Source organism: Pantherophis guttatus, chromosome 3 (assembly GCF_059756535.1).
Source record: "Pantherophis guttatus breed Tessera chromosome 3, ASM5975653v1, whole genome shotgun sequence".
In the NCBI taxonomy this organism is placed as follows: Eukaryota; Metazoa; Chordata; class Lepidosauria; order Squamata; family Colubridae; genus Pantherophis; species Pantherophis guttatus.
Window position 1 is genome coordinate 59,975,440 of NC_142065.1, and position 121,258 is coordinate 60,096,697.

The window sequence follows — 121,258 nt, forward strand, 5'->3', positions numbered from 1 at the left end:
ACAAGAGGGTAACCACGGGCAGGATTATTGTTAATGTTGGTTGCACTGTCAGCCAGATATTTGGACTAGATTTGGCATTTTTATCCACCTATCGGGTCATTCCCAAGAACTTTGGGAAGAAAGATATCAGTGTTTGATGGTGTTAAAAGAATCATCGCAGGATGTAAGCTGTTCCAAGTAAAGCTGCCTTTTTGCCATTGGTAATTTTGTCAGTGCTGATGGTGTTCAAGTGGAGTTCCAGAAGTTTTGGGTTTGCGCCCAAGGAACCTATTACTATTGGTATTATTTTTGCCTTCTTTTGCCAAAGTTTTAGAATATCTTGAATGAGGATAGTATTTCTTACAGTTCAGTCTGCTTAATGTTTAATTCTTCAAGTCCACCTAAATATGAACATCATGTCATTTTAGGAGAAAAAATTATCTAAGCCAAGTGCAAAGTCTTTAATCTAATTGGCATAGAAAACAAAATAATTTTAGAGGAAGAACTAAGCCGCAGCATGGAAGACTAGTAACTCTAATTTAGGTACATGATAGTATGATACAATGTCCTAGTTATTATGGGAAGATGTCTGTGCTTTCTAAATGCTCATCTAATTATGCCTCATATCCCTGAAGTCTTTTGTCTACATATTTACTGAGCTCACTAACTACCAGGAAGAGAAATAATGGCCTGCTAAATCCATTTACGGTTAAAAAAAAAAAAAGAATGGCTCTAAAATAAGACCTGTAGGCAACATTAAAGCTCTATTCTTTCCATTTTCATTAGGTTCAGAGTATATTCTGATGTTGGTTACTAACAAGACATTATATACTTTTTCTTCCTGTAAAAAGGGAAAAAAAGATAACATATCTTAAAGAGCCAGTACGATGCAATGGTTAAGATGTTCAGACAGTCCACCTCTTTACTTTGTTCACAGGTAGTCCTCGACTTATGACCTCAATTGCGCCCAGAATTTCTGTTGTTAAGCGAGACGTTTGTTAAGTGAGTTTTGGCCCATTTTACCACCTTTCTTACCATAGTTGTTAAGTGAATTTCTGCAGTTGATAAGTTAGTAACACAGATGTTAAGTGAATCTGGCTTCCCCATTGACTTTGCTTGTCAGAAGGTCGCAAAAGGTGATCACATGACCCTGGGACACAGTGAGTCATAAACATGAACCTGTTGCCAAGCATCTGAATTTTGATCACATGATCATGGGGATGCTACAAAGGCCGTATCTCGGTCTTTACAGCATCCCATGAAAACCGGTCGTAAATCCCATTTTTCAGTGCCGTTGTAATTTTGAACAGTCACTAAATGAACTGTTGTAAATTGAGGACTACCTTATTTGCTTTGGTGTGACAGTTCCTACTAGAACAAAAAGACCACCAAATTCTTTGCTTCCAAATCCTGTGAAGATCAAAGAGCAGGAGCCACAGTGAGGCTAGAATCCCTGGAGACGGAGAACGGGTTGCATTTCAAAGAAACTTTTAGTTCCACAATAGCTTCAAATGTACTTCACCAGAGACAGAAATAAACCAGCTCAGCTTTTGAATAAAGTTGACACCATGGGATGTGGACGTTCACACAATTGATCACCCAGTATGACACAGATTAGTGTACAAACAAATATGTCAGTTAAGAGCAGGGAGTATCGGATTTATTTTCAGGCTGTGGAGCCTGCTGGTTATAAAAAAAAACAATCAAATTGCTAGAATCCTTGATCAAAAGACAAAGTTCACGGGACAAAATTTAAGCTGCATTCAACCGAACCGCAGTCTCTTATGGACCTCATCAATTTCTCATGGAACCCTAGGGTCCTTGCAAAACAGAGTTTGAAAAACCATGGGTTAGAAGATGGTGTAATAATTGCATGTTAGATAAACAGGTAAGACTTGCACAACTCAGAATGTTGGAAAGTTTTGTTACCTAGCATTAAGGCTTTGGCAGGGGATCCATAATAAGATTTTAAGATAGGATTGTTATATATCTTTATTGAAGTTTTTTCATTTTTATCATTTTTCCTTTTTAGTTTGTTTGCGACCTGAAGGCTTAATAAATAAAGGGGATTGACTGAGATTCATTCCATATTTTTAATAAATGTGATAACGTGAACTTGTGTGTGTGCGCGCCATGGGTGGGTTCTAAATTTTTTTACTACCGGTTCTGTGGGCGTGGCTTATTTTGTGGGCATGGTTTGATGGTCAGATGACAATTCTTTAGGATTTAGCAGAGGTACTGGTCTACCAGGCTTTTAACTGCTTGCAGAGCTGTACCAGTCTACCCATTTGTTCTTGGAGCGTTCCGGTCTACCCATTTGTTTTTGAAGGCACCAGTCTACCCATTTGTTTTTGGAGTGCACAGGTCTACCCATTTGTTTTTCGAGCGCACTGGTCTACTACCACACTGCCTTTTAACACTGATCAGCTGTAGGGCAGCCCTTTGAAGCCCCGTGGCAAGGGTTTAAACAGTTTTTTTCCTTCTAGCCGATCAGCTGGGACTCGGGAGGCAGTGAATAGATTGGGGGCAGGGCCAAATAAAAGGTAAGAATAACGCGGGGGCAGGCGACAGGGCCCAGCTCCCGAACAAAGAGAACCAGTTTGGTGATGTCATATCATCACTGCTACCGGCTCGGCCGAACCGGGAGGAACCCACCACTGGTGTGCGCGCGCTCACATCTTCAAATCAGGGTTGACTCCTGTTGACTGCCTGAACTAGTCCCTGCAAGGTACTTGTCAAGGTTTTCTAACACTGGTTGCCATTGCTTGCTTTGTAGGGTTGAGAGAGTGACTGGCCCAAAGTCACGCAGTTGGCTTTGTGCCTAAGGCAGAATTAGATACTCTCCTGGTTTCTGTCCTGATACCTTAACCACTACACTAATCTGACTCTCCAAAGAATTTTAAAACAACATAAAATTGGCACTGAAGAATAGGAATTAAAATTGTACTTGAATATATTCAATGGACAAAATGGCTGGGTGGAGAAAAGAATATACAGTATATTTGTGCACAAATATAAACTAGAAAAGGGAATGAAAATAACAAACCCATTGGCATTTTATTTATTTGTAGAAATTATTTTCTCTATGGTCTTTCTTTTAACTTCTTTGCTTGAAGACAATATAAACCTGTATGTTTTTCATGCCACAGGTAAGTGTGATTATCCCTCAACTTGTGAAAGTTGTGGGAAAAAATGAGAAGGCAACATAAATTATAAATAACTGATGTAGAAAGTGAAAGAAAGTAGAAGAAAAGTAAAAGAAGAGAATAGAAACCAACCCCCCCCCTCCCTCGAAATAACCCAGTTTAAAACTATGGAAAGATCCTGGCTCAGATTCAATCTCGGGTATTTCAACACTTGAAATCTTGTTTGGGTTACTATCTGCAGTTTGCCAGCATTGAGAGGACTGAGCTACATGGACCATTAATCTCACTTCCCAGCTCAATTGTTAATAGAATCTTAATGACTTATATAAAATAAATTCACTAGAATTCGTTAAGCAAAGGGTGTGTGTTTCATGGCCCATAACTATATTCTGTTAAGAAATTATTTGATAGTTTTATGGCATTCATTATGTTGCTGAGCTTGATATCAACATGATGGTGGTAGTTATATTTCTCCACCTAGTGCTGTTTGACTCACTGATACAAGTAACCTAAAATCAAATGCTATGCTGGTTATTTTAGTAGAATGCATCTATGCTTTTTTCAATATATACTAGATGTCAATATATGCAAGGCAATTGAAATTAGGAGAAATCTAAACCAAACGGCTGCTTAATGCTTCCTTGTTCCAAGAAATACTCTTATTTCCTTATTCACTTGTGCTTTACTGGAAAAAAAATAGTTTTCCAATCAAATAATCTCAGTGCTACTATATTTTTCAAAATATTTTATTATTTATTTATTTATCTATCACATTTCTCTACCATCCATCACACTTGCATCCCGTTGGGCAGTATCTCTGCCTTTCTAAATTAAACTATTTTTAGTTATTTATTAGAAAGATTTATTCACATTTTTGAAGGATCGTCCATGCTTCCTTGAAATACAAGATAGAATTACAGAAAAATCTTTTGTTCTTTAACAGGTAATGCAGGATGGTGACATTCTTCCACTTGGAATATTCTCCTCGTTTTCCAGCCACTGTAGATGGGTTATCTGCAGCTTCCGGAAGATGAATGCAAAATAAAACAATACAGGTGGCAAGAATCACAAGTGAAAGAAAGGAAAATAAAATTACTGAAGTCCATAGAAATTAATTTAAATTGTATTGGAAGCTTACTCAGAGACTGAAAGTTCCTCAGATTCATAGGGATTTGTCCATTGGAGCATCATCAGAACACCTTGTCCATATAAATGTTGATCTTGCAACCTTCTCTAAGTTATCTTTAATGGCAAATCCTTTCCGTCATTTCCTTCTGCAAGAAAATGAAGAGTGAAGAATGAATGAATGAATGAATGAATGAATGAATGAATGAATGAATGAATGCATTCTATTTATTTGAAACAAAACCTGTGTCAACTTTTAGAAATATAGCCTTGTGTAGACAAATACAGTAATACTGTACATCTTAGTTGGGTAATATAAAGGAACAATAATGCAAGCTTTCAGTTGTCAGTTATGGATGAAGTCTTCCTTATGTTAAAATAGTTGCACAGCCATTCCTTAAACAAAGTACATCCAAATTTTAACATCTCTGTTATGGCATTAACATCTACAAATTTATAATTTTTTCAACATTTGCATGTATTATGATTTATTTTTTCTTTTTACCAAATAAGAGATACTCTAGTGTTTTAGAATATTCAGAGCATATCAATATATTTTCATAACCAATGCTACCAGACAAATTAATTTAGAGCCAAGCATAGATTCCCAGGTTCCCTTCTTCTAATAATCATTCTCCAACGAAAGATTATTTTGCTGATAGAAAAATTCTTGTCTCCTACCCGCTCCAAGCCAAAATGTTGAGGTCTAGCTCAATATTTTGATTATCATATGGAAGATGGGAGTCACCCAAACAAGTTCAGCATTGTTATGAGATTTGAGCCAAAAATATCTGACTCCCAAATCATCATCTACCAATTAAGATCAGCTTGACCAAAATTAAGCTAAATATATCAGTGCATATCTGATAAAAAAATTATCCGAGACTATTGATAACCATATTATTACTTTAAAAAATTAGATTCATGGGTAAATTGCTGTCATTTGCATTTAAATCAATTATTATTTCCCTGATAAATATCATTAATTTTTAGATTGATTTCAGCTTTAACTAAAGACCTTTCGGATGAAAGGACTAAAATGCTGAAATGAGACATGGGCTGTAAAAAGAGGAAAAATTGGCAATGACTCTTTGAGTTGCCGTGGTGATAACCAAAAAGCTCAGACAAAGCTGATAAAAGCTTGTGTTGTGCTTAAAAATTCAATTTCTACTTTTTTACTATTTTTCTTTTGCTATCACAAAGAAACGAAGATATAAGAGAGAAATATATGTAAGGAAAAAGGAGGATAAAATCTACATTCTATCTAATTTCACTGTGACAATAAGAAAGGTCATAGCTGTGGGAAACAGCAAATAAAGTTTCCATCACAGATGAATGAGGATGGCAGGAGCCTTTCCATGACGTTCAAATAGCATAAAGAATTTACAATTTGAAGAGGGAAGCTCATATAATGAACTGCATTATCTAATACAGAGGTGTCCAATCTTGGCAACTTTACGACTTCTGACTGGAGAATTCTGGGAGTTGAAGTTCACAAGTCTTAAAGTTGCCAAGGCTGGACTGCTCTGATCTAATAACTGACATGCAAACAAGTCACGTGAAATTATTTCAAATAAGTATAACGTTTTGGAGTTGCCATTGTGATTGCAATTACAATAGCCTATGTTTAAGCAGCTTATTATATCTATCTAAATAAAGGTCAGCCCTGAATTCTTTGTCATATATTGTACAATACCATAATAGCAGCAAGAGGAGCTTGCCAGTAAAGGAAAGAGGATTATCTAAAAATGTACTGTTTCATTGTTCAGTAGTGAGGAAATGCAGAGAGCTAGGTACAGCACTCATCCCCTCAACAGGTCTAAAGTAATCCAATTTAACAATTGAACCTTCAGTGTGTTTGATTGATTGAACTAAATTGGAGAAATGAGTATTCACATATTTAAAGAGTAGATATATAAGTAACTAAAGGTGAGCCTGGGAATTCAGCTACTTCTGAGAAAAATTTTATGGTCATGTTAAAAATTCTATTTCTGCCACAAATAGAATTCTGTTTTCTTTTTTTCTTATCTCCCTCTCCCTCTCCCTCTCCTTCCTTCCTTCCTTCCTTCCTTCCTTCCTTCCTTCCTTCCTTCCTTCCTTCCTTCCTTCCTTCCTCTGAATGTCCCTTTTATATCACACTGGGTTATTTTCTTCAATGTTACTTCTTGACATAAACAGTGACACATCTCTGTGTCAGACAACTTTGATTATGGGGGGAAACAATCCCCATAGCAACCTGTGTATTTCCAGGATTGCTGTATTTGTTGGCATTATTATTGTAACTAAAATCTGTTTTGCCCCAGTAAAACAAATTATTGCTTTCCTGGGAGATGCATCTCTAAAATTAGTCCTAGATGGAGAGAATTAAGTGATTCATTTTATACTACCAAGTGAAAAAGAAATCCTTCCAGAAATTTCTGGAAGGATTCAGCAAATTATCCCAAAGCTGCACATGCAAAGAGTAAGGAAAAACAAACACCTCTGCAAAGATATGAACTTTCGCATAATGCTGGAAAACATATTGGATAAAGTGCCATATCTTGTTTGAGATATGGAAGAAACATACTTAGCGCATCTGCGGATGTTTGAGGAGGTTTCTGTGTCTCAGCCCTTTTCCCATTTATAAAATAGAGTGGTTGCCTACTTCATTACTGAGTTCTATCTGTTTGATTTGCAAAAAAAGGAAGGAAGGAAGGAAGGGTATATGTGTTGTTACAAATAACCAGTCTGCATTCACAATACTGTAACATCCCTGCTAGTCTAAAGACTGGACTTCATTTGCGTTTAACCATCCCTATTTGCTATTATTAGATTTCAATCTTTTAAAGAGAGATTCCCCTTTCTCCAGGGGAAAAAGAAGTTCCTGTGCCTGATACCCTCAGCATCTCTGAAAAATGACTGGCATTACACTAATAAATCAGAAGAGGTCCAGAATAAAAAGAAATAAGACTTTGCCTTGGGATTCAGTTGTCTCTAAGTAATAGGTAAAAACTTTAGAAAAATGTTGAATGAGGCTTTGTTTTAAGCTTCCTTTTCTCTTAGCCCTATTTTTCTGAGCAAGTAGGACATTCTGTATAATTTAAGACTGTTTTTCCGAAGATTTCTCTTCTTTCTATGAGCTTAAAATCTATATCCTTAAATATAGCAGACAACCACTGTTTTATGATCTATATTTTGAGTTCCTTTTAAAAAAATAACATTTGGTTTTATTTATCTCATATGAAATGAATTTATCTTCCAGTGAAGGGAGGAAGAACTGAAACCTTTAACTACACATCTTTATGTTACAAAACCAGGAGGTTGTACTACAATGTCTCTTTGTTTTTTCCAGTTTTACCTGTAAACAAACAAAAAACAAACAAACAAGTATGTATAGACCCCTCACATCCTGGACATAAACTGTTTCAACTTCTCCCCTCAAGATGCCACTACAGGCATTGCATGCCAAAACAGCTAGACTCAAAGATAGTTTCTTCCCCCAATGCCATCATTCTGCTAAACACCCCATTCCCACAGCACTACACTATCTTATGCCTAATGATTTTTACCCATGTAATAGACTATATAACTATTTTCCTTGTCATCTTTCATCTTTCCTACTACCTACTCCTATTGGTATATTATAATTTATCAATTGTTTGTATCTTATGATTTATGATTGTATTTTATGATTTATGATCTGTGATTTATCACTCAGTTGATTGAATGTACACTAAGAGTTTATATACTGGAGACAAGTTCATTGTGTGTCCAATCACACTTGGCCAAGAAAGAATTCTATTCTATTCTATTCTATTCTATTCTATTCTATTCTATTCTATTCTATTCTATTCTATTCTATTCTATTCTATTCTATTCTATTCTAAACTAAACGGCAAAACAAATTGTGGGAGTCTTATCTTCCATGGATTGGATAGATGAAGGACAGTAGTTGAGGTGTTCCATAGAAGGTAGTTGGTGACAGCAGTAATTATCTCCTACCAGGCTAGCTAGGAGGTGAGGCCAGGATATATAGACCCAGAGGGCTTCTGGGAAAGAATGCTCAAAACTTATAGATATTTACTCTAGAATCCCAGCCATACTTCTACATGTGTCACTTTGATTTGGTTAGCAGCCATCAAATTCTATTTTCAACCAGTAACTTATTGCCCCCACCTTACACCTGCAAAATTTACATCAAAATTCCCTTTTAAAGAAGTAAAAAAATACATGTGCACTGTTTACTTCTGTTTCAATTCTCAACTGAGAATTCTCTGGAAGACTACTGATAATATCCCAGAATGAATATGTGTTGATTCTTTCATTCATTGTAGCCCGATGAGTGTGAGACTCAAGTGACTCAAGTGACTACAAGAGAGGTAAGAAATTTGGAATTTTTTTCCCCTTCAAGCACAAGAAAATGAAACCAAGCTATTTCAGAAATTGTTTTCACTGCAGTGGACCCCTCTTCCCCAGTACATAAAAAATAGAAGGGAAAATTAGCATTCCTCACTTTCACAAGCCTCCAGTTACAGCATCATGTGATGTGAAAAGAGAGGTCATCACTGGATCTTCATATCCTCCTGGATGTGCTACAATACCAGCCATAAAGTGATGCTCTCTAGTCTACATACGCTCCATATATACGTTTATGTCAAACAATCAGAAAAGAAGGGTCTACTCTTGTTTCTAAATTACTATTCAAAAATGAAACCAATTCCCAAAGGAAACATTTACAGCACAATTCTACATTTACTTGGAAGGAAGTCCGGTGTATTCAACATGTTTCCTTCCTAAGAAGTAATTTAGTACAAAATCCGGACTGCCACCTAATTCTTCCAAATACTGGTGCAAGAAAAGAGGTCAAGAAGGGATGGTTAGAGAGAGAATGGGCAGATCCAAGTAACTTTAATGCCTGTGTAATATAATAACTTAGCTGTACCCATTATACAAAATTGATTTTTCTTCCCTGCCTCCTTTACTTACACAGAATGGATTTTCCCCCTGCTCTTTATTTTTTATTTTATTTATTTATTTTTAAATTTTGTTAGCTGCTATCTCACCACAAGGCAACTTTCAAACATGTAAAGCAGGAATGCTACTTAGGAACTTTTTCGGTCGGTCACCAAGATCAGAGGTTTAGTCTTCTGAGCTTTCAGACTCCTGCTCGAGCCCATCTTCAGGGAACTTCTCTCTACCAAAGTGTGATTTTTTCCCCCCCAATCCATATTTTTTCCACTATTTTCTCTTTTCCAACAAAGTAAGAAGACGAACAGAGTTTGAATGGGAGACATAGATTCGTCCCAATATTAGAGACTTCTGTCAGAAACAGAATTAATTTGGTGGCGATATCTGAATTTGCTTTTTTTTTTTTTTTGCTTATCTTTATAGGAGGATTCTTGTCAAAGCATTTAAGCTGATGTTAGCTATAGGTATTTCAGTAACCTTGCACCCCATAATTTTAGAGAAGCAATGAGCTTTGCAACTGCATTATGGAAGTTGTGTTACTGTCAGTGTTATAGCAGATATCCTCATAAGATCTTCAGGGTGAAGGCAAATGTCCCCCATTGAGATACACCAAGCTAGAAACAGTTCAAAGATTACATGAACACTACTAATTCAAGTATGGTATACTAACTGAAGGGGGCATGGTGCTCAGTGGTTAAAGACACTGAGTTTGTCAGCTGGAGCTGATAGCCTGGGTTCAAGACCTGAGTGGCTTGTGATGGGGTGAACTCCTGTTATTTGCCCCAGCTCCTGCCCACCTAACAGTTTGGAAACATGCAAATGGAAGTAGATAAATAGGTACCATTTCAGTGGGAAGGTAACAGTGTTCCATACGCCTTGGCCACATGACCATGGAAATGTCTTCAGATAACACTGGTACCCTTGGCTAAGAAATGGAGATGAGCATTGCCACCTAGAGTCAGAAACATCTGGACAGGGGAAATTTTAACCTTCATACTAACTGAAAGCCTGCCAGATTTTCTCTATGCCTAGTCTTAACACTGATCAAACTCAAGGCAGGATTATTTTGAGTTTCTTTCTCACACCTTCCCTTCCCCAGAGCTGAATTATCTTTTATTTCACCTTTGCTATTCCAAGGTTATTTAAGCATTCTTCTACAACAAGCAATGCACTGTGCATCACAATGTCGTGAGGCAAACTGTGTTCCTTGCATTCTTGTGTGTGATCACATCGCAACTACAAAAAGGGCTGAGCTTGCGCAATGATGTCACGACACACATTTCATCATGTCGGCATTCCTGGGTTTAGGAATGGATGCCGATGGATATGTTGTTAATCACATTTCACTTTGAATCTGGGAAAAAGCAGGAGGAATAAAAGCCATGATGCAGCTGTGCATATCTTAGCACCAAAAGGACAAATTCATAAGTTTCAAGAATTGTTTAAAATCAATTGCTTGAACAATATGGTACAAAGAACAAGAAACAATTCCCATTTGGCCAGCCAACAATACTGAGCACAAGTTACTGCCACTTTACAAGGGTATTTGTGGAGAAACTTCCTCTTATTATCCCTTAAGGGAAACAGCAGGAAGGAGGGAAGTTATTACAGGTTTTTTTTCCCTTCTTCCCACCGTCATTGATTTCCTGTGTTTTAATTGCCTTTTAAGATCAGCAGTTATTCTGATATATGTGAAACACTGCATATATATCCTCATCTACAAAACTGCTCCCAAACAGCAAATAAGAAAAAAATAGATTTCAGGTGGAGTAAATCATTTTGATGCAGCCGGGTTCACACGTCTTGCTAAATTGAAAACCTAAAAAAAATCACATTACACCGTATTACAATCATATTGCACTACAGCTTAGTGCAATAAATGAACCCAGTAATTCATAAGTTACAGCTTTTGGTTTCTGCACTGAGTGAAGCTAACCAAAATTGGTTTAGTTCAACAAATGTTTTAAAATGTATGGTTAAGCATAAGCATGGGAAGTTGCTGGGTTTCCTCTAAATGTCACTCCCTTTAAATCTATTACCCCACAACAGGGTTGCTGTTGTGGGGATAAAATTAAAGAGGTTCCTTTGGAAGCTATCTTGAGCTTTTGGATGAAAAACACCATATAAATCTAATAATGAGGACCCGGATTGTGGGGGCAATAAACTGACTTTGTATAAAAAAGAACACCGCTTGGGGGGGCCGAAAGCCCTACTAAGCAGGTATATACAAAAGTATGAAGGCTATTGCTTAAAAGCATTGTAAGCCACCCTGAGTCTCCGGAGAAGGGTGGCATATAAATTGAACCAATTAATTAATTAATTAACAAATAAAAAGTGAAGCTGTACTGCGCTGGAATCTTGATGTGGATAATTTACTCCTGTGACTCATAACACATGTATTACTTAAGGCACCTAGGAAGTACACAACTGGGAAGTTTTAATGCAGCTCTTGAATTACCTATATTTAATTCTAAAGCAAAAATAAATGCATTAAGTCCCTGTTCTCAAAAAAAACAAAAAAATAGGAATACAGATGCTTTGGTGGTATTCAATTAGAGTTGCGGGTTGTTGTTGTGTAGATGAAATTTCTGCTCTTTGTGATCTCTTTGTTCTATTCTGGATCAGTTTGTCTTGTTCCAAAAGTATGTTCTCATCCACCACCATCCCAAATGTCTCCCTAATTTACTTCCCTGTCTGTGCAACATAAAAACTATGTGCCTGTGCAGATTAACTGTGCATGACTTAATCGCTAGGAACCTGCAAAGCAATAAGCTAAAGGATCCCTGTGTTATTTCTGCAGAACTGCTCCCTCCAGCATTCTTTCACCCAAAGGAAATCTTTACTGTTTAGAACAGGGCTGTCAAACTTGCGGTCCGCGAGGCGGATGCATCATGTGCTGGCCATGCCCACACCCACTTTAGCGAAGGGGGGGGAAAAGTCACAATATGTCACATGATGACGCTGTGACAACGCAAGTTTGATACCCCTGGTTTAGAAGTGAGAAGGAAGATAGGATGTTTCTTACCAGTGGTTCTAATTCCCTTTGATCAACCAAACTGAATTCATTGATGAAGTAGTAAAAGTGTTTGTAGCAAGTGTTGACATGAGCTTCAGCACCAATACCGATGATGCTGTCAAAGTGGTGGATATAAACATGGACGAAAACCCTGAAGAGGCGTGTGAGAATCTTTGTGCAGACCTGCTGGAAATTCTTAGGGAAAGGTACACCTGCAAAACAGACAAAAACAAAAACAAAACAAGATTCTCCTAGCATCTTGAAATCAAACAAATGTGGCCAAGGAAAAGCTTTGGAGAACTACTAGTTGTGGCATTCTATTTGGACCTCCTTCACAGTCAAAGTGCTAAAATTTCAGTAATGTCAGTGACACAGTGGATGCTTTGAAAAAGGTCTGCTTCTATTGTAGCAATTGTTTGGCTTGCCAGAATAAATCTGTTCCACATGCACCTTGACATCATAAACCTTACGACTGTCATACTGCAGCTATGTAAGAATATGAAGTTGATATAGAGATGAGTGTGCAGTGGACTTTCGGGCAAACTCCAGGAGACAGTGGAGGACAGGGGGCCCTGATGTGTGACAGTCCCTGGGGTTGCAAAGAGTCAGACACAACTTAGTGACTGAACAACTACAGTGTGTTGGACAGTTACCTCCCAATCAAATGCAATCAAAACTTTTGCCCATTTAGACCCATGATGATCAATAGCGGTAATGGTGTCATGCAGAAGGATTTTGCCCACCTAGATTTAACGTTACCTGGAGATCACAGGGATTGGAGTTTACACTTCAAAGATCATCTTGTTTATGTCTTTCACTGCAGTAGTAGAGTTTATGAACGGTAGGGGTTAAAAATCATTAGAGTGTTTCATCTAGCACTAGAGAAATATTTTGAGAATAGCAGGATGGGGGGAGTGGTTCACCGTAGAGAATACATTTTTATACCTGCAGAATAGGCTAGGAGATACTATTAGCATTTTATGGGTTTTGATGATATATGGTGGTTAATCAATGAAATAGTTAAACACTTTCTTTCAAAATAGAGCTATGAAGCCTAAGATGCCCACCAGGTGATAGAATAGTTAGAACTTCCTGTATCTCTTTATTGCCATCTAGTGCTGCTCTGAATGTATACAGGTAGTCCTCGATTTACAACAGTTTAGTGACCGTTCAAAGTTACAACAACACTGAAAAAGTGATTTGTGACCCTTTTACGACTTGCGGCATCCACACGGTCACAGGATCAAAATCAGACACTTAGCCACTGACTCACATTTATGACAGTTGCAGTGTCCCAGGGTCATGGGATCCCCTCTTGCAACCTTCTGACAAGCAAAGTCAATGGGGAAGCCAGATTCATTTAACAACTGTGTTATTCATTTAACAAGGTCAGTGATTCAGTTAACAACAGTGGCAAGAAAGGTCGTAAAATGGGACAAAACTCACTTAACAGATGTCTCGCTTAACAACAGAAATTTTAGGCTCAATTGTAATCGTAATTTGAGGACTATCTGTACAATTTTAATCTGATAATTCTGTTTCTGAATACATTAAGACTGTCAACTGCCTTGTCTTAAATGAAGACTATATACACAGTTGAGAGATGGTCTGGTATAATAATGAAGGCATCGGGCTAGAAATTGGGAGACCATGAGTTCTAGTCCTCCGCTATTTCATTATTAGAATATACCTAATTTACAAAGAAAGTGGTATCAGAAGCGTCAAGTGGTACAGGAGTGCTGTTCAGCAGGTTCTGACAGGTTCTGGAGAACCGGTAGCAGAAATTTTGAGTAGTTCAGAGAACTGGCACATACCACCTCTGGCTGGCCCCAGAGTGGGGTGGGAATGGAGATTTTGCAGTATCCTTCCCCTGGAGTGGGGTGGAAATGGAGATTTTGCAGTATCCTTCCACGCCCACCAAGCCACACCACGCCCACCAAGCCACACCCACAGATCCAGAAGTAAAAAAAATTGAATTCCACCACTGAAATGGTAGCAATCCTGTTACTGGAGATTCCAGCAATACAGAGCCGATGATCTCACTCTGACCTTAACAAAGCCAGCAAGTCCACAGGACCCCTCACCCATATCACTGATAATCTCTTAGATTCAGAAGCCCAGTCACTTAATCCTAGGCAGAGGCATTTAATGAAGATCTATGACTCAACTTTGGCTCAAAGGCTCAACTTTGCAGATCTGGGAGGCTAACCTGGTGAGTGCTAACAGAAGAACAGACTTTGCAGCTACTCTTTGATGAGGGGGAGATTCAGTGTGGCTTATTTAACTATATTGTCCCTGCAGACAGTGTTGAGAACAACTTATCAGAAATTCAGCTCTTCCCTGTGAATATCCTGCATTGCTGTTTTTGATCTTAGATTTATTTTGACCTCATTTATTGCTTCTCCGGTGACTTTGTTATTTGATTGGTAGCTTACTGGTTTCAATGTCTGTTTTGACCATGAGTACAGTCTATCCTCAAAGGTACTGCAAAAACACTTTTCAAGAGCTGTTTTATTCCAGCTAATTGCAGTAAAACACTGAATTTCCTTATCTCTGGCCTGTGGCAGATTCAAGGCTTACTAACTTGCTTCCTGGCAGCCAGCTGTGCTGGCAGAGAATGCTGAATAACAGAACTCAGGAGACTCAGTTGTGTAACTTACAAGAAATTCTCAAATGTTATTGCCAGGTTATTTGGAGTTTAATTGCTGTCTAAGTTTGCAGATATGAAAATAACTTGTATTGTTGTACATACAGCTATATTGCCCGCTTCTGGTAAATGATGATTTACTACCGTATTTTCCGGAGTATAAGATGCTCCAGCCTCCAGAGTATAAGACACACATTAGTTTTTGGGGAGGAAAACAAAAAAAAAAATTGCCTCTACCTGCCAGCATCTATCGGTATTCATCTGGCTAGCATCCTTGCAGCAAACAGCCTGGTAAGCTTCAGTCCGTTATTGCAGCCTGATTTAGCACGAACAGCTGATTGGTAGTTGGATCGGCCTCCTGGGATACCACCAATTAGCTGTTCCAGGCTGCGGGGATCATCAGAGCCCATTGCCACCTCCATGTGTCACGTTTTTGGCTCCGTGCATTGTGTTTTTGGCCTTTGTGTATCACATTTTGGGCTGGTTCCAGGCAGCAGGGATTGCTGCCACTGCCGCCGCTGATCCCCGCCGCTGGAACTGCCTGAAAATGTGATGCACGGAGGCCAAAAACATAATGCGCAGAGGTGGCGATCAGTAGCAATGTGCTGTGGGGATCCCCACAGCCGAAAATGCGACACACGGAGGCTGAAAATGGCCGAAGGGTGGGGGCCGGTGGGTGGGTGGGGCTTCGGCAACATTCAGTGTATAAGACGCACCGCAATTTTCACCCACTTTTAGGGGGAGGGAAAGTGCGTCTTATACGCCAAAAAGTATGGTAATTAACCCAGTTTTCTAGTTTTCATGATATACAACCATATGTTAACCATATACCAATGTTGTTTTCACCGCAACTTAGGTTCAAATATATTGGCTAGTTTGGGACTCAGGATATCCACTGAATACAATCAAGAAGGATTTTAAGACTACAGAAAGCTTGAAAAGGCAAATCCTACATTCTCTGGCATATGAGATTAGTGCCAACAATAGGGGGGTTTTTTCTACAAATTTAAAACACTGCTTTCTAAAAATGAAATGTAACATAGCTAGAAAGTTAAAAGTGCTAAAATGGCATGGGAGAGTTGTTAAGTACTTGTTTTGAAACATTGTTTACACAAACAACTGAGCCACGTATTATCTTGGGAAAAGCCAAAACTATGTAGCCTTCCAGCAAATTTTAGCTTACATAAAAAATCCTGTACAGATGCTGCTCTGCACTGTCTTGGTTATAAAATTGTGGTTTGTGTGCAGCTTTCTAAAGACTTTATCTCATTGTATCTCCACTCCTGGGTTTGTAATTGAAAATATCCTTTTTTAAACACAAAAACAAGATAGCTACATATACCATAGACTTACAAATTCTACCAAGCTTTTGCCATATCTACTTTAGTTTTACAATAGTTTATAGTACCTGCTTGGATTTACAGGTTGCCATAGTGTAATAAAGTAACCAATGAAGCAGAGACAAAGAGACCATGGAATTCAAAAGCTAACTTTATGCAGCAGAGGTGGGTTTCAGCATATTCTGACCAGTTCTGGAGAACCGGTAGTAGAAATTTTGAGTAGTTTGGAGAACCGGTAAATACCACCTCTGACTGGCCTCGCCCCCATCTAGTCTCTGCCTCCCGAGTCCCAGCTTATCAGGAGGAAATGCAGTAACCTTCCCCTGAATTGGGAAAGGAATGGAGATTTTATAGTATCCTTCCCCTGCCACGCCCACCAAGCCACACCCACTGAACCGGTAGTAAAACAATTTGAAACCCACCACTGGCAAGCAGTATCAAATTGACATGGTGTGTTCTAGATCAGGGGTCTCCAACCCTGGCAACTTTAAGACCTGTGGACTTCAACTCCCAGAGTTCCTCAGCCAGCTTTGCTGGGAGTTGAAGTCCACAAGTCTTAAAGTTGCCAAGATTGGAGACCCCTGTTTTAGATAGAGTGTTTTAAGATTTTGGCAGTGTAATTCAAACATGAATGTTCAGGTTTTTAATTAAAAGCAAGCATGGGGATAGATTCTTTAGGAAAGCAATACAGGGAAAACAATCTTTTCCTCCTCTGCCCTTTCTGAACAGCTGCCAGCACCCTAAAAGGAGAGCTCCCATTAGCTTGCCTTATAGCTACCGTAAGTGAGGTTTGGGAGGGGTGGGATGGTTTGGCGTCAAGGCAACTGAAGAAAAAAGATCAGTGAAAATCACTGCTTCTTACATGTTACTCTTTTAATGAAAACCCTCTGCCCCTCTTTTAAAAACCCTAACGTGATGATTAAAGATACATTTCACACAGCTTTCTGCCTAACTACTCTCACAACTAAAAGATGAAACAAAGACAGACAAGCATGCAGACTAATGTGGCTTCTGAAATGCTTCCCACCTGTTTACCAGCACCGGTCATAAAATTCATCTGTATTCTGTGCAGAGAAGTACAGTACTGTCTTTGCATTATATGCACGCTGGCAAGAGAGTGTGTGTATGCACATGCTCTGCTCAACTCTAGGCCATGTGCCTGAAAGAAATGGGGAATGCTTAGAGTGGAGCAGTCACAAACACTGCTGAACTGCCTCTCCTAGAGCAGCGGTCACCAACTGGTGGTCTGTGGACCACTGGTTAGTTAGTTAGTTAGTTTATTATATTTATATACCGCCCCCTCTCCCGAGGGACTCGGGGCAGTGAACAGCCAACAAATAGAATACACAGATACAAAATTTAAAACAATATTAAAATCCAATTAAATCAATTTGGCCCATAGTTAAAAATCCTATATTAAAACCCCTAATTTTTAAAACAATTCTTTTTAAAAAGAGTAGGTTAGGCCAGCCCGGCTTGATGAAACAAAAACGTCTTTAGGGCAGTTCGGAAAGCACGAAGGTCAGGGATCCACCGTATCTCTGGGGCAACTCGTTCCAGAGGGTAAGTGCCCCCACAGAGAATGCTCTCCCCCGTCGGCCAGAGAATGCTGGCCGACGGCACCCTGAGGAGGCCCTCTCTGTGGGAGCGTACTGGTCGGTGGGAGGCTACCGGTGGCAGAAGACGGTCTTGTAAGTACCCGGGTCCTAAGCCATGGAGCGCTTAAAGGTGGTAACCAATACCTTGAAGCGCACCCGGAAGATCACCGGGAGCCAGTGCAGCTCACTCAGGAGAGGTGTTACTTGGGAGCACCGAGTCGCCCCCATAACCACCCGCGCGGCCGCATTCTGGACCAGTTGGAGCCTCTGGGTACTCCTCAAGGGGAGCCCCATGTAGAGAGCATTACAGTAGTCCAGACGGGACTGGCGGGTGGTCCATGAGAAAATTTTGGTGGTCCTGCAGAAAAATTATTTGCATTTTTAATATTGCACTAAATCAGGGGTCCTCAAACTATGGCTCCTGGGACGGATACGTGCAATGAACATTTGTGTTGCTGCAGAGAGTCTCCCCCTTCGGGGTCTTTTTGTGTGGGTCAGAAGGGGGGGTAGAAATTCCGACTTGGGATCTGCTTCAGCCTCTTGGTGCAGAGCTTTGGGTGAAGGCTGGAGGGAAGCGCCGCTGGTGGCGAAGATCCAGAGGGCCTTGTTCCAGTGGGACTGTATCATGGCCTGAAACTGGCTGACCATCTCAGCCCATTGAGCCTCCAGGCACCGGTACCTGGCCTTGCACTCCTGCAGGTCTTCCCTCTGCTTGGAAAGCCTATGCTCATAGTCCTCAGTGAGATGCTTCTGCTTAGCTTCCTTCTTGATCAGATCCAATTTGAACTGAGCCAGCTGTTTTGCCAACTCTTTCTCATGGTGGCTACTTAGCTCCAACAACTGCTTCCCGTTGGGGCCCTAAGGAGACTGGGCGGGCAGCCGAGGAGTGGCCAGGAGCGGAGTGGCGAGTAGAGGCTGGTGAGGTGCCTCTCGACATAAGTGACATCAAGTTGGCCATGCCCACCCAGTCACATGACCACCTGGCCATGCCCACCCAGCCGGTCATTAAGCAGATCATATTAGTGGTCCACGGGATTTAAAATTATGAATTTAGTGGTCCCTGTGGTCCAAAAGGTTGATGACCGCTGCTGTTCTAGAGGGATGTAGTGGGAATTGTTTTTCCTTCAGTGTTTTTCTATATAGCCTCAAGACAGATGTGGACTGTTTTCAAACTCAGTCTTTCACTTGCTGACTTATCCTGCCATACGAAACTCACCTCATGCTCTTCAACCAACCTGCCTTCCACAGAACACCTGTATATTGCTTAGGGCAGAAGAATGGCTGAGAAGATATCTGCAGACCCCTCACATCCTGGATATAAACTGTTTCAATTCCTGCCTCTTGAGATGGCACTGTAGGGCACCGGATGCCAAAACAACTAGACACAGGGATAGTTTTTCCCTCAGACCATCACTCTGCTGAACACCTAATTCTCACAGTGCTGTCTAATGTCTATGTGTATTTATCCATGTAGTATGGTTGTAGTATTATTTATCCTTCTTCTTTACTTGCCCCTCTTACTGGTATTATTATAATGACGATTATCATTATTCTGTTGCTTTGCATGTATACTGAGAACTTCTGCACCAGAGACAAATTCCTTGTGTGTCTAATTACACAATCAAATTGTCCAAATAATGTATTCAATTCAATTGCATGTTTGGAAAATTATCCTGATGGATAGGTAGAGTTCTGAGCTCCTTTATATAATTTATTAAAATTAGAATACTAAAAAACATGGAGCAACACTTTGTAAACAGAAAAATATTAAGTTAATATCCTGCTGAGTTCTGGTTTTTTTCCTCAACTGCAACCAAATAACCCTGCATGGGTAGTCAAGTTTATTAAAGGAAAAATTATTTTTAGCTATTAGTTTTCCTACTGTGTTATATAGGGAAATCTGAAAAGCAATTTTGCTGTATATGGTAAAAGCAACAAACTAAGCTTTCATTAGGACATTCACAAACAAGAATAGCATTCTCTGATTGTCCGAAGGGAGATCACAACCTTCTCCCAATCAGGAAGCATGGTAGAAATCTGATAAGATAATGTTTGTTTCATGTAAACACTACAATATCTAAGGTCAGCTTACACAAACATGAAGCTTCTAATATATTGCAATTGAAACTAGGAAAAGCACATTAAACTTTTGAACTGTTTCAGGCTAGTTACCCAAGAAAAACTATTAAACAAATGTTGCATAGTAGCTCCAGTCTCACTTTGGATACCATATATTTCCATGATCTTCCCATGTGTTTGGTAAGATGCTTTTCTGAGCAGCTTTCACTGAGAAAAAATATGAAGGAAAATGTTATGCTACTGATCTCATTAAGCTTTCCTCTAAGCTTTGTATGGTACCATGATGACTGAAAAAATGAAAAACTAGAAAGGTTTTAAGAGCTGTGGCCTAGCCCTAATCCCAGTCCAATATTTTTCCAATGCCACAGAGTTTGCAATGCATTCTAAACAGAAATTCTTCTGGCTAACTAGCTAGCAGTTGCTCAAGTGTGTAGCAATTTAACCACACACTGCTGAGAAGGCAATGACAAACAAAACATAATTGATGGTGGTATTATTTCTGGATCCTAGGAATTTACAATATCTATTCACTGGCATCCAAATAAAGTTTTACAGAAGCTCAATACCATGTCACTGACATTAGTTATTTTCCTACTAGTGACTGTTAGAGTTATCCCACCATTGTTGTTTCAAAATAACAGTAATGAGGAGTGGCTTTATTTTACTTCAAGAATGACTGGTTGGTACTATTAAGACACTTTTGTCATTGATGGAAAAATGGTCATTATTCCCGAGCTTCTAGCTGTGAAAGTTCTTGAATGACAAATTAAACCTAATAATGGCAATTCTCTTCCCTCCTGGTGCTTTTTTAAAATGTGTTTCTTCCCCAATCATCTTTAAAAACAAAGAGTAGCAATTTGATCTGAAGAACAAAAGTATAATGATGAGAAGTGTGCCAAATCCTCCTTGGATTTATCAGTCACAATTTTCTCCTGAAGTTCTTTTTCCACAGCTAATTTTACTTGCAATATTAAAAGTGAATTGCAGTTCACGTACAATATTCTTGACCTCCGAGACTACAAGCAGGCTATTTTTATTGAGATTTTGCTTTGTTTTGTTCTTCAGTAAGAATCATGAGCTTTTAAGTTCTTACAAGGTTTGGAATGTGGAAATGGATTGCCACAATCTCTCTCCAGCTTCGCTAAGTGGCAGAATATTCACAGAGAATAATACATGTCAAAGAAAGGCATGCTGCATTATTGTATTAAGCACTACCTGAAACAATACTAAAAAAAAGTCATTTTTGAGTCTAGTTTTATGACCAAGGAGCTCAAATGTATCAACGTTCAATTCTTGCTATCTGGAATCAGGAGCAATTATTTTGAAGTGAATTGAATGTCATATGACATTTTTTGTTTCATTTACAAATGGTTTTTGTTTTTTAATTTAAAGACTAGAAATATCTGCAAAGAATATCTGTGAACAAATATTATAATTGAATGAGTAGACATATAAATGGGACTCAATTTGATCATCATCAAAGACAAACTGTTGTCTGACTACAATCCTATGAATATATAGGGCAGAACAGTAAAATGGCATCTTGTAGAATTTCTAATTCTCATCACCATCTTGCCCAGTATCCAAGAACATTGATGGAGGAATGGGGGAAGGAACTAATGGGGGAAGGAACTAAATGCCAGTTATGACATCATAATGCAAACTCTGTCTCTTACATATTTATATGCAACACTGTGTGTCACAAGTAAGAAAGGGGAAAAGCTTGCATTAGGACTAACAATGCACATTTTGTCATTCTGATGTTATTATGGTAAGGAATGGATAAGGTCAAAGTGCTGTTTTTTTCCAGTGTGGTATTGATTGATATATTAATGCGTTATAAATGAGAAATAATAAGCACATATTACATAAAAGAATGTTAAGCGATTTGTCTCTCCAAGATAACATTTCTCTGATGCAGTCAAAAGAAACCTGTCAGTTGGATTTTTTAAGTTTCATCTATTATATTGTTAAGTCTGGGAAGAACGATTTGTTCAGAACAATAGTATATTGTCAAGGATTTTAAAATCCCACTAGACATAAAGTATTATTTGCCATTTCCCATAAATGAGCCTCAATCTGTGCCCTTAAACCAATGTATGGTGAGAAAGGCACAAAAACAGCTGCAAAGTTTTAAGCAGTATTAATTTTGAAAGGAGATGGGAGGGGAAGAGATAGAAATGACACAAGTAAGCATTTATGAAGCTGACCAGCTGTGAAAACAAGAAGGAACATGCTGTGTCAAAATGGTATTCCTTCACAATAGAAGAAAAATTCAATACTTATCCCTCACTCACTCCTTTTGGATTTGTGAAAGCGTTGTTTGCATTTTTTTTAAAAAAAAAAAAAAAGCAGAACTGGCTGTCTGCAGTTAGTGCCAACCTGAGAAGAGACACTGCTGCATTAAGAGTAATATTAAAGATACGCTGCTGCAATGATTCAACTCTTTAAAAGAGGGACATTGCCTGAAAGCCTAGGAAAAAAAGATGCAGCTGCTTTAATAATCAGTTGAGAGCTGCTGCACTTGTGTGAGTCGGTTCATTAAAATAAGTCCTAAGGCCTTGAATGCATTGAAGAGGTTCTTATATAGTTAAAACAACAATTCCACATACTCATTCCTGTGAGTGGGGTGGCTAATTATTCACATTAAAAAAAATTGAATCTGATTTTTTTCTTTGAGTAACAGTGAAGCAATCAGGTGGACTCAGAGACTGGCTACAGTCTTTTCCATCTAAGCTAGGGCAATCTTCCCTTTTCTCTTTTCTGGATATAAAAAGAGCCGTGGTTTAAGTGAGAAATTGCATGTCTCTCTCCTATTTGGTCAGCTGCCTCTTCTACTTGCAAAGGTTCTCTTTGCTCTCTGCAAGAGGGTTAGGAGAGGGATCCTTCTCTGTGGAGGAGAAGGATAGAGACTGAACCTGCTTCTCTCCCTTCCTCTATGCCTCATCCTATGAGGTTTTTTCAGTCAAGGGCAACAAAATGAGATTTCTGTCTCTTCCTGTTTCTCCTGGAGTGATGGTGGAGTCAAAGACAGAGGGTCACAACAGTGGTGGGATTCAAAATTTTTTACTTCTGGTTCTGTGGGCGTGGTTTGGTGGGCATGGCCAGGGCTGTGTGACAGGCAGCACTTGGCCTCCTGCACCCCCCCGGGAGCAAAAATGGGCCGTGGGGGGAACACGCCCCGTTTTGGGCCTAGGAGGCCTCCCTGAAGCCTCCTGGGAGCGAAAATGGCACGTGTGGGGACTCCTGGAAGGGGCGGGCTGGAAGGGGTGGGCCCAGCTAGCAAGTTAACTACTGGTTCGCCCGAACCCACCTGAACCGGCTGAATTCTCACAACCCCCCTAGAAACTCATAGCTTTCTCTGAGGGACTCATGAGAGGTCTTTGGGAGAGGATATTACCTGTCACCTAGTTCAGTGTTTCAAGTACTTCTGTTTCTTTAGTGAAGGATAGTCGATTAAGGCACCTGGCAGCATTACCAACATCCAACTTCTGTGGTATCTGGGCCATCCAACTCCCTCAAGGAAGAGTAGTAAATCTTCTGACAGTTATGAGAGGCATGACTCTTGTGTTAATGTGTCTTCCTGGGGGAGGTGGGGGTTGCACATTGCTGGAAATCAAAACCTGTTGGAATGATCCTCCAAGGTATCCCCTGACGGTGATTGGCTGGCCATTTTAACAAGGAAATTAAAGGTAAAGGTAAAGGTTCCCCTCACACATATGTGCTAATCGTTCCTGACTCTAGGAGGTGGTGCTCATCTCCGTTTCAAAGTCGAAGAGCCAATGCTGTCCGAAGACTTCTCCATAGTCATGTGGCCGGCATGACTAAACACCAAAGGCGCATGAAACGCTGTTACCTTCCCATTAAAGGTGGTCCCTATTTTTCTACTTGCATTTTTTATGAGCTTTCAAACTGCTAGGTTGGCAGAAGCTGGGACAAGTAACGGGACCTCACCCAAGAAATTAAATAGAATTAAATAGGAAATTAAATAGAATTAAATAGGAAATTAAATAGAATTAAATAGGAAATTAAATAGAATTAAATAGGAAATTAAATAGGAAGCAAAACAAATGAAGTACCAAAAGGTGAAGATCTGTGACTGAGTCAGTCAGTTTTGGCATTGTTGATGAATGGTTATGCTTTATGGAAGGACTGGCATGGGGAAAGGAACTGCCCACCTCTCCCAGGAACTGATGCCAGGTTCTTTTCCAGTTGTGCCCTGAAGTGAGTATAAGGGATACTCACTTCAGAGTACTATTAAAAGAACTTGGAGAACCACTGAAGCCAAAATAAACAATGCTCTACGCTACAAGGAGAAAGAGTTTGATCTAGAAGAATCAACTTTCCAGGGAGCAATCAAAGTTTACTTACCTATTCTAGTAGGAAAGATGTTCTCATTATTAATTAGTGTCTCAATCCAGTCCATCAGCATGCACATGTAATGAGGTGCTGAAAGCTTGGTAGGTCTCTTGAATCGATAATCATCCTGCCATCGATATTCATACTTCAGACCACCAGACATAATAGGGCAGCTCTTCTCAGTGCAAAACTCAGATATGGTCCCATAAATGAGATTTATCCTGTTGAAGAAGTCCACGAGGTGCACTGCAATCCAGTCATTGATGTTCTCTCCTGGGGGCAACTGGACCACTGTCTTTAAGTCTAGTCCTGATTTGAGGGAAGCCTGGGCTTTCTTGTACAGCTCAAACCGTTGTGTGCCCGGCTCAAATTTCTTACGAGGGCGAAATGTTTTGTCTTTGTTAAAAACTTGCTTAAGGCACAGAGCCATTCTGATTTAGGATTAGCCAGGGTGGCAGTGATATATTTCAAAGGAAAAACTTTCAGGTAGAAAAAAAAGTAATTTTTGAAAAATAAATATATAGAGTTTTAATAGGCAATTCTTCTTCGATCTTTTTAAGAGTTCTTCTTATTAACTTAACTGTCCAGCAGAGGGAACAAACATCAGCAACATTTAAAGTGAAGTGTAGTATCCGTGCATATATTTAACAGGAAACGGAACTTTTTTCTTACTTCTTTCCTGGTTTTCATCAATGTGGAGAAAATGGTAGGCAACACTGGTCTAACCTGAAACGAAACCCAAAAAAGTAACTAAGAAAGAAGGATTTGGTATGGTAACTTGTGAAAAGCAATGGACATGTACCTAAGAACATTTTTAAAAAGACCACTGTATTAGACTACAGGACAATTCTATCAAATATTTTGTTGCCATGCTGGCCAAGAAAATGCCTGGAGAAGCACATCTGTATTAATATCCACCAGAAAACCTCTTTACTTATACGGGATTGAGATTCGGGGGGAAAAAAATCACAGAAGAAAGTAGTGACAAAACAAGTCCATGATGTTCCCTAGAAAAATCTGGATGTGTTCATAATTCACCAGGAGCCAAGCTTAGTGTGAAGACTGACCATATTCTTCTATTCATGTTTCCCAGAAAACTAAGCCTACAAGCTTCTGTTACTGGAACTTCATAGGTAAATCGTGTTGTGTGAAGAATATGAATGGTTGCATTGTTTCAGTGAAGCCTACTTTTTCAAACACCTCCACAAAACCACTTCTGGCAAGGTAGACTGAAGTTGATGAAGATAGAGAGCCAAGTGCTCCAATGGAACATTTAGCTGGCTCCCATTGCTTTATTTCAGTGGAAATGTGAGCTCGGTGGAAGCATGGCCCCAAGAAGCACTTTGATGAAGCCCCAATTAAAACACTTCTCCTGCTCCTTTTAGTTGTTTTCCACAGTCCCCAGAATTGCTCAAGGGAACCAAAGAGTCCCTTTCCCGCCTCTCCACTCCCAATAGCAAAGCAATTTGTTCATTGCATCTCATCATTACTCTAAAGATGAGAACAAAATGAAAACAGAAAACAGAATGTATCTATTCAGCATTGCACAGAAGCTGTTTTAAAACAGAAGGTCAGATCAAAGTAGAACTCAAGGCATTTCTAAAAATAAGTCTACATTTCTGGTGGGAAGCAGAGAGGTTTCCTCAACAGCTGTAGTGCCTTTAACCCAAGAAGAAAACATTTTTGTTGCTTTGTCACTGGTTTGGCCATTCCCTTGACATCTCCTGGGAATGCAGATGTTTGGCAGTTCACATACTTTTGTGACTCAAATCACATTTACAAGCCTCTTGGGCTTCCAGCTGTAATTCAGCAATGTCTCTATGGAGAAAAGCAGTATATATTTAACTATCAGTCTTAAGCACAAGTGCCAAGCACTGATCTTTCCCAAATGCCATTTTGTTTAAATGAACAGGGAGTTAAAAGAGGAAGATGTGATGCATTTGGAACAAAAAATCTACATCCAAATTGTGAGAGCACTGCAAAATATCTGTCTACTTCACTTTTCAGCTTTTTGGTTAAGATCAAGGGTGGCATTTACATATATCAATACTACAGATCAATCTACAAAATCTCCTCTGCATAACAACGACAGCTACTGACTGGATCTCCAAACTCGACATTAAACTCTGAAATGCTATTTCTGTTTTCCTCTTAGGTTTTCTTACTGCTTTTTTAAAATTGTTTTAATTGTTTTAACCTGTAAAAATGAAGTGTTTTAATATTGTGTGTGACCAGCCATACGCTAAATAAATAAATAAAATCTACAAAAGATGCCATCTTATGTGTGTGTGTATCCTTTTCCTCTTTAGACATGAACCTACCAGTCTCAGCAGGTGGAACATCTATACAACCTTGGCTAATCCAGAAAGCTAAGCAAGGTTGGCTTTGGTTACTCTATGGAATCTAGGAAGTCCAGGACTGTAGGCTAATATGACAAGATAATGACCAACCACTTCCATGTTGGGTACCTCATCCACCAAATAGCTTCTTTCATGATACAGAATAAAAGACGGGTCAGCTGGTCTCATGCTTTCCTTCTTTATTCTGCAACTGTTAGATACATAAAAGGTCGAAAACGAAATAGCCAAAGTCTATTATCCATGCTAATAATCTATAATATTGTTTCCAGTTGCACTGGAAAATTATGCCCCTCTAGATATATAGATATTGAGATTGTAGATTGTTATTAAGTTCCCTGGTTTTTTAACCCCTTGCTTCTTGTTCATCTCTCTGCCTGTGTGTGTGTGTGTGTGTTTGATTTTGCCTGTCTTTTGTCCCATTAACTGTCTTTGATCTTTGCTGACATTTGATAAATAAACATCAAGCTACATTTTTGATAGCTGTACTGAGAGGCATGTGTGTTTGCTCTGATCTGAAAAGGATACAGGAATTGTCTGGGATTGTGGTGGGGCAAACCTAACTGGAAATTATTCATGGGTGTATCCATGAAAATCACTAGGAGTCACATTCAAGTTGAAAAAGATTTTCCTTTTTATATATGAAACCAATTCGCCTCTCAGTTGTTAGTTATTGTTGTGCCATTCTTCCTCCCAGGAAGCCTGACAGCTGCAATGGGATTCTTTTCTACTGCATATATTTATTTGGTTTGAAGTCTTGAAAGTGTTACATTCTTTGAAATCACAGTGGAAAAGGTCTGGTCCCAAGTGATTAGCAAAAACTACTGCTAACACAAATTGCTGATACAAAGTGAAATAAATCACTAGCCCTTCTGAAATATAAAACAATCTGCTCTAATCTGTCCAAGGGCAGATGATATTATTAGCATTAGCTTTTGACAGAATTAAGGCTGAGAACAATTTGGTCATTATACCATTTTATCATACTAAAATTAAAAATTTGATATATATGTTTTATTTTTATATATTATCTAACAAGTGGCTTTATTAACATGATTGTAATTTCTTTGATTGTTGTAAGTTGCCCAGAGTCATTGAGAGTCGGATGGAATACAGCTTTAATAAGTTATTAATTTTATTAAACTGAGTTCCAATATAGGTAGACCTCGACTTGTGACCACAACAGAGATCAACTTTTCTACTGCTATGTAGTTGGTGAGTTGTGATGAGTTGTGCCTTGTTTCACAACCTTTCTTGCCACAGTTGTTAAGCGATTCACTGCAGTTCTTAAATTAGTAATCTTGTTATTAAGTGAATCTGGTTTCCTCGTTGACTTTGCTTGTCAGAAGGGCATAAAAGGTGATTACATGACCCCAGGACACTGCAACTGTCACAAATATGAGTCAGTTGCTAAGTGCCTGAAAAAGTCCTCTTTTTCAGTGATGTTGTAATCGGAACAGTTACTAAAAAATAGTCATAAATTGAGGACTATGTGTATAGTTTCAGGAGTTGGCAGATTAGACAGACATTAGAAACATAGAGAAATTATCCAACTCCTGAATCTATATTGCAATTCAATTCACCACATCATACAGCAAATATATTACATTGCTGCTTCTCACTATCAACATGAGGAAGCAAGGGAGGAAGTGGTATTTTTCTGCTGAATCTGACATTTCTGCATGTTAGAGCAAAGTTTTATTATTTGGTTATTTCCTGTTAGGGAGGTTGCTTCATTATTATATCCTTCATTTAAATAGACTTCCCGGGGGGGGGAGTTTCTGAACATTTAGGCTACAAGCTACGCATAAAACTAGTAGGAAACACTTCCACTGTGCTTAGGACTATATCAGGCAGCTTATTTTTAGAATATCTCAATGATCAGTCTCTGAAAGGATCTTCAACGCAGATGCAAATAACAGAATTTATAAACAGCCATTAAATCAGCATTTAAATGAAAACACTGTAATTAAGTAATTAAAAGGAATCAAAAATAAAGAGGAAAACACCTACTGGCAGAAATTACCAGAATGATATCAAAATCGTGGGCACACTTCATGGTGTCCCTGGAAATAATCACCATTGGCAATTCTGCTGGTGACAAGTTGCTTATACGTGACAGCCAGTGAGTGAACTCGTGATTCCATTACCCTTTAGGCACGGAACAAATTCAAGACAATACATATACACACCCATTGTGCAAGTAAGTACAGAAAGATAAAATTTCAACAACAACAGAGCGGGGAGGAAGAGGGTAGGTGGCAAAGCCACAGTTCAACCCAGGGTCTCCTCCACTTTCTTCAATGGTGTCAGCTGTTTGTTTATTATTTAAAAAAAACTATTCACAAGCAAGCAGTCCAACCAACATCCCATTTACTGTCCTAAATACATGCTGATTGCCAAATGACCAAATTCTGATCATGTGACCATGGGGGATACTATGATAAGTGTCTGGCCATAAATCACTTTTTCCAGCACCCGTTGTAACTTTCAATGGTTACTAAATGAATGGTTGTAGGTCAAGGATCACCTGTACACATTTAATATAATTCTGAAAACTCTAGAAGGGGGAAGTTAGTACTGAGACTGCGGTTCATAAGATATTGTTTTTGTTTTTTTAAAAAAATGCTTTCAATTTTGTCCTTTTTAAAAAATTCTGTAGCCCTCCAAAAGTTGCCCCCCCCACACTGCATTTTGATGTGAGTGAAGGTGAGTGATCCACATTCACTGTTCTTTTCTTGCTGTTTTTTTTAAGGAGCACAGAGCAGCTGCAGGTAACACACTTGAAGAAATGCAAAATTCCGCAGAGCTGTGAGAAGAACGAAGAAGGATGTTCCTTCCCTGGAATGTGCAAATGTAAGTGGAATCAGCATGGGCTTTGCACTGCCCAGGGTTGGGGTGTGGCAGTGACCTAGAGGTTGTCTGCACTCAAGCTCCCTAGCTAAAAAGAGAGTCATCTCCCCGGCTGCACAATAGATTGAGAACACAAAGGCTCTGATTCATTTCCTTTCCATAGTATTTATCCCTACAGTAGTTTCTTGATATGACAAATATCTGCTTCCTTGGCTGCGCTATTAATTCATATTTTCAGTTGATTACATAAATTCAATTCCAGAATTTATAATAAGTAAAAAGTGTGGCATTTGCTTATATTTTATTTGATTTACATGGCTTTCAGGTGCTCCAATCATCTGATTCTGAGTGACAGAAAACTCCCCAAATCTGTAATTTGGGATGAAGCATAATTATTGTGAGTAATTGCTGACAAATAATACCGATGATTTTCAAGATTACGTTTATAAATACAGTTACAACTATAGGGTCTTTCTTTGTTTGTACCTAACCATTATGTAAACATGCTTTGGCAATATATTTTTTCTGCTATGTTCCCATTAAGTTACCTTCATCTCATTGCCATCCTAAGAGTAATAGAGATTTAAGTCAATAGCTTAAGGCAGCCAACCTTGGCAAGTTTAAGACTGACTTAATTCTTCAGCCAGCTTTGCTGTTGATCAGGAGCCAACCACCATCTGGATATGTGAAGGTCTACAGAAACATCTTAGCTGCTTTTTGGCTGGAAATTTTCCCTGCCTTCTAAAGGCCATGAGAAAGTCACTTTTGGGGATCTGCTGGAGAGAGAAAGCTTCTAGCATTACTAGTCAAGAAATCTTATAGCTGATCTCTTTTTCTAGCAACATTTTATAACTGTGTGTAGAAGTATTAGGCAAATACTGAAGGCTTATGAGTAGACGTCAGTACTCTGTAGATTTTCCTCCCCAACTCAGGCACAAAATGTATGTTAAGCAAACATTTGTATAGTGTAGAATAGAGTCTGTGAGGAAAATGAAGGCTGCCAGTTTCACAAATCTTCTTTCTGGTTTCACTCAGCCTTTCTATACTCCAGACCACGAAGGCCAAACTGACAACAACCTAATGGCAATAGATGTAAGGCAGGAAGTAGCAGCTGGATTTTTGTCTTGCTTAATTGTGTTTTTTGCTGTGCAATATGAATGACCCTTCCTGTTGTGGTCCCGGTTTAGGTTGTTGGTGGAGATACCAAAGCTCCCCTGAAGCCTTCAGGGCCTTAGTTATAAAAATTAAACAAATGCATCTCATCCACTCACCCCAAACCTCCCCCAGGAGCCTCCTTTCATCCACTCATACTAAATCTCCCCCAGGGTCTCCCCTTCAGACACCATTCAGAATTTGCCATTGAAATGTAATTTGAATGTGGCAGATGGGAATCTAATATATTAATAAATACTTCATTTTTTTAGGTTGTGGAATTGTTAGCTTGTGTCAGCTCCACCTGTGCTCTTGTTCTGAACCTATCTAATTTCATAAATGCTCAAAAGCTGTGGACATCCATGGACCAAGACAGGATATGAAGGATATAATTATACATCTCTATAAATTTATAGAATTTGCCAAAACCCAAATTCTTTATGAATTAGAGCAGGGGCGTCAAACTCAAGGCCCAGCGGCCGGATGCGGCCTGCAGGGTGCTTAGATCTGACCCACAGTGTCAGCGTTCCGGAAACCCCCCCCCCCACAGCTTTGGACACGTGGAGCCACCCTGGAAACAGCGAAGGACCAGCCCGCAGTACCTCTGCCAATGAAAACAGAGCTTAGGAGTGCTGTGCGTGGCCCTCCTCAGCTCCATTTTCGCTGGCAGAGGGTTGCAGGAGGCTGTTGCAGCTGAAAAAGGAGCTCAGGAACCCATTTTCACTGGCAGAGCACTTGGGCCACCACTGGTTTCCCTGATATGAGTGACACTGAACTCGCCATGCCCCCTGGCCCTGACCACTGGCCCCCCAAGGTCAAACATAACCCTGATGCAGCCCTCAATGATATCAAGTTTGACACCCCTAAATTAGAGTGACCAACCCAGACAAAAAGATTCAAACAAATGGTTGGGAGGAGTTTTGCTTATGTTCATATCTTCCTTTTTAAAAGTTAGGAAAAAAATTCTGCAAATATATCTTTCACATTAGATATACCAAAGGATCAGAGCTCAGTTGCCACTAATAATCCCTCCTTGCTGAATATAGAATTCATTGCCATGTCTATACTGAAAAAATAGACTCTAGTGAGGAACAATTCACCAGCTCTAGAGTTCAAGTGTGGAGTTTCATGATTACTGTTCCCAAAGACCATCAAGCATCATGAACACAGATCTACTTCCAAACTTCAGAAGCTGATGCTGTAAAACAGATGTTTGGTTGTAAATATATGAATATGAATTAATAAACAGCAAAATAGAAATCAAGCACTATTTTTTTTAGATACACCTATTATACATATCAATTTGTGCTGCTAATATCAGAACTTGACTGGAGGGTTTAATGTTATGCATCACAATTCAAGACAATAAATGAAGTAGAACAGGGGTCCCCAACCCCCGGGCTGCAGTCCACTACTAGGCCAAGGCCTGTTTGGAAACAAGCCATGCAGGCGGTGGCTGTTGTGGTCCGCCAGCAACCTGCAGAGCTGGCAGTGGAGTCGGACAGTGAGGAGGCTGGGGAGGACAATGGGCCAGTCCTGGAATCAGGGGAAGGCCCGGATGAGGGCTCTGCGTCAGGGGTGGGTTCTAAAAATTTTTTACTACCGGTTCTGTGGGTGTGGCTTATTTTATGGGCATGGCTTGGTGGGGGGTAATGTGACGGTGGGTGTGGCCAACTTTTTTTTTTTTTTTACTTTTAAAAGCATTTTTTCTACAACCTTAAGAGGTTGCAGAAAAAAATGCTTTTAAAAGCCTCTGACGATCCCAGCTGAGCCGCTCGATCATCAGAAGCTTTTTTTCTTTTTTACTTTTAAAAGCATTTTTTCGGCCGAAGAGGTTGTAGAAAAAATGCTTTTAAAAGTAAAAAAAAAAAAAAAAAAAAGCCTCTGATGAGGTGGGCAGGGTAAGCGAATGGCGACCAGGCCAGGGACTGGTTCGGGGGCATGGCCAGCCAATGTTATTACCAGTTCTCCGAACTACTACAAATTTTTACTACCGGTTCTTGAGAACCGGGAGCAACCCACCATTGCTCTGTGTTGGAGGCAGAGATGGGGCCAGGGTCATCTGGGAATGATGCATGGACTCCTGAGCCTCCAGAGGCAGATAGTAGAGAGGCAGAGGAACAGGAGGAACCTGTTCCTAGTGCATATATGCAAAAAGCTGCCAGAAGGCAAGAGCAGCTAAAGCAAAAAGGATGACTCGGGAGTAAAGCCAGGAGATGATTGGCCCCTCCCAGAAGGCTTAAAAGAGCAGCAACTGCTCTTGGGATCTCTGTAGGAAAGCAACATTGCTACATTTGTTTCTTGTCAGCATCTCTTGCTTCCGACCTTCCTGGGGTTTTGCCAAGAAAAGCCTTTGGCAGGGTGCCAAAGAAGACAAAGGTTGGTGATAAGGCCAAAGGACTGTTTATGAAGAATTTGTTTTGGAATTAATTTGGACTAAGCTGAGAATGAAGTAATTCTCAGCTGTTCTAATAAAATATGTTTCTTTAGGACTGATTGTGTCTGGTAATAACTACTTGGGCCTAGGTCACAACAGTGGCTGAGCATCTGCGCATGCATGAATCTCCCCTCACATGAGTGGTGGCTGCTTGCCCTCATGCATGAAGCTCCTCTCGTGTGAGCAGCAGCTGTATTGAACTCATATGCAAAGCTCCCTTCACATGAGCGACAGGCGCATGCTCCCACCGCTCACACAAATGGAGCTGCACATGTTCACATGCACCTACCTACCATTCACAAGTATTTCTAATACTGCTTTAAGCATGAAATTAGATGACTTTGGGCCAGTCAGTGTTTCTCAGCCCTAAGAAGGAGGCAACGACAACCACTTCCAAAAAAAGCCTTGCCATGAAAACTGTAGGAACTAGTCTAGGCAGTCACCAGGAGTCAATACTGACTCAAAGCAGAGGTGGGTTTCAGCACCTCTGGTCAGGTTCTGACCAGTTCTGGAAAACTGGTAGCGGAAATTTTGAGTAGTTCAGAGAACCGATAAATACCACTTCTGACTGGCTCCGCCCACATCTATTCTCTGCCTCCCGAGTCCCAGCTTATCCGGAGGAAATGGGGATTTTGCAGTAACCTTCCACTGAAGTGGGGAGGGAATGGAGATTTTACAATATCCTTCCCCTGCCACACTCACCAAGCCATGCCACGTCCACCAAGGCATGCCCACAGAACCGGTAGTAAAAAACTTTTAAACCCACCACTGACTCAAAGGCTCAAAAAAAACACAAAAAAAACACAAAACAACCCCACATAGATTTAACAGATATGGACTACAAAAATTCTGTCAACCTCTAACTTTTTGCTGTTAGTTAGTTGCGATCTGGAAATTTGCAGTCTACACCTGGAAACTTATCATGATGCTGAAACAAATCTTTTGTCTGTTGATTGTATCCCTTTACAATTCTTTTTTCTGAAAGTGCTTGCTAAGCTGCTACCCTTTTGACCATGCTGCAGTTTGAATACAGAATTTGCTTTGGTGCATTTGCTTTCCAGAGATCACTTATTCAGCTCTAAATACAGTGGAAAATTCCACAGCTTGTTCTAAGAAAATGGCTGTCAGAGAAGAGGTCATTAGTTTCTCTGTGTGTAAGAGAGAAGGAGAGAGGGAAAGAGACAGGGAGAGAGAAAAGTTGGAGAAGAAAGAAAGCCAATTACATTTGCCTGGCAGGAAATGAATTCTGATAAATAAAAGCCAAAAGAGAATTAAACACTAAAGGGAAAAAAATCCAGAAAGTTGTTTTTGCTAGTACAAACTATTTTGAAAGTCTAGTCAATCCTGAACTCAAGGAGTATTACACAAGCCAATACAAGCCTAAAGCAATATTGAAATATAAGGTTAATTCTGTACTGTCTGACTTGCCAAACTTAATCATACTTGGAGAAGAACTCGTGATTTCAATAGATTAGTTTTAAATACATTTGGCATCTAAATCTACATCTCTTTGGAAGGTTTTTCCTAGCTTCTCTCATTGGAGCATCACTGGAATAAGTGCATTGCCATTGGTGGAATAGAATCTCTACCCTATTGATTCCAAGCTGCCAAATTTATATATATATATATATATTTGAATTTACCTTGAAAAAAATAGTAGTCTGGGCTGATGGTTTTGATTTGGTCTTTTGTTTTTGTTTTTCACAGAATAGGATTTATGGTAAAGAAGTGTGACAAAAGTTTTAAACTGAATTAATAGCTCTGTATATTTTTTAAAAATCTTACATTTGTAACTATTATCATTGCATTCTATTCTTATTTATTGTTGAAATGCTTGGTACAGAATATTGAGTGTACCTAATCCAATCATCTTGAAATGATTGGACTACAGCTTTCATTATTGGATAGAGGACAAGTTATATGATCTAACAATACTATACCAATCATTAAAGTTGGTATGTAGTAATATCTGCCTGAATATCTCTGGTGATAAAAGAATTACGGTTGGTCTCGAATTTCCATCATGTTGAAGCATTATTTGCATTTAGGTTACCATAAGCAATTAATGAAGGCTTGTTCAGTTAGCCTATCAACATTGCACAATGAGACCAGCTGATAAAGCCCTACAGCACCTTATGTATGTGTTTCACTTGTAATACCTGACCCAAGCATTTGTTACCATAGCAGACTGAACAGACTGCTTTTAAATATCAATAGCAGTTTACAGTTTACAGTTTAGTTTACAGAGTCAGCATATTGCCTCCAACAATCTGGGTCCTCATTTTACCCACCTCGGAAGGATGGAAGGCTGAGTCAACCTTCAGCCTGGTGAGATTTGAACTGCCAAATTGCATGCAGCCAGCATTCAGCAGAAGTAGCCTGCAGTACTACACTCTAACCACTGCGACAGTGTGGGCCTGTTATGCTTCCTGCAAGTGACAAAAAAATAGGTGGATTATGGCATTAGAGCTATGGTGGTGCAGTGGTTAGAATGCAGTATTGCAGGCTAATTCTGCTGATTGCCGATTGCCAGCAGTTTGACAGTTCAATTCTCACCATACTCAAGGTTGACTCAGCCTTTCACCTTCCCAAGGTCGGTAAAATGAAGACCCAGATTGTTGGGGCCAATATGCTGACTCTGTAAAGCGCTTAGAGTGGGCTGTAAAGCACTGTGAAGCGGTATACAAGTCTAAGTGCTATTGCTGTTAACTCTGTCCCTTAAGATCCTCGCACTCAGCATGAATATACAGTATCTGTTTAGAAGTCTCTGATCTTTCAGTTGAGTCTGGAATCTTGCATAGCTGTTTAACTGCTTCTACCCAGGAGATCTTTTCATATGGAAAATGTATGAAGCTGCTAGATATGAACTAGTTACCTCCCGTATGGACTACTGTAATGCTCTCTACATGGGGCTCCCCTTGAAAAGCACCCGGAGGCTCCAACTGGTCCAGAACGTAGCCGCGCGGGTGATTATGGGCACAGCTCGTTACGCCCATGTAACACCTCTCCTACGCGAGCTGCACTGGCTCCCGGTGGTCTTCCGGGTGCGATTCAAGGTGTTATTTATCACCTTTAAAGCGCTCCATGGCTTAGGACCTGGGTACCTACGAGACCGTCTTTTGCCACCAATAGCCTCCCACCGACCAGTTCGTTCTCACAGGGAGGGACTACTCAGGGTACCGTCAGTCAAATTATGCTGACTGGCGACTCCCAGGGGAAGGGCCTTCTCTGTGAGGGCTCCAACCCTTTGGAATGAACTGCCCCCAGAGATACGGAATATCCCTGATCTCCGTGCTTTCCGCCATGCCCTCAAGACCCTGATATTCCAACAGGCAGGGCTAAACATATGAACATGTGAATGATTTTTTAAATGTGATCTAATTCTGGGTTTTATTTAATTGACCAAACTAAGTAATAATTTTAATTAGCAATTTTATGATGTTTGTGTGTCTATATTTTTCTTGACTGTACACCGCCTTGAGTCCTATGGGAGAAAGGCGGTATAGAAATATAATAAATAAATAAATAAATAAATAAATAAATAAATAAATAAATAAATAAATAAATAAATAAATAAATAAATAAATAAATAACTGATCATTCTCCAGAACAGTTATCATCCAGATGGACTGGGAGATGAAAGTTTCAAACCAAATTCTTATTAGGAGTAAAAATGATATAATTTAATTAGTTTAGTTTTTTATTAAATGTACAAAATGCATGCAGAAGATTGTGCTACATATTTCATAACAATGGGCAACAAGCTCATGGATGCCTATAATAGATAATAAAAAATGTACAGTCTGATATGCTGTACTTCATTAGGATGATTGCAGAGAAGAAGGAATTGAGTAGTAACAAACTTTCTATGCTGAACACATACTGTGGAAATGACTAACAATATCTAATAGGTTCATCATAGATGTTCCCATGTGATATGAAATGACCCTGAAGAAACAGTTCTTTGGAAATACTGCTCCTACCCATAGCTATGGCCCCATGATTTCGTAGCACAAATTTATTTGTCCAAAGCTGGTGTTGAATAAGTGCATATTCATTTTAAAGGGCTTTGGATAGGGCTTAATTTTAAACAAGGTAGCACAAGAGCAGACATAGAGGGGAAAAAATTGATCTCTAGGAGAAAAAGATTCCATATTTGTGTCCAATGTCTATTAATCAGGGGTGCTATTCAGCAAGTTCTGACAGGTTCTGGAGAACCGGTAGCGGAAATTTTGAGTAGTTCGGAGAACCGGCAGATGCCACCTCTGACTGACCCCAGAATGGGGTGGGAATGGAGATTTTGCAATATCCTTCCCCCAGGAGTGGGGTGGGAATGGAGATTTTGCAGTATCGTTCCCCTGCCATGCCCACCAAGCCATACCACACCCACCAAGCCACGCCCACAGAACCGGTAGTAAAAAAATTTGAATTCCACCACTGCTATTAATCCATTGTTTATATAATTCTAAAGCAATTTGTTTCAGAATGTCAGACTATACACGAACAGTTAGGTTAAACATAATCAAGTGTACACTGATTTGGAAGTGAGTGGAACTTTAAGCACCTATAACTTTGTAGCTCATATAATTTTCTCAATCGCTCAATCTTGAGCTAAGCATCTCCATTATTACATATTAAAGAGTCTGCCCTTTAGAAAACTATCACATGAAATCACTGTCAGTTTAAATATACTCAATCTTAAATCTAACAGCTTTCTGAATGGAGGAACTCAGTAACCCTATTACTCCAAATCAGATTTCCATTCAAAAATAATGTGCCAAAGTTTACACTTATATTATTATGGATATTGATATTTCACATCCTAGCTGATGTTTCAGTTCTAGCTGAGAGCTAAAGTACAATACTAAAAAGTTGTAGCTGGATGGGGCTAATGAGGTTCTCAAAAAGGACAGATAAGTTTAAAGATCAAAAGGCAGTTTATGGAATACTATATAGACATGTTAGAAACCAGGATTATTAGCAGTAGCAATAGCACTTAGACCAGTGGTGGATTCAACCAGTTTGTACCACTTTGGGAGAACCGGTTGTTAACTTTCTGAGCAGTTTGGCAAACTTCCAAAAGCGGTTTGGAAGAAATCATTAGGGCAGAGAACCGGTTGTTAAATTACTTATATCCCACCACTGACTTAGACTCCTATACTGCTTCATAGTGCTTTACAGCCCTCTCAAAGTGGTTAACAGAGTCAGCACATTACTTCCAACAATCTGGGTCCACATTTTATCGATCTTGGAAGGATGGAAGGCTGAGTCAATCTTGAGCCAGTCAGGATTGAACTGCTGGCAGCAGGGCTGGGTTCTACTTACCTTTACTACCAGTTCGCAAAGGGAACGCACGCGCGCACGCTTCTGTACATGCGCAGATCGACAATTATGATGTCTGGATGGATGGGCGGAGCCTCCCGCCACTTTTACTACCTGTTTTATAGAACCGGACAGAACCAGGAGCAACCCACCACTGACTGGCAGTGAGCAGAGTCAGCCTGCAATACTGCATTCTAACCACTGAGCCACCACAGCTCTTTGTTGTCAAAAAGAAAACTATGGAATAGCGGTAGGACTAATCTTGGTATAAACTAGCTTTTGCAAATTCATATTTCTTTATCTTTTTATTATTTCATGACTTTAATTCTCATTGACTTGCTTTTTCTTACAAATTTTCTACACTTAGCATAACACTGATTAGCCCAAAATGGATTTGTATAATGGGAATATATTTGTGCTGTCAGATTCACTCAAAACCTGTGCCAAAGTTTTATAACACTTTGTTCCATAAAACCTGAATGTTGTTACTATTAAGGACTTTTCTCCCTTAATTTTCTATGTATGTATGTATGTATGTATGTATGTATGTATGTATGTATGTATGTAATTATGGTTGAACTACCATGGACATTGTGTATCTCACTCTGCCAGTGATGACTGGCATATTTGTGGATTATATTCTCTGTTGTATGTCTTTGGAAATGGGTGAGCTTTGGAATGGGAGGAATGATGGCTTCTCCAGAAGCATCCAAATGATAACTAATAGTATATCTCTAATAAATATCTAATAAATATCTCTCTTAGTTGGACTGAGTTTTCCACCTGCAATGATTACCCAGTTATGGTGAAAAATGTGGAGGGAGCAGAGGCATAAAACGCCTCCCCTCTGTAGAGAATACAAATTCTTTGGCAATATAATCTCTGCATATATGTTCAGAAGAAAATCCCCTTATAGTAATAGAGTTTATTCCCAAATAAGCGGAGTTTGAATGTAATTGTACTGATACCACTAGTTTTTAGTGCTAGCAGTCAAGGGATTCTACTTTTATTCCAACTTTTCTTCCTTAACAGATTTGCTCCAGAAAGGGAAATATTTAAAGAAGGAAAGGAGAAAGATGAGCTGATCAAAATGAAAGAATGCACTGACTGCCTGGGACCACTGTTAAGGATAATTGCACAGTAAAAGCCTGACTGGAAATAGTCTAAATCTTTAGGCTGACAGATTCTATAACAATATCAGCAAATTGAAAGGTTTCCCCAAATGCCTCCCCAGGGAATCGTAAATGGCATGTTCCCTTTACACATCCAGAAACACACATGGCATTATTCTAGTTAAGCTATTCTCTGTATCAAACACAGAGATGCTCATTTTCAGTTTGCTCGGTTCTGTAATAATTCAGTCTATTTAGAAAGTTTATTAGATATGGTGCTTTTAGCTCTTTTGCCTTTTTTTGCCAAGGAGCAACCAAGGAGCACCTAACTGATCTGAAGTTATTCTAACTGATCAGTCGTTTTTTTGTACTCCAAAACAGCTCCACTCAAAATTGCTAATCTGACCATAGGAGACTATTAGAACTTGGCACTGTAAAGATTTGAAAAAAAAATTAGTATAATCCAGTCACTTCTCTAAGAGTTTTTCTCTATCCCAAGGCAGAACTTGTCCAGATCCATAGCAGTTAGCTTATACAGTACTAACAGTTGTAAAGTTAAGAAATCTAGCCTGGTGTATATTTTAAGATGGACTGCAAAGCTGCAAATGTGCCACGGCTAAGCTATAAACAACATCAATTCAAGAGAAAGATCCACTGTAGGAGTTGGCTTGTCCTGCTTTGATCAAAGTTCTTTGTAAAACCAACAGTTTACAGAAAACACTCACCCACGACTCCACAGATGATCCAAAGAAAATGTCCTCCTCCTGTACGTTATTCCAGAAATGTCCAAAAGAAATTCCTGAAATTCTTGTAAAATTACTGGTGTGTTCAGAGCTCAGACACTTAGTATTTTCATTTACGAAATCCTTGTTGGGCTTTTCATTAAATACACTCTGCTTTCTTTTTTTCTTTTTTCTTTTTGCCTCCCCCTAGGTGATGTCATATCCTGATTGTGTCTAGAGAACTACAGCTGTCCTTGCTGCAACACATCAGTTCTTTCACCCTCCCCCAGCTACGCCTCTTACACTCTTGTGCAGAAACCCCAATGCTAGAAAGATCCTTGGGAAGTGCTCTCCCTCCCTCCCCGTTCTCTTTCTCACACACAAACATAACATTCTCAACACCCAGTCTCAGCTTTTGTTTCGTTTTTCTTGGCTTCAGATTAAAAGGAAGTTTAAGGCCACATTATGATGAAGATCAGCAAGGAAACTGAAATTCTGCTGCACCACACCACTTCCCACTCTTCATAACTCTGAGATAAAGAGATAGCTTTTCAGCTGCGAAGAGCCAGGAGGAAGTTTTCGCTACTTAGCAAACAAAAGCAGGTAATAAGAGAGCTCACACTCCCAACTTTTTTTTTTTCTTTCAATGTTGGGAGAGAAGAGGTTTGGCTAAAGAGTGCAAGAACAGGTAGGAAATGCATGTAAGAGAAAAGGCAGAAAATACAATAATTGCCAAGTCTTTATTTTGCGGGCTAACAATCTTTGTGCGCTCCTTGCTCACTTGGCTGATCTCAAACACATAGACTACATACACATAGGCAAGGTGGGGCAGGGCAGATCAGCTGACAAAGACATTAGTGGATCATGGTTTGTTAAATAGCAGATCTCCCGTGCTGGAGTGATGGCTTTGGAAAGTATCCAGTGATGTCAACGTTGACATTGTTCCTGAGAACTTTTAAAAATGGAAAGTTCTGGGTGAATTTAAATTATTTTAATCCAGACAGCAGTCATAGAGCTATCTTCTAAAAAAAAAAATAACCATCAATGAGTTTAATATGGATTCAGTGGGAATTGCTGTTAAAACTGCTTCCTAAAATTATCTTAATGTTTTTTCTGGTTCTACATACATGCATGTGTTGTTATTAAGAAACAACAGACATTGTCCCAAAGAGAAGTCAGATTTAGGGTATGTGTCAATATTATGTATGTCAGGGTTCCCCAACCTGATCCTTATTAGATAAATTGGGCAGCTCTTATCGTCCCTAAGTAGCATGCCATGCTGCCTATGGAAGACAAAAGTTTCCTACTAAATCTGAAGGATACTACGATGGGTCTAGAATCTGAATAATTTGGTAGCCATTTATCCAGATCCTAAGACAGAATAGTGATCAGGAAATACTATATGGTGAACATTCATGTAAAACCTGTTCTGTCACTAAGTTACAGCCTTCCCACTATGGGAAACGAAAAAATATATTACTCTAAAAATCATATCCTGGTTCAAAAAGGTTTAACATGTGATTACTACAACCTTAGATTTGCATCTGTGAAGGAAGATAATATTGGCCCTGGTCTATCCTACTTTGTATCTTCTTATAATATGTGTTACATGATGTGAGGTGGACATGCAGTGAATTTTTCGCCCTTCACCCAGCAAAATGCTGAAGGGAGAGCACCAATAGAGTAAATAGCATCATATAATAGCATCATATTCTAAAATATAAAAAGAGGGGTTTTTTTAAAAAAAAATGCTAATATTTTCCTTAGGGCCATAGGGCTGTTACTTCCTTCCTCTCACGTATGCCATGAAACATCTACCAAAGAAAAGCATATTGCTTCATCTTCTGATTAATGGAAAATATGCTTGTTGTAAAACAGAAAAATTATACATTTTTAAAAACCTACCTTTAATATCTGGAATAATGTCACTTTTACAATTCCTTCTTTGGGCAACTCCCCATTCCTAGTACAACTCTAACTCCTCAAAAACCCTCAGATTTTAGAGCTTTGGCTCTAATTCAGCATAACATCGACATCTTTAGCGTTTTAGGAAATTCCCCAGAAATCTACCTATGTACATTAAAATATTATTCCAAGATGATGCAAGTAGTTCACAAGATCGAATCACATGGGTCAGTAAAACTTCTTTTTTTAAAACATCACCACCAAAAGAAAGGGCTACTTGGTACAAGAGCCGTGGTGGCGCAGTGGTTAGAATGCAGTATTGCAGGCTAACTCTGCTCACATTGCCAGGAGTTCAATTCCTTCGATCCCGACTGACTCAAGGTTGACTCAGCCTTCCTTCCTTCCAAGATTGGTAAAATGAGGACCCAGATTGTTGGGGAGCAACAATGGTGATTGTGATTATTATGGTGATTCTTAGAGAGTGCTGTAAGGCACTGAAGTGGTATATAATAATAATAATAATAATTTTATTTCTATACCGCCCTTCTCCCGAAGGACTCAGGGCGGTGTACAGCCTATTTAAAAACACAGACAAAACAATGATATAAAATTTAAAATAATTAAATAAGTGGCTCAAATTTAAAACCCCAATAAATTTAAATACCCCAATTTAAAACTATTGTGTTGATAGTCCGGCCTGGCGGAACAACAGGGTCTTCAATGCGCAGCGAAACACCCGGAGGTCGGAGATCTTACGAATTTCTGGGGGCAGTTCATTCCACAGGGCTGGGGCTCCCACAGAGAAGGCCCTCCCCCTGGGCGTCGCCAGCCGACATAACTTGGCTGATGGCACCCTGAGGAGACCCTCTCTGTGGGAACGAACTGGTCGGTGGGAGGCTATTGGTGGCAGAAGACGGTCTCGGAGATACCCGGGTCCTATGCCATGTATATCTATAAGCAATGTATATCTAAGTGCAATTGCTATTGCTACTTAGCATAACATTTGGTCAGAAGCACCAAGGTTGTTGAAAGGATTAGCCGGTGATGACATTGTTGCCTGGGGAATGCCCAGTTGGGGGCTCCTTTCATGTGAGGAACAAGTCCAGAACAATGGTTGACAATGCTCCCCACTCTCCCTGTACAAGATCATCAAGGTTTTCCCCCCAAAAAATGACTCCATTGACCCTATAGTCTTAACCCATTGTTTGAGAGCTCTTGTTTAATGTAATGCAAAAGGTAGGAGCATGGTGGCTCGCATGGTTAGGATAGCAAGCCGCGTTCAAGACCCATGTGTTGCCGTGGGGCGGGGTTGAGCTCCCATCCTTCACTTCATGTGTGCAAGACACAATGGGAAGTTGCAGTACCACAAGGTTTGATAACTGTAGCACAGAGCTTAAATTTCAAGTATGAAAAGGAAATTGTATATTTATTTCTTGCTCATCAATAGCCCCAATAACACAATCTTATTCCAAGTGTAAGCAGGCAAAATATTTATTATTTAAGGGTCTACACTATTGCAGTGTTTGAGAACCTCTACATCTGAATTCTGGGCTTGGCTTTCTAATATATTTGGGGGGGGGAGACAGAGAGAGAGAGGGAGGGAGGGTGAGAGGGAGGGAGGGAGGGAAGGAGGGAGATACAGATTAAATGTTTTTTCTATCCTGATATTACTTTCCTGAGTTTTAAAGTTGAAGGAAGTAAGGGCGTAGTCTCTCATTATAAAAGGGTTTCTTCAGTGCTTTGTAGCACTGGTTTCCTCTGCTTCAAATAAATTTCAAGGGAAAGCAGATCAGGAAGGAGGATGACAAGGGAGGGAGCAGAGTGATGGAGAAAAATTGAATAGGCAGAAAAACAACATCTAGAATCTCACAACAGCCAAAAAAAAAAAAAAATCCCAGTCAAAATCACCCTTTGCCAGGAAACTAACCCCACCCACAGAAATGAGAAAGCACCCTGAGGATGAAGCAGCGCCTTTTCTGCAGTAAAAATAAACATTTGGGCAATTGGAAAGAAGACTTTGCTTCATCGTTAGTCATAAAAGCACATTGATTTTGGTCAAGGGATCACAGAGGCAACCTAAAAGAGAAGACTTCCTCTCCTTGTGATTGACAAAACTGCACTAGACTGAAAAAGGCTCCCTTTCCTCTTTTTCAAAAAGAAAGCAATTCACCAACTGCAAATTTCTCTTATCTACACAAGGCAAAACAAGATTAAAAAAAAAAACAACCCAAGCACACCATTAAAAACAAAACAACCAAAACAGAAGAGACTGTTTCCAGAGAACTCCCAAGATAAAATTCCCCTTTTGTTGCAAGAGGTAAAGACTGACAGCCTCCAACTGCTGAACTGCAGGCCAAACAATTTAGGAAAAAGGAGAATTAAAGTTTCATTTTAGGGTCTTTAGACAATGACTGGCTTCTTGCTTTTCTATTGTTTCTCCATTGACTTGTTCCTTCCATCCAAAAAGTCTGTTTTTGAGCGAGACATCCTTAATTGATATACGTTAGTGCAGTTCACAAAGAATACTTACACTACCAAACATTAATTCCGAGTCCTATTAGAGTTTGCCAATTCATATTCTCCAGCAGTTTTCCAAAACTTGATTTCTGCCCCAACTTAAGCTGACATGAGCTGTTATCCAGCAATCACATATTTCCTGCAGTGTAGGAATTTGGAATGCTAGTGGTGAGGCATATTTGTCAAAGGCCAGTTACTGATACATAGATTTCTGTTTATGGCTCCAGTCACTTGGTCACCAAGATAGTTGTTGGATTAGTGTCATGGCCCCGTTGGAGCCTGAGTCCGTGGAGGAGGATGAGTTGGAGCTGGGGCCGACAGAGGAAGAGGGTGCGGTTTCATTAGCTCTGGAGGAACGACTGGAGGAGCAGGATGAGGCCTGGGATTGCCAGCAAGGAAGAATGGGCGCAGGACAACCAAGAGAGGGGGGGAAGAGAGGGCAGGCAGTGGAGAGAAAAGCAATGGAGCTCTGGCGATGAGCAAGGATTGCCCCCTCCTGATCCCCAAGCATGGAGAGTGGAGAGGAGGCAGGAGCAACACAGACCGACCTAACAACTTGGGAGGAGAGCATCCCGCCACTCTTCACAAGGCTCACCTGGGGACTGAGGCTTAAGGAGATGCCATTGGGAGGGCCATTTGTTGGGAACAAACGCTGAATTTTTGGAACCCTGGGTGCTGTTGCCAACATCTGGATTTTGCTGTGCTTCACCTTGTGTGCCTTGCCAGGTCTGCCTGTCTCACTGGACTTCTAGCCTTGTTTGCTGCCTTGCTAACTTTGCTTACTGGACTTCTTGCCTTGTTGCTGCATTACTAACTTCGTTTGCTGGATTACTTGCAGCCAGAGGCTGTCGGAGGTGCATGTGGGAGCTTTTGTTCCCAGACTTGCAGGAAACATGGGGACGTTTGGGGGAAAGTTGGAGCAATAAAGGGGAGTTAGAACTGTGCTTCCTCCATGCCTCGCCCTGGGTCATCACAATTAGCAACAAGCTGCATCAAAAGTGTCTGACACCTTTTCTGCTTATGTGGAGAATCAACCGTATGGTATTTTTAGCTATATGTTCTAATTCCTGTAAATGCAGTTGTGCATTACTTCTTACTAACATAACATCTATATTACTGAATTATACAGTACATTATTTCTAGAACTTCAGTGCAATGAATACAGTTTAGAGTATGAATGGAAAATTTGTGAGAATCAGCAAAAGTTGTTATAAAGTTGTAAAGGAAGGCACTAATGAGGTCAGCTGCAAGTCGATAGGAAGGCCAAGAGATGTTAGGATAGTGATAAGGAGAACATAGTGACTTCTGGAAGAATGGCTGGTTGTTTATAAGCAAAAGAAAAGTTTCAAAAGACTTTAATATAAGCACCAGTGAAACAAATATAAGAGAGGCTCTTGGTCAATATAAGAAAGATTTAGAGGTTATAAGTGCCATCAAAGATCTGAAAAAGTCCACCCAACTTTTGAAGGAGACTTTCCTATGTCACTATGAGTGATCATATGTAATTATCAGCAGGGAACATTACTGAACACTAATGAAACTGAATTGTATCCCGCTTCAGTGTAGGATTCATGCTCTGATTAACACTAATAATCCTGCACTACAAGACAACTTTAGCTTGGGCAGAGGTGGAAGGTCAGCGAAACAGAACTGTGTCTTAACTTTATCCATAAGATTTCTGCACACAGCATTTACTATGCCAGTTTCAAGGACCAAGATTAGGGAGTCACTGAAACTAGTTACTTATTTTAATCCCATATTTAACAAAATAAGTCTGCTAACAAGATAGCATTTGTAGACACATAGCACAAGGGGAATTGATAAAATGCAAACAAGATCTGCAGCAAAGTCCAAAAATGTTTATCTAGATTTAATACTTGACTCTAAAGCAGCACTAGTTGAGTAGTTTCTATTCTTTAGGACACCCAGACATAAAATTAAAAAGCTATGGATGTCATAATTGAAAAGAAATTGTACAATGTATCAAATACATTATGCAGTTTCTTTTCAGTTATGGTATCCGTAACTTTGTAAATTCTGGGGTTATTGTGATGTATTTTGGGAAGGGCTGATCTTGTAAGTGAATTTAGAAAGGGACACTTTTTCTGCAGCTACAAGAAGCGATGGGTATACTCAGTTAGTTCTGAGGCAGCTAGAATTCAACTTTTTCTTATTTACAAAACCTCAAACCCAAAAACCTGTTTGAGGAATCTTTCGTTTGGAAGTATCTCTCTCTCTCTCTCTCTCTCTCTCTCTCTCTCTCTCTCTCTCTCTTTTTTTTTTTTTTTTGGAAGCATGAACATAAAAAGTAAGAAGAGGTAAACAATGAGGCAGAAGTAACTGTTTAATACAGGCTGATAGCGGGAAAAAACCAAATCCCTCTTAATCCCTTCAATCAGAACTGAAGAAACTTCTTGGGTGAGAAGCGAAATGATTTCAAGGAAAAGCAAAGAAACTCCAGTTGCCTTTTGAAAAAGCGCCTTTGGGGAAATCTCCATTATTTAGTGTTACAGTGCTCCAATTCAGCTATACATAACGTTACTACAACAGCTGTTTCCCTGCCACATGTTCATTATACATTAGGTTTCCAAGCTTCTAAAGAAGCCCTTTAAAATAATTCTTCCACAGCCATCTCTATAGTTTTGAAACCTTTAGACTCAAGTGCACCTTACACACCACTGTGGAATTTTACAAGAGAGTAGCAAAGTAACTAACCCCAGTTTATCTCAGGGGCTTAGTTTGAAGTTCACTATGTCTTGTGAAACCAGCTAAATTGATCCTGGGCCTGTGATGTGAACATAGCCAATGAAAAGCTTTTAATGAAAAAAAGCACTTGAATTATGTGTTCCTTTCCCTGGGCCATTTCAGCACCACTAGTTATTCCTTCCTACGGCTGCTTATAAAAAGAAATGGGCGTTATCAATCCAGTGCTCTAAAATCTGCCAAGGCTATACTGAATGTTCCATCTACGTAAAGAATGCGATTTATTTGGGAACAAGTAGGTTCTCTTAGAGATAGTACAACTTGTCTACCCAATTTTGGACAGTGCCAAGAAACAGTGTAATTTTGCAAAATCAAGTCAAGAGCAGGGTAAGAGGTCAGGGCAATCAGCTTGCAGTAGCTGCTGAATATGGAGATAGGCGCATCCTGTTAGGAAAGGCATTGGCTTTGCTTGCGAATTGTCCTCCAGTACGTGGAAGCGATTATTTATTGAATCTCTGCTGCCTGCTTGGGCTTAGAATTTGAAGAGAACCATCATCTCCTTATGAGAACAAAAGGCAGAAAAGGAGACTCCAATTTTCTTCAAAAATCCAATCTTAAGCAGAAACTGGTGATGCAAGACTTTACACTATAAAGCAGTGATGGCTAACCTTTTTCTCGTCGTGTGTTGAAAGTGTGTGCGCGATAGTGCGCACGTGCCAGCACCCATAATGCATTGCGTGCATGACACCCCCCATGCTCCCTCCGCCCCCTGCGCATGCACACATGACCCCCCATACTCTCCCCACCCCCGCACATGCAGATGCAACCCCCACCCCCCATTTTTGGCCTAGCAGGCCTCCCTGAAGCCTCCTGGTCCCAAAAATGGGCTGGGGGGGCATGCTGCACACACACACCCGTGATCCACCCCTGCCCCCCGCTTGGGACCTCAGATTTTACCACATCAATAAGAGGACCAAATGCAATGTTTGGATGATTTCCTTGAAATATCAAGTTCGGAGGACAGCTTTTCCTCTTCTTTTCCCTCCTCAAAACCACAAGATTATAGACTTCTCTCTAGCTATTATTTTGGGATTATTACATAATTGGCATCATAACTTTTTTTAATCCTGATGCAATTCTTACTACAAAATCAAGCAATTAAAAGTGTTTTCAACGAAGTGTTACAACGTTCCAAAGGTGGGGTTAGTATGTCTCCCCTAACCTCTCCCAATATTTGTTAAAAGCTTTAGAAACTTGAGCAAGACAATTAGCTCATCTCTATCCCAGCCCTTTTCTATTTACCTTTCAGAAAGACAATATTCCAAGTAACCTGAAGCTTGTAAGTCGCTTTTAGACACTACAAATTATTATATATGTATTATAATAAAATCTTTCAAGAATGCTGTAGAATAGATCTGCTGCTTCCATAACAAACTTTACTATTAGAGAAAATAATAAGATTGTAAGTTTGAAGGAGCACATTGTATTTGGTTGCAGCAAAGGAAAAAAATAAATGAATGAATAAACCAGTGAATCAAAAGAGTTTTGCATCGCCTTAGAAAAACAGTATTAAGAGCCCTTTTGGTATAGTGCTAAAGACATCAGGCTAGAACCTGAGACACTGTTAATTCAACCATTGTTGAACAGCATCCTATTATTAATTAGTTAACTAATGATTATAAACTATAGTTATTACTATAGATCCTTAAGTCTTCACCCCAAAATGTAACATTTGAGCAAGTAGTAAATCAACAAGGCATAGCAAACTGGCAAAAATTAAGAAAAATAGTCCAGCTTTTCAAGGGCTAAAATAGGCTAAAACAATGGCAAATTATTTTGTCATTGTTTATTGTTTTATTATTTCACTTCTGTTCTGTTTACACACCTTTCATTTTTCTTCCTTTTTATTCTTATAAGCCGCCTGGAGTAGCTCCACAACAAACAAATAAATAAAATAGCAGGAGTAAAATGCTACTAAAATATTTTTTTTAAACCAAATATGTATCTAATATTTCTTATCATGTGAAACAATAGATGAAATGGAACATCAAGTCTGGCGGCGTATTGTAACTATAGGTTTATGTTGTTAAATTGATGCCCTCCCCTAAACCTTCTTCTGGATAGTAACTCTTTCTGAAGCACTCTGAAAACGTGCAGGAGGATGTTGAAGAAGGCATGTATGAGATCCACCGAACAAAGACATTTATATCATTAAGGAAAAAAACATCACTTCACTGGATTTCTCTCCAATTATTAGGTTTTGCTTGTTTAAATAAAGTATAATAGAAATGGGCAGTTAATTATACTTCATATAATATCTTTTCCAGTGGTGAAATCCTCTGTGTTTTGCCAGCGGTTAGCTGCCTGCGATGCGCGGTATGTGCCAAATGCAGTGTGCTCAAATGCGAAGCATGCATCAAACATGTGTGCGTGCATGCACAGTGTGCACCAAATGCACACTGCATGTGCATGCGCAGTGCGCATCAAGCACGTGCTTTGCACGCGTGCATATGCAGTGCACATCAAACGCACGCTTTGCATGGAAAAACGACACTTTCTAAGGTAAGTAGAACAGTGAGGAGTGGGGAACAGCTGTGCCATGCTATTTAGATTCGCTAGAAAACAGGATTTCCTGATTTCTAGCAAATATAAATTGTGCGTCACAGCTGATTGTTGGAAATACCGGTTCGGACCAACCGGTAGCTTTTTTTTACTACCGGTTCACCGAACCAGTAGCTTTTATCACTACACTGATAAAATCCTACCGGTGCAAACCGGTAGGATTTCACCACTGAACTTGTCCCAAGTAGCCTGTAGAATCAATATTTTAATAAATATCTATTTGCTAAATACAATAGAAAAGGCAACTAAAGGGTTTAGGAGAAGACAACAGTCTGCTCATGCCAAATGAATGAGAAGAATTTTGAGACTTTTTTTTTTCTGAAAGGGGAAATTTCTTAAGCTAAATTTACTGTTGTTATTTAATGCAATATCACAATGAAAACTATTGCCATTGTTAAGCTGGGTAGAATAAGTGTATATTGATGTGGTGTTTGTAGAGTACAAGTTCTTGCTCCCAAAGGATTAAATGGGCAAGTCTGAATTTATCGTCTTTATTTGGAGTCTCATTTCTGACTCCTGCTTTTCCTGTGGCTGACCAAACCCCATTCAGTCTTTCTTTCTTTCCTGTAATTGTCATGTCCCAAAGAGGAAGAAAAAAGCTACTTTAACTTCCCAACCTGGGCAAACTGAAGATTTGTTTTTATAGGGACAGCCGTAAGAATTATGGAAAGGCTGTAACTGCGCCATTGTACAAAAAATGGGAGAAAATATTCATCCTATGGGGAAAAGATGATACTGTATAAACTGATTACATAATGGACCATCCCACTGGTGGGTTTCTACCGGTTCGCCCCGGTTTGGACAAACAGGTAGTGGTGGCGGCGGGATGCTCCAGCAAAAATATCCCCCTTTGAAGAAAGGCATTCATTGCTCTGAAGTTTCTTGTGGCAACAGGTGGTAGGCTGTATCTTTTGAGGGTCTTGGGAAAAAAAACCCTACATGCTGTATCCTTCATTTCATGACTCTTTTCATTACAGTGTTGTCACTTGTAGAGTTTCCAGAGTAAAACCAACAGCAATAGAATAAAATATGAGATAATATGGGCAAGGCTGACCTCTAGTGGCTGTTTCTATGATATGCCTATACAGTACTGTATTTTTGCAGAGTCCAGTAGCACAGACAGTATCTTGTGCAACCTAACAGAAGTTGAACAAGTGTTTGAGAAGATGAATTCATTCTTCTTTAACTAAGAACCCTATTGTGAAAAGCGGTTGACCTTGGACTTTATAAACAAGTTATGAATGCAGGTAAACCATTATGCAAGTATAAATTGAGGATCCCATCCCTTATTTTCTAATGTTTTGTCCCTCAGGAATGTATTTTGAAATGGATCAGGATAAATATCGTGCTAAACTATTTAGTCATATAGTGCTTTAAATTATTTTAAATAGAGAGCCAGCCATCCAATCTTAGCTACTTACTTTTTGAAGATTTTATGACTAGAATAACTAGTTAACAAGAAAAGATATTTTTATTTCTCATTTTAGTACTTTGCTTCTTCACTGGAACAGATTTCTCAAAACAGTTTATATTTTGTACAGTTTGTATTTATACTTTAAATTAAGAGCACAAACTACTAAGACAAAGTGAGTACCATAAGGTTTATATAGGAATTTTCAACTGGCACAGAAGAGGTGTCAGACTGGGATGAACTTCTTGAAAATTCTAAAACCAGGCAGATGTTTTCCTTAATCATCACTCACACCTTCGAAGGTAATAAGAGACAGAAAATATTCATAGAAGATATCAATATAATTGCTAGGCCCTTTTGGGAGACCGTAACTCAGAAAACAATTTAGGAGTAGAAATGCTGAAAAACTATTATAATAGTGGCAAAGAGCACAATCTTTTTCAAATCAGTCATGAATGCAATCCAATTTTTAGTTGAGCTATATGCCCACGGTGTAGGATTGAGTCTAAAGTTGACTGAATCCTAATCAGCACATTCAAAGAACTTTTAATATCCTAAATATGGTGATATTTAAAAGATGGAAATCAAAGCGGTGCTATCACTGATGAGTTTCTACGAATTATATAAAGACTGCTTTAAATTTAAGATTTATTAATATTTAATTATTATATTTATTACAAAACATTTAACAGAAGAACAGAGTTTGAAGGGACTTGGAATCTTCTAATTCAACACCTGCACTAGCAGAAGATCCTGTACCATTCTCGACAAATGGATGTCGAATCTCTTCTTAGAAACCTCCAGTGATGTGAGCACCCACAATTTCTGAAAGCATGCTGTTCCACTGATGGTTCTGTTAAGAAATTTATGGAACACAACTGTTTGTAAATAGCTGACTCAATCTACCATCAACATTGATGCCCTTGACGTGATGTCCCGTTGCCTGGGGGCCGTGCGGATCTGGATGGGGAGGAACAGGCTCAGACTCAACCCCTCCAAGACCGAGTGGCTGTGGTTTCTGGAGCCCCGATAGAGCCAACTGATACCATCACTGGCTATTGGGGAGATCTTGTCCCCCTCGGAGAGGGTTCGCAACTTGGGCGTCCTCCTGGATACGTGGCTGTCTTTAGATGATCATATGATGGCCGTGGCCAGGGGGGCTTTCTATCAGGTTCGCCTGATTTCCCAGTTGCATCCCTTTCTGGATCGGGATGCCTTACGCACGGTCACTCACGCCCTTGTCACTTCCCGTCTGGACTACTGTAACGGTCTCTACATGGGGCTCCCCTTGAGGAGCACCCGGAGGCTCCAACTGGTCCAGAATGCAGCCGCGCGAGTGGTTATGGGAGCGACTCATCGCTCCCGGGTAACACCTCTTGCGCGAGCTGCACTGGCTCCCAGTGGTCTTCCGGGTGCGTTTCAAGGTGCTTGTCACCATCTTCAAAGCGCTCCATGGCTTAGGACCGGGATACCTACAGGACCGCCTTCTACCACCGAATGCCTCCCACCGTCCGATACGCTCTCACAGAGGGCCTCCTCAGGGTGCCGTCGGCCAAGCAATGTCGGCTGGTGACCCCCAGGGGGAAAGCCTTCTCTGTGGGGGCTCCTGCCCTATGGAATGAGCTGCCCCTGGATATAAGGATCCCCGACCTCTGCGCCTTCCGTCGTGCTCTGAAGACTCTATTGTTCAATCAAGCCGGCCTGACCGAATAAATTAATGTTAATGGGTTTTAAATTGGTTTTAAAGGGGTTTTAGTTAAGGGTTTTAATAACGGCCAAATTGCTTTAATTATTTTAACGGTTTTTAATTTTTGTGATGGGTTTGTTTTAAAATGGCTGTACACCGCCCTGAGTCCTTCAGGAGAAGGGCGGTATAGAAATGTAATTAAATAAATAAAAATAAATAAATAAATAAACATTGATGCCTGTCTCTGAAGCATTTCAGTTCACTGCTACTATGATAAGTAAATCAACCCAAAGGGAAAAGTGTATATCTAAAACATAAGTTTCATTACTAGTCTTCACAAGTCCCTGATCTGCTTCCTCCAATAACATTAAAATCAGGAAAGAAATAGAAACACATTCTGTTCCATGTCTATAATCCTAAATGAGAACGGTCTGATGCCTTATATAGACATACAGAATCCATGGGACCATGAGATTTGACTTCTATGTCTGTCTGCATGTAGGATATTTTAAGTCTTGTAATCTAAATACTGAAAGTGTATACTGTACTGATGGAGATTTAAAAACAAGATGCCTTAGGACCTTCCCTTGAGGTAAAACCTTCTTCCTACTGGAAGTTTCTATTGAAGAACGGGGATATTTTTGTTAATTTCCCTTTTCCATGACACTTCTTGCACTCCAAAATCCCGAGTATTCTCCCTGGAACTAAGCATGGATTAGTCTGTGAGGCTTCAGAAGAGGAAAATTTTACCTTTCTGTTCCACAGCAGGCACAATGAAATCATGCATTCAGGCATTAAATCTAAGACCCCTTTGAATCCAACACTTGTCTCTAGAACTATAACATCATTTAGTTTAATTTTTTTCAATATATGAAAGGTTCCCCAGTTTAAATTAAAAGGTAATAGCTAAATATTTGTTTTGATCTGCCAGTGAGAAAAAGCATTTTCTCCTCACCTCTTAGAAGGGGATGTCTCTACATTGTGCCTGTTTTGACTTGAAGGCTCACCAACTGAACGCAAAGAAAAAAATACATCATTTTTCTGCAGAATACTGTTTTAATTCCAAAGCAAAAATATAGATTTCATAAATTAATCAATACACGTTAATTTTCATTTATGTCTTTACAATGCTTTGGTTTTCAGAGAATGCGAATCACATAATACGTTTTGAACAATTTGCCTGAGAAATCAATTTGTGATTTTCTTGACAGCATGTACTGTTTAATAGGTGAATGTAAGCTGGAGTGCATAATTAAAACAGAGAGGGAAATCTTTAGGAAATATTCTCAGAACCTCCAAATGCTTTTCCTTATCTTATTTAACTATTTGGCAGTGTTCCTTTACCAATATTTAATTTTGAAGCAAGCCCAAGAAAAGGAGTCCATCTGGCTCCTATTCTGATATGTGCCTTTTTTTTCCTGTTCCCATTATCACTGAAGTGATTCATTACAAAAGCAGGAAAAGTCAAAGAAAGTAAGGCAATAGAAAGCATACTCTATTTCATGAATGAAGAACAAAGATGACATTAGATCCAGTTTAGGCATATGTTGGGTTATTTCTAAGATGAAAAAAATAAAGAATTTCCATTTTTTGCAATTAAAGGCCTCTATTTTTTTCTCCCACAACTTCATTATCCCAATATTATCCCGCTACTTAGAATTAGAGAGATTCTGTAAATACTCAACAGTCTTTCATTTCAAATGGATCTCACTCCATTACATTTTTAAAAAAAAATTACCTCACATTTTTAGTTGCTAAGATTTTTGGACATGCTCAGGCTTTAGTCTTGTTATGAATTTCTGCTTCACGAGGTGGGAAGTCTTCACAATCAGACTAAAAATGATAGCATGTCACTCACAGTAAAATACTTTTTAACTAGGTCCAGGAAATTTTCATAACCCATTGAGAAAAGCCCCTATTGGTTCTTTTTTTTTTTTTTAAGTTTCATTTTTTGCTGAACAAGACATATGGAAACTTCAAAAATGCTAAAACCCAACAAGCCGTGTGCAACTGGGAAGAGGAAATTTCAAATAGTTCATATAGTGATCATAAATACTTATCCATTCTTCTAGCATTCAGGTATAAAATGGACAAGGGCCTCTACATTGTCACAGTATTGAGTTTATAACTGATTCTTTTCCCAACTGAGTCCCAAGGGCATTGTTTTTAATGACACTTTCTGGAAAAAAACAGCAACTCTGTCCGATGATGATATCTCTTGCCACGCCAGTGATCTTTAGTTAAAGCCGCTACACCTCTCAAGCGGTTGATGAGGGCACATCTTCCTGAGGCCTCAGTTCTTGCCCAATTCTGTTCTGTTCAAGCTCACTTATTACAGACATATATTTAAATTCATTTGGCTTATGGTTAAATGATTCCACCAACCAATAGGTCTCTTGACGGTCTGTGGCATAGAAAAGCTGAACCTGGCTGGCTAGGCACTGGGCTTCCTGTACAGTCTGTGAAAATAAACAATGTATGCTGTTAGAAGAATTATGGGGCTTCATCAATGGAAAAGCAAGGAGCATTAAGCTTTACACCTCGTACCAAAAATTTAATTTCATTTTATTACTGTGCTTTAACGCCAGGACAATATATAGTAACAGACATTACAAAGCTGCTATAAAAGTGGCACAGTATTTTAGTATTTGGAGGCGTTTCAAATCATTAAGAACTGATTATGAAAGGGAAAAGAACATTATGGTGATGAGGTCAGTGGCTCTTTTATGAATTCTGAGGCATTTCTAAGCCAGTCCTGAATATTGTCCAATTGTCTTAAGTCTTTGAAGCGGAACACAAATGTGTAACAGCAACAGTTGATACAGCTTCAACTATCACAATACTAGTCAGACAAAGAGAGAGGGAGAGGGAGAGGGAGAGGGAGAGAGAGAGAGAGAGAGAGAGCCAACTGGAATGCAAAAAAAAAAAAAAAAGTGGGCCAGTCCTATTGTAGTCCACGTTACTAAAGTGTGCAAGCTATTACTGAACATCCACAAGTTTACATATTTGTTTTATAAACTGTTAGCTGGCCATCTGGAAGTCTCTTCTATTGGTATCAATATGAGGGTGGAATGTGTATAAAAATATTTGCCTAGCATATTAGAAATGCTCATCCATTCTGTGCTTTCAGTAAGCAAGACTGACAAAATGATACAAGAATTCCACCTTTTTGCTATTTGTTGGGGTGCTATTTATTTTAATAAACCGAGGAATTGTCCTTCTGTCATGAAAACCTGATCATTGCTAAGTTTCACTTACCAAGAATTTAGAATCCATTTCTGCAGTCATTAGTACAATTCCTTTTTCCTTTTGAAGCTCAGGATAATGATACAAAATCAACTGGCTGAGAAAACTGGCTTGAGTCTGCAGCAAATACAATGTTCACTATTATATAAAGATAGGGGTATTCAACAAGCACTTTAATTACAAAATCATTTTAAGACTTCAATCAGGAAAAAGATTCACAGGCATCTACAAGATGTAAAAAGAAAATACTGCACTATTGAGCACTTTCTATTCAGAATTCTTTCTTTCTTTGATGTTTCATGTATGGTATATGCAGAGAAATGTTTGTATAAGTGTGTCTAAAACCTTCCAATACTCTAATACTAGGAAGTCAACAGAAAAAGAGAGATGTTTTTTAGGAAAACTATGTACATTTTGATTTTTGGCTAGATTAAGATGTCATTCCAAGCACAAAGTTCAATTACAACTCTCTTACTTCCCATATAGCATGTTCATTGACTAGTCTAAGCAATCGGTTGAGAAAGACTGATCTAGAGAACAGGGTTGCTCTGGTAAACCTTCGTTTTTCATATTGACACCTAGGCACATATTATCACAGGACTGTATGAGTGTTATGAAAAATACTCATTATTCAACTCAAGTTCTGAGCTACCTGCACACTGGAAGAGTCCAGGCAAACATATGTTACCTTAACAAGCTGAGTTATGAAGGAACTGCTGACAACTCAAGGAGCCATTTTGCTTTTGTTTTGAGGCAAGAGCAATCAAGCTTCTAGGCTATGCAGTTTCCATGTTACCTCTCAAAACAAGCAAAAATTATTAACCAGCTTCGAATCATAGTTTAGTAAAGTGAAGATTTAATTTATTTGCTACTATGATGTGTCTTGCAAAAAGTCTGCTCCTATCCCAGCTTATTAATTGTCCAGACATAATCACCAGTGGTGATTCACCACCTAATCAACCAATTTTGGCTTCAGTGTCTGGGGTGATTAACACACCAGTTTCCACTAAATAAGTTTACTTTACTATCAAGGCTTAATTGATTTGGAGCACCGTGTCTTTTTGAATCAAGCACTGGAGAATTGTCTGTTTTATGGATCTCACAGTAAGGCCAAATAAATGACCCAAGTCTTGAATAAAATTCATCTTCTGCAATTTAAGAATCCTGCACAAGAGATATGTAGCAGAGAGCTCAAAAACAATTAAATTTCCCTTAAAGATCCAGACATCTCTATTAGTGCCCACATGAAAGAATTCTTGTTTTAAGGAGTTTTAAAAGGCAGTGACATACATAGAAATTTTGGGGGGGAGGGACTTCTTCCTCCTTTCTGAATTCCCCAGAATGCCCCTGGAAATAATTTTTTAGAAAAAAGCCTCCACCTACCTGAATGTTTATCAGAGAAGTGAAGTGAAGTTCTGTTCCTGACCACTGTCCAACAAAAAATTCATACCCTTCCTTCCTTGGCAGTGCATAAAGAAACTGTATTGAAGATGGATGGGAATTAAAATTGGTCTATTGAAATCCTAGTCAAATTGAGTAAAACACAAGACTCAGGAAGACAAATGAGCACTCATTTTAGACTAGTTCTGGAAAATGACACTTCTTAAATGTTCATTTCCTCATTTCCTGCTGAGCCTGAGAAACTTTTTATCTGCCTCTGATGTTCCCCCAGAATGTTCTTTGCAACAATTTAGTAAACATACTAAAACACACTTTTAGGACTAAAGTACTTTTATAAACAGAATAACAGAATTGGAAGGGAAGTTGGAGGGCTTCTAGTCCAGTCCTCTCCTCAAGCACCCTATATCTCCTCAAGCCGGGAGGGCGTTTTATCAGGTTCACCTGATTCGCCAGTTGCGTCCCTTTCTGGATCGGGACTCATTAAATACGGTCACTTCCCACCTGGACTACTGTAATGCTCTCTACATGGGGCTCCCCTTGAGGAGCACCCAGAGGCTCCAGCTGGTCCAGAATGCGGCCGCGTGGGTGGTTATGGGAGCGATGGGGCGCTCCCATGTGACTCCCCTCCTGCGCGAGCTGCACTGGCTCCCGGTGGTCTTCCGGGTGTGCTTCAAGGTTTTGGTTACCACCTTTAGAGCGCTCCATGGCTTAGGACCGGGGTATCTACAAGACCGCCTTCTGCCACCAGTAGCCTCTCACTGACCAGTACGCTCCCATAGAGAGGGGCTCCTCAGGGTGCCGTCGGCCAAACAATGTCAACTGGCAGCCCCCAGGGGGAGAGCCTTCTCTGTGGGGGCACCCACCATCTGGAACAAGCTCCCTCCGGAGATACGGAGGATCCCGGACCTGCGCGCATTCCGCCGTGCCATCAAAACATTTCTTTTCCAGCAGGCCAGCCTGGCCTAAACCTCCCTTTTAAACTGTTTTAAAATTTTTAAATTTTAAATTTGTCTTGAATTTGGGGTGTTTTAAATTTGTTTTTCGGGCCAATTATTTAATACTATTTTAATGGTTTTTTAACATTTATATTATATGAATTTTATTTGGCTGTTCACCGCCCTGAGTCCTTCGGGAGTAGGGTGGTATACAAATTTAATTAATCAATCAATCAATCAATCAATTAATTAATTAATTAATATCAGTGATGGCTAACCTTTTTGCCATCAAGTGTCAAAAGTGGGGGGAGCGCGGGGGGGGTCGCATGCGCGTGTGCCCACACCCATAAATCATGGCCATCATGGCTCTATACCATTCCTGACAAATGGCTCTCCAATTTCTTCTTAAAAACCAACAGTGATGGAACACCCACAACTTCTGGAGGCAAGCCATTCCACTGATTGTTCTCACTATCAGGAAATTTCTCCTTAGAGAATTATAAGAATGATAAGAATTGACAAAGGAATATAACAGCTGTAGATTATCAGGACTATAATCTATTAAGAGCAGCTTATCTAAATTCCATCACAATTGGAACATCAAACTATCAGTAACAACATTTTATATTGAGAATATGAAAGAACAGACTCTGGCCACAAAGAACCTTCCCAAACACACACATTATACTTACAGAGGGACAATTTTGAATTCGTTTCCACATGACATCAAAAGTTTTTCCCTTTGGAAAGAAATGGGAAAATAGGCTTATGTAGTTCTCATCATTGAAAAAGAAATGACAAAGAACATGATTTATTTTCTTACATCCCACCACTTGAGGTGGTTTCTAATAATAGCAAGTGATCAAACTCCTGAATATTAACTACAAACTGTGTATTTATTTATTATTACTGTATAATATTTAATTTAATTTCTGAAGGCTCCACTAAGTTAAACAGGAGATGTTGGGGCGGGGAAAATTACTGTTGTACTTACAGGAATAACAGCATAAACTGTGTCTTCTCCAGAAAAGTATTGCTTCCATATCTGGACGAAAGAGATAGTGCCAATTATTTCAAAGACAATGAATGGAAATCAAAAGCTTCTCAATTCAGTGCAATAATTGTAGTCACACAATATTACTAAAATGATCACTCAATTGAAATATTTGATGCTGGTTTTTACTGGTGCTAACAGCCAAACTGGAAAGTTATCCAGGTTTTTTTTACCCATGTCTCTGTTTAAGGTTCAGACAGTTAAAACTAATAATAAAAATAACCAAAACTTAGTAAATGAAACACATAACAAAGCTGAAGAGCTCTGTAGGATAACTACAAGTTGATTTCAGTGGGATTTTCATTCTAAAAAGATTTTTACTCAGTCCTAGAAAGATGTAAAGATGAACTCTAAGGAACTGGCTTGGACAAAAACCTCTGTGGTGTGGGCGCACATTTAAAAAGTTCATCATCATCTTATTTCACCATGCACAGGAAGCCAACGTTCTTTAAAGAGGATTTCAAGGAAAAAATATATGGGAATTGATTTCTGCCCATTATCCTGCATGGAAATAAGCTCTGGGCTTTAAAAAACACCAATATTTATTTATTTACTTAATTCATTCTTCATGTTTCTATCCTGCCACAACCAAAGGACTTCACTATGTCATACAAGAGGGACTGTGCGTATGTATGTCTCTTTAAGATTAGATAAGACTGTAGACTAATCTACGGACTTTTAATATAAAAGGACAATTCACACATAAGACAAATTATGGTATTGTTAAACTGTCAAAGCAAGTATCTCCATTCAGGAAACTAACTGATTTGCCTCCGGGTGCAATTCAAGGTGCTGGTTGTCACCTTTAAAGCCATTCATGGCTTGGGACCAGGTTATCTGAGGGACCATCTCTTTCCGGTCACATCTACTCGACCCATCAAAGGGGGGAGACAGGGAATGCTGAGGGTCCCATCCCCTAGGGCAGGGGTGGCCAAATGTGGCTCTTTTACAACGTGTGGACTTCAACTCCTAGAATTCCTGAGACAGCCAAGCTGGCTAGGCTTGGCAATGATGGCTAATCTTTTTGGCACCAAGTGCCAAAACTGGAGCACACGTGTCGGAGCGCCAGAACCCGGAAGAGAGCAGCTGGCCGGTGTGCATGTGCGCATCGGCCAGCTGCTCTTACAGGTTCCGTTGCGCACATGCACATCGGCCAGCTGCTCTCTTCTTTCACGCGAAGACCAGAGGGCATGCACACGATGGAACCCAGAAGAGTATCTGGCGACAGCTGGCGACGGTGCGCATGCCCATAGAGAGGGCTCTGCGTGCCATAGGTTCACCATCACGGCCCTAGGAAGATACACCTGGTGGGACCCAGAGGAAGGGCCTTCTTCGTGGTGGGATTCCCTCAGAGATTAGAATGGCCCCCACTCTAACACTCTTCAGGAAGACGCTGAAGACTTGGTTCTGCCAGCAGGCCTGGGGAACCGAGAGCGGGATGGAGCCCATTAAATGGCTCGTGTGATCTGCTGTCGCCGGGGTGGGTGATTTTATTATATTAGATTAATTTATTTGATTCTTTTTTATTAGTTGTATTGTTTTAAATGAGATTTTATATTCTGTAAGCCGCCTTGAGTCTCCATGTGTGAATAGGTGGCAATATAAATTCAATAAATAAATAAATAAATATGAGCAACAGCACTGAACATAGGATTTTAATGTTAAGTTTTTGCTCTTCAAAAGTTAACAGACAACAAGAAGTTCCATTAACTTAAAAAAGTTAAAAGTTACACAAAATGTACTTTTAAGCATTCCCATTTTTGTCACCTGTTTTATTTCTTCAGGCTTCTTCTGTTTCATCATCTCAACATTAAGTATAGAATCAAGTGTCTGAAACAAATTATAAAGTTTGCACGCTAAGTCATCAATGTAAGAAGAAATTAAATAAAACATTGCTCCTTGTAGGCTAACACACCTACAATGTAACTGGGAAGACGTTTATTTACTTCTAATAATAGTTATCTAATTTAAATAATTTATATCCTATCTTTCATCTGATAGTTCAATGTGGTATGCATTTGGGCGTCTCATAAATTTATTCCACAACAACAATCTGGAGGAAAGGCAGGTTGAAAGAAAACATCTAGCTCAAAATCAACCATTTATTTGATGAATGGGAAGGAACCTAACACTAGGCCATATGAATCTAGATCCAACTTATTTGTAAAATTTTATTTTACATTCTTATAATAAATAATTAGTAAAACAATCTTTAAACTTAACTTTTAAAAAAAACAAAGCAAAAGAAAAAATAGGAATAAATCAATGCCAAGACTAAAATAGAGAAAAAAATCTCTATATCTTATAGTTACCAATAGCTCTGAGGTTACTAATAAATATATTACTATAATATAATATGTACAAAATTCTAAAATATTACAAAATCTCTGCCACAGTAATATATATCCTTGCATCCTTTGATTAGTAGAAAATATTGCCTTTTGCAACATCCGGAATGAGGGGGTCCTTGGCGCTCTCTGAGTTTGCTTGTTTTCTTGCAAAACGTTTCATTACCTAAGCTAAGTAACATCATCAGTGCTGGTGATGTTACCTAGTTTGAGTAATGAAATGTCTGGAAAAAAGAACAAGTTCAGAGAGCACCAAAGACTCCTCATTCAAACCCTGAGCTACAAATATTCTTTATTGGTAACATCCAGAATATTATCACATTTCTAATTTCCCAATATGAAAAATCCAAGACCTTAGTCACTCTACTATGCTGGTTCAATAGCAAAAACTATATAAAATAAACATCAAATCCAGTGGCCTGTTCACAGGATGAAAGAAAGCATATCCGTGATAGCTTGTCAAAAGCAGCTAAATTATGCCAATGACAGAATTTTCTATAACACATTTTATGAAAAATCCCTCAGATAGATCTAGCTCCCTAATCTAATACACCATTAGCAAAATAGGTACTGTAAATAAGAGTAGAAAATAGGTTTAATGAAAATATAATTTTACCTTATTTTTTGTGAATCCTGGTTTTGTTTGTCCTGCTTTTGCAGTCTAAAATTAAATATTAAGACTAATTTAGAATCAACACCATGAAAGTTGTTATAATCTCCCTAGTGTTAAGCTAAGTTAAGTTAGTCTTAGACCTCAGAACAATTCAAGGAGGCACATATAACACATAACTGGTTTAAGTGCAAAGCCAAGGGACTGGGTAAAATACAATTGTTTTTAAATTAGAAGTTAGTTTTGTATCGGTAGAAGACATAAGTTATGGTAATTTTGAGATGAAGCCTATTAGTTGACAGTTATTTCTGGAAGATACTTCTACACTTTAATATAAAGCTGTCCGAAATCTTGAAATAACCTGTATTCCATTCAATCAGAAAGCATGAGGGAGAGAGAGAGGTTATGCTGCTGATATTAATGTATTTTCTCAAACTCAATGCATCCTTCCTGTATATACTACAGTAAATCTGAAAACATAAAAGGTGTCTGCATGTATGTATGTTTATATGTACATATCAAACGTGCATCCCAAAAGTTAAAGGAGTAGATCTTAATATTTTTGTAATTTTTTAATGTCCAAACAAATTTCAGTTTAATTACTGGTCCTCTTTGCAAAAGGAGGCCTCCTTTTTGAAGCCTCACTTTAACAAAAAAAAAAAAATGGGATAAAGGATCCAGCTGTGACTATAAAGGCCTCTATTCAATATAAAGGAATATTTAGTACAAACAGAAAAAAGTTTACTCTATCTCTGTAACGTTGAAATACATGCATAACCATAAATACAAAGGCACACACGAGTGGAAACAACAGTCAGGATTTTTTTTTTCCATATAGAAAAAAAATGTTTCCTAATCCTGATTTCTTCTGATAGTTAATAAAATATTTATTGGATTAGACACTAAACATGAAATATTTGATATCAGCCTTGCCTTTTCCTCCATGCATCTGACAAACTCTGCCTGTTTTGAGAATCCCACTGGCTGCTTTTTCAAATCATTCTTTTGCTCCACGCGAGATTCAAAAAGATCTGGATTGGATCTGAATCAAAGTTAGAACAGTTTATAACTACTGCACACAGAATCATATTTTCGCCCCAAGAGTGCGTGACCTCCTTATCATACTTGGTCTTTGGTAACTTATTAAAAGCAGGACAGGGTGACAGCAAACTGGACATATTTACTCTAAACATCTGTCAGCGACCAGCTTCAACAGGAGAAGACTCGTGGAAGCAAATCTACTGTGTGTTTATAGCAGCGCCCAAACCAGTAGAGCTCACATGCACACGAGTAAGGCTTGAACTGAAGCCTTAACTGTAAACCTCTGCAAACCCGAGTGCGGGATAGATATATAACTCGACCCTGGACTTGTTTACTCGAATGCGTGTAAATGCCTCGAAATCCTTTGGGAGGCGTGCAGGGAAAGGCGGGCAAAGAAAGCCTAGCTAAGGACGTGCCTAGGGCTGCCACTTCAAGGTTACTCTCAGATTCCCCACTTCTTTCCCCCACCCCACCCAAAAAAAAAAGGGGGGGGATTTAAGCACACGAGAAGGGCGACCCGCTGCCTTATACCTGCGAAGCTCTTGGATCTTCGTTCGGTATTTCTCGAAGAAAGGGTTCTCCCCCAAACCGGTCTCGTCTGCCAGCCCGCGGATCCCGATGACTAGCGGCCTAGGCCGCGGGGGGACCAAAAGGCCCAGAGGCCGAAGAGCAGCGAAGCGACTCATCAGCACTCCGCGGGACAGGCTGAGCCCCGCCGCCCCCCAGAATTGCTGCAGATGCCCCGCTGCCATGCCGCCCCTGCCCCCCTCTGCCTTGGCCGCGAGCAACGCGGAACGCCCTCCGCCCGTTTGCGTCACCCAGCGCAAAGGTTCCGCCCAGGCAAAGAAGGGGGAGAGCGATGGACGCCACATTTTAAATGTAGTTAAATAATAACAAACCGCAGAGCGAGCCCATTAAAGAGAGCGTCTCCAATGAGGCTATACTAGGTCTACACCCGTTCAGACGATATTTGGGACTTTAGGACTAAACCCCCGTTGAACATGGTTGATCTCTGTTAAACTTATTATGCCTTTTTAATTCCTGGCTAAGTCCCTCTACTTGGAAAGGTTTTTTTGGAAGTGGTTTGCTGTTGCTTCCTACTTAGGGCTGAGAGAGAGTGGCTGGCCAAATCACCCAGATGGCTTTGCATCTTAAAGACAGGACTAGAACTCATGGTCTCCCGGTTTCTAGCCTGTATCTCTTAACCGCTATACCAAACTGCCTCTCTTGGGCTGTTCATTTTTGAAACGATTGGGTGCTTGATTTCCAAGTGTAAAAGTGGGGGCAAATTAACCTTACAAACTTATGAATATTAACACATAGTTCAATTTCTCCAGAGTTCTGAACAAAAAAAAAATGCAAAACAAGAACTACCACAGGTGATTGTCAGTTTTTACTTTTATTTGAGAATAGAATTGCTCCCGTCAAACATTACAAAATAGTAGAGAACTACTTTGCACTAGTCAGATGACTATTTTCTTGTAGAAAGATATGTAAAGACTATTCTTAAATTTATAAAGAGAATATTGTAGAATAGCACATCTGTGAATACAGTTGACCTTGATTATGTTTTAGAGTTGCCAATTCCAATTACCTGTCCAGGCATCATGAGAAAACAAAGCTGAATTTGCTCTGTAGACGCCTGGCAAATTGTATTAGAAGAAAAATGTTTTGAAAGTAATAGCCCTATTTTAAAATTTCTAACCATCATTCAGCTGCTGAGAGCTTTCCCCTTTTTTGCTGTCTGTTATCCTGCGCTACACAGAATATTTCATTGTACATACCAGTTCATAAAATAATTACGTTTCACTGACACTGTAATTTGCTGCTTCTTCCCAAACAGGGATCTTATCTACCAAGGTCAACATACTATTATAATTGCAATAATTGAAATGTGTATTCATTTTCCTGGTAAGCAATGCAATTATCATAGAGTGAATATGTTTCTGAAACTGAGTTGGTTGTTTTCGTCAGAACTTTCAGTTTCATAAAAAGCCTTCCATGTTGTTGTTTTGGTTTTCTATAAGTTTTATGGAGTAGTTGTACAGAGAGAAATGTACAGAAACACAGCCAGATTTCATCAAAGGGATAATCAAAGAATATAACTGCTGTTATGGCAAAATTTGAGAACTTCAGCATCCTGTCTACTACTGGAATCTGAGAAGGCACTTGAATATTCCTTGTAGTAAATTTTGTGTTGAGAAAGTACTCATATTTCTGATAACAAAAACCACAAAATTATTTAAATTACACAACCCTGGCAGCATAAATATTGAAACGTTTGTAACTTTGGATAATAAAAGTGTTCTCTGGAGTTATCAGTTAGAAACTGGTTGCACTACAAATTGGACACTGGGTGGTGCATCTCATTCAAGTTAAAAAGTTTTTGTGGAAACTTTTTGTTTTCCATCTGTAAAAAAAAAAAATATGGTTTTTTTCCTCCTCTTGCTTTACAAGTATTTAATCCAAACTTTTACTTCTTGTATTTGCCAAGGGCCTTTCCATGATTCTCTGCACAGTATGAAAGGAGTTTTACCTGACACAAAAGTTAATATTTTTATTTTCACTCACAGAATTTAAAGTAGGGAATTTTTATAGCTGTCAGCTTAATTTTTTTTGTTAGAAACCAGAACAGAAATATAAAATCATGTTGCTTTTCCAATCTTTCATGATAAAAAAGTTGCAACTACATTAGTAATAAGAGCATCTGTCTTTGTTATATGCACAGTACTATAGATATACAACATTTTAATTAAAACTGTTAATTGAAATCTCTGGTTGTGCGTTACAACATGATAAACATACCATTAGTTGCTGTCCTGCTTAATTTGCTTCCTTGAGAAATTGCTCTCACAAACATATTTGCTGTGTTGCCAAATTCATATTTTCCATAGCAGTTGCTTTGATGGACAGAGTGCAGAGATTTTTGATTACTGATTGCTCTACCTCAAATACTTGTATCATCATCATCATCATCATCATCATCATCATCATCATCATCATCTTAGCCATTGTCTATCCACTGCAGGATGAAGGCCTCTTCTGCTTGTTTCCAACCAAAGAATAATAAATAGTCAACACAGCAATTATATTCTGTTACTATGTGTATGCGTGTACGCCTGTGTGGATATGTTCATGCAGGCCCATATACAAGCACTTGACAAATACAAGAAATGTAAGAGCACCTGCAGAGGGCATCTTTCAGGCCACATATAATTGCTTCACTTCCATCCATTGGAATAATACATTATCAAAAATAAATAATTATAACAGATTGTCTGTTTTTTGCATAGTACTACTATTCTTATGTCTCCTGTCCATCTTCTCAACTGAACTCCTAGAAGATTATAAATTTCTGTCAGGTGGATAGAGGAGAGGGATTGTAACTTACAAATTGTTTTTTTTTTTTTCCTAATTCACAATCGAAATGTAAGGTCTAGAAACTCTGCTCTGCCTGAAAAAAAATGCATTCTTCAACTATTCTTTTAACAGGTGAAGCTCATGTGCTGCAAAATAAACTCATCATCTTCTTTTCAAAATATGCCCCTGAGCACCACGTGGCTCTCGTAACCTTTTTTAGAGATATAAAAATGCTTTGTTCAGAAATATGCCTATTTACTCACAAAAAAGAATAAAGGTAGGCATCCTATGAGGGATTCAGATAGCAGACATTTTGTAAATAGTTACAGTATGTCCCAATGTTTCAAAGGTACTTTTTCCCCCCAAAAGGCAACTGGATTGTGTTTTGAGGAAGATGATGTTTCACTTCTCATCCAAGAAGCTTCATCAGTTGTGACTGGCTGGTGGGGGGATAGAAGGATAGATACATGCATCACCCCCATCATCCAGTCACAACCGATGAAATTCTTGGATGAGAAGCAAACATCTTCATCTTCCTCCTGAAAAAACAGTCCTGCTGGCTTTTGTGGGGAGAAAAAGCATATTTGAGATAACTATGACCTAGATGACTGACAATCTCCATAGACATTTATGTCCTGATAGTTAGCTTTTGAATGATAAATCCTCCCCAGCAGTTTTTTTTTTTTTTTGCAAAGGTTCACTAAATTCCATATATGCCCTCAAACCTGTTCTCTAAATTCTAGATATGCCCTTAGCACCAAAAGGTTATAGATCCCTGACCTAAAATAATCATCTGGCCTGTTTGGGAAGTCTTATAGTCAACTACCAGAATTTCCAGTTAAAGGGGTTAATATTTCTATAGATCACAGTTTGGAGAAAGGCACCACAAACAGCTCTTTCTCAAAGAAAAAAATAAAACACACACAGAGATAAGTCAGCCTGTAGCTTTTTGGATTGCATAAGAGAAGTATGGGCAATCAAGCATTTCCTTATCTTGAAAAGGAAGGCAAAGGTTTCTAGAAAGTCTTTCCTTTCCTCTATAGTATTGTTTTATTGACTTAAAAGTCCTTTCACCTATATTCCAGGAAAGTAGAGATTTCAACTGGGTGTGAGAGTAGAATGTATATTCTTGGGCCCTCAGTATGGTCTCCTGGTGACCATTGTCTCATCATAAGCTTTGGAATCTGACTTTCTCTTCTGTTCCTTTCCATTAGAATTAATTTCAACTACTCATTTGGTTTTCTCCTCCTGGAAAGAGAGCAGCTTCATCTTCTTCACATAAAGCCATGATAAAATCCAAACTTACAGTAAATGATGATTATCCCTAGTGGTAAGTAGCCCAGTGTCTTCTCTGAGTTTTATTACTGGAAAGCTAGGTGAATGACCCAGCAGCAAGCAATTGACACAGTGTACATACAATGCTGTGCCTTATCTGTTTTAATTCTAGTCTCTTAATTAAAGCTCAGTGGTTCAAACAGATTAAAACACAGTTTACAAACTACAACTATAATTACGATGATTTGGTCTGCAGAACATACTTAGCCAAAATCAAATAAACAACATACGGTATATTTTTTACTAAAATACATGCATTCAGAGTCATTGGTCAAAAGATAAGTTGGTTTTGGACTGGCTTTGGGCAAAGGATATTTTTCTTTAGATGACTTAGGAGCTGCTCCCTTTGGAGATGGTTATTTTGGCCTAGATCTGACAATTTTTTTATTGCCCCTCCCCTGTGCGCTCTATCCCTTTCACGCAAAAAAAAAAAAAGTGGGAGGTGAGGGATCTACGCAATGGAAGGAAAGAAACCTGTTGTAAGCAGAGGTGGGTTTCAGCAGGTTCTGACCCGTTCTGGAGAACTGGTAGCAGAAATTTTGAGTAGTTCGGAGAACCCAAGCAAAAATTCTGACTGGCCCCACCCCCATCTATTTTCTGCCTTCCAAATCCCAGCTGATCGGGAGGAAATGGGGATTTTGCAGTAACCTTCCCCTGGATTGGGGAGGGAATGGACATTTTACAGTATCCTTCCCCTGGAGTGGGGTAGGAATGGAGATTTTACAGTATCCCTCCCTTGCCGCGCCCACCAAGCCATGCCATGCCCACCAAGCCACACCCACAGAACCGGCAGTAAACATTTTTGAAACCCACCACTGGTTGTAAGCATATGTAATCTGTATTGTATATTGTTAAGTGTAACTCAGATATAACAGTGTTCCTGGAACCAAATCTCATCTCAGAAAAAGGAAACATCTGGGAGTATCTGGCAAAGGAAGTACTCAACACCACTGATTTTTGTTTAGCCGGGGGTAAATCGGTAAAAGACATCCTCAAGACATGTTTAATGGGACTAGCAGTAAGACCTCAAGCCGTACTCAACCACACTAGGCTTAGACATTTCCCCATCACACCATCATATTCAACCATTTATGACTGGGGAAACATCTCCACAACAAAAGACCTAGACATGTACACCCTTCCACATAGCCACCATTACCCCCTCGTTCTGGTGCTTTAAAATTAACGGATGCCAAAAACGAGAGGATGGAGATTGCATCAATCTAAATAACACAGAACTAAGATGCAATCACACAGAACCCATTCCCTTCTCTTATAGCTATTTAAGGTTACCTCATGGCTGGTTCATATTGTGCGGACTACAAGCCTATTCGTACCTACCCGCCAACTCCACAGGGGGACATTGCACTCTAGGAAAATTAACCATGTTAATGCCCTCCCTACACAGATGATGCAAAAGGGCTTTTCACTCTCTAGACTCAGACTGTGACTCCCAAGTGTCCCTGCTCACAGAAGCAGTATACGTTTCATTGGCCATATCACTAGTGGGAGTGCCAGGACTAGCGGTGCGAAACTCCAGAAATGTGAATAGTCTGGCATGTACCGTAGCCAAAGGTTTAAATTCAACCTCCCATGTCTTGGATGCCCTAAACAGGGAACTGAAACAGGTCAGAGAGGCCACCCTTGAGAATCGAGCAGCAATAGATTACCTATTATTAAGACACAACCATGGCTGTGAAGAATTTAAAGGGTTATGCTGTTTTGACCTAGAACAAAGCTCAGAAATTGTGAATACAGACATCCATCACCTGAAAGAGCTGGCACAGAACATTGGCCATAACCAATCATCCCTAGACTTTTCCTGGCTCTTCTCATGGCTACCAGACTTCCACTGGCTCAAAATTCTCCTAGCAGGTATAGTCACTATCTGTGTGCTAGGAGCCCTCATGTGTTGTCTCTGCCATTGCATTCCCCCTTGCTTCAGCTGCTTAAAGATCTGCCGACCCACCCTCTCCCAGCCAGATGCCAGAAAACACCAAGAAGCTCTTATGATGATCCAAATCGATCACAAATACCAAATATACTCTGACACAGACCAAGCGAGTGTAGGAAGGGAAGAGGAACATCTAGATTCCTAATTTTTTTTTAAATGATAGATTGTAGGAAGGGAACTTCACCAAGGCAGTGCTGTGTCAGAAGAACCAAACCAGAAACCATTATGATGATTATACAGATACTGACTCATAATTAAATCAGGCCAAAGGAATAGAAACTCTATATGCATTTTAAAAGAACCTCCTAAATATAATCACAAGAGTATCAGGACTATTAAGAACAAGCTACAGAATACCAAAACAAACAAACAAACAAAAAAAATAAAGAACCAGGACATGCAGGAAGAACTATTTAGATGCTCAGACAATAGAAGGTCAAGGAGATAACAAAGTACTGATTAGCTCAGGGCAAAAAATTAATCAGGAACTGACACATTAGACACATAATTAAAATACCAAAGTTCATCCCCACCCAAGGAAAATACCTGTAGGGGCATAACAGCACAAGATAGGATTAGAACCATTAATAAATGCACACACAAAAAGGAAAAATGCACAATAGCCAATAGAAGACAAAGATCTTCAAAAGGGGAAAATAGTATAAAGATTGTACACTTACTATGTCGGGGTCAGCTCACCCAGGAACGCTGGTCCACACCATTGCCAGACCCGTCTTCCTGAAACGAAATAAAAAAACCTCGCTTTCACGCAGCTCGCTTCGATCTCAAGTTCTTTCGTTACGCCGCTGACGCACTCCCAGCCAGGAAATTCGAACCCTTGGGGAAACCTCCCCACCAATTCAACAATCTTTGGCTGGAGCAAGAACCTATTACTTCCTGATATAAAGGCAGCTCAGCCAATAATCCATGGTTACCTTTGGTTCAGATAACCACAATGCACATCACATAAAGCTGCCTTGATGTGTGATTGGGTATAGTTAATATAAAATAGGGCAACCAGATTGTTTCCAAGGGTGCACCGTGAGCACTCACTTGTACAATTCCTCTAACATTGGTTTATTTCTGAGACATTCAGGCAATTTTTACCTGTAAAATCCTCAGCACTTAATGTACAGTGTATCTATACAAGTATCTTTGTAGATAGCCTTGCTGATAGGAAGGAAATTATTATTATTATTATTATTATTATTATTATTATTATTATTATTATTATTATTATTATTATTATTTCAATTTATATGCCGCCTTTCTCTGGAGACTCAGGGCGGCTTACAATGCATTTAGAAAACCATTATAAAAACATTTAAAAATTAAAACATTAAAACCCATTCACACCATTCATGGCCAGATCTCACAAGATCGCAACAGCGAGATCAACGGCCCCAGGCCTGCCAGAAAAGCCAGGTCTTCACCGCTTTTCGGAAGGCCAATAGGGTGGAGGTGGTCCGGACCTCAGGAAGTAACTGGTTCCAGAGAGCTGGGGCAGCCACAGAGAAGGCCCTCCCCCACGGGCCCGCCAGCCGGCATTGTTTAGCTTCTATGTGGTAGAAGGCGATCTCGAAGATAACCTGGCCCTGAGCCATGTAGGGCTTTAAAGGTAATAACCAACACCTTGAATTGTGCCCGGAGACCAATAGGGAGCCAGTGCAGCTTGCAGAGAATTGGTGTAATGTGGGTGTATCTAGGTGCACCGATAGCTCGCGCGGCTGCATTCTGGACCAACTGTAGTCTCCGAACACTTTTCAAGGGTAGCCCCATGTAGAGCGTGTTGCAATAATCTAACCATGAGGTGACAAGGGCATGAGTGACTGTGAGGAGAGCCTCCCTATCCAAGTAGGGTCGCAATTGGTGCACCAGGCGAACCTGTGCAAAGGTCCCCCTAGCCACAGCTGACAGATGTTGCTCTAATCTTAGCTGAGTCTAGGAGGACACCCAAATTGCGAGCCTGTTCTGAGGGGGACAATTTCTCCCCCCCCCCCCGAACCAAATGTAGAACAAGTCCTTTTCCATGGCACTAATCCAGCTCCAAATTTCTTTCTTTTTTTTTTACTTAGGGTATTAAACCTTTGCTGGCTATAGACTTAATTATTTTGGTAGAATTCTGCTATTTTAAATCTTCAGTTCTCAAATTGGTAGAATAATTATTTTTAAAATTATTTAATTTTAGATATAGATTCTTTTCTAAGAATTTAGAAAATTTTATTTATAGATTCTTTAGAAGACAACTTTTTTATTAAATATTATGTTACCATTGTATCTGAACTGTAAGATTTGGAATATAGAACTACATGCTAAAAAAATATCTAAAAGCTACTGTATAAGACAGCTTTAAACTATTCTTACAAATTGCAAAGCTTGAATCCTTTTAATTCCAAGCTATCCAGCCTCCCTATCAAATTCTTCCCTTGATGAAAATGTTTATAGAAGAGACAGAGGGGGAACCTGATCGTTTTAACATGCTAACTCTTTCCAACTTAAAACGTAAAGCAGTATTCTACTGATGTTTTGGGGATGTTTTTTTTTTTTTTTGGACAATTTGAAAGCGTTTCACAACTTCCTGCGGTAATAGTAACATTCAAATGACATATGTAACCAAATTCTCTTCTGAATTTTACTTTATGACCTATTTACAGGTTTGCTGCCCGTGTATTTTGGAAGCCTAGCTTTTTGCTACATCTTGGTGTTCACATGTATGCTGCTCCTTCAATGGCGAAAACAAATCCTTCAGAAGCGCCGTGCAAAAGTCTGGATGAAACAATTGAAAGCAGAGTCTTATTTTCAACATGCATTGGCTCACGGGGCTGATGAGGAAGCCCAGCCTAGAACAAATGCAGCCATCTGCAATCCCGATCACATCCCAGAGCCACAAAGCCTGCACTTGCCCAGTGAGAATATTGTGGAGAGCAATGACAATTCTACCCCTCCATTTCCCGATTCAGCTCCATACAAACCGATATTTCAAGAAGTTGCGTGTGTTTGTGCACTCTCTCACTTGCCACCGCTGCTTGCGCATTCAGCTTCTTACCCTTGCTCTGCCATTCCAACAGAAAGTTCACCATTCAGCTCACCTCTAAAACCAACCATCTTGAAAAACGATCCATACAGTATTGGTAGCAGGATTTCTGCTTAACAGTCCATGTCACGGATGGGAATATTCTTAAGTGGTCTCGGTTAGAACTCAATTAAAGATCAATTTCAAACTATTTCCATTTTCATTCAAGCATTTTAATATTGGGAAGACAATCTGCCTTCAACAGCTAGTGTAGAAAGAAATTAATTTCTTTAGAAATTAAATTGTGTTCAGAATCCTTTCATATATCATGAAACTGAAGTATATGTTTCTTCCAAGATTTCTAAATCTGCATTTCATCCCAATTGCCCAAAGAGCTGAATATTACACGGCCATATTTCTATTTTTAACTTCAGTAACAAATTACCTTTTAATATATAGGAGCAATATCCAGATATATCAAAAGGCAAATGGTATGGAAGTCTTTATAATTAAAACCAGCAGACGTTGTTTAGTCCCAAGTGTCTCACGTTTCATTAGTGAAATTAGCTATGGCTAGCAAATGGTGCTCATAGTGCAGCCTTTTAAAACTGAAAGTAAAATATAGTACAAATCATGGCCCATCTCAGTGAATATCTGGAGCAACTTATTTTTTCCAGTACAAGAGGTAATATGGGAACAGCAGCTGTTTTTGCAAAACAGTTTATCATGTACTATGCTATTCCCACGGACACAATAGGATTTTTTCAAGTGAACCACATTTTCAACAATAGAGAAAGCTGAATGCTTCAGTTTATCCTATAACGTATTTTTCTAGATGAAATAAAATAACCATCAGACCCAAAACAAACTATTTTATTTAGATTTGACATTCACAATGCATAATAGGTGCAAAATGCAATAGCTAAATCCAGCTTTCATCCACTCCATTAGAGCTTTTGCACATTTGTGAGGCCCAATTTTATAAACCATTTCAATTAGTTTAAGTAGGACAATGCAAATCAATTGCTTTTATACAATGTAAAACCAGTGTACTTTCAGTGCAGTGGATTCCAATACAAATCCTAAAGAACAAATTCCATAGATGAACACTATGATTCATAGCACAAAATTGTTTTAACATTTTAAAGATCGGATTAATTATTCATATTCAAAATGACATAATTTTCACTCTGGAGATATAAAATCAAGACTTTTTTTTTAAATAGCATAAAAAGCAGTACCACTTTTAAGTACAGCCAACACACTCATACAAGAGAAACAGGTTTTGATCTTTCAAAACCCGTAAGAATTTTTCCCTTTACAATGTTACGGTTCTCCATACAAATAAACTACCCTTTTCTATAAATCTTAATTTTATTAATTCTTTTCATATGATTATCTGAACAAAAAAACAATCTGCAATAAAGTAATTTTTACTTTTTAAGTGCCACTAGAATTTTTTGTGCAATCACAAAAGATACAATACATTCCACTGTTATGTTACCCTGTCCCTATTCTTTCTATTCTAAATGTCCCTAATTTTATCAAGGGATTCTATTGTGTGAAATACCTGAATAATCTAATTTTTAAAAATAATATATTCATTGGAAGCATTTCAATAAATCCAATATTCATTTGAAGCCTTCTGTTATTACCAATCTAAATAGATGAATCCATTTCATGGGCACCTATGAAGATGAACACTGGAAAAAAACCTGTAGATTAATATCCACATGAACATTTCCAAATCTTGTGTTTTTCTAAAATATGTTACCGCTTCTAGCTATCCTACTCAGCATGGCTGATAGATAGACATGATATGACTTGTGGCATCAGTTCAGAAGAGTATTATACCTTAAGGATGATGAAGGTAAAATGGGGGAAATGCTAGGATTTTGACCAGCGGTTTAGCTAATTCCCATTACTCTTCCTTACATAACCTTCCCTAAAAAAGCAGGCTCAGCTCTGGGAAGAATGCTACATATTCAATTTCAAATCAATTCTGCTGTACAGCTGTTGTGCACATTGTTAATTAACCTGAAATAATTTCAAAGAATATGCTTATTTGAGCCAATTTATAATTCTGTTTGCCATATTTATTTTGTTTTCTTGATAATATGCATAAATTTATTCTAAATGCACAAATATTGCAAATTAGAAGAAATACTTAATAAGACAAACAATGCATTTTGAAGGTTCTAATGATATTCAAAAATAGAAAGATAGAATTACTTCAAGATTTTATATGAAGAGTTAGCTTTCTAAAAAGCTTGCAAATAGGGAAAATTTGCAAGCTTTTGCACTTCAGAGTTTAGACATTTCATCACTTCATGTCCCTAAATTTGCCTAATATGAATGCCTTATTTCTCAGTGGTGACATACACACGTGAGGAAATGCTGGTATTCAAGTGATAACTTATACCTTCCTTCCTGCTCTATAACAAAGTATGAATTAACCTTAGGTAATTTTTTCTACTGAAAGCATTCCTTTAATGTAGGATAGATTTCAAATACATATTTCTCTTACAATACAGTATTGAGTTATTGAAGACTATGACTTCAGCTTCTAAATTGGATCAAAAATTTTGGAGTGAGATTTCTCTTACAATAAAAATGTATCTTAAAAACAATTCCTAAAAGTGTTCATGATAATTAACTTAATACTGAGATTAAAAGTCATTCTTTTCATATGGATCATAACAAGCCACCTTTAAAAAATACCTTCAATATTTTGCTATACAATCGTATGACATACACACATACAAATACTGCTATATTTAATTGTTATTGCTTTATTTGGTCAATAGTTTTTATACACAAAGCATATAAAACTAATTTTATCCAAAAGAATACTGGTGTTCAGTTACCTTGCAATATGAATTTTGAGCTTTAATGGGTATAGCTAACATATAAACTTAAGGAAACAATATGCATTCTGGATAATTATCTAGATAAGGGAATCTGGTTTTCAAAAAACTGTTCATTAAATTTTTGGAAGGCATCTGTTTACATCATATTCTAGTACACCAGTGCTCAGTACTTTGATAGAAACCAGTGCCATTATTCTCCCAAGAAGCCTGAATTTTGTGATGGGCAATGGAGATTCCTGAGAACTTAAATTTGCTAAAAACTAAAAACTGTAAAGAAAGCCAACAACTATGACAGCGTTCTACTCGACATATCCTTTTAAAATAGCTTTACAGTAATAGTGGCACATTAGAAAACCTTGCTGTGTTTGGTTTGTATAGAGAATAATGTTTATATGAGGTTATTTACTAAACAAAATCCTACCATTTGTTTGCCTGACAACATCTGATGTTTTCAATAACAATAAAATAAAATAAAATACAGCAGCTTAAAATGCTTTGAATTTCCAAGTTTATAGCTCATGCCACATCATCATAAGTGACTTCACATTCACAAACACATGTTTTTTTTTAATAAGGCAAAAGCTTACTAATCTTGATAGGCCATAGTACATAGGAAGATGCTGTACTCCTAGTGGAAATCTTTCTCAAACTGCAATTTAAGAAGCAGATTTAATTATAATGTGGAGAAAATAGCACATCCATGCCACAATCTCAATCCAGTTGAACCTCACATTGGAATTAATGTTAAAATAAATCAGCCAACTACAGAGCGAAAACACAAAGATGTACTTAGTACAAAATATAATTATGTCCTTATCACCTCATTCTTCTCTGAGAGTATCCTAATTACTGATAATATTAACTATGCTAACCATTAACACCATTTTTTATTCTTTTTTAAACTGGGGAAGGTTAATTGAATAAAGTATCACCAATACAATGAGGAAAAACTGAAGTAAATATTGCAGTGTTTCCAGCAGGAATCCTTCTTCATAAAATTATTATAACTGAAAATAACAATGAATCTGTGATCTGTTTAAAATCAGAAAAAAATATTATTCTTACGACCAGTTTCTCAGAATGTCTTTTTATCTCAATTTCAAGAACTGAAGTCTCCTTTAGAGTCTGGCATAAAAATTAGTCCTTGAATAGCACAAAACTTTCCAGTGATTCACAAACAAATATAGGAAAGGAGTGTCATACAAGTGTAATTCCTAGGAAGAAGAACTGTTTTCTATTGTCGACTTTTACTTAATACAAACTGGAACATTGATTACTTTTGATGAAAATTAGACCCAAATATGTATAAGTTATTCTAGTTTAAATATTTACAAACGGAAGAATCCCATCCTGCAAATCAGATTTTTATATTTTATTCTAAAGTGCAGCTAATTTAAGGCAAATTTGAAATATAAAATCAAGTTTGTCAATATATACACATATTTTAACTTGAAGATGAGCTTCCCTTATAAGGGAAATAAGAACTCTGAGATAAAATTCTTCGTCATAAGGTGCAATTATCATTTTCATTACAACTATTCAATTCAATGCAATGCAATCCTGGGGCTGTGATCCAGGACAAATAAAATGTCCCTAGTTCTGTGGGAATCCAAACCAATGCAATAATGTATTTGCTATTAATAGGCCCTATTTGCATAAACAGACTTAGGCATGGCTATTTACCCCTGGATCAGGGCCTCAAAAGTTGGAAAAACTTTCAGGGGTCAACATATCTTATGTTACAACAGATAAAAATATAAAAGCTTTTCACTGTTTTCCAAAGAACAGAAAATTTAAAAGGTGTCAATTGTTACATTAAATCAGGGATCGGCAACCTTAAACACTCAAAGACCCACAAAGGTCCCAACAGGAAGCCCCCGTTCAATTCTGGAGCCAACCGGAAGTCCGGTTCCCCCATCACAGTCTCCTCCTAGTGCAGCGTCCTTTTTCCTCTGCCGACTGGAAGTCCAGTTCCCCCACCATAGTCTCCTCCTAGCATGGCATCCTTTTTCCTCTACCTGTCCTAAACAAAAGGCCTATCAATTCTGGAGCCGACCAGCAACAGGGAGCCGCAGCAGAAGGATGAAAGAGATACATGCGGCTCCGGTGCCGCAGGTTGCTGACCCCTGCACTAAATTAACTTCAAAGACTAGTACAGTGATGGCGAACCTTTTCAGGACTGAGTGCCAAAAAGGGAGCACTTCGCTCGTCAGGGCCACAACCAGGAAGAGGAGCTGCCTAGGGGGCATGCGCGCGCCGGATAAAGTACTTCTGGTTTCCGGTGCGCATGCAAGTCTTCCGGTTACTGCCACACATGTGCATGTGCCGATCAGCTGGCCAGCATGCATGCTCATGCCGGAAAATGGAAGACCAGCTCTTCCAGTTTCCGGCACTGTTGCACACACAAAGCCAGCTGATCATCGCGTGCAGATGTGCGCCAGAAATCGAGAAGCAGCAATGCAGTGCATGCCAGGCAACATGGCTCTGTGTGCCACTTCGGGCACGCATGCCACAGGTTCGCTATCACGGAACTAGTAGATCACTGGGAAAAGTGCTATAAGTAGTTTTTACTTAATCAGTTGGTTTAAAAAAAAAACAATAGCTTCTGTAGTCCTTCAATACTGTGTTTATAAGAAAAGATACTATAGACCCAATGCTACTTTCAGTTCTGATATAGAATATCTTCCATCTCCATCTTCATCAAATTCCTGAAAACTCTGTGGATCATCCACTATAGATTCAACCAGATTTTCCAGGTCCTCATATGATAACTTGTCATTAGTGCCTTGGCTAGAAGTCCTGAATAAATTTTGAAGATCTGCAAGGACAAAAAAAAAAAATCATAAAAAACTGTTCAAGGTCTCTCCTGAATTCAATCACCCCAAACATCTGTGATCTGCACAAGTCAGTTAAAACTGTGCTTAAGAAATAACTTTATTGTGCCAATAATAGTGTCATGTCTCTCAAACTCAGTCTCCTTACTGTCAGCACTGATATTTCTATCATGGATTATTTAATTAGAGTTGCTCATTCATCTGCAATTCAGAAAATGCAGTTTAGTGTACACTTACTAAACAAAGGCTACTTTCATTATGTCTGGGATGTATAAAACTATCATGGTTTATTAAAACCACCAAAAAAAAGGTCAATATTGCTTTGTAATGGAAAAAGAAATGATATGAAATTAGAATGCAACCTCGTTTTCAGTTTACTAAACTATGGAAAATCATTATGTCTGCCAAAACAATAATGATATGCCATACATATGCATTAAACTAGCAAAAGCAACACTAAACATTTGGAAAGAGATAATGGCTAAATATTAATGTATGCCAAGTGTCTCAATATAGCTGATTATCTACTTCAAGTATTCAGAGTAGACTGTAGTATAACAACCCATTTTATATTATTTTTATACATTATAGCCACGTTAAAGCCACGTAAAAAAGAATATTTCTTTTTTGTTACTTTAATATTTTCAGTTGGATAACCCATGGCAAGAACCCAATAAAAGATATTTAAGAAAATCAAGAGATAATTAGGACATGGGGATCCTGCAAAAGCAGAGACTCACCCTTTTTGCTAACATGATCTAAACGAACATTTTCTGAAGCTATAATGACTAACAGTAATTTCAAAGAGACAGATGAACTGATGATGGGATTAAGTATCTCTCTGTAATCCCAACCCTGCTCATTCCACCTGAAATTAGCAGCCATTTATCCCATCTCAAAGAGATATACACAATCAAATATTTACCATCATAAATAAATCCTTATATATTCATTCATTTTGCCATTTCTAAATGTAGACTCCCAATTTAAATTTGTAAAGACAACTCTTTGACATCTATAGATCCAAATGTATTAATTTCTAGAATCCTTTGCACACAAAACATGGGTTCTTTTTCCATGTCTAAAAACCTCAACTTTACCTTCTATTTTGGATATTCCAGGTAAGGACAAGCTTCTTGGGTGTCGACTTCCCTCAACATTATTGCCAAGTGATCTTGAAGAAATTCTTGGAAGTTTTGTAGGCTCTGATGTGATGCTCTGTGAATTTTCTACTGTCAAGTAATTTTACAGTAGTCATTTCTTTTTCTTATTTGATAATAGCAAATATTATGCATCAAGGTGGGGGGAGGGGGACTTTGTTTAGATGGTATAAAGCAGTCACAAGCAATCTTATCAGATTTCAAATGTATCTACTTCAAATGTATTCTACTTCTACTCATACTAAAGTAAATAATAAACTTATAGTATAACTGCCTTCTGGAAATTTAAAGACCAGAACTATTACTTATTTTTTTAATCAAATCATCAATTTCAGTTTCTTTTTCAATTGAATTGTACAGTTTATATGTTAGATTAAAGTTGGAAAAAACTCTGAAGTGATTAATCTTGATCTGATTTTTTTACATCTCAAAAACCTGGCATTTTAACAGGGGTGTGTAGACTTTCTATATCCACTGTAAATGGATATAGAATTGTAGCTCATGATAAATGGGAACTCTCAGTAGATCTACCTTAGGGGACCTAGACTCCATCTGGAGTAGATACTCTTTTAAGAAATCCAACTCCAAACCATATAGGACAGTGATGGCTAACCTTTTTGCTGTCATGTGCCAAAAATGGGGGGAGCGTGGGGGGGTCGTGCATGCGTGTGCCCACACCTATAATTCAATGCCCCCATGTGCATGCACACGCGACCCCCCCTTCCCTCCACTTTTGGCACCCAATGGCAAAAAGGTTACCGGTGGGCCCAGTAGGCCCGTTTTTCCCTCTCCTCAGGCTCCAGAGGCTTTCTTGGAGCCTGGGGAGGGCAAAAACGGCCTTCCCCATTCCCCCGGAGGCCCTCCAAAGGCTGGAAACGGTCCATTTCCTGACTTCTGGTGGGACCGCAAGGCCCAAAAATCAGATGGCCGGCACACGAATGCGCGCTGGAGCTGAGCTAGGGCAACGCTCGCGTGCCCACAGATATGGCTCCATGTGCCACCCGTGGCACGCATGCCATAGGTTTGCCATCACGGATATAGGATGTTAAAGGTGATAATAAGCACCTGTAAACCAAGTAGCCATCAATACAGATCATGTGGAAATGTGTAATGTGATTACACTAGGCAGCACCGGTCAGTTGCATTCTACTACCACTAGCTTCCAAATGGTCTTCAAGGGTGGTCCCAAGTGGAAACTGACAAACATATAAATGCTGAAAATGATGTTCAATTCTATGAAATATGACAACTGAAAGGTTTAGTTCAGAAGCTTGAATTCAAATGCTAGCCAGTAAATAGATCTCCATGCCTTCAGGTATGCATTGGGAAACAGATAACAATTTGTTAAAGTAAGTCAGTAATTAAAGCATCATAAAATGAATTTAGCTGGATAGTCTAATGCAATACACAAAATGACATGTATATGAGATGTTTACCTTTAAGTGCTTCAGATCGTTCACTATCTGATTTGCTTGACAGAGCATTAATCAACTGCAGCTTTTCTCTTAGTTTGGATACCTGAGATTCTCCATTTTCTATTTTCTGTAGATTACCAATTAAAAAAAAAACTCTAAAGAAGCCCTGTTTGTTCTACTTTGATTGCACTTAATACAAAATATACTGGGTAGTTTATACGTTTCTAGCAAGTATATTTATGTATCTTTTTTTCTATGAGAATATTGTAATTGCAAATACTATAATTTTGATGGTTTCAGAACTATCTACATTGAAAAGGGAATTGGCAATGTTAAAACCCAGCAGGAATTTTATCTTAATTCCTATGAAGAATAACTAATTTCAGGTATTGTCGTACCTAGTCATACTTCTATCTATAAGTTGAATAAACTAAATTAAAACATCTCTCTCCTGTACTTCTCTTACATGATTGTATACTGAATTTATCAATCTATGATTGACATAAATACACAGTAAAGCCCATTTTATTGGTAAAATTAGCATTCTCTCCTCAAATCTTAAAGCTAAAAATTCTGTGGTGTAAATCTCTGCTGTAATGTTACTCTATAGTTTCTCATATTCTTAAAATGTGACTAAACCCTGGATTTGTTAATTACTTTCATTAGTCTTTAGCTACAACATAAAATAACCTGAATAGTTTTGCAGCATGAGAATTATCCTTAGGAACAGGAAGTTGATTTTTTGGAGAAAGTTTTTTTGAGTATATTTTGCCTTGCGGTATGTCCTTTAAAAGCACATTTTTCTTTGCATCAAGATATTATATCTAAGGTTTTGAACAAAGAGGAAAGTTGAAGTGATATTCTAATGCCCCATAGAGTAATATTTTATGATATTTTAAAGTATTTTTAAGAAGTATATATACTTTCAGCATTTAATAACAACAAACTCACTTCAATCAATTGGTGACCATATAATTAAAGTTCTAAAATGTTTGAAATAAAAATGCTTTGTAGCTTCTCTATGTAGATAGAGAAGACACAAGGACCCATTTTCAAGAGCCTTGTACACTTTTCAGTTAAACAGAACTCAACATGGGTAAACAAACAAACCTACATATTGTGCTTTGTCAGCTTTGGAGCAGTTACAGATTTAATATCAACCACTGTAAAAGCTAAGGTATCATTTTACTTGTTTCCATTTTGTTTTTAATACAGTAATGGAATTTCTTCTCTGTGGGTAGATTTATAAAGAAACTAAAAGCGTGTGTGTAATTTTTGTAGGCACACAGCACTGTAAATGTACCGCAATATAGTTTATCCTTTTTTTTTTTTTCAAGGCTGAACCAATATAACCTTTTCAACATTTCAGCTCCCCTGGGACTTTTGTTTTTACAAAATGTGAATGGAGAAAAATGTATATATTTGGGCTATGAACTTCAATTGTTCTGTCATTTCACTTGAGTTGGTTACCTTGCCCTTCTTACCCTCAAAGTCAGGAACACAATTCAAGGGGGCTCTAAAAAATTACCTTCACAATGGTTCTCCAAAACTTACCTCCATATTTTCTACTTTTTCAGCAGTAGTTTCATTTCTTGATTCACTTTCCATATTTACCGAGGTAGTTAGGTTACTCACCTGCAAGAGACAATAATGCATGTGTTTGCTTGTGCCTTCCTATTATGCATCATAACATATTGCAAGTGTTTAATTCCCAAAATTGTTAAACACTTACCATACCAAAGGTAAGGTTCTTTCTCTTTTCCGGTTTGTTCAGAACGAACATGTGATTTTCTAAGGAAGTAATTTTCCAGCTTAGATTGGTGACTGTGGAATCCAGATTGAAAAATTTTAAATCATTCAGTTTCTGATGTAACATTAGGGTAGAGTTCATTTCCTCTATAGAGATATCTAGATATTGGTTATCCTGTTTAACAGAAAAACAATCTGATTACTTGACTATAAAAGCAGCGCAACAAAATTATTGAAAATAAGAACAACATAATCTTAATGAATCCAGTACACCATAAACTATTCTCTGTAGCCTTTTCAAGTTCAACAAAACAAACTGTATACCAAAGGAATATGCAATTAGCCCTCGAGTTACAACCACTGTTTAGTGATTGTTGAAAGTTACAGTGGTACCAGAAAAAAATGATTTATGACTGTCCTTCACACTTACGACCTTGTGGCATCCCCATGGTCACATGATCAAAATCCAGACCCTTGGCAACTGGCATATATTTATGACGGTTGCAGTGTCCTAGGGTCATGTGACTACCTTTTGCAATCTTCTGAGAAGCAATGTCAATGGGGAAGCCAGATTCACTTAACAACCATGTTACTAATTTAACAACCACAGTGATTCACTTAACAACTGTGGCAAGAAAGTCGTAAAATGGGGCAAAGCTCACTTAACTGTCATGCTTAGCAATGGAAGTGTGCTCAATTGCAAGTCAAAGACAGAAGCAGAATTAGATGTTATCTCATGTACCTCTTCTCTGATGCAGGCCAATTTCAGTGGCTGTTATGGATTCTGCACAATCATGAAAGTATTAGAATGCCATTGAAGTTTTATGAACATACTTTCATAATATGTTGGGATTTAAATTATTAAATTTAAATTAGAACTGCAGAAAAAACAATTGCTACCAATATGCCTTCCATTGGGGGCCTGTATACTGCATGAGCAGAAAAAGGGCTGTGAAAATATCTACAGACCCTCCCCTCTCACATCCTAGACATAAACTGTTTCAACTTCTACCCTCAAAACGACTCTATAGGGTACTCCACGTCAGAACAACTAGACACAAGGACAGTTCCACATACACCCCCCCCATGCTATTCCTCTGCTAAACAACTAACTACCACAACACTGTCAAACTAGCTAGAAAGGTCATCATTATTCTCATCTTCCCTGTTATCTATCTCCTTATCTTCTTAGGACTATAACTTTGTTGCTTATATCTTACAATTTATATTGTTTACTTAGTATCCCAGTATGATTTATGTCGATTGCTTATTTAGTATCCATGACTATCACTAAGTGTTGTATCTAATGTTTTATGATGAATGTATTATTACAATGACTATGATAATGATCTGTCACTATTGTTGAGGACTTATGCACCAGGGACAAATTCCTTGTGTGTTTAATCACATTTGGCCAATAAAGAATTCTAAATTACTCCACCTATGCCAGGTGACTAATAGGAAGATAACAGGACCAATTCAGTAACAGTCAGATACTTGGGAGTGTTTAAACACTGAATAATTGTTTTATAGAAACTGCATCTTTTTTCTATTGTGGATGCGATACCTAAGTCTTTATCATATTGCAACTACTCTCAACGATTATATGATAGATGCATTTGAAGCAACAGCAATAGCTTCTTGACTACTTATTCTTTTCATTCTAGAGACAGTATAAATATCAGCATTTGTGTTCCAAAAATAATACTAAGGAATATAACAATGCAAAGCTATCCTGGCTATATTTTTACATAACAGTTTTGAAACCGTGATTTCCAAAGCTTTTAAAAGCAAAAAAGCAGCACCTGTTTACAAATGTTCGTCATATTCTTTTCATTTATCTGGGGGACAGAAGAGGAGGAAAAGGAAGGTAAATGCTTTTGTCTAACATCTTCTGTGTGTTCATTCTGAAATATATTAAGATATGTGTTCAAACCAATTATTATTAGAATATTCATAACCCATCAAGCATAACTCTTATATACATTCCGTAAATAACTGAAGGAGAAGAAAGCAAAGGGAAGACAGTAAACCTTTTGAGAGCAGCCATAAAATACTGGCATTTGCTTTACTTGACATTAAATTTGAATTTAAGGTTTTTATGCAGGAAGAATATGAAGCAGAGTTATAGCTAGAAAAGTGAAGTGTCTAACTAACTGCCTAAAATGTGATGTTAATATTAAAGTGTTTCCATCTGGATAAACAGTCAATATCTACAAATCTGCTTATATAAAGTTTATAAATTTAAATTGATTTTAAGACCTGATAAAGTTTAACAAACCTATAAGAACATAAAATATATTCCACTTAAAATGGTAAACAATAAACATCATTTTCTCTTAATAAATCCATAGGGGGTTTTAACAGGAGTGGATTCTACTTACCTTTACTACCGGTTCGCAACGGGGCTGCTCGCGCATGCACAGAAGCATTTTGATGATGTCAGGGTCAGTGGGCGGAGCCTCCTGCCGGTTTTACTACCGGTTCTATAGAACCGGTGCGAACCGGGGGCAACCCACCACTGGGTTTTAAATAAGAAAATGGGGGGGGGGGGGGGAAGAGCCTCAGCCACTTTTATTTTTAAATTGCATACCAAATCTGAAATTCTTATAGGATGTGCTACAGAATGTACTCTTGTGAAAAGTCTATACATCCTTACTATTTCTTTTTGGAGAGTTTCTAGAGTCTTCTTTTGCTCTTCAATTGCTGCTTGCATGGCCTCAACATCATGATGAACACTAGTTACTGTGCTACCTATAGTAGCGACACTCTAGGAAAAAAACCAACAGCAAATTTTTTAGCATCAGACATTCATTGATCAACTAATTGAAATTCAAATGTGTTTACTCCAATGAGGAATTATTTTAATTGGTTACATTAAATACAAAGAATGTACATTAACAAATCTCATTTATTGCAGTATGAATAACAACTTATTTTCTTGGATATATTTAACTGGGAACTTATATCACATTTGAAAAATATGGAATGAGGTCATGGAAAAAATTAGTCACTTTGTATTGCTCCATTGAAATCCACATCAAAGCTTATATAAAGTATATGTTGTAGTGTATACACACAACCAGACAACATAATTTATATTGCCATATACACACGAAGGTTCCAACTGCATCAGCATTCTACATGCTTGGATATGCAAGAAAAGATACATCCTACGATAAACTTTTTATATTTGGAGAAAAACATGCAAACAGATATGTTTAAAAACACAAACCTCTAGTATTATCAGTTCTATTATCAGATCACAAAGTATGATGAAAACTACTTTCTTTATAGGAAAAATATATAAAGTGCTGGAAATACAACCTGTCCATAGTATTGCACTTAGCTTACATATAGAAAAAGGAACTTATTTCCAGGTAAGCCAACATAATATTGGCTGTAAACATATAAGGACAACAATTCTGAATACATTACTTATGCCCAGTTTTACTAGTATGCCTCAATACTGCAAAGACACTGAAATCACCACTACTAATTGTCCCCTATATTCTTCCTACAAGTGATTTGTCTAGTCATGATCTAGTCACATAAACTGGAAAACTCTTGGATTTCAATAGTTTTACAAATATGTTTTTGTTTTCTTCATACATTTTCAAATAAAGAGGGATTAAAACGTAATAAAATATAGTTCCTATTAGAAAGGAAGGACACAATGAAAAGCTCTGTACTTGTCAAATTATCTAAAGCACAAAAATTCTAAAGATAGATTAGTATTAAATATAATACATACTTTCTGAAGCTCTTCCACTGTAACAGGAAGATTAATTAAATCAGAAGCAGATTTCATATTTGCTTTGAGATGATTTACTGCCAACATCAACAAAGATATCTGTAATCACAAATGAAAGAATGACTTTACAGGACAGGTTTTTTTTAATCTTTTCTGTTGTAAAGGTTCATCCTAAAACCATGTTATGAATGTGTTACTGTTGAGTTACCAGGACTGAAGACTGACTCAAAGGAACAAACCTGAATTACAAAATGCTGCCCAAGGTGCTGCTGATACAGTTTTACAGAGGAATTATTGAGTCTGTCATCTGCACCTCTATAACTGTCTGGTTTGGCACTGCAACCAATCAAGACAAACATAGACTTCAACGGATAATTAGAACTGCAGAAAAAACAATTGCTATCAATCTGCCTTCCATTGAGGACCTATATACTGCATATTATTTATTTTTATACAACTATTGTATTTTTATACAATCTATTTTTGATACAACTTTACTTGAACAAATGCTTTGCTCACTTTACCTGTTTGTTTATTTCAGTGATGTTTATCCATATTTTGTTTATCCCCAAATCTCCATTCTTAATTTTTTCCAATTCCTTTTCTTTGTTAAGGAGGTCTTCAGTCATTCTGGGAATTTCTTGAAATGAAGTTTTTTGATTAGATTCCACTAAAATAGAAAATTAAATACTTAATGAATCTGAAAACATGAACATAATTTCTTTCAAGCTCTAATTCTTATATCTAAGACGCTATGACTCTCATTATGAATATGCATAAATTCTTTTGGAGATATTCCCAGCTTTAGAAGCCCATTATCATTACCATAATATGCAGACGAGCCTATTCTCCTGCACTGTTCCCAAATTATGGGAATTGCATTTGGTCTCTGCTGTCTTGTATTTAGAAACATTATCTCTAGTTAATTATTATATTAATTTGAGACTTAAAACTTGCTAGAGTAGAAAAACAGAGTATAATTCAAATAAACAACAAACATTTTCTTCCAGGTCTCAAGTACACTTCCCAGTGCATTTATTGTACTCATTTTTCATAAAACAGTAAAACACAAGACACCCCATGCCCTATTGGGTCATCCTTTCAAAGATATGTCCTTATCTAAACAAAGACCATAGGTGGGAAAAACAATTGTGGAGTGGGAGCAACTTCTGACTTCCTGCCTGCTTCCCCATCGAGTTTCCATGTGGGAAGTTGGTAGGTAGCATCAGATAACCTTCCTTCCTCCCTTCCCTCCTTCTCCATTTACTTTGCTTTTGGTACACTTGCAGGAAGAAGTTAGCAGGGAAGCCAGCAGACAGTTTTTCTCTCCCTCTCACCAGGCAGTGGTGCAGGGGTGTGCATGAAAGAGGTGCTGTATGGGTCAGGGAAGGTAATACCAGTCAAGAAAAGAAACGGGGGGTGGGGGGTGGGGGGGGAGGATGCAGATCAGGGAAGGACAGAGGCAGAGCATGGGCTGGGGGATTTGTTCCTCCATTTCTGCTCCCTTCTTTTCCACCTGTTGGATGGGAGAGGGGTTAAGGAATTGTTAGATTGGTTGGGAAGCCCTCACAGCAGTGAAAATGAAGATCACGTGACCACAGCAAGAGTGCAGCACCGCCAGAAGCAGCTACATCTTTCCCAAATTTCATTCCCTTCAGAGTCACTGGTCCTGGATTTTGTAAATTAGTCCATTTGAGGTACACTTTTAGTTCAAAAATTGTTGCTGCATTAGGCACGCTTTTGCTCAGTTAAAGGTCATGACAATCAGAGGTTCAGTAGTATATACTGTAAGTATCTATGCCAATACACTTATACTTTTCTAATCCATAACTGATGACATATAATTCGGTGTTCGCTAGTAATAATGAAGTTGAAATCCAATACACCGATAATAGAAGCAAGCCGTTGTAAACTAGCAAATCAATAAGCTTTTAGAATCAAACATTTTAACTTTTATTAGAGATTGCAATCAAACTGTCATAAACATGCCTTAAAATTGACCACAAAATATTTGATTATGTTTAATAAGCATGTGCTGTTTTTCTATATGCTTAAGACTCTATTTTCTGCAGTTTCGCAAAAAACATTGTTTATATGTAGATGTATTAATAATAAAGGAACCCACAAATGGAAGATGTTAATCATGCCATTAATTAGAAATACTAGCATTAGCAAACAAAAACATTTATGTTCATGCTATTGAGTTCTTATGATTAAGTATGATATAACTCACCAACTCCCTACATGAAGAAACATTGTTTTCTTAAATATAAATGACATTACTAAGATTCCAATAGCAGTTCAACAATTGAATAAACTGCTTTAGGTGATTCTCATTGGCTGGAGCTACTTAAACAGAGAACAGATGACCACCAATCACAGATTTTGTAATAGTACATTCCTTTACTGGGCAGGGAGGTGGACTACTCCAAGGTCCTTTTCATTCTTTGCTTCTTAATTTCAAAATCCAATCATAAAAGATGTTAATTACATCAACCCAAAGGTCAAAAAAAAGCACAAGCTTTCAATATCTTCATCAGGAAATATTTTAAGACCCAGAAGTGGAGGGTGAAGAAGAAAAAATTGACAATACAGATAGTCCTTGACTTACAACAGTTCATTTACTGACTGTCCAAAGTTACAGCAGCACTGAAAAAGTGACATGATAATTTATCACAGTTACGACCTTTCCAGCAACCTCATCATGTGATCAAAATTCAGATGCTTGGCAACTGATTCATATTTATGACTGTTGCTGTGTTCCAAGATCATGTGGTCACCTTTTGAGACCTTCTGACAAGCAAAGTCAATGGAGAAGCCAAATTTCCTTAACAACCAAGTGATCAACTTATCAACTGCAGTGATTCACTTAATAACTGAGGCAAGAAAGGTCATAAAACAGAGTTAAATTAACTTAACAGAAAAAATCTCAGTTAACAGCAAAAATTTTGGGCTCAGTTGTGCTTGTATGTCAAGGACTACCTGTACTGAAATATAAAATCTGCAGTGTCCATATCAACATTAGAATGTAGGACAGGACAGCAATTAGGGTCTCCCTGGTACAGAGGTTGTCTATTGTCTATTATAACCAAGACAGATGCAGCTATTTCTGTAATAGAGAGCTGTTCCGAATTTTGAAAATATAAAATATTCCTGGTCTCTGAAATGAGCATCCATTCATTCTTTACTTGCTTTATACAGCATTATGTTCTATAAAGAAGAAAGTTTGCCTAAACATACAGTATTACCTTCTATCAATTTAAAACAAAACAGAGGATATTTGTTTTTGCTTTTGGTAAAATATTCTTAAGAAAATGGGAATATATGATTTTGCCCCATAACGCATGCTAAAGGCAAACTATATGCTAATTTCTTCCCCGTAGAGATGGCAAATATTTGAAATTTGAACTTACTGGTTCTAAATCTTTCCTTTAATCCATCCAGATCTTCTTTGAGAGCAACTTGCATCCATACCAATCCAACACAGGCCACCACACAAGCAGCCAGGATGACAAAAGTACATAACGGGCAGCAGAGTTTGCAGCATCGCAGGTAGTCACCCCTACATTAAAAATGTTTTAAATTGGTATTTGCGAACAGAGCTAAATATTACATTAAACCAATACCTTACTAAATTCAATATAGGAAGCAATCCTCCTTTTAAATTCTATATAATTGTACTATACCAAATATGAAATTCCATGCTATGAAAAATTCGGAATAAAAATAGAACTGCCAATATTGTATTATCCTTGTCCTGCATCTGAAATACTAAGTTTAGTTCTGGTAATAGTACTTGGAAAATATAACACAGAAAAAAAAGCAAAAAGCAAAAGCATAATATAGCAACCAAAATGATCAAGGATATGAAACATCTATATAAGAAAAGGCTACAATATTTGGGATACTTTGGCTTAAAAAAGGGTGATATGACTGAAGCATATAAAATTATGCATAGAACTCAAAGAAGAACAAATAGTGTTATTCTACATCAAGCCTGAGATAGAATTTTGAAGTTGAACACATTAAACAAAAGTACAAGAAAAAGGTACCTTATCCCACAGGAATATGTGTAGAAACATTACAAAGTAAAAACAAATGTACAACAAATGCCAATAAAACCAGATTATGCTTTGATATATGTTTATGTACTACTGCAACCAAAATCATATTATGGAATCAAATTAACAGTATAATCTCTGCAAACTGACAATACTCAAGCAGAAAGAATGACAATATCATTCTTCCCCATACCTGCATCATTAAGCAGAGCACAAGAACAACACCGGGATAAGTTGTACAAGTAACACACCCAAGTTACTATGTCAGGAAAGGCTAATTCTCCACACTGTGTTGCTGTAGTCATACCTCAGCAGCAATCGTTTTCAGTTCCAGTTGCACTCAGCAATTTGATGTTCTCCAAATGAGCTATGATTACAACTACCATCAATCCAAAGCAGCTAACAGCTGAAGTGATGGAATTACAATCCAACACAAAATCAGAGCAACAGATTGAAGGCTATGTTAATAATATTGCTATTCCAACTGCTATATTTTCCGATTTATATTCATTCCAAATCCAACCTTATTTCTCAATACCTGTTAACTCGGCTACTACAAAATTCTGAGTCAATTACAGGTAGTCCTCAACCTACGACCACAATTGAGGCCAAAATTTATGTTGCTAAGCAAGGAATGTGTTAAGCGAGTTTTGCCTCGTTTTACGACTTTTCTTGCCACGTCTGTTAAGTGAATCACTGCAGTTGCTAAAATTAGTAACCCGGTTGGTTAAGTGAATCTGGCTTTCCCCCATCAACTTTGCTTCTCAGAAGATTGCAAAAGTTGATCCCATGATCCCAGGGGCACTGCAACCGTCATAAATGTCAGTCAGCTGTCAAGCTTTCGAATGTAAATCACGTGGCCATGGGGATGGCTGCCAAGGTCATAAGGGTGAAAGACGGTCATCAGTCACACTTTTTTCAGTGCCAGTTGTAACTTCGGTCACTAAGTGGACTGTTGTAAGTCGAGGACTACCTGTATAAACTGAAACCTTCTCTTCCCCCTCCATAAAGCGCCGTATCTCTTCCCATTCCTAAACCTCCCGATCCCCACAGACAATCCTCGGTTCCAGTACCCTGCCTATCCATCCCAGCTTTCCCAGCCACCTTCCTCCCTGGATTATGCGGGTCTCACTTAGAAAAGCGGGTGCGGGAGCCCTGCAGTCCGAATCTGTCCCCGTAATCCGGATCGGAGGAACTGCTGGTGATGCTCTCGGCAGACTCGGTGCGGAGCAACCGATGCCCCGAGGCAGAGCCTTTCCTGGGATGCTTCTTTTTGAGCCGGCCGCCTCCGCCGCTTCCGCTTCCCCGGTCGCCGTTTCCACCGCCGAGGCCTATGAGCGCGTTCAGCTCCTTGCGTTTTTTCATCCTCTTCTGCTGAGCCGGGGCGAGGCTCTGGGGAGCCGAGCTCCGCAACGCAGGAGGAGCTCCTAACTCGGGGCCCCGGCTCGCCAGCTTCAGCGTTTCCGACGTTCACCGCCCAGACGGGCGTCTCAAGAGGGCCGGGCCGGATCTCTTAGGCTTCGGCGATGCCGTTGTGGCCGATTCTTCTTCCCACCGGCTTTAGGTGCCGCCGCAGGAACCCCAGCCATGGCCGTGGGAAGAACATCGCTTCCTCTTGCTCCTCGCCGACCAACGGGTTGGAGCCATTAGTTGCTAGCACCGGAGACACCGATTGGAGGGTTTTGCTCGTGGGCCAGAACCTACCAGTATCCCCTCCTCCTATTGGATAAAAAGATTGTTTTTCTTACCTCTGCCTTCTTCCCTATTGGGCTATGTTAGCCTTTTTTTTCATTGGCTAGTGACATTTACATCCGGGGAACCGGTTAATACCCGCCCACAGCGAGGAGTGTAAATAAATTAACCAATTAAAGGGGCCAGGACTAAGAGAGAGATAAATGGGATAAATTACAATGACACTTTACTTGCAAAGATGATTGAATAGATCTTCTCGATGAAATGCCGTTGGATCAACTACTCTGCTTCAAATGTCATTAATTACTTAGAGTGGGGAAAAAAAGACATGCTGACTAGAGGGGGAAGAGAAAAAAAGTAAAACAGCATAGAGAAAATAGACCAAAAAAAAAGGCTTACAATGTAGTTGCAAACTTCTGAATTCACCCGAACTCCCCAGACAAGATGGTTGGAAATTCAGAAAAAGCTTGGCTTCATCAAAGAGCCTTATTTATTTATTTATTTGTTTGTTTGATTGATTGATTGATTGATTTATATGCCGCCCTTCTCCCGAAGGACTCAGGGCGGCTCACAAAGAAACAGAATACAAAAGTTAAAAGACAAATTAAAACAGAATATCCAATAAATAAGGTTACACGTGGGAATACCAATTCAAATTTAAGATTTAAGAATTCAAAAAGCTACAAAATCAATTTAGGGTCATATCCAGCTGTGCTACCTAAGATATTGGCTCAAAAAATATTTTGAAAGTCCTCAAAGTTTCTTCTAATTTTGTAAAATAAATTTATTACATGCTCATATTTAAAATTCTGCAGATTTTCCCTGAAGTATCAGTCCCTGATTGGCTATGAGGAAACTTTCAGAAATATAATAAATCGTAGTCCTAGCTTTATAAAAAGTCTTCAGTCATATGTTTTAAAAAGCCTTTAGTTTAGGCATGTTTTTTTTTTTTTAAAAAAAAGTTTTATTGGTTTTTTTCTTTTCTCCTCTCCCACCTTCACCCACATCTTTCTTTTTTGAACAGAATGTTGGTCGTTTCTTATTTTATACAATTAGTCAAATTAAAATACATTTTACTCAATTACAATTTTTGTCAATATTGTCTTCCTCCCTTTCTTTTTTTTGAATATACCTCAGTATTTCTATACTTGCATACGTAAACATCTTTTTCATTTATCCCTAAATTCTAACTTTACTATTTATACATATTTATCCTCTTTTATTCTTAAACAATTCATTCTTTTTCTTAATATATTTATATTTGTTTGTTCAGAGCTGCTTTTCTTCCACTTCATCTTTTTTTTTATTGTACAGCAATCTTTCTCAAACCTAGCCTCTCCCTCTTCTCCTTCCAACTTACTTTCCCCATCTTCTTCTTCTCTTCTCTACTTCCCCTTCCCTTCTCCTTCGCCTCCTCTCTTCCTCCCTGTCTTGCCTTCTCTCCTACTCTACTTTCCCTTCCCTTCCTTCCTCTCTACTTTTCCATTCCTCTCTCTCCTTCCTCCTCCCTTCCAATTCCTTCATCTCTCTCTATTGCTGTATTCATTTTCAACTTAATGTTTCCCATTGTGGAGTCCAGGCAGCCCGATCCTTTATCTTTTTAATTATTAACTATATATTTCATCTTGTTCTCTTTTTTTCCTTCAAATCTTTACTCAAACACTTTTCTAATCTCTTATCTTTTTTACTTTTACCAATATATTTTTTCTGCTATACTTCTTGCAAGTATAACATTTAAATCATTTTTATCATTCACTTTTACATTTAATTTCAATCATTAAATATATTTCTCAAAACTTCTTAACAATATATTTCCACTTATTCAAATATATATTTATAAAGCACATCTTAATCCTTTCTCATTTTACCCAATCCAATTAGTTCTTAAAATATTCTTAATTTGTCTTCTTTTCTCTTTTTATTTATGTTTCAAATATATAGTTTAAGATATTCCAAATATTACATTTCCCCCAACTAGTTTATTCATAGTCAAAACTTATCATTCTATAAACCTCCAATATTATTGAGCATGTGACATTTATTACAGTTTTCCCTTTGTTTCTACTTTTCCTTTTTCGTATCTTTTCATTATTAATATTTTGTATCTGAAAATCATAAAATCTTTGCCCTTAATTTCCCATTATTTCCCATCCCTTTTCCCTCTTTCTTATATTTCCACTGTAAATCCCAGTGTAATCATTTATGTTTTTAATATTTTTTCTTCTCCTCCACCCTCTTTTCCTTCTTTGCCTTTTGTTTTCTTCTTCTTCCTTTCTTTTGTATTTTAAAAGTCTGCACTCTCCTATTCTGCCCTATATTTCCCATTGTTTCTCCTTTCTCTTTCCTTTTTTGTGTCTTTTCATTGCTAATCCTAGCATGCTTATTATGTATTTTAAAATAATAAAACCTTTATTTTGTCCTTTGTTTCTTATTATTTTCCATCTCTTTTGTCTCTTTCTTATCTTTCCACTGTAAATCTCAGTGTAATCATTAAGTTTTTTATATTTTTCCTGTTCCACCCTCTCTTCCTTCTTTGTTTCTTTTCTTTTTGTCCATACTTAATATTACAATTGTTTAATTTTCCATAGTCAGTCTCTTTGTCTTTGTCTTCTTCATTATCCATCTCTCTTTCTTGTTTCTCATTAGCCATTTCCTTTTCATCTTCAGTGCATTCTAGCTCTGTCTTTGCCTCCTCAGATTTCTCAGAGGCTCCAGCTTCATGGTGATTCACTCTGATCGCCTCCCCCCCCCACCCCACCCCGTCATCGGCTCGGAGAGAGTTTCTCAGGCTATTCAAGGGACTTGCCTTTAGACACCAAGCTGCCTCTCTTTCTTCACTGTCACTACAGGACAGCTTCGGTCCGAAGACCGCCAGGTGCGGTTTGTCTGGCTGGATTTTGCCAAGCTCGTCGGAGCTGGACATTTTCCCAGCCAGTACAGCCACACCGCTTTCGGAGTCTCCCAATTTCGTTCACCAATACTTTATGCCCATCCAGCAGCATGGGGGCAATGTAAAAAAAAGTTGAGACGGTGAACAAAACTATACAGTTGAAACCTTGCCCCTTTGTAAATATGTGATGAGGCACACCCAAAGGGAACAGGGTTTGATTGTGTGTCTATATCCACCATCTTAAACCTTTATGCCTGTCATTACCTGGAGAACCCCTATGCCCAATACACATGTGCTTTTATAATAGCCAGAGTTCTGGAAGAGAGATTCAATGGTACACCTAGATAGATCATTCATGTCCATAACTTTTTGAGGAAATTGAGTCTATAGCACACATTCTTTATTGTTGCCCTTTTATTTGATGTAAACAAAAAAATCATATTTATTTTGATTATCAGATACAACAAAATATATATTATTCTTCTAACCTTAGCAGTTACATTAGAGATAACTTCTAAGAGAGCAGATAACTTCTGCTCTCTTGTTAACGCTATTCATTGTTACACTTGTTTCTTGTTTGCCCATTGCTAGTGTTTAGATCTCATGTTCAAAACAGTTTTCCCACTGGTAGTTGTGATCACGACATAGATATATAAATTTGTAAAGGAAACTATTAACTATTATTTGATAACCTCCACCCTAACCCATTTGCTGGGAGATGGGGTGGAAGCATGAAACAGTGAAATAAGTGCATATCCTCGATTGGTGAGTGAAACTTGCTGGGGGGGATTGGATAAACAAAAAGGGACAAGAGTTCTTGTTTCATCATGGCGATTAATAAATATTAACAAAACTTCAAAGTACTGTTTTACAGACTTGTTTAGGGACTGCGGTCTTTGCGTCATAGCCCCGATAGACCAACGGGTGGGAGAAAGGATGCAGAAGTAAGTGGCTCTACTGATCTAGCCACATTAACTTAATTATTCACCGCTGCTGTTCTCTCCGTGTTCGTTTTGAAGAAAAGGTTGAATATGGTGAGGTAATTCTCCCTGAGGCTTTCCCTCTCTTCTAGTTGCCATTGCAAAAACACTCCTTTGCATGGAAGTTGGAAGTTGCGCCCCTAGCTTTTCTTTCGTAAGCCCTTTGGAGGTTGAAACTTGCCTTTTCGCACATTCCAGCTCCTCTGACTCCAGAGGAAGCAGCGCCTGCGCCTTCGGAACCGTTGCCATATCCTTTTTCTCCTTTGCCAACGCTTCATCGGGACCGTAAAGAGTCCACAACGAGCATCGCTCCTCGTAGCTTTCTCTCTTTGGAAAAAGCCATTTTGTCAACCGGACGGGCAGCCCTTCCTCCCGAGCCTGCGTCACCCCCGTTATTTTGCGATGGATCTTTCGCGGGTTTGGCACCTGGTTGCTGTGTTTTGCTTGACCTGCGTGCTGATCAAAATCATCCAGTTGCATCGCCGAAGACAGGCGCTGCTGAAAGCTCTGAACTGTTTTGCAGGGCCTCCTCCCCATTGGCTTTATGGTCATATACTTGAGGTAAGGGGGGATGGAAAGCTGGGAAGGTTTGTTCTCTTTTGTGTGTGTGTGTGTGTTTGAGTGTGAGTGAGAGAGAGAGAGAGAGAGAGAGAGAGAGAGAGAGAGAGAGAATGAAAATTTGTAGTACTTCTATCTTATGTCCCATTACAGGTGGGTCCTCAACTTACAACAGTTTACTTACTGACCATTGAAAGTTGCAACGGCCCTGAAAAAAATTGATTTATGACTGTTTTTCCCACTTTGTTCCAGTATCCCCGTGGTCACGTGATCAAAATTCAGACTCTTGGCAACTGACTCATATTTATGAGGATTGCAGTGTCCTGGGAGCATGTGATCACCTTTTGCGATCTTCTTATAAGCAAAGTCAATGGGGAAACCAGATTCACTTAGGATTGGCATTGGCATCCTTCAGTCTTAAAAGACTATGGTATCGTGCTCTGGAAAGAGGTCCTAAAACAGCATCTAGTGTGACTAAAAAGGCCAATTCGAGAGTGGCAATCCCTTCCACACTGAGGGCAGATACATTCTGTCCTTGCCCAGCCCCCAGATTTTGCTGGTTCCGGGACTGCCTCTTTGCCTCAGCCTGCCAAACAAGTGTCTCTTCAAATTGGAGAAGGCCATGCTGTGTCCTTAGCCTCCAAGCTGAACGATCAGAGGTCAAGGTTTCCCAGTTGTTTATGTCCATTCCCAGGGCTGTTAGGTCCCTCTTGCAGATATTCTTATATCGCAGCTGTGGTCTCCCTCTGAGGCACTTTCCCTGCATTAATTCTCCATACAAGAGATCTTTTGGAACCCAACCATCAGCCATTTTCACGACATGCCCAAACCAGTGTAGATGTCGCTTGTTCAATAGTGTATACTTGCTAGAAATTCCAGCACGTTCCAAGACTGTTGTTAAGATTCACTTAACAACTGTGTTATTAGCTTAACAACTGCAGTGATTCACTTAATTGTGGCAAGAAAGTTTGTAAAACGGGACAAATTCACTTAACAAATGTTTCACTTAGCAACAGAAATGTTGGACTCAATTATGGTCATAAGTCAAAGCTTACCTGCATAAGCAGGAGCATGTCAGAGTTTCTTGGCCAATTCCAGTGGAGACCCAGGGATGTTTTAGGGGCTGAAGTTTAGATATTATAAATCTGATATTGTTCATATTGTCTAACAAGAACATGATTTATTAAACTTCTGTGCTGTTTCTTCCTAGTGTCACTGAGGACATGTGTTTTATAGTACTTAAATTAATGAGAAAGGCAATTGGAAAAGTAAGGGTGGTTATTGCTTAGAGCTAACACAAAAGTTGGATAAAGGTTGTGCAAAGGTAAAACTCTCAAGGCCTACAATTAACCCACAGCCATGGCCCCGAACAGGTCATGGAAGGCAGTGCCCAACTGTCAGATAGGGAAGGAAGCATTCCCACAGCACTCTTGATGGGCCAGTTGAAGGTGAGCAGTTCCTGAGCAGGCATCCCCAGTTTTGTCTCCATGATGCCTGTAGATTGTCCCTGTAGGAAAGTATATTAGGGAGTAGAAGGAAAACCCTACCTGCAAATCAGGACAACAAAAGACATCTACAGGCAGCCTCTAGGGAGTTAGTGGGAGATGGAGGTTATATCTTGAGGTCATGTCCTTAAAAACAGTTGGTAAGCCATCTTCCGCCAGGGAAGGTAGGACTTGAATCCTTTCTCATTATCTATGGCCGCATAGATATATGGCCATATTAAGAATTCTAGAGAGGGAGGTGTAGTAAACAGGAAGTGCACTATATTGTTATTGTTGTTGTTTTCCGTCTTGTTTATCCACAACCGATTTAATATAATTTATGGTTCATGTTCCTTGTGCAGTTGCACAATATGCAGCCAAGGTTTGCATGGCTATATTGCCTTGTTGACAGAACTTTAATGTTATATGCAAGTTAGAAGTTCATCATACAAATCAGTTTTGAATCATAATACTCCCTGAATGACATTGTGTCAGTTAACAGCTACCTACCGGTAACATCTTTCCTGCACTTACTTTGCAATCAGGAAATGGAGAAAATTGAGTGGTCACTAAGAGTTGATACCAGCTTCATGGCGTATAATCAATCAAAACCTTAAATTATAATTCATAAGAGAAATATTAATCCAGTGCACAAAGCCAAAATGAAACAAACCTCATTATGCCAAATGTGCCAACTTTGGCATAATCAGAGAAGCAAGAACAGCAACACAGATTTCACTAGGATTTCTTAATGAGGTAAATATGGAATCTTGGAAAATGTAATTAAAATTCCTCAGCCTCATATATAGGGAGTTCATTAAGGCAGAGTCTCTTTGAATAAACTTAGAAGACTTCTGCCATATTTCTGTAGTCTTAGGCTAAAGACATGTTTATAGTTGTTTATGTCTGGCCTCATTTCTTTTCCAGCCTCCCTACAACTATCCATAGAAAGTAAGTACCACAGCCCAATTTTCCTATCACAGGGTGGGAATACTGCTCCTAGTATTCTGAACACTTAGTTTTCAAATAAAAAATTAAAAAGGATTGCCTATAATCCCTTGTATTTCATTTGTGACCAGCAAAACCTGAAGTGCAGGCACGAGAAATTGCTATCACTATATCTGTAATCTGAAACTTTCTTCATATTTTTATCAGGAGCAAAAAGTTGAGTACCTCCTCTCTGGCTGCATTCATACATTGCTGTGAACCTTAACATTATTTACTTTGGTTTTGGGCTAATCTGATTTGCAGATCCAGTTTGCATATTTGTTCCGCCAATTGCACAGAGCTCCAGATATTTTCAGAATGCAGCAAGATTTTTCAGTTTTGTCAGTTTTGTTTCAGATCCTGTATTATGCTGCATTGACATACAGTAAGTTTCCTGTTTCCCTCAAAATAAGACATTCCTGATAATAAGCCCATGGCAATAAGGCTTATTTCAGCGCATGGCAATAAGGCTTATTTCAGGGTTCAAAAAAATATAATAGCAGTGTCTTATTTTGGGGAAAACATGGTAATATCTGACATTCTTAGCCAAAAAGTGGCCTACAACAGCAGAAACTAAGTTTCCAAGATGCACGAGACCCTAAAAGGCTCAGTTGAGGTCCATCTTTTCCAGAAGTTGCAACTGAATTCTAATGCTTAATGTGATAGAAAGATAAATTATGTAACACAGAGTACAATAATAACTGTATTTTGTTCATTTCATTAATGAAATTAAATGTAAATAATATTTTGTTTTATTTGGCTTCAGACACTTTTTGTCCTGGCTCCATCTGCTTTTAGGGGAGGGGCTTTAGATATGCTACTTAAAGTCTAAGGGAAGCCTTTAGCCTGAAAAAATAAATTTAAAACACCAAATAGCTCATTAAAATATTTTACCAAATATGACCTTTTCTTGTTTTCTTCTTTATCTTGCACCAATGCAGTTTTCATCTATTTCTGCAGTTTACAGAAATATAGAGAAATGGAGTTGTCTGTATCCATTTGCCTTTCCTCTGTGGTTTGGCAGGTTCATTGCATTTTTGAATATCACTCATCCTGATTATGCAAAACCAATACTTGCTCGAACGGGTAAGACACACAACAGTCGTAATTCATTAGTTGTTGTAATTAATACTTCATTGCACATGTACATTAACTGGTCAGTAACAAGGAAAGTATATTCCAAAACAAATTTATGACTCCAAAGTTCCCCAACCACTATTAATTATGGTACAGTTGCAAATTGCATACACAGATGACATCTCCAATTATCCAGCCATAAGAAAAAGAAAAACCACAAATATGGTTTTTCTGTAGTTTTTCCACAGAAGATTTCAATAAATATCTACTTAAAAAAACATATTCTCTAAGTTGACAAATTGTTTTACATACATACCAATGGCCTGGCTAATATAGAAGTAGTAACTGGCAAAGGGATATTAGAGCTGAGGTGGTGCAGTGGTTAGAGTGCAGTACTGCAGGCTACTTACTTCAGCTGACTGCTAGCTGCAGTTCAAATCTCACCAGTTCAAGGTTGACTCAGCCTTCCATCCTTCCGAGGTGGGTAAAATGAGGACCCAGATTGTTGGGGGCAATATGCTGACTCTGTAAACCGGTTAGAGACAGCTGTAAAAGCACTATGAAGTGGTATAAATCTAAGTGCTATTGCTATTGCTATTAAATGGGATACAAGAAAAGAAGGATAGATTGCAGGCTGGCCTTCCTTTCTTTCAGGCTACTGAGTAAGCAAAGAAGTCAAAGTAAAGACAGTTCCTCCAACCTGTATGTTTTCTTGGATGAAAAGACTGAACAGAAATGTACCAGTAGAAGTAACTGACAGTGGCGAGTGAGGTCCTTTCTTATTTTATTTGCTGGATTACTATGTGCTACAGCAGGTTATGAGACAGAAATATAAAATGGTAGTGATCTATATAATTCCATCTCAGTGACCAGATGTTCTGACGGTCTGCTAATTTTCACAGCATGCTGTTGTTTTTGGTGGCTGTTACAGTGGACTTGGACCTGGCACTTGGTCTATCTTCACATTGCCAGATTTTTCCTATAGCTGGCATGAATGTAACAGAAGAACATTTGAAGGAAGACTGAGTGTGCCTAGCTGTTTCTGAAAAAATGTTCTGGGTGACCGTAACTTATATCTTGAACAACACTTGCTTGGACTATTGTAACATATTCTGTACAGGATGGTTTTTGGAGTTACATTGCAAGTTGCATCTGGTACAAAACGGTCAAGGCTATTGATAGGCCACTCTGAATCTGGATAAATTGTAATGTTTATGCATTCTAATAGGCTTCTGGCATTTGAAATGCTGGTTATCATGTATAAAATCCTCTAAAGCATAGCAAAGCATAAATCATAGCATAGCAATATTAGGCACTGCTGTCCCAAGACTGTATCTATGTGCCAGGTCCAAGGGCTTGTTGGGAGTTTCCACTATAGGGATGGGATGGGATGGGATGGGATGGGATGGGATGGGATGGGATAGGATAGGATAGGATAGGATAGGATAGGATAGGATAGGATAGGATAGGATAGGATATTTGGCCAAATGTGATTAGACACAAAAGGAATTTGTTTCTAGTGCAGAAGCTCTCAGTGTCCATATAGATCAACAAAATAATAATCATAATAATACCAATAAGAAGGGGTAATAGAAAAGATGAGTGATAATAATAATACTACAGCAATACAACATGGGTGAATTTATTTATTTATGCAACTTGGGCGTCCTCCTGGATTCACGGCTGTCTTTAGAAGAGCACTTGACGGCCATGACTGGGAGGATTTTTCATCAGGTTCGCCTGATTCGCCAGTTGCGTCCCTTTCTGGATCGGGACTCATTACTCACGGTCACTCATGCCCTTGTCACCTCCCGCCTGGACTATTGTAATGCTCTCTACATGGGGCTCCCCTTGAGGAGCACCCAGAGGCTCCAACTGGCGCAGAGTGCGGCCGCGCAGGCGGTAATGGGAGCGACATGGCGTTCCCATGTAACACCCCTCCTGCGCGAGCTGCACTGGCTCCCGGTGGTCTTCCAGGTGCGCTTCAAGGTTTTGGTTACCACCTTTAAAGCGCTCCATGGCTTAGGACCTGGGTACTTGCAGGACCGCCTACTACCACCAATAGCCTCCCACTGGCCGATACGCTCCCATAGAGAGGGGCTCCTCCGGGTGCCGTCGGCCAAACAATGCCGACTGGCGGCCCCCAGTGGGAGAGCCTTCTCTGTGGGGGCACCTACTATCTGGAACGAGCTCCCCCCAGAGATACGGAGGATCCCGGATCTGTGACCTTCCACCGTGCTTTAAAGACCTTATTATTTCACCAGGCGGGCCTGGCCTAATTTTCTCCCTCTTTTATAAGAGATTTTTAATTTTTAAATATTTTTTAGTATTTTATACATTCAGTTTTAAAATTGGTTTTAAATAGTTTGGGGTTTTAATTTGTCCGGGCCAAAATTATTTAATTTGATTTTAATTCTATTTTTAAATTTTGTATGTATGTGTTTTATTGTTTGGCTGTGCACCACTCTGAGTCCTTCGGGAGTAGGGCGGTATAGAAATCAAATCAAATCAAATAAATAAATAAATACAGCAATACAACATGGGTGAATATACTTAGACCGACTCAATAATTCCTCTTTAAAACTGTATCAAGAGCTCTTGGGGCCGTCTGAGCTTCCTAAGTTGATACAGGAAGAACATTCTTCGTTGTGCCTTTTTGATGATGGTTCTAACGTTAGGTGTCCATTTCAAATCCTAGAAAATTATAAAACCCCAAAACTTGAAGGATTCTACTGCTGATACTGTGCTGTGGAATATAGTAAAAGGCTACTTAGTAATATGGGAATATCTGTTCCTGTTGTCTGTGTAATTTAAGTAATAATTTCCCAAAGTTTTATCAGCCACCTGGAATGTATAGCGTATTTATAAAAAGTAGGGAAAACAATTTATGTGGCAGAAAACCAAGGAGTCCAAGGTTTTCTCAAGTAGAGGGGTAGTTTGTACAATAGTTGTTTCAGTTGTTTTTTACATCACAATAGAACATAAGCATTATTTGATACTGTCTAGAAAGGGACGGAGTATATTTTGAGAAAATTATTTTAATCTGAGGAACACCCTGAAAATTATTGGGGGAAGAAGGGGAGTCATTTTGTTATGTGTTAGCATTAAAAATGCAAAGTAAGGATATCTCTATATTATGCCCATATTTTAATGTATAATATTCTTTATGAGTTCTTTATCCATAAATAAAACCACTAATTATCTAGTTATTATTTCTTTAGGTTAGCAGATATTTTTCTCAGAAATTTATGTATTTTTCTCTAATCGCAGCCTGGTGTAATTAATTAATCTATAGAATCTTACTTCTTTTTTCTCTTCTTTTAGAACCAAAAGATAATTTTGGTTATCGGCACATGGTCCCATGGATTGGTATGTATATTCCAGTTCTCCATGGTGAAGAACAATTGATCAGTTAGCACAGATAAAATTGTTTATAATTTTATTCTAAAGACTCCCCCTTAGGAGCTCTACATTGTCTAATTTTTGTCATAGCTATTTCATAACTAAAGAAAGGCAATCTTTACCTTTATTTTGTTTGCTTATTTTAATTTCTGCTTGCTTCCACTTCTCTGGAAATGTGTATTGATTATATATAATAAACAGACAAAATATGTTATGATAGAGAACTGAGTCTATATGCTATTTAATATAATGATTTCTGAAAAATATACATGAAATATATTAAGTATTCTCGAGTAATAAAATTCCAAATCGGTTGTATAAGTATGTATTTATTTATTACTATTGTATTATTGTCTTATCGCTTCCAGTATCCCCATGATTTACAAAGGAGTTGAATAGGGTCAAGAGATATTTAGAGCAGGGGTTTCCAAACTTGGCAACTTTAAGACTTGTGGACTTCAACTCCTAGAATTCCTCAGCCAGCTTTACTTTGCTGGCTGAGGAATTCTAGGAGCTGAAGTCCACAAGTCTTAAAGTTGCCAAGTTTGGAGACCCCTGCTCTAGAGAGTTATTGGAAGTAGAGGCGTAAGTAAGTAAATAAATAAATAAATTACATTAGAAATTGAGATTCTCATAGAAGCCTTGACTTTAGCAAGACTTTCATTTGTGAGTAAAAAAAAAAATCCCTCTGGGTTGGTAGGTTTTTTTCAATGGACTTTTATGGGGAATTTATTGACTTGCAGTGCCATCTAAAGGAAGTCAAAAATCAGGTTGTTGGACGGAGAGAATTGCATATATATTCAGAAAGGGCAATGTTTGTACTGCAACACTCCAGTCTGCCCATTGTGCCAGTTCAGACACATACATCCTTGCAGGTGCCACAAATAGGCCTTTAGATTTATTTATCCTGCTAACTTTTGCATAATTCATTCATCTACTGACTACTGAAATCCTGGAATTAAAATTGATAAAAGTACTGTTTTCTTTGAGAAAGCATAAAAAGCATCCATGTAGATGTTGAAGGAGGAGAAATCTTCAGAAGTCAGTGTCTTGCCAACACTGCTGTGCCACCCCTTGGCATCTGGTCCCAGAGTTAGGGGTCTCCTAGCATAAAGAGAGATTGATCATGGGAGGAACATCCAATGGTTTGGTTCTTAATCCCTGTCTTACCTGCCTACTCTCCTTCTTACTAATCAGTATATTTAATGCTTACAAATGGGCCTCCATGAAGCTGATCATAGTGATTTTAAGTACTGTCCCAAAGGTGCTTTTTCCAAAGGGCAGAAGAAGCTGAAACTGAAGAAGCTTCTTGGATGAGAAGTGAAATGTTTTCCAAGAAAAAAGCCAAGAAACTCCACTTGCCTTTTGGAAACAGCACCTTTGGGACAACAATGACCTGGATGATTGAGAATCTCAATTGACATTTTAAGTAGTGGTTTTTGCCAAAGAATTTTTTCCCAAAAGAACTTTGCCTTTCATGATCCTCAGTCTCTCTTGATGAATCAGTCTGCAAAGACAACATGGAGGAAAGATACATCAACACAGCTGTGTGGATGAGCCATTTGGGCACAATTCTGCATTTCAAGTTTTAATTATTATGCTGTACAATATTTCTGATGCAATGCAATGAAAGTAGACAAGCATGTATAGTGATCATAGTATGTATACATTGGGAGACAAATAGGCCATCTAGTCCAACTCTCTGCTTATTGTTGGAATCCATTAAACCACACCTGACAAATATCTGGGCCGTTGCCCCCACGTGACACCCCTCCTGCGCAAGCTGCACTGGCTCCTAGTGGTCTTCCGGGTGCGATTCAAGATGCTGGTCACCACCTTTAAAGCGCTCCATGGCATAGGACCCGGGTACCTTCGAGACCGACTTCTGCCACCAATAGCCTCCCACCGGCCAGTTCGCTCCCACAGAGAGGGCCTCCTCAGGGTGCCATCGGCCAAGTTATGTCGGCTGGCGACACCCAGGGGGAGGGCCTTCTCTGTGGGAGCCCCAGCCCTGTGGAATGAACTGCCCCCGGAAATACGTAAGATCTCCGACCTCCGGGTATTTCATTGCGCACTAAAGACCCTGTTGTTCCACCAGGCTGGGCTATCAACATAACAATTTTAAATTGGGTTTTAAATTTCTGGGGTTTTAAAATTTAGCCGAATTTATTTAATAATTTTAAACTATTTTAACTGATGTTGTTTTGTGTTTTTAATAGGCTGTACACCGCCCTGAGTCCTTCGGGAGAAGGGCGGTATAGAAATAAAATTATTATTATTATTATTATTATTATTATTATTATTATTATTATTATTATTATTATTATTATTATTATTATTATTATTATTATTATTATTATTATTATTATTATCTATCCAACATATGTTTGAAAATGCCCCATGAAGAAACAGGCAAAGGAGAAAACATTTCTAAGGCAAAAAATAAATCTGAAGAAAATGCTTATCAAGAATGCTCAGGTTAACCAATCAGCTACAAATAAAGTAGAAACGTAAACATGAGTCACAGAAAGGGACACAATAAGAAGTTTTGATACTCACATTACATAATGTATCTTGGTTTATGGCAGTGGTGAAATCCAAATTTTTTACTGGTTCTGTGGGCGTGGGTTGGTGGGTGTGGTGTGGCTTGGTGGCGTGGCCTGGTGGGCATGGCAGGGGAAGGATACTGCAAAATCCCCAATCCCACCCCACTCCAGGGGAAGGATACTGCAAAATCTCCAATCCCACCCCACTCCTGGGGGAAGGATATTGCAAAAATCTCCATTCCCACCCCACTCTGGGGCCAGCCACGCTGAACTACTCAAAATTTCTGCTACCGGTTCTCCAGAATCTGTCAGAACCTGCTGGATTTCACCCCTGGTTTATGGTTATGGTAAATGTTCTTACTATAGACTCAATTGCAATGAACTTTGAAATCTCTGTTTTCTTTTATTTCTTTGTATGTACATCAGGTGCATAAAGCACTACTTACCTGGTTCAGAAGTAATGAAATAGTTATGAAAACTTTTATGGAAATGAAGTTTCATTGCTGCTGTAAACTATAGGAGATTACCTAAATGTAACAAGATTTTGTATAGCACTGTTTATTTTTTATTATATTTTTTTCATCTTGCCTTTATTATAAGTAACGCAAGGTGCCGAACCTATATAATACTCCTTCCTTCTCCTGTGTTCTTATTTGATTGGAAGTGTCTGTTTCCTTTAGGGAAAGGTTTATTGGTCCTGCATGGACCCAAATGGGCACAACATCGAAAATTGCTAACTCCAGGTTTCCACTTTAGTGTATTAAAGCCATATGTGCCCCTGATTGCAGACTCTACAAAAGTGATGTTGGTAAGTGTTAATAATTGATTTATTAAAAGTTTTTCTGTGAATGATTTATTGCAGCTGAAATGGTGTGTGCATATGTATGTGTGTTTGGCTGCAGAATTCTGGGGGTTGAAGTCTCCCACCTTAAAGTTGCCAAGGTTGAGAAACATTGCATTAGAGAATCAGAAATGAAAAGTAATGAATGTCTCAGAAAAATAATTACTTGAGAAAATTGAGATGTCATTCTCCTATACCAGTTATGACTAACCTTTTTGTCCTTATGTGCGCACGCACACAACAGCATACGCACGTGTGCCCACACCCATAATACAGTGCGTGAACGATACCCCCCTGCGTATGCCACCCCCCCCCACGCAAGCTCCCCCATCCCCTGTGCATGCATGCGTGACACCCCTCTTGCAGTCCTCCCTGAAGCCTCCTGGGACCAAAAATGGGAGCGGGGGGCATGCTTCCCCCCGTGTTCCCCCCCCCCCCGGCATGCCTACGCTGTTACAGGTGTTATGTCGGCCTTGTATGCAGCTTTATTCCTCTCTAGCATTTATCTCTATTGTTCAGTGATGCATTTCCTGCCTCTCTAGGATTTACCTCTATCTGCTCCTGTGAGGCACTTCCTGTTCCTGTTGGATGTATATACAGCTTAGCTGGGGGGCTCACGTGCCTATGCCTATGCCTATGCATGCCACCTGTGGCACCCATGCCATAGGTTTGCCATCACAGTTCTATACATTAGAGTAAAATGATTTATAGAATATACTATACAATAATTTAGCTTTGCTTGTTTTAAGGCAAGGGTGTCGAACTCGATCAGTCACGTGACATTATGTGACGTATTGTGATTTTTTTGCCTTTGCAGAGGCAGGGTGGGCATGGCCTGTGCGTGATGTATTTGGCCCATGGTCCGCCAGTTTGACACCCCTGTTTTAAGGGGTCCAACATAACATAACAGAAATATTTCTTTTTCCTTCTGTTGATTTAGGATAAATGGGAACAACTGATCATGCAGGAGAAATCAGTGGAACTCTTTGAACATGTGAGCTTGATGACACTTGATAGCATCATGAAATGTGCCTTTGGTTATAACAGCAACTGTCAAACGTACAAGTTGGTATTGCTTTTCTTTTAACTTTGGTAAAAATCTCCTTTCTTGGTTTAGTAACATATTCAGTAATGACTTAATGGGATCCAAGTGATCCTGTTATAAAACATAGCATCCTTATATTGTGTAACTACTTACCCTCCCACATATACAGAATCACAACTTACACATTTCATGACTGTCCTCTTTATTTACTATGCATCACTTGCTCTTTTGGAGTCAAATAAAAACTGCAGTTAAGTCCCCCAAAAGAATTTTTGCCTCATTGTTTGTATACATTATACATCATTTCAATGCAATGAGTAATCAAGGTTTAGAAAGTTAGTATAGTGATTAAGGCATTAGGCTTCAAACCAGGAGACTGAGTTCTAGTCTAGTGCCTTCAGCACAAATTCAGTTTGGATGACCTTGTGCCACATATTCCCTCTTAACCCTAGGAAGTAGGCAATGGTAAACCATCTCCAAAAAAAATATTTCCTAGAAAACTGCAGAGTCATGTCCAGGCAGTCGCCAGGAGTCCACACTGACTTAAAGGCACAATTTACACATAATCAAATGTTTTGCAACCAGGACTGATTCCCTATAATTTTTGGCTGATGAGGCTGAAATCGGGCAAAATAATAGTGTTATGCTAGTGGTCAGAGCTACTTTTCCAACACTTGTCTTTGGTGACAGAGAGGAGGGGGTGGGGGTATTTAAAAAAATTAGGATGAGGTGACCATAAGCACAGTAAGAAACTTAACAAACCTTGTTTCTTTTCTATTCCACCCCCATTTTCAGAAATCAGTGGAAAATTGAAACTGAGCCCTGAAAGCTCAGTTATTTTCTGTCAGATTTTGGCAATGGACTTCAAACCAGGAGTTGACATTTATTTGCAGCCTGTGGTGCAGAGTAAATCATCCCCTGATTTAGGTGGGCTGGACAGCAATAAAATGCCCAGGGAATTTATACTGTATTAGTTAATGAATAGTCAGAATTGCTTTTAAATAACATTCCTGAAGTATTAATCGATGGGCCTTGTGTTATCTATAATACACTACAGCATTATTATCAGTGGTGTCCTGCATCCCACTTGTATTGGCTCATGAGAACTAATTGTTAAATTTCTGGAATTTTGTGACGTGAGTGAGAGCAGAGCAGCAGACTGTTCAGTTGCTAGTGGCAAGATGGCAGCAACAGAGTTGGTTGTTAAATATTTACCACTGACTCTTGTCCAAGGGATGTGGTGGCTCAGTGGCTAAGATGCTGAGCTTGTCGATCAGAAAGGTCGGCAGTTGGGTGGTTCGAATCCCGAGCGCTGCCTAATGGAGTGAGCTCCCGTTACTTGTCCCAGCTTTTGCCAACCTAGCAGTTCGAAAGCTCGTAAAAAATGCAAGTAGAAAAATAGGAACCAACTTTGGTGGGAAGGTAACAGCGTTCTGTGCACCTTCGGCGTTTGGTCATGCTGGCCACAAGACCACAGAGACGTCTTCGGACAGCGCTGGCCCTTCGGCTTTGAAACGGAGATGAGCACCGCCCCCTAGAATCTGGAACAATTAGCACATACCTTTACCTTTACCTGTTGTCTAGAAAGCTAAATGAAAGCTTTAATAACATAAAATAAATGTAATGGTTTATGATGTAATTTTATGTAAAATCAGAATTAAGCTTCACTGAGTTGTTTCAATACATGCAGGCCTCGACTTACAATAGTTCATTTAGTGACCGTTTGAAGTTACAGCAGCATTGAAAAAAGTCACTGATGACCGTTTTTCACAATTACGACCATTTGCAGCTTCCCCACTGTCATGTGATCAAAATTCAGAATTTGGGAATTGGCTCATATTTATGACGGTTGCAGTGTCCTGGGGTCATGGGATTACCTTTTGCGACTTTCTGACAAGCAAAGTCAATGGGGAAGCGTGATTCACAAAACAAACTTGTTATTGACTTAATACCTGCGGTGATTCATTTAACAACTGTGACAACGGGGCAAAATTCACTTAGCAAATGTTTGGCTTAGCAACATAAATTTTAGGCTCCATTGTGGTTGTAAGCCAAGGACTACCCGTACTATTGTTTGAAGACTATAAAGTAGTGACAGTATTCATATTTAAAATCCTGAATTTATCCTTTGATTTTCCTGCTGTCCTTTAGGGAAAATTCTTACGTTCAAGCTGTCTTTGAGCTTTGCTTCTTGATATATGCCAGGATGCAATACATTGTAGGTTACAGTGATCTTCTATATTGGTTCAGTCCCCATGGATTTCGGTTTCGGAAAGCCTGCCAAGTTGCTCACCTTCATACAGGTATTTTTTTTCCAATGCTTTGATTTTGGTTTTGGGTGTTCTGGACCCAAAGGAAGGTAAAAAAAAAAATGAACAAAAACATAAGCAAATCTTAAACAACCGTTTAAGAAGAAATCATGCAGAGTAGGATTTTTATTCAATCCATCATTTTAAGTGCTTCTGTGTATTTTATATTTCATTAGTATGTTGTATTTCAGTCTGCATTTTTTCAACTTTTGCAATGCACTCAAGGAAATCACTCAATTGGTATGCTATTGCAACAAGAAAAATAGCTAATTAAAAAGGTTAACATAATGTACAGTTTGGCATTTTCCTACAGTGTAAGGAATTACCATGAACAAGCTTAAACATTATATTAACATCAAATGTTTCCAATTCAGAGAAAATAATCAAGGAAAGAAAGGAATCTTTGAAGGTTGAGGAAGAACTTCAAAAGATCCAGGCGAAGAGGCACTTGGATTTTCTTGACATTCTTCTCTGTGCCAAAGTAAGTATAGCAATGAGGAAAACATTGGTCAGTTAATTATACTAGTTGTGACTATGATTTCTAAATGATTTTACTACCAGTAGACTTTATATAATCAAATAAGAACCTTGCAATTCAAATTCATGCTATGAAGTTTTGAAACTCTCAAAAGATAACTGACATGGATATAGATATTTTCCTATTGTTCCGTCTGCATATTATAACCAATTTTTTTAGCCCAATTTATATTCTTTCACTTATTCTTCTTCCATTTCAAATTTCAACAGAAGTTCATACATCTTAGCAATATATGCACCTCTTTTATGTATAATTCCATTTTAAACTTTGTTTTGCCTCTTATTTTTTAAAATCCAACGATTGCCTGCACTCTTTAATAGTAAAGGAAAAAAAAAACATTCCCATAAAGGTGCAGTTTGTCAATTTTAATTCCAATGTATTCAAAAGCACTTTCACACAAAAACTATCCACTTTATTGTTTTGAAACTTTCTTATATCTGCGTAAGCTTTTTTTAAAAAAAAATTTAAAATTTGATTTATATGCCGCCCTTCTCCGGAGACTCAGGGCGGTTTACAGTGCGTTAAGCAATAGCCTTCATACTTTTGTATATTTTATTTTATATTTGAAATTTTTATTAGCTTATCAGAATATAAAATACAAAGAAAATGAAAATAATGGAAAACTAATGAATGAAAGAGGGAAAATAAAAAAATTGAGGGGTAAAGGGGAAAAAGAAAATAAAGTTGACTTCTGACTCTCTTTAGCACAGTAGAAGATGATCACACTACTGCCTCAACTTTTTACTTTTACACAATAATAAATACTACTAGCCTTTCTATAAAAACAAACCTATATAATCAGAAAAAAAAAAATCAAAGTTTCATTTTTCCCCATCAGGAGCACAAAATCCAGAAGCGATTTCCAAATGGAAACAAAATTAGATATGTTTTTTTTTTTGAGTGAAACAATCAATTTAACCACCTCTACTTTTTTTCCTTCTTTGCTGTAGGAAATTGTATATATTTCTGTTTGTACCTATTACTCTTTATAAAGTATCATTTCATTTATATTTTAGAACATAATTGATTTATAATATGACCAGTTTTCCAAAGGTAATTTTCAAATATGTCTCTAAAAATATGCTTCACTTTAGCTATCTTCTTAGCTCCCTCCAGTGGTCAAACAATTTTTTCCCCTGGCCAATCAGAAGTCATAAAAAGCAGGGAATTTCAGCCACCCACAGCAAAGCATTCCTGCAGTCTACTCATGAGAAACAGCTGCCTGGAGTGCAAGTGGGTTATCTCATGTTCTCTCCTTTATCTGGAAAGACAGGACTGGTTTGAATTTGCCATGTGGCCACTAATCTTTACCACAATGCCATGCCTGTTTCATCAGGAACATCAAGTCTGCCATAGATCTTTTACTGGAAGACTGGATCACAAAATACTCTTAAGGCAAAAATGAAACAAAATATATTTATTACTTAGAGTCTTGTATGAACCTAGTGAAAAAATGAATTCTTCGATAAAGTCTTATCACTTATCAAGTTTCTCAATCTTTAGGATGAAAATGGCATTGGATTATCTGATGAAGAGGTACGTGCTGAAGTGGACACTTTCATGTTTGAAGGTCACGACACCACAGCTAGCGGGATCTCTTGGCTGCTGTATTGCCTTGCACAAAATCCTGAGCATCAGGAAAGATGTAGAGAGGAGATAAAATCCATTCTGGGAGATCGTGACACAATCGAGTGGTAAGTATTGTACTGGAGAGATTTCCTATAGGTATCATTATTCAGTGGGTAGATGTGGGATATCAGTGAGTGATATTGTAAGTATTGGTGGTTATAGAGGTTAAAAGGGTGCCCACTGATTGCATTTTGTTAGGTTTTGGTTCTGCTGCTGTGATTGTGTTCTTATTACTGAGGGCATCAAATCTCAGCACTAGCATGACAACTACCAATACAGAGGATCCTTAAATAACTTTAAATAATTTATCTGATTAGTAATTAATCTATTGATGCACTTTGTTTCAATATATTCCAGGGATGATCTTAATAAGATGACTTACTGCACCTTATGCATTAAAGAGAGTCTCCGCCTTTATTCTCCGGTACCTGGAGTCTCCCGAGAATTAACCAAACCTGTTACATTTTTTGATGGGAAAACTCTACCTGAAGGTTCAAATCATTTTATTCTATTCTCATATCCATAGATCTTTTTTAGCTGCATCATTGCAACACATATCATCTTCATACAATTTGTCTCTAAACTACCTTGTTTCTAATTTGGCTGTTTATTATTTAGCTAGGAGTCTCTATTTCATTCTAGTTCACTCAGGCTAGTTTACTACAAAACTTTAAATGAATCAAAACAACATGTACACAGTTGAGCCTACCAGTCCCTTTCCCTCCACTGCCTAAAGGCCAGGGGTGAAATGCTCCTGGTTCGGACCAGATCAGGTGATCCGTTACCGATGGCGGCGGGTAGTTTGGAGAACCGGTTGCAAAAATCCCTGCTCCCCTGCCCATGCCCACTCAATCGCCCAGTCCCCATTTGCCTACTTGGCAGCTTGCTACTGCTTTTGGGCTCACTCGCTTTTCCTGCCTTGCTTCGGCTGCTGCAATCCATTGCATCCGCTAGCAACTCAATCTGTCTGCCTGCAATCAATGCAATCGGTGAGCAGCTCAATCTGCCTGCCTGCCTTATGCCTTCAATTTAGTAAGTAACTGGGAGCTTTAAAAAAAATAGTTAATTGGGGTTTTTTTAGGAGTTTTTCTTTTTAGACATAGCAATTTAAAGTTAAGGAAGTTTTAAATTTAGCTGCTTTTATCTAAAAATATAAATAAAATAAAATAATAAAATAAAATATTTGTGCAGCTTTCTGAGATTTGGTGTGTATCTGTAGTGTTTCACTCTAACTACACAAACACACAAAATCTCACAAAGCTGTGTGTGGGAAAAGTGTGAAAGGTGGTTTTTGAGCTTTTTGTGGCTGTGTGAGGTTCCTGCTTGTTGCAGGGGTCATTTTGGGTGAAGTGCAGCTGCTTTTACATTGTGTGTGAGTCAGTTGTGTTGTGGGTATGTAAAGTGTGAAAGTTGGTTTTTGAGCTTTTTGTGGCTGTGTAAGGTTCCTGCTTGTTGCAGGAGCCATTTTGGGTGAAGTGCAGCTGCTTTTACATTGTGTGTGAGTCAGTTGTGTTGTGTTGTGTTGTGTGTGTGTAAAGTGTGAAAGTTGTTTTTTGGTACCTCTTATTGTTTGGTGTACTTTGTTTATTATTTTTATTATTTATTATTATTGGCCACGCCTACCAGGTCACCTGACTACCAAGCCACGCCCATCAATTAAACCACGCCCACAGAACCGGTAGAGAAAATTTTTAGATTTCAGCCCTGCTAAAGGCCCAATAATGTATCTAGCAAAGGGGGGGGGGATTGGGTAGACTTTAGGACAGATTGAAGTATCTTTATCTGCTAGGAACTGAATTTGAAATAATAGTCCCAGAAGACCTGGCAGAAAATTCATGTTAGTTTTGTTGAGAAGCCTTACTAGAAAGACATTATAGGCACTGAAAGCTACTGAGATATCCAAGTCAATTAACAGAAATTCTGCCTGTCCTTCTAGGCTATCCAAATGGGATTACATAGTATAAATGCTGATATACTATGATTACACTATCTGGAACTACTGCTTTGGTTCAGAAATGTCAAGAAATGTCAAGTTCCTACTATTTGTGTACTGTATTACAGTCATAGGCACAGTCTCAATTTCCATCACTGAATGGATACAAAACTTCCAGCACAGAGTTCATCAGAGCTTTTATTGCCATCTCATTGCATGCAATCCAACATGACTCCTTTTCTCATATTGATTGTTTCACAGGCACCTGGGTTGTGATAAGCATTCATCTTATGCACAAGAACCCCAGTATATGGCATAATCCGGAGGTACAGTATTTGGTGACATTGCAATTATTTTCTCCAAAAGAGAGCCACATCCTTTGGGTTGACTAGAACAAAGTAGAGAGTTGTCACAGTTGTCACTTCTAAATGGCATTTAAGATTAATACAAATGTAATCTATAAAAATAATGCAAAAGTTTCATTTTGCAAAACATTTAGTATTAACACAGCAACTCAAAAAAAATTTTTTTTCAGATTAGGGGCAATAGTAGATTTCATGTTAGGATCCCAGTTTCAGTCTGTAGCATTTCCAGATACAGACTGGAAAAATCTCCTGCTTGAAAACCGAAAGAATAATTGTACAGGAGATGGCACTGAACAAGTTGGACTGCTGGTTTGGCTCAGTTCAAGACAGCTTTGTAATGTGTAAAGCTGAAGTGATCCTAATTTTCTCTTTTTATGGCACTTGATAGAAATGGATGTCCTCTAATAATTTGGTCAACTAAAATAACTGGATATTTCTTTCGTAACCACCTATTGAAACAACCCCTTTCTTGTTTTTAGGTGTTTGACCCACTGAGATTTTCTCCTGAGAACTTATCCAGCAGACATTCTCATGCTTTTATTCCGTTCGCTGCTGGGCCAAGGTGAGTTTATTATTATATAGATATAAGCATATTAACTTGATCCAGAATGTCTCTATCCGTGTCTTGTCAAAACTGAGCTAAACACAATGAAGCCAACATTGTGATCCTTATGACCAGATTTCTTTGGTAGATGAACAAAATCAGCTAGTGCTGAGATGAGCATTCTTTCTTTAGAATTTTTGGTTCTAAAGACCTGCTTTTGATATTTATTACTAAAGCAGAAAAAGAAAAGTGGCTATAAAAAGAGCATATAAAGGTGGGTATATTTAGAGGACTTTCTAGATGGTAGTAGTAAGGGTCTTCTTATTTTTAGAATTATTGTTTTCACTGCCTTTGCTGACAGAAGAAATGGTGGTAGAAAAAGTAATACAGGGTATTCCATTCTCCTTTTTATTATTGGCAGAATTTCTCAGAATATCAATCCAAAGGGTTTCTAGGTCTTTAAAAAATGGGAAAAGTAACCTATAATTTATTTATAGAAGACCACAGCATCTTCCCAGAAGCATCTTAGAATGTTGCTATCATGCCTAGTAGTATATTTCAAAGAACACTCTGGGCAAGATAAATTAACTATCAGAGAATTTTGGGAGTTGAGAGTCCTAGGACAATAGTAAGATACCAGTTTAGGGAAATGCCAGAAGGTGAGGAATTTGGGAATTAATTTCCAGATAGATGCGCCTTTGATAACAAGCTTTCTTGTCCTTTCAGAAACTGCATTGGACAACAGTTTGCCATGAATGAAATGAAAGTGGTTCTTGCTATGACTTTGCTTCGATTTGAATTGTCACTTGATTTGTCAAAGCCTCCGCCTGTTCCAGTGCCTCTGATTGTCTTGCGCTCTGACAACGGAATTCATCTTTGCTTGAAGAAACTGGGGTGAACCTATAATTAATAGAGGAAATAATTCATGTGGGGAGCAGGGAAGGACTTCTGTAGAATTTTCTCATCTAGCCAGGTGCCCTGTACATGTTTTGAGATTATAATTCCCAGAATACTTCTGTTGCTCTTCAAAAAATATTGAGACTTTAATCATGGTGGCTGGGAATTAAAATACTAATACCTCTGGGTCTGGGGACTGCTAATTTACTGAAAATGGGAAGTAGAATATAGAAATTATAGAATGATATTTGCAAATAATTACCAGGAAGCATATTTTCTCTTGATGAAAGGTTGAATGGCCAAGATATCTGGTTTCATCTACTGTCAGTTCATTTTTAGATTAACTACAACACTAAAAAGTTTCACCCAGTAATTAATCCACTGTGGGTTTTTTTAATTAGTGTTTGCATGTAGTCATGAATTACAGTATGGGAAGATAAAAGATCAACACTTGGGTGGCCTTGTAACATCCAACTACAAGCATCTTGTTATAGCAATAGTACTTAAGATTTCTATAGCGCTTCACAGTGCTTTACAGCCCTCTCTAAGCGGTTTTCAGTGTCAGCATATTGCCCCTACAATCTGGGTCCTCATTTTAATGACCTCGGAAGGATGGAAGGCTGAGTCAACCTTGAGCCTGAGATTCGAACTGCCAAATTGCAGGCAGCCTGCAGTACTGCATTGTAACCACTGTACCACCATGGCTCTTATAGTGCCCAAAGCACGCGCATGCGCCCAAACCCCCAAAATGCAATGCGTGCACTGCCCCCGCACATGCACCCTGTCCCCTGCATGTGTGTGCGCCCCCCCGCACGCAACCCTCGCACCGCGCATGTGTGGCAGAGACCCGAAAACCAGTTGGCTGGCAGGAGACATGCGCGCATGCGCAGCAGAACTGAATTGGGGTGACGGCTCACGTGCCATCAGAGAGGGCGCTGCGTGCCACCTCTGGCACGCGTGCCATAGGTTCCCCATCACAGGTCTATAGTTATAGACTTTGGCTGCTTTCAGCAGAGAAATTACTCTTTAATTTTTTTCTTCTCATGTGATAAGCAGCAGTGTATGACCTTTCTTGATGTAGGCCAGTTCTTTCAGTCACTCATATTGTAGAGTAATTCAGCTCCAAGTTGGGCTTGGAAGCCAAGACAGAATATATGCCTCTGGGATTCTAGTACTATTATATAAAATATGATCACAGTTTTTGATTATTAAAAAAAAATCATTTGTAACTAAAATTTCATGCTTTGTCCATACTGGATATTATTAAACTAATTGTATCAAACCATAATTTTCCAAACAATCTTTGAATGAAATATGAAGTGCACGACAACAACAGATCAGGGGTGGGTTCTACTTACCTTTACTACCAGTTCGCGATGGGATTGCGCGACGGGATCTCATGATTTAAAACAACATATTAGGCATAGTATGAAATATACAAAATAATCAACTTCCACCTGGACAGCTCTAAATGCAAACTGTCTAAATGCAAAACTGTCTCCAACAAGGCCTAGGAAAACAGACAAGATTTAAGGCCTTCTGGATTGCCATCAGCGTAGGAGGCACAGGATCCTAAGTAGGGTAACTCAAGCACACCCCTTTATTATTCCAAACCCATACATTTGGGAAGTCTCCTAGACGTTCTAGAAGCATACCTTATTTCTTATACAGGTAGTCCTCTAGTTACGACCACAATTGAGCCCAACATTTCTGTTGCTAAGTGAGACATTTGTTAAGTGAGTTTTGCCCCATTTTATGACTTTTCATGCCACCGTTGTTAAGTGAATCACTGCAGTTGATGAGTTAGTAATCCAGTTGTTAAGTGAATCTGGCTTCCCCACAGACTTCGTGTGTCAGAAGTTCGCAAAAGGTGATCACATGACCTTGGGACACAGCAACGGACATAAATATAAACCAGTTGCCAAGCATATGAATTTTGATCACATGATCATGGGGATGCTGCAAAGGTGGTAACTCTGAAAAGTGATCTTAAGTCACTTTTTTCAGTGCTGTTGTAACTTTGAACAATCATTAAATGAGCTGTTGTAAATCAAGGACTACCTGTACGTGCAACAGGAAACATGACTTCACACCATTCTTTGCCAATCTTTTGCTTTGTGAATACACTTTTATCCTGGACTTCTTGTGAATGCCATCCACTTTGCATGATATCTAAGGCTTCTGTTCAAAAAAAGGATTACTACCAAGCCATAAAGTTTATCTTTGCTGATTAAAATAAAGAATACTCTACACAGCAGTCTTATGCTGTTTGTCTCCCAGACTGAACAAACTCTTCAGCTTTGACAAGGATGCTAGTCAGGTATTCTGCCCAGAGAATGGATACCACAATCTCTGATTAGTAGATTTTCCTCCCCTTGTGCTGAGAAAACAATTCCCTCTCTCTTCTATGGGTCTTTAGGGCCACGTAATTTGCACAGGAGCAACTTGCTATAAGCTGCCGTCTGGTGAGTCCCTACTTACCCTGTTTCCCCGAAAATAAGACATCCCCTGATAATAAGCCCAATCAGGCTTTTGAGCGCATGTGCTAAAATAAGCCTCTCCCTGAAAATAAGCCCTCCCCGAAAATATTTAAACGCAGAGCTGGAAATCAGGTAAGACAGCAAGAGGAGCCCCATCTTGCTCCACTCACCCCAAAATAATAAGACCTCCCTGAAAATAAGGCCAAGCGCTTATTTCAGGGTTCAAAAAATATAAGACAGGGTCTTATTTTCGGGGAAACACAGTAATATCTTCCAGTCTGGTATGTCCACCAGAAAATGTATAAAAAAAGCAAAACACTACATTTTAATTAGTTCTGTTACTGGGGCTAGAAATGGGAATTCACAGAACTGAAAATTCCACCTGTTTTTTTTTAATCACCACATTATCAGTGCACTTGGAAGAAAAATAACAAAAGTTCACCCTTTCACCATGAAACAGTGTAACTGTAGCCGCCCTGAGTCTTCGGAGAGGGGCGGCATACAAATTGAATAAATAAATAAATAACTGTTCAGTACAGCTTAAAGCAGCATGACTTGGGAAATACTGTATATCAGGGGCATCAAACTGGCGGCCCACAGGCCAGATGCGTCATACGCAGGCCACACCCACTCCAGCTCCACAAAGGGAAAAACATTGCAAAACGTCACATGACGGCTACGTGACACCGCGAGTTTGATACCCATGCTGTATATGTTGTGGTTCAAGAAAAGACACATGGAATCTTCTTTCATTGTGGGATGGGGAGAAGGTTAAAAATGATATCCATGAATTCCTGTCCTTCACAGATGGTTAGTGATCCTTGCTTAAGCCAAGGCAAGCTGGAAGTGTTGATCAGCATTGTCTAAGGTTATGTACATGGCTTCACAGTCATTTTACACCCCTCCTTTCCTGTACACCTTCTTATAAAAGAAATGGTGCACTATCTATCAAAAGTCACGTTTGTAGGAATGAGGCTTCTGGACAAAATCCTAAAATCTAGATTGGTCTTCCCATTCCCAGAAGCCACCAGCCTTTATCAGATTTTATCTTCTAAGGAGCACCTTGCCTGAATCCCTCTCCCCAAACTTCATTATTTAGGAGACAGAAAAGGGCACAATCAAGGAAACAAGATTTCAAGAAGGAGATTTAATACAAGTTAAGTGTGGGAGTTGAAAGAAGAGGCAGGACTCCAGCAAGTAACTTCAACTCTTTATTTGTGACTTGGAAAAACTTCTGCTAGACTAGTCGGCAGAGCTCTTTTAAAGGGAGCTGTCCGGCAGCCTAGCGCTGACATTGCTTTAATTTTACCGCCGCTCGAATGGACCAATGAGTGGCGGGTATGCTAATGTCCGGCTAAACCTATGCTCTCGGCTTCACTCTCTATTTACATATTCAACAACAAGGGTTAGAGAAAAGAACATCTTGGAAACAGTGACAAGAATTTCCAGTTCTGTGTTATTAGTGTGCTCATTAAAATTGAGTCTCTGATTTTTTTTTCTTCCCACGTTTTCTGCTGTTACCTAGATAAGCCATTAATATATTCTCTCATCTGTTTATTGTATATGTCCACAGATCCCCTGGTGGTTTCTCTTTACAATCTCTCCTATTCCAGTTCTGTACCTCATGTTGGGGATTGTTCTGTCATAATCCAGATGAATTAAAAAGAGTTCTCTATAGCTGTGCCTATTAATGGCTTTTGGAATGTACAGATACATAAGCCAATCAGAGGGCAGCTCCCTCCCCTAACTGTCACAGTTAGCAGTATAAAAGGAGATTCTTAACAGAAACCTCACTCTTCAGTTTGTCTCTTCAGGTTCCTCTTCAGTTTGATCTTCAGTTTGATCTTCTGTCTAGTATTGTATTGTCTTCTAGGATATTCCGTTA

The 121,258-nt window shown here is 38.7% G+C and overlaps 5 protein-coding genes and 1 long non-coding RNA gene across 13 annotated transcripts; 3 read left to right on the top strand and 3 right to left on the bottom strand.

The window, feature by feature from the left end:
- Window positions 1-3,857: 3,857 nt before the first annotated feature.
- Window positions 3,858-40,588, bottom strand: MOB3C (MOB kinase activator 3C). 2 transcript variants are annotated; one of them, XM_060689902.2, is made up of 5 exons: window positions 40,195-40,588; window positions 35,327-35,464; window positions 24,249-24,962; window positions 12,223-12,425; window positions 3,858-4,399 (listed from the first exon to the last, which is right to left on the bottom strand). In XM_060689902.2, exons 3-5 carry the CDS (start codon window positions 24,664-24,666, stop codon window positions 4,370-4,372), a joined length of 651 nt encoding a protein of 216 aa, XP_060545885.1. In that variant the 5' UTR covers window positions 24,667-24,962; window positions 35,327-35,464; window positions 40,195-40,588; the 3' UTR covers window positions 3,858-4,369. The 2 variants fall into 2 exon arrangements, with proteins under 2 accessions (XP_060545885.1, XP_034270907.1); XM_034415016.3 differs by lacking the exon at window positions 35,327-35,464 and having other exon boundaries at window positions 40,195-40,516.
- On the top strand, window positions 29,780-39,519 carry LOC117664182 (uncharacterized). The gene is made up of 2 exons (XR_004590946.1): window positions 29,780-29,843; window positions 39,390-39,519. It is a non-coding gene; the product is annotated as an uncharacterized LOC117664182 (long non-coding RNA).
- A 13,484-nt stretch (window positions 40,589-54,072) lies between the features above and the next one.
- Window positions 54,073-64,561, bottom strand: ATPAF1 (ATP synthase mitochondrial F1 complex assembly factor 1). The gene is made up of 9 exons (XM_034415018.3): window positions 64,203-64,561; window positions 63,564-63,672; window positions 62,637-62,681; window positions 61,440-61,502; window positions 59,613-59,663; window positions 59,311-59,358; window positions 57,666-57,761; window positions 56,295-56,399; window positions 54,073-55,495 (listed from the first exon to the last, which is right to left on the bottom strand). Exons 1-9 carry the CDS (start codon window positions 64,541-64,543, stop codon window positions 55,295-55,297), a joined length of 1,059 nt encoding a protein of 352 aa, XP_034270909.2. The 5' UTR covers window positions 64,544-64,561; the 3' UTR covers window positions 54,073-55,294.
- Window positions 64,562-64,625: 64 nt separating this feature from the next.
- Window positions 64,626-73,544, top strand: TEX38 (testis expressed 38). 3 transcript variants are annotated; one of them, XM_087889707.1, is made up of 5 exons: window positions 64,626-65,050; window positions 65,515-65,582; window positions 68,246-68,361; window positions 70,098-70,241; window positions 72,975-73,544. In XM_087889707.1, the coding sequence occupies exons 3-5, from the start codon at window positions 68,343-68,345 to the stop codon at window positions 73,469-73,471; spliced, it is 660 nt and encodes a 219-aa protein (XP_087745833.1). In that variant the 5' UTR covers window positions 64,626-65,050; window positions 65,515-65,582; window positions 68,246-68,342; the 3' UTR covers window positions 73,472-73,544. The 3 variants fall into 3 exon arrangements, with proteins under 3 accessions (XP_087745833.1, XP_087745835.1, XP_087745834.1); XM_087889709.1 differs by lacking the exon at window positions 70,098-70,241; XM_087889708.1 differs by lacking the exons at window positions 64,626-65,050; window positions 65,515-65,582; window positions 68,246-68,361; window positions 70,098-70,241 and adding an exon at window positions 72,760-72,822.
- Window positions 73,545-74,190: 646 nt separating this feature from the next.
- On the bottom strand, window positions 74,191-92,864 carry EFCAB14 (EF-hand calcium binding domain 14). 5 transcript variants are annotated; one of them, XM_087889704.1, is made up of 11 exons: window positions 92,309-92,864; window positions 90,529-90,677; window positions 87,640-87,785; window positions 87,116-87,214; window positions 86,021-86,131; window positions 85,167-85,202; window positions 83,345-83,536; window positions 83,167-83,247; window positions 81,634-81,739; window positions 80,138-80,266; window positions 74,191-79,021 (listed from the first exon to the last, which is right to left on the bottom strand). In XM_087889704.1, exons 1-11 carry the CDS (start codon window positions 92,539-92,541, stop codon window positions 78,846-78,848), a joined length of 1,458 nt encoding a protein of 485 aa, XP_087745830.1. In that variant the 5' UTR covers window positions 92,542-92,864; the 3' UTR covers window positions 74,191-78,845. The 5 variants fall into 5 exon arrangements, with proteins under 5 accessions (XP_087745830.1, XP_034270917.1, XP_034270916.1 ...); XM_034415026.3 differs by having other exon boundaries at window positions 80,138-80,269; XM_034415025.3 differs by having other exon boundaries at window positions 85,167-85,268.
- A 3,462-nt stretch (window positions 92,865-96,326) lies between these two features.
- On the top strand, window positions 96,327-118,175 carry LOC117664186 (cytochrome P450 4B1-like). Its single transcript, XM_034415028.3, has 12 exons — window positions 96,327-97,299; window positions 100,709-100,853; window positions 104,169-104,213; window positions 107,473-107,600; window positions 108,574-108,698; window positions 110,830-110,981; window positions 111,362-111,468; window positions 113,029-113,219; window positions 113,512-113,645; window positions 115,349-115,413; window positions 115,932-116,014; window positions 116,723-118,175. The coding sequence occupies exons 1-12, from the start codon at window positions 97,141-97,143 to the stop codon at window positions 116,892-116,894; spliced, it is 1,506 nt and encodes a 501-aa protein (XP_034270919.1). The 5' UTR covers window positions 96,327-97,140; the 3' UTR covers window positions 116,895-118,175.
- Window positions 118,176-121,258: the final 3,083 nt, after the last annotated feature.

Coding starts and splice junctions, on each gene's coding strand:
- MOB3C (XM_060689902.2), bottom strand. CDS start 24,666: ATGGCTCTGTGCCTTAAGCAAGTTTTTAACAAAGACAAAACATTTCGC. Junction 12,426..24,248: donor CATCTTTCCTACTAGAATAG/GTAAGTAAACTT, acceptor TCTGTTTTGCAG/GTGTACCTTTCCCTAAGAAT. Junction 4,400..12,222: donor AAAGGGAATTAGAACCACTG/GTAAGAAACATC, acceptor ATTTTCTTGCAG/AAGGAAATGACGGAAAGGAT.
- ATPAF1 (XM_034415018.3), bottom strand. CDS start 64,543: ATGTGGCGTCCATCGCTCTCCCCCTTCTTTGCCTGGGCGGAACCTTTG. Junction 56,400..57,665: donor CTTCTCTGATAAACATTCAG/GTAGGTGGAGGC, acceptor TATTTGCTGCAG/ACTCAAGCCAGTTTTCTCAG. Junction 55,496..56,294: donor AAATGGATTCTAAATTCTTG/GTAAGTGAAACT, acceptor TTATTTTCACAG/ACTGTACAGGAAGCCCAGTG.
- TEX38 (XM_087889707.1), top strand. Junction 70,242..72,974: donor GCTCAAAATTCTCCTAGCAG/GTATAGTCACTA, acceptor ACCTATTTACAG/GTTTGCTGCCCGTGTATTTT.
- EFCAB14 (XM_034415024.3), bottom strand. CDS start 92,541: ATGAAAAAACGCAAGGAGCTGAACGCGCTCATAGGCCTCGGCGGTGGA. Junction 81,740..83,166: donor AAAAAGTAGAAAATATGGAG/GTAAGTTTTGGA, acceptor GGTAATCTACAG/AAAATAGAAAATGGAGAATC. Junction 80,270..81,633: donor ACGATCTGAAGCACTTAAAG/GTAAACATCTCA, acceptor ATTACTTGACAG/TAGAAAATTCACAGAGCATC.
- LOC117664186 (XM_034415028.3), top strand. CDS start 97,141: ATGGATCTTTCGCGGGTTTGGCACCTGGTTGCTGTGTTTTGCTTGACC. Junction 113,220..113,511: donor GATCGTGACACAATCGAGTG/GTAAGTATTGTA, acceptor AATATATTCCAG/GGATGATCTTAATAAGATGA. Junction 113,646..115,348: donor TGGGAAAACTCTACCTGAAG/GTTCAAATCATT, acceptor ATTGTTTCACAG/GCACCTGGGTTGTGATAAGC.